General features: G+C 36.6%; 1 long non-coding RNA gene and 1 pseudogene across 1 annotated transcript; both read left to right on the forward strand.

The window, feature by feature from the left end:
* Positions 1–1,481: 1,481 nt before the first annotated feature.
* Positions 1,482–115,889, forward strand: LOC122229336 (annotated as a pseudogene).
* A 15,223-nt stretch (positions 115,890–131,112) lies between these two features.
* Positions 131,113–132,839, forward strand: LOC122229832. Its single transcript, XR_006207154.1, has 2 exons — positions 131,113–131,241; positions 131,727–132,839. It is a non-coding gene; the product is annotated as an uncharacterized LOC122229832 (long non-coding RNA).
* The last annotated feature ends 4,589 nt before the right edge of the window (positions 132,840–137,428 follow it).

A 137,428-nucleotide genomic window follows, 5' to 3' on the forward strand; every position in this document is an offset into this window, starting at 1 on the left:
ATTTTTAAAATAATGTTTGCATGGTTTATACCTGATATGTGCAGCAAATTAATATTATAGCTTTTAAATTGATGACTTACATATAATGCCGAGATCTATTAAATTAAATATGTAACATTTAAAATACATTTTAAAAACTGTAAATGCTTCTATTTGCAACAACATGCACATACTTGGAGGGTATTGTGCTGAGTGAAATAAGCTAGATGGAAAAAGACAAACTGCCTGGTATCACTTATATGTAGAATTTGTTTTTAAAGTCAAACTCATAGAAACAGAGTAGAATGACGGTTACCAGGGTGGGGGGTACAGAAGAAATGCAATGTTGGTCATGGGTGCAAACTTTAAGCTATAAGATGATTAAGTTCTGAAGATCTAATGTACGGCTTGCTGACGATAGTTAATAATGTACTGTATACTCGAAATTGGCTGCCAGAGTAAATCTCAAGCATTCTTGATAAAAAAATAAAATAAAGTAACTGTATGAGGTGATATAAGATTTCAGTAACTTGACTAAGGTAATCATTTCACAATATGTATCAAATCCTCATTATGTTGAATACTTCAGATTATTACGAGTTATTTGTCAATTATACCTCAATGAGACTGGAAAAATGCACACTTTTTCAGATTGAGCACAGTCTCTAAATAATGTTAATTCACTTAAGATAACTTATCTAAAATTTGTCTAAAAATGTCTGCTTTTATATTAATTTCAACAATGTGTATAAAAGCAAGAAATGGAGTTTCCCTTTACTTAGAGCCATCTTAATGTGTAAATAAAATGGATATGTCAGCCTGAAACCTGAAAATTTCTATGAAGCAAAAGAAGATGGGGTGAGAGTTCAGCTAAAAAAAATAATAAAAGGAACAGACAGCATTTTAAGTAATAAGAAATAGACATCAGAACACATGCCCATTCACATCACATCATCCATATGCTGTCTAATATACTTAAAATGAGTGATCTCCATAGCAACCAGTGGATCAAATAATACACAAGATGACTGTGAAGCACCGACATTTGTCTTTCTTACAGTAATTTGATTATATAATAAATACAATAGATTGTGAAATCTCATCATTTTAAGTTAAATATATGTGGGATAATAGATTTCTAAATATGAATTTTCCAGACTGTGGTTAATGACATCAACGTTATTTTTCTGTATATTTCTTACCTATTTTTAGCCTCCCATTTTTGCTCTGATGGTTTAAAAGTGATGGTGAGCAAAACTAATGTCGAGATTTAGTTAAGTTGGGTGTGTTAGGCAAAATAGTGGTCCCCAAAATGCCCACATCTAGTTCCTGGACCCTTTGAAGGTGTTACCTTACACAGCTAAAAGGACTTTGCAGATATACTTAAGGATACAGACATTGAGATGGAGGGACTGTCCTGGATTATTTGGGTGGACCCACTCTAATCCCATAAATCCCTAAAAGCAGAAAACCTTTCCCACCTGAGGTCAGAAAGAGATAAGATGACAGAAGAAGGGTCAGAGTCATGCTACATTGCTGGCTTTGAAGATGAAGTAAGGGAACACAAGTCAAGGAATGCAGGTAACCTCTTGAATGGAAAAGGTTGTCTCCATAAAGGAAGACAGCCACACTGACACTTTGATTTTACCCCAGCAAGACTCCTTAGACTTTTGATATACAGCACTATAAAATAATAAATTTTGTGTATTGTTTCAGCCACTAAATTATGGCTTTGTTGTAGTTTGTTATATACCAGCAGTGTGACTAATAAATTAGGTGTGGCATTGGTGTCTTTATGAAAGATAGAAACCAGTTAGAGGAGAAAGGAAGAGTCCCACACTCCCTGATCCCTACTGCATAGAATGTAATTTGACATATCTAAGCAAAGCACATGTCCGTTCGGCCCTGGTGGCCGAACCATAGAATTAAGAGGCTACCATCAGCATCCAAGAACACTGGGAGTATTCCAAGGGATTCATGAAACGTTGTGTCCTCTGCCAGGTTCTGTTTTATGCCACACTGAGCTTCCTTCAACTGAATAAACTATACCGAATCATAATTAAATGTGAAAACAGGCCCAAGCCTGCATATCTCCCTTAAACAAACTACCAGGTCAGTTAAACAGAAAATTTATTTTTCCTAAGACATTTTTTGGATATGGATGTGTGTGTGTATATATTTACACATATTTTTAATAACAGGAAAAACCCTTCCTCACAAAATTGTTTTTCTTTCTGAAGGGCCTTCCCCCAACAGGCTATGAGAAGATGGACCGTGTGGAAGATAAGCACCTTCACATCCATTATCCCATTTTTGCATGAAATGAGTTTAGGTAAAGACATTTGCTTTTCTAAAGCAAAGCATGCAGTAGGCGTTTCACAGATTTTATGAATAATACTGGACAGAACTCTCTTCTTTCTCAGAATTGTATAAGCATGACTTCCATCCTGAACCCTCATTTGAAACAGAAGCATGCAGGTGCCACTGCAGCAAAATATGTTCTCTATAAACCGATGGAATTGAGTCTTCAAAACAAACTTTGTGTTTATTTATGCAATTTTTTTTTGTTTCCCTTTACAATAAAAGAAATCCTATTTGGTTTCCTTTGTTAGTTTTCAACACTTTGTAGCTACATATTACACCATCCCAACGATTCTCAAAGTGTGGCCCAAAAGCCCCAGGGGGTCCCTAAGATCCTTTTAGCGGTGCAAGAGGGCCTCTTTTTCCGAATGACATAGCCATGCAAAGCCAGATTTTCTTCATGTACTTCACCTAAACAAAATACTTCAACAGACTGAATGCAGAAGCAGATTTGTGAACCTATTTCTTCAGGTTTGACAAACATTAAAGAAATTGCAAAAAGATAAAACAACGATAGTGTTCCCACTAATTTAAAAAAAAACGAAACAAAAGAATAAACAAACAAAAAGCAGAATCAGAGAACAAACTGATGGTTGCCTGAGGAAAGAGGGCTGGCAGAATGGGCAAAATGAGTGAAGGGGAGAGGGAAACACAGGTCTCCAATTTTGGAATAAATGTCTTGGGAATAAAAGGGACAGGGCAGAGAATATAATCAATGATATTGTAATAGTGTTGTATGCTGACAGGTGGTCGTTACAGTTGGGGTGAGTATATATAACGTACAGAGACATTAAATCACTATGTTGTACACCCGAAACTAATATAACATTGCTTGTCAACTATACTTAAATAAACACATAAATACATAAAATGAGTACAAAAATATGTTTTAAACTTCTTAGTGTTGATTTCTAGATGGATAAGTATTGATATAGGTTGGATCTGCAGGGGAAAAAAAAAGCTTTTGGAGTCCTCATTATTTTATTTTATTTGTTTCATGTTTATTTATTTGGGAGAGACAGAGAGACAGAGACAGTGAGCAGGGAAGAAGATGAGAGAGAGGGAGACACAGAATCTGAAGCAGGCTCCCAGCTGTAAGCTGTTAGCATAGAGCCCAACATGGGACTCAGACTCACAAACTGGGAGATCATGACCTGAGCCAAAGTCTGACACTTAACTGACTGAGCCACTCAGGCGCCCCGGAGACCTCAATTGTTTTTAAGAGTATAAAGGGATCCTGAGTCCAAAAACCTTGAAAATCACTACTTCACTTCAGTAGTCCTTCCTCTTATAACCTGGCCATCATTCCATTGCCTTTCTTATCTCCCAGTGCCCACTACACATACTCTCTGATACCAACCAGTACTCTTTCTCCCCAAACTTAACCAATGCTCTTTAATCATTTATAAGCTATGACCCTTGCCCTCAAAGAAGTAGGGTCTGGTGGGAGGAAACAAACATTGTTCCAAATAACTGGCATGAGAGGAAGATAATGAAAAATGTCTCAAGAAATATGCAAAGAATGTGTTTGTGGTAGAGACAGACAGCTACCCACGTAATGTCTATGCTCCCCTTCCTCTTAAACCAGACCCCAGTTGTACACCGGCCCACAGTGTTCTCAGCCATCCTTGTGGTTAGGTATGGCTTTGTTACTAAGTTCACTTGCAGCTGATGTGGCTGTTGAACATTCTGGTTAATGAAAGTCAAAGTTATTGAGTGAAATGCCTTGGCAAGCTCTTGGTGGGGAGACATTCCTTTTGTCCTTTCCTTCCTGTTTTCTGCTGCCTAAATGAGCAAAATGTTTAGAGCTCCAGCAACCACCCTAGATAATGAGAGAATCTAAGATGAAAGCTAGGAAGGAGCAGAAAAATAAAAGGAGTCTGAGTTTTGACAATTATGGAATCATAAAAAATTAATATCTATATTGCTTGAGTTACTGGCAAGGGAAGGAAGATTTCTATTATATAAAGTTGAACCTGGTCCTAAATAATATGATGCTCTTGGAAATTCGGGGGGGGGAGGGGAAGTGAACGACTCACTGCGTGTTTTTAGTAGCATTTGAGCCAAATCTTGAAGAATGAACAGGATTTTTATCACGCGGTCAGCGCCAGAGAAATCCACGAAGGAGAAAATTTCAAAGAAGTTCCATTTGTAGTATATCAAATTTAACAAAAAGGAGCACGGCAGTTCCTTCCTTAGGCTTTGCATACCCCCTTCTCAATTAAAAGGCTATGATTTTCCTTATCTAAGTCTCCCCGAAGACCTCGTCCAAAATCAGCTTCCTCATAATGGCCTTCCCCCTCGACACTCACTTGTAACTCCTACGGCCCCAAATGCCCACTCATCGTAGGCAATCGTGCATCATTTGCTATTCAAAGATTAATTTTTTTATGTCTTGTCTCATAATATAGATAATAGGCTTTCTGATGTCAGAGAGTGATCTTCAAATCCCTAATTATGTTCATAGTCTTTGCACATCTTACAAGTTCAATCATGAAAAGGAATAATTTTCAGACCTCCTCAAAATGTCTTAATAGAGTGGTCTGGCCTGGCTTGCACACTCAGCATTTAGATAGAAATATATAAATACATAAATAGCAATTTATGTGTGTCTAATAGCTTACAAAAGATTTCATATCTATTGTTTCACACTGTTTTATAACTTTGTGAATTAGGTATTATCCATGCTCTTTTGTATTCAACAATATATATTTTGCTTTCACTGTTATGCCAGGCTTGAGACCTAACAGGGAAATAGTACTAAGCATCTGTATAATTACAATACAATGGAGAGGTACTGATACAGAGGCCAGGGTAAGGTACCAGGAGGATTAAGGGATGGAAAAATAGAGCAGCTTTCTGTTGGGGTGGACTGGGGAGCTCCAAAGGGGGAGTGGTAGATGAATGAAGCTCTAAAGAATGAAAGGTAACTAGAAGTCAAGAAGAAAGGGCACTAGAGAGGAGTGGAACAGCATGTGTAAAGCAGATAGACCTGAGACAACATGGCTCATTTGAGGAACAGCAAATAATTTAGAGTAGCTGAAGGGCAGAGGAAGTTTGGAGGGAGTTTAAAGTGAGACTGGAGAGTTAGCCAGAGGCTGAAAACGAAAGACATTGTAGACTAACTGTAGCATTTCTGTTTTATCTTGCAGCCAAAGAAAAGTTGCTAAAGGATTCTCTGCAAGAGAGCTTGGTGATCAATTTCACAATTCAGGAAGTTAAATCTGAATGCAATGTCACAAATTATCCAGGTAAACAACAATAAAAAAATTCATGAGAAGTTATAACATATAACAGAGCAACGTAGTGTTGAGTTTCCAAGCACATAGGCATGTAATTCTGCAGCTGATTTTGCACATTAAAAACTGTACTGAGGTGTTAGCAATACAATTAAATGAAGCAACATACAGAAGAGTTTTCAAGATTTCAAAACAATTGTATTCCTGCCCCTCAAAAAAAGAGAGAGGGAGAGACTCCCTGATTCACAAAATGCCAGTATGTGTTAACAAATCATGTATGTTCCCTGATTTTTCATATTTTTCGATCTACTTGTCCATTTGTCCTTATGCCCCTTCTTTAAAACTGAGAAGCAGGGCGCCTGGGTGGGTCAGTCGGTTAAGCGTCTGACTTCGGCTCAGGTCACGATCTCACAGTCTGTGAGTTCGATGGCTCAGAGCCCGGAGCCTGCTTCCAATTCTGTGTCTCCCTCTCTCTCTGCCCCTCCCCCATTCATGCTCTGTCTCTCTCTGTCTCAAAAATAAATAAAAACGTTAAAAAAAAATTAAAAAAAAAAACTGAGAAGCAACTATTTGGTCTTCACTTACAAGACGACAAAAAATGAATAATTATATTTTTCTTTCTCAATTTCTCTTTTCATATTTCTTCTTTCAAAATGTAAAAATGACACTTGTATCAATTTCAAATGCAATTCAGTAGTACTTTAGGCAGCAACAACATCAATCAAATAGAAAAGAATATCTTACTTTTTTAATCCGTCAGTATTCAAAGGTATTTTACAACTTTTTTTACCCATAAATGTAGCTTAGTGCACCATGAGAATTTATTTAAGAGTGGATAAAATGAATTAACTGTCTAAGTAAGCCAGTGAGGCAAGGTAGAACTTAGGTATTTTCTTTGCCAACAACTGTTTCTATACTAACACACTAATGTACTTTTTGGGAAAATGCCAAAGATGACTATGGACCACTTTTTTCCTCTGCCCATATGTTTCTCAAAAAAAAAAAAAAAGTTACACTATGAACATGTAGAATAAGTCTCTTTGCCTCACAGAAATGAAGACAAGTTCCATCATATAGTGTGATACTATCATTTTTTTGAGGAACCGGAGGATGATTTTCAGCCAATTGTGACCTAGGGCAAGTTGCCTGACCTCATGAAGTCTGTTTCTATAACAGTAAAGTGAGGATAATATGCATTAAGGATTAAATAATATATTCTATATCAATTGTTTAGCAGTGCCTGCCATAAAGTAAGTATTCAATATATAGAACTGTTACTATTATTAATAATACCACTATTATAGAAATGCTTTGTTTCTCCTCTGCCTGTTGGGAAATGAAAGTCCCAATTGGGGAGAAATTCCACTCACTACAAAATTACTGTCAATCCCTCCTTTAATCTATCAAAATTGTTTTTTAAGGGCATACTATGTCATAGTAAGTAAGATGTCTACTATCCTAAAATCTCATCACTGGTTTTTGTGCAAATTTGTAACTTTAAACTCCAAAATCAGTTTAATCACTGAAATATAAGCAAATTATATCATGCAAAAAAAAAAAAAAAGGGTTCCAAACCCTAAGCTTTGGGGAATCTCAAAAATGATTTTTTAAGGGCAATGATAGTCAAAGATAACTAAACATATGTGGAAAAAGAAAACAAACAAACAAACAAACTGTAAGAACCAGAAGGAAAAAGAGTTTACATCTTGACATTATCACAGATTACAACATGACAATGTTTACTGTGCATGAAGAAATATACAACAAAAATATCTGCAGAATACAGGAAGGTAGGAAAATTGACAAAGCAGATTTGAAAAACAACCAAATATTGTTTGTAGGAATAAATAATACAATGAAGTATAACACAGTAAAGCATAAAATATAAAATAATTATAAAACTTCACACAATACAGTGTAAAAGATAAAGATTAGAAATTTTAAAAATGGTTTGGGAGCAAACAAGAAATAGTGGTAAAGTGGTCAAAAGTTGAAAAAGAAGGCAAGTCAGGAGAAAATATCCAGACACATGCAAATACAGATAAAGACATGAAAAAACAGAAGAGAAGAGAAAATACAAGAAGGATTTAGTGAATAATTCCAGAAAGAAGTATTTCTAAATGTGTATGCACCTAATTATATAGCCTCAAAAAAAAAAAGAGCAAATATTGACAGTTGTACCAAAAGAAGGTACAAATCTATAAATATAGTGGGAGAGTGTGATATATCTCTTTTAGTTGGTAGAACAAAGAGAGAAAATAAGTTGGTAGAATAAAGAAAAAAATAATTAAGGACATAGATTTCAACATATCATTAACAAAATGGACCTATGGACATTATACCCTATAATTGAAGAATACAAGTTTTTCAAGCACACATGAAACATTTAGAAAATTGACTACATATTGTGCAGCAAACCACATGTCAACAAATAAAGAATTGAAATCATAGAGAAAATTGGAGAGAGACACAAAGTAGCTTCTGGGATTTTAACATTGTTTTGTAGCTTACTATGGGTAGTAGTAACATGAACAGTTACTTTATAATAGTTCATTAAGCTATATAACTATGTTTTATGTACTTTTGTATGTTCTTAATATTTCACACTATTTTTGAAGTAGATCTGATCCATACAAAATATGCTCTCCAACCACAGTGCATTTGTGTCAAAAATCAATCAGAAACTGGTAGCTAGAAAATTTCCCATATCTTCTGAAATGAAACAATATATTCTAAATATCACATGGGCGGAAGAAATATCATAAAAGAAATTAGAAAATATATTGAACTGTGTAATAATAAATGTTATATAGCAAAACTCCCAGGATGAATCTAAAGCAACATGTAACATAATATTGCTAGCTAGAAATGCATATAATAGAAGAGAGAAATGTTGAAAATGAATGAACTAAGTATATTAAGCACTATATAAAGTAGTTACAAAAATTATCAAAAAAAATAAAACTAAAGAAATGTGAAGAAGGAAATTAAGATAAATGCAAAAATCAATAAAATTAATAATATTTTAAAAGCATAAAATAGAGAAGACCAAGAAAGCTAAAGCTACATGTTTGAAAAGACAAATCCTATGGTAAGATTGATCAAAAAGAGAGAGGGGAAGAGGGAGGGAGAAAAGGAGGAAGGGAGGGAGAGGGAAAGAATATTAGGGATGAATAGGAAAAATCACTGCAGATGCTGCAGACATGAAAGAGATAAAAAGGAGATACTGTGAACAAATTTATAAATTCCGAGAAAGTGTGCATTTTTTAATGTTTACTTATTTTTGAGAGGAAGAGAGACAGAGTGTGAGTGGGGGAGGGGCAGAGAGAGAGGGAGACACAGAATCTGAAGCAGGCTCCAGGCTCTGAGCTGTCGGCACAGAGCCCAATGTGGACCTGTGAGATCATGACCCAAGCTGAAGTCAGACACTTAACTGACTGAGCCACCCAGGCACCCTGAAAAAGTGCATCTTTAACAAAATGTGACTCAAGAAGAAATGGAAAGCCTAAATAATCCTTTAAAAAATTGAATCAAGTGTAAAACTCTTCACACAAGAAAAACTACATGCCTGGATAACTTTATGAATGGATTTACCAAGCAGTCACTGAAGAAACAATTCCAGATTGTTATGGACTAAGTTGTGCACCCCATCCCCCCAAATTTTATATGTTGAAGCCCTACTTCTCAGTGTGATGATGGAGCCTTTGAGAGGTAATTAGGTTTAGATGAGGTTATGATAGTGGGAACCTAATGATGAAATTATATGCTCTGAATTATGATGAATTTGCTCTCCAGAGAAGAACATATCTCTCCCCTTTTCCCCACCCTCCCTCCCATTATCTCTCCCTCCCTCTCTTTCTTGAGGACAAAGTGAGAAGACAGTACCTACAAGCTAGGAAGAGAATCCTCACCCTAAGCCAAATATACTGCAGCATGATTGCAGATGCCCAGCCTTAAGAATTGTGAGAAAATACATTTCTGTTGTTATTTTTTTTAATAGCAGCTAGAGCAGACTAAGACAAAGACCTACGCAACTTTTTTTCAGAGAATAGAGAAAAAAGTGTTATATGCTTCAACTCATTTTATAATCAATTTCATACGAAATCTGAAGGATGGCATGAGAAAAGAAAATGAAAAGTCAGGTTTAAGTCTTACTCTGAATACAAAAATTCTTTTTAAAAAGGTGTTAGGGCTCCTGGGTGGCTCAGTCAGTTAAGTGTCCAACTTCAGCTCAGGTCATGATCTCATGGTTCATGGATTTGTGGGTTCAAGCCCCACATTGGGCTCTGTGCTGACATCTCAGAGCCTGGAGCCTGCTTCAGATTCTGTGTCCCCCTCTCTCTCTGCCCCTCCCCCATTCACACTCTGTCTCTGTCTCTCAAAAATGAATAAACATTAAAAAAAAATTAAAAGTTAAAAGAGGTGACAAACCTGGGTACAATGTATTCCCCTTAATGGCCAAATGATCTGACCTGCTGTTTGTTTGATAGATGCTATTTAAATGCACATCAACAAATGCCAAAGCGATGATCTTTTTAAAAACTTATCAAACCAGGGGCGCTTGGGTGGCTCAGTCGGTTAAGCGGCCAACTTCGGCTCAGGTCATGATCTCACGGTCCGTGAGTTCGAGCCCCGTGTCAGGCTCTGTGCTGACAGCTCAGAGCCTGGAGCCTGCTTCAGATTCTGTGTCCCCCTCTCTCTGACCCTCCCCCATTCATGCTCTGTCTCTCTCTGTCTCAAAAATAAATAAACGTTAAAAAAATTTTTAAAAAAAACTTATCAAACCAAATCCATTACTATACTAAGAGGATAATATATTATGACTAACTTTATTTTATTCAGTAATGAAATATTGGTTTAACATTTTTTAAAGGAATCAATAAATGTAATTCACCACTATGTCAAGTTTTAAAATGGGGTAAACATATTATTAGCTCAATAAATGCAGAGAAAGCACTGATAAAATTCAAAATCCACTGAGAATAAGAATTTGTACCACTCTAGGAACAAAAATGAACTTTCTTAACCTGATAAGGGACACTTACAAATAACCCAGAGCAAACACTGTATTAAATCATAAAGCTTTGGAAGCTTTCTCTTTAGTTAAAGAAAAAGGTAAAAATGTCTGCTCTCAGAATGTCTATTCAATATTTTAAAGGAAATCCTAGTCTGGAGTATAAAAAGGAAAGGAAATAGTGAGGTTCAGTCCTGAAAGGAAAAAAATCAAATTGTCATTGTTAACAGATGACAAAATGTATAGAGAATCAAAAATATTCTAGAGGTTAATTATTTGAGTTAATTAAAAAATTTATCAAGGTTGTTAGATTTAAGTCAATATACATAAATCAATTTAATTTTTATATGCCAGCAACAAATATATATAAAATACATAAACATTCTATTTAAAGTGGAACATTTTGCACTGTTGGTGGGAATGCAAATTGTTGTAGCCACTCAGGAGAACAGTGCATAGATTCCTCAAAAAACTAAAAATAGAACTGCCCTATGATCCAGTAATTACACTATTAGGTATTTATTTACCCAGAGGGATACAAAAATATAGATTCGAAGAAGTACATGCACCCAGTGTTTATCAACAACAGCCAAACTATGGAAAGAGCCCAAATGTCCATTGACTGATGAATGGATATATATATATGATGAATGGAGATATAGATATATATATATATATATATGTATATATATATATATATATATATCCGTATATATATGATGATGAATATATACTGATGAATGGATGCGCAGCCATCAAAATGAATGAAATCTTGCCATTTGCAATGATGTGGATGGAACTAGAATGTATTACTAAACAAAATAAGCTAAACAGAGAAATGTTTAGAATGCTAGAATGTATTACTAAACAAAATAAACCAATCAAAGAAAGATAAATACCATATGATTTCACTCCTGTGTGGAATTTAAAAAACAAAACAGATGAGCATTTGGGAAGGGGGAGGAAATAAAAGGAAAGGGGACCAAACCCTAAGAGACTTTTAATGATAGAGAACAAACTAAGAGTTGATGGAGGGAGGTGAGTGGGGGATGGGCTAGATGGGTGATAAGTATTAAGGAGGGCACTTGTGATGACCAGTGGGTGCTTGTATGTAAGTGATGAATCACTGAATTCTACTCCTGAAACCAATATTGCAGTGTATGTTAACTAAAATTTAAATTTAAAAAATCACTGGTAAAGAAAAAAAAAGAATAAAAAATATCAAGTATCTAGAATTAAATCAAATGAAAGTTGTACAAAACCTCTATGGGGAGGGGCGCCTGGGTGGCTCAGTCGGTTAAGTGGCCGACTTCGGCTCAGGTCATGATCTCGTGGCCCGTGAGTTCGAGCCCCACATCAGGCTCTGTGCTGACAGCTCAGAGCCTGGAGACTGTTTCAGATTCTGTGTCTCCCTCTCTCTGACCCTCCCCCGTTCATGCTCTGTCTCTCTCTGTCTCAAAAATAAATAAACGTTAAAAAAAAATTAAAAAAAAAACCCTCTGTGGGGAAAATCACCAAAAAAAAAAAATTATCAAACTTTTTGAGAAACAATAAAGAAATCTTAAATAGAGTGATATACCATAAACTTTCCCTATTAATAATTATGATGAAAATCTAAATATATATGAAACACTTCATTAACAGTTGCTCAATAGGAAAACTTGGATATCCATATTGGAAGAAAAAATTGAACCCACGAATCACATTATACACAAAAATAAATTCCAAATGGTTTAAAGATCTAAAGTTGAACAATAAGGGGCATCTGGGTGATTCAGTCAGTTGAGCATCCATCTTTGATTTTGGCTCAGGTAATGATTTCATCAGTTGTGAAATCAAGCCCCATGTCTGGCCCTGTGACAGCACGGAGCCTGCTTGGGATTCTCTCTTCCTCTCTCTCTCTCTCTCTGCTCCTCCTCTGCTCATGCTGTCTCTCTCTCTCTCTCTCTCAAAATAAATAAATAAGCAACATTAAAAAAAAATAAAGTTGAACAATAAAATTAGAAGATATTTAAAGCATAATATAAAGAAATATCTTTATGACCTTAGGGTAGGAAATAATCTCTTAAAATATGGAAAGTCTTAGATATAATGCATAAAATTAATAAATTTGACTTCATTAAAATGAATTTCTTCTTCTTATCCAAAAACTTCAAGATAGTGAAAAAAACTTCAGAGTGGGAAACGGTACTTGCAAACACAATTAAGAGACAAAAGTCTAGAATTCTACATATCAATAAGAAAGAAACAAATAACACAATTTTTAAAAATGAGTACAAAACAACAGTCACTTCAAAAGAGAAAAGTCCTAATATACAATAAAAATATGCAAAGGAGTTCAATAAAATTGAAATTTTTGGAAATGCCAATGAAAAGTTCAATGAGGTACAACCACTCCACCCCACTGACCAAATTGTAAAATCTTTAACACTAAAAGAATTTGCAATATCTGGGAACACTCATACACTATGATGGGAGTATAAAATACTACATACATTGGAAAACAGTTTACTATTATCTACTCAAGTTAAAGATACTATATCACATGATCTAGAAATTTTTTACTCCTACTCTCTACCCATTACAGAAGCTAAAGCAACCAGAGGCATATACAAGAATGTTCACATTAGCAATATTCTCAATAGCCAAATACTAGAAGTAAATATCTCTCAATAGTATAATGGTTCAGAAAAATGTTTTATGAAATACCCTATAGCAATAAAAATGAATGAACCAGAACAATTCACCACAACATGATGAATCTATAAACATAATATTGAGCAAAAGAAATAAAATACAAGGGTTCTATTTATTTTGACAGAGGTTGTAGTTACATGTTTGCTTAATAATTATTCAGTAAATATAACTATTGAATGAAGACTTTTCTGAAAAGTCTGTTACATTTTGTAATAAAAAATATTAACAGAGAAGGGAGAGAGGGAGGAGGAAAAGAAGAGAAAGAGGATGGAAAAAAGAGGAAATGTGAAGAAATTAGAGTCAATAATTCCTATGTGCAGAATAATAGAGTTTATAAGGTACATAGAAAAATATTCCAGTACCCTTATAAAGGTAATAGTTCAAAATGCAATTTTAGGAGCTATATACACTTACAAATATTTACTTTTCAATATGTATTGCAGACAAATATTTAGATTTCTTTTGCCATTCAAGCGGATACAAAACTCTAAAGGATATTTTATGAATCCCTGAAACAACCAAATATAAATATTTATTGATTCAGATAGATGTTGAGCACTTAATACCATGTGAGGAATTGTACTAGATTCTGGGGATGCACAGAGGCAAAGCATAAGCCCTGTCCTTAAGAACTTTATGGTCTATAAGAGGAAATGGGCAAGAAAAATAATAACAATAATGATATATTTGAAAAGGGGGATATTTTGGGATCGTTGATAATAACTCAAAAGATTGTGGGAGGGAAAAAGATGCCTGGAAAATTCCTATCTCTTGAAGACTTAACTCTTCAGTCTCATGAAGTAGGGTAAATGTGAGGGATAGAGAATAGGAAATTCTCCATACTCTCACTGTATGTGAATACTATTTCTTGCATGTAACATACAGCATCTCAGTAACTGTAAGGCAGTTGTTATTTTAGACACAAGAAAACCTAAGTTCAGAGAGATTAATTATACTATCTAGCCCAAGGTAACATAGCTAGTAAATGGTGAACACAAGAGTTAAACACAAGTCTGTCTGACACCAGAGTTCACACACATGCATATGAGTCAGGAAATGAAGCTGTGTAACTAACACCTCATTAATTTTTATTCTATTAAGGCTAAATAATAACTGACAAAACATTGGTACACACACACACGCACACACGCATGCACAATAGCAATTTCACAAGGAAAAACACCCAAGAAGAAATTACATGATGGAATATTTATAATTAAAAGGAACATGGGACTTCTACTTCAGTTAATTATAGAGTAATTTGGAAATGCTTTGCCACTAAAAATAACTAAGAAACTAGATTTCATATCTTAAACATATTTTAAATCTTTAACATCTTTTTTTTGAGAGAGAGAGTGAGCGAGAGTGTGCAAGTGGAGGAGAAGGGGCAGAGGAGAGAGAGAGAGAGACAGAGAGAGAGAGAGAGAGAGAGAGAGAGAGAGAGAGAGAAAGAACCTTTAGCAGACTCCACGCTGAGCGTGGGCTCAATCCCACAACCCTGGGATCATGACCTGAGTTGAAATCAAGAGTCGGATGCTCAACTGACTGAGGCACTCAGGCACTCCAAAATCTTTAGTATCTTTTAAAAATACTAAAGAACAAACAGTACTTTGTAAGTAAGATTCAAAGAGGAAGTCCTGGCCCTCGTTGTCTTCACCATATAAAGTACTTGCCAATCCTGAAGAGGTAGGAAATCAGTTGAGCTACTCTTTTGATGACACTTAGGAGAAGACACAATACCTAGAGTCCAGGGCTCACAAAGGCTGAACATTTTGACAAACTAATTTCCACTTAGACTGGACATCAAACAGCTGGACCCTAGAAGTTATATCTGAAGTAAGCCAGTTCTACAATGGATGGCTACCTATCTTCAACTTATTTCTGCATCACAGAAAATATCAGACTCTGAATTTGGATTAAAGCACATTAATGAGTAGTGCTCCCATGTGCCAGAAAAAGGCAAAGAAAATCCTCTTTGGAGGAAGACATCAACAGCAAAGCTATTCTACAAATGCAACCATACCTCAGAGATATTTTGGGTCTGGTTCCAGATCATTGTAATAAAGCAAATATTGCAATAAAATGAGTCAATTTTTTTATTGCCCCGTGCATATAAAAGTTGTGTTTATATTATATTCTATTAAGTGTACAATAATATTATGTCTAAAAGACAAACATAATACCTTAATTAAAAAATACTTTAGGGGTGCCTGTGTGGCTCAGTCGGTTGAGCGTCCGACTTCGGCTCAGGTCATGATCTCACAGTCTGTGAGTTCGAGCTCCGCATCGGGCTCCGTGCTGACAGCTCAGAGCCTGGAGCCTGTTTCGGATTCTGTGTCTCCCTCTCTCTCTGACCCTCCCCCGTTCATGCTCTGTCTCTCTCTATCTCAAAAATAAATAAACGTTAATAAAAAAAATTTTTTTAAATACTTTCTTGCTGAAAATAAGGCTAACCGTTATCTGAGGTTTCAGCGAGTTGCAATCACTGATCACAGATCACTATGACAAATAAAATAATAACTAAAATTTTGAAATATTAAAAACTTTGAAAGTTTGAAAAGTTTGTGAGAATTATCAAAATCTGACATAGAGATACAAAACATGCAAATGCTATTGGAAAAATGGTTCCAATGGACTTGCTTAATAAAAGGTTACCACAAACCTTCAATTTGCAAAAAAAAAAAAAAAAAAAAAAAAAAAGCAACATGTGAAAAGCACAATAAAGTGAAGTGCAATCAAACCAGGTATGCCTATAGTTTTTCAATACAATGACCAATATAAAATTGAAGATAACCAGATACATGTGAAGACATAGAACTATCTAGTAGGTGTAACTATTATTCTTGTCATTTCTATAACTAAAAGTAAAATTCAACAGGAAAAAAAGCAAAAAAGCAGATCATAAGTCTTGCTGGTAGCTTGAGTGTCTACAAATATCATAAAAAATATCATCCAAGACTTCCAGACAGAATTTCATCTTCTGTTAATTCAGCTTAATTAACCTTGTGTTAATTCAACCATTCAAATTCCATGTCAACTAATGAACTCAGTTTTTAAATCATTGATTTTTTTCTAGTTAACTAACAAATGCCAATCAAAAAAATCACTGATTTATAGACGCCTTAAGTCCTTAAATTCCTGATATCATTCCACTCATATGACAATTCAATTCCTTCCAACTCAAAAGTCTGTTTGTAATGGCCTGTTGTTTTAGTCTTATTACCAAAGAATCTATGTCACCCTATTGTCATCCAAAACCAGTAGTCAACCTCTTCACAAAGGATCCAGAGTAAACATTCGAACCTCTTTGGAAAGAAGTACTATGGCATAATTAGAATAAGATATATTATCAACACAGGAAAAATTAGTAAAAAACCCAAGTGGAAAAAACTTGGAGAATAATTTTATCAATAAAATATGAGAAATTTTCCATATAGTACAGAATATTAAAATGTAGATTACTCAATATTTTCATACCTCATGTGTAGCCATTTACCTAAATTGATTCATTTTTCATTTTGAAGTAGAATTTCTCTTCAATGGAATTACTATTCAAAAAAAGTGACACAAGATCTAGAGTTTACTAAATATTTCTCTTTTCCTAAAAATTTGAACAGTAGTTATTTATCCAGCATAGTTAAATACAGAACTACTTGTTTATTCAGGAGAATTCTGTAGTTCACAACATTGGAGTGAATTTCTTCATATTGAATGAAAACTACTGTTATGCTGCATTGTAGGTTTCATTTATAAATAATAAGAAATTGTTTAAGACAAGTTTTTGGAAATTCTGATTCTACTTTCTGCTGTTTTTATTTTTTTACAAGATAATGAGTGTTTAATTTTGAGGTTTGCAAAGATGTATCAGCTGAAAGATCCTGAGTGAAAACAGGGAAATCTACCACAACTTCCATTTTGCTGCAAGCTGTATATATTATCACTATCAGCCTTGGTATTAAAACTAGACTTTTGTTAGGGGCAGTTGATCAGAAACAAGCTCTACTTATAATTTTCTTTAGCACATAAACACCCTCCAAAGCTAAATTCAATACTTCCACAACATGAAATGTTGACCCTTTTATTTATCAAAAATAAATTCCCAAGATTAGAGAATGAGTAAATACATTTGACAATAAAATATAGTTCTTTACCTTAATTATGGGGACTTTTACTGGGGACATTACAGTAATGAAAAGAATAATGTATCAATGTTACTTTAGGAAATGAGACAAAACAATAAACTACATTTCATAGAAACTAAATTAAAAAAAAAAAAACAACCCTGCTTATGGTCTACTGGTTTCCCATAATGCAACACCACCTGTGTTTAAATCATTACCTGAACAAATGCCACACGAGTAGCAATCTTTCAATTTAGTTTGCCTTTTGAATCAGCTGGGATATGAAATTAAGTTTTAAACCTGAAAAGCATAAGAGACTCTTAAAAACTGAGAACAAACTGAGGGTTGATGGGGGGGTGGGAGGGAGGGAGGGTGGGTGATGGGTATTGAGGAGGGCACCTTTTGGGATGAGCATTGGGTGTTGTATGGAAACCAACTTGACAATAAATTTCATATATTGAAAACTAAAAAAAAAAATGAAAAAATAAATAAATAAACCTGATAGAAATTTTACAAATAAAATAGCTTGCCTCATCAGTATCTCCATGGAAACACTGAGGGTGGGGGAGGGTACTGAGAGCAAATGAGCAAGTATCTTAATTCTGGTGAAACTTTTATTTAATGTAGAAAATAAAGTTTATAAAGCCCCAACATTTAAGAAGGACTTGTTTTACAAAATTAAAATTGGGTGTGTTTTGTGGATTTTTAAACATATGCTCATTGTCCAGTTCAAAGAGAAGAATATAACAAAGAACATTAAACATCACCTGTACTCCCACTACCGAGGAAGATTTACTCAAAATTTGGGGGAACATGATTCTAACATCTCTCCATGCATACAAATGTAATTTTTAATGGGCTTAATCTAAATCTACATTTTTATCTACATAATTCACTCAAAAGGATTTTATAAAGAACTTTTTTTGGTCAATAAATACAAATATCCAGTATCATTTTTAGTAATCAGAGTTTTCTATTATATGAGCACACTACAATTCATTTGACCAACATGATTATTTATTTGCCAGCAATTACAATATTTCTTTTCCAATATTTAAATTATCTTAGTACACTTGTCAGTCACTTCCTAGGAATAAATTTCAACAAGTAAATTTGTTGGAACACAGGTGGACAAAAGTTAAATATTGATTTAGTTTGTCAAAGAAGTTGCACTCATTTACATGCTCTGCAGCTCCGGAGATTACTCATTTTGCTTTATCTTTGCTGATACCAGGTTTTAAAAAAATCTATCTTAATTTTTTTTCCTAAACTAACAGTCAGAAATGTTTCATTAATTTGATTGTTTTATTTTATAGAAAGGTTGAAAAACTTCTCATACATATATTGCCTATTTGCGTTTCTTCTCCTGAAGTCTTACAATGAATCCTTGATGCAAATTTTGCCTAGGCAATTCTGAAATTTACTTTAAAAAGTCCTACAGGGGCGCCTGGGTGGCTCAGTCGGTTGAGCGGCCGACTTCGGCTCAGGTCATGATCTCACGGTCTGTGAGTTCAAGCCCCGCGTCAGGCTCTGTGCTGACACCTCGGAGCCTGGAGCCTGTTTCGGATTCTGTGTCTCCCTCTCTCTGACCCTCCCCCGTTCATGCTCTGTCTCTCTTTGTCTCAAAAATAAATAAACGTTAAAAAAAATAAAATAAAATAAAAAAAAGAAAACTTACCATAGATATTTAAAAATAAATAAATAAAAATAAAATAAAATAAAAAGTCCTACAGAAGTGATACACAAATCTGGCTTTAACAGAAGAGCAGCTACATACCAGTGAAACAGATGCCTAGACCATAGTTGCACCTGATTGCCCTATAAACTCTGTTTTGAATCAGTTACTTACAAATTAGCTTATTTCATTCACACTTCTTCACCACTAACTTGACAGGCAATTTTTAAAGAGAAGAAATGTGTGACTCTATTTTCAACCTTTTTTTTTTTTAAGTATTTCACAATGGAAGGCATCCCTCTCAGTATTTCTATAAAGGTTTTTGACTACATTTCCCTTTACGATGTTCATAGAACTCTCTCTTATCTAGGCTTCCCGCTTCCTGAATAACATTAATAGCCAAATTGACACTAATGAGTCCCTAAAGCCAGAGTTACATCTTTCCATCTATCTCAAGCTGGAGTCAGAGACACCAAGAAGAGACGTATTATTTCCACGTCATCTGGGTGATCTTTAGCACTGCTCACCCTCACCTATCGATGTGAACTTCTAGGGACTGCCATTGAATCTATTTCCTCTACAGGGCAAATGTTCTCTTGCTTCAAGACCTGAAATGACACTGTACAAGCCACACTCCAGAAAAGCTACTGATTGGTCCTGGATGCCTCCTACTTAGCCAATAGCTAGAATATTTATATCTTTTAGAGGGTAGCAACTATTCACAGTTAGGGCTTTTGAACCACCAACCTCGTCTATTTTAGTTTCCACCATTTAAAAATAATTCTGCCTCCATCTAAGGAAGGGAACAAAAAGAGAGCATCCTTATAGGGGCAGAGCCCTGCACAACTTCTGTTATTAGTCTCTCTCTTTTCCTCCCAGACAGAAGCAAGACAGTTTCTTCCCCAGATTTCCAAAGATATTACTTCTAGAAAGCCCTAAGAAAATCAGAATTCATAGAGGAAAATCCCATTCACTTGCCATTGTTGTTTGGTCATTACCTTAAGGCTCTAACCCTGGGCTTAATTGCCTCCTGGGGCTCCTTTGTTATAAGGGGGTGGCGGGGAAGCATGTAGAAGGGTCTACTCACTTTGCAAAAATCTCATTTAACTAGAAGATGCAGGTTTTAGCAGACATCTTTTTCTGAAACAAAGTAAATATCTATTCCAAGGTTTGCCTCCCATTCACTTCCCCTGTGAAAAGTGAAGTAAAAAGATTTATTGCATCATATACATTCTGTTAAAATTTGGTATTTAAAGTGCAGTTTCTACTTCAAGTCTCTTTTTCCTTTTCTCTACTTATTTATATTGAGGTAAATATCTATCTTGGTTGGATGTATTTATTTTCCACCTGAAATTCAATTTCAGTACAATTAAGGAATATATATTCCAAAATTTTATTCTACCTTTTTTCTCAAAGCTAGGGAATGGAAATTCTGCGTGGAAAAAAGTTGGATAACAAAATTGTGAATAACTACTTTCCTTCTCATCAGAAATAAACTTTTTAAAAAATAATTACTTAACTAAAATTAACTTAAATATAAAAATCCAATAGCTTGGATTTTTCATTGAATTGTCTAGCTATTTCATGAGAAATGCTGCTCTAGGGAATGAGGAAAATAGTTTCTTCATAACATAAAGAAAAGCCTGATTTCTGAGTTCTTCTAAGAACATGAATGTTCATTTTGACTTCATAGAATGCTATACCGTGCCTGTTTATTCATGTGGCTTAGCTTAATTGCTAATTCAGTGTTGTTTCTGAGGTACTTAAAATTCAGTAATGAAGACTCACATAATGAAGTATTATGTAGACTAATTAATGAGTATATAATGCCACGTAAAGTTATTGCAAATGCCAACTGTTATCATCATACATGTCAGACTTAATTTTGCTTCTGAATCCACTGAGCTGAGTACCTAATTCTATATTTACTACTTTATTTAGTATGGCAATGGTCCACGGTTCTTCCCTAGCTTCTCAATGTAGGAACCTTCTATTTAGCAGAAAATCAGAAAGACAAGACAGACTTTAAAAAAGGAAAACCGTATATTTAATTTAAATCATAGCTCTTGTCATTAAATCAAGATCTGTCAGCTCTCTGATCTTGCCTAACCTTTTTGAAACTCAGTGTCACAAGTTTTAAAATGAAATTAGTAATATTCTTTCAACAAATATTGCCTATGTTGTGTTCCAATTCCTGAGGTAGGCATGGAGGTAAACAGTAAACACAACATAATCCATTCCTCAAGAACATGGATGGGAGGCAGATTGTGTTAGGTGCCATGATGAAGACAAGAGCTAGTTATTACAGAAGCATTTTAGGGGCACCTGGGTGGCTCAGTCAGTTGGGCATCTGACTTTGACTCGGGTCATGATCTCGTGGTTTGTGTGTTCAAGCCTACATTGGGCCCTCTGCTGTCAGCATGGAGCCCGCTTCAATCCTTTATCACCCTCTCTCTTTGCCAGCCCCCCCCCCCCCCAGCTGGTTCTCTCTCTCTCTCAAAATAAATAAATAAACTTTTTTTAAAAAGAAGATTTGAAAGGATCAACTCATAACATTGTGGAGAAATTAAGTTAAATATTTTTTATAGAGAAACTAGCACAATGCCTAGTAATACTAGATACCAAGAAATATTCATCTTTTTTAAAGCTATATAGGGGCGCCTGGGTGGCGCAGTCGGTTGAGCGTCCGACTTCAGCCAGGTCACGATCTCGCGGTCCGTGAGTTCGAGCCCCGCGTCAGGCTCTGGGCTGATGGCTCGGAGCCTGGAGCCTGTTTCCGATTCTGTGTCTCCCTCTCTCTCTGCCCCTCCCCCGTTCATGCTCTGCCTCTCTCTGTCCCAAAAATAAAAAAATAAAAAAAAAAACGTTGAAAAAAAAAAAAATTAAAAAAAAAAAAAAAAATAAAGCTATATAGTGTTACCTAGAAAAAAAATGGCACTACATATCAAATATTGATTGTGTCCAAGTTCATGTGGTAGTTTAGCCATTACAAACAGTGGTTCTTTAAAGGACAGATTTGCCTTCTTTACCGCTGAAAACCCTTTTATGCTTCATTAATTTAGCCCGAGAGAAAAAAATTTCAAACTGTTTGATCTGGTTACCTCTCAGGTATAGGAACAGTGAAGAATTTAACTTTACACTTTATATACTTAATATTCTTGACTTTTTGGTAACAAATACGTTATCATTATACTTTTTTTTTAATTATGGTAAAATATGAATAGTACAAAATTTACCATCTTAATCTTTTTAGGAGAGAGAGAGAGAGTGAGAGCATATGTGCCAGCAGGAGTGAGGCACAGAGAGAGAATCTCAAGCAGCCTCCATGCCCAGCATAGACCCCCACACGGGTCTCAATTTCACTACCATGAGATCGTGAGCTGAGCATATATCAAGAGTGGGATGCTTAAGAGCTGAGCCACCAGGCACCCCCAGCTTAATCGTTTTTAACTGTACAGTTCAAGTGTTAAGTATATTCTCATTGTTCTACAACCTATCTCCTGGACACCTTCATTTGCAAAACTGAAACTCTGCACTCATGAAACAACTCCCCACATCCCCCTCCCCCATTCCTTGGCAACCACCATTCTATTTTTTGTTTCTACAAACTTGACTACTCTGAATATCTCATATAAGCAAAATCACATAGTATTTGTCTTTTTGTAACTGGTTTATTTTACTTAACATGTCCTAAAGGTTCATCCACATAGCATGTGTCAGAATTTTCTTCCATCTTTTTTAATAGAAATAATCTTTTCTTTTAATTTTTAATTTTTAATTTTTTAAGGAAAAATATATACACTTGGGGTGCCTGAGTGGCTCAGTCAGTTAAGCATCTGACTTCAGGTCATGATCTCATGGTTCATGGGTTCGAGCCCCGTGTCAGGCTCTGTGCTGACAGCTCAGAGCCTGGAGCCTACTTTGGATTCTGTCTCTCTCTCTTTCTCTCTCTCTCTCTCTGCCCCTCCCCAGCTTGCACTCTTTCTCTGTCTCTTAAAAATGAATAAATGTTAAAAAATTTGTATATACTTAAGGTGTACAACATGATTTAATATACATATATATGTATATAGGAAAATAATTACTATAGGCAAGCTAATTAACATATCTTCTCCTCATAGTTACCATTTTGTGTGTGTGTGTGTGTGTGTGTGTGTGTGTGTGTGTGTGTGGTGAAGGTACCTGAAATCTACTCTCAGCAAATTTCCAGTATTTAATACAGTATTATTATTATTTTTTAAGTTTATTTATTTATTTTGAGAGAGAGAGAGAGAGACAGTATGAGCAGCAAGGGGTAGAGAGAGAAAATTGCAAACAGGCTCTGAGCTGTCAGAGCAGAGCCTGATGCAGGGATCGAACCCACAAATCTGGAGATCATGACCTGAGTCAAAATCAAGAGTTGGACCTTTAAATAACTGAGCCACCCAGGTGCTGCTCAATACAGTATTATTAACTACAGACATCAGGCTATACATTAGATCTCTAGACTTATTCATCTTACATAACTGCAACTCTGTATCCTTTGACCAACCTCTCCATTTCCCAAACACTCCTACCACTGGTAACCACCATTCTACTCTCGGCATCTATATATTTGACTACTTTAGATTCTACATATTAATGAAACCAGGCATTTGTTTTCTTTCTGTGTCTGCTTATTTCACTAAGAACAATATTCCCCAGGTTCATGCATATTGCTGCAAATGACAAAATCTCCTTCTTTTCCAAGACTGAATGATATCCATTATATACAAAATTACATATGTGTGTCTATACAGAATATATATATTATATATATATTTATTTATCCCTTCATCTGTTGACAAACTTCAGTTGTTTCTATAGCTTGACTATTGTGACTCATGCTGTAGGAAACATGAGAGCACAGGTATCTCTTCAAGGCACTGATTTCATTTCCACTAAGTATCTACCCAAAAAAGGAGTTGCGGGATTATATGATAATTCTATTTGTAGTTTTGATGAACCTCTATACTATTTTTTTTTAATTTTTTAATGTATATTTTTGAGAGAGAGAGAGAGAGACAGTGTGAGCGGGCAAGGGGCAGAGAGAGAGGGAGACACAGATTTCAAAGCAGGCTCCGGGCTCTGAGCTGTCAGCACAGAGCCTGATGTGGGGCCAGAATCCACAAACTGCGAGATCATGACCTGAGCCAAAGTCAGACACTTAACTCACTGAGCCACCCAGGTGCCCCTAACCTCTATAGTATTTTTAATAATACCTATACCAATGTACATTCCTGCCAACAGTGTGCAAGGGTTTCCTTTTCTTCACACCTTTGCCAACATTTAACTCTTATCTTTTTGATAAGTCATCCCAATGGATGTGAGGTAATATCTCATTGTGGTTTTGTGTTTACCTGATGATTAGTGATGTTGAGCACCTTCTCGTATGCCTGTTGGCCAGCTGTATGTCTTCTTCGGAAGAATTTCCTTTCTTTTCAAGATTTAATAATATTCTATTTACTTATTATAAATAAATAATAATAATTAATAATACCATAAGACCTAGCAATTCCACTTCTAGGTATTTACCCAAGAAAAAAATTAATGTATATGTCCCCAACACACCATTATAAGGAATATTTAGAAGAATTAAATAATAAAATTGGGCCAGAGAGAGAAGGAGATAGGGTTGGTGTGAGCTAATTCTCATCTGTCATAATGGGAAGACAAATGATGTCTTAAGTTGTTAAATAAAGAAATTAGGGGCACTTAGGTGGCTCACTGGGTTAAGCATCTGACTCTTGATTTCAGTTCAGGTCATGATCTTATGGTTTGTGAGTTCAAGCCCCATATTGGGCTCTGCACTAGGATTCTCTCTCTCAACCTCTCTCTGCCCCTCCCCTGCTCATGCTATCCCAAAATAAATAAACTTAGAGAAATTAGAGGGGCACCTGGGCTCCTTCAGTTGAGCATCCAACTTTGGCTCGGGTCATCATCTCGCAGTCTGTAAGTTCAAGCCCCATTTCCGGCTATGTGCTGACAGCTCAGAGCCTGGAACCTGCTTTGGATTCTGTGTCTCCCTCTCTCTCTCTGCCCCTCCTCTGCTTGTGCTCTGTCTTTCTCTGTCTCAAAAATAAATAAACGTTAAAAAAATTTTTTTAAGAAATTAGAGGTATCTTCATATTATTTGATATTAATGGAGCCAAATAACAGAAAACTTAAACAGAAGCATTTAAAACTATTGCCCCTGGGAGCTGAGATTGAAGGCAGAGAAGGGTGGGACAGAAAACAGGTATTTTTTTTAATTATGTGTTCGTTATTATTTGAGTATTTTTTATCCAGTCAATATATTATTTTGATTAAGAATATTAAAATCAAGAAAATTTAATGTTTCTCAAAAGTAATATCTAGGTGTATATTACTTTTCCCAAACTGAATCTCATCAGTAAACCAACTTTGAGAGTATATATATATCCTTACATATATAAAAGATTTATTTTTAAGTAATCACTACACCCAAAGTGGGACTCAAACTCACAACTCTGAGATGAACTCCACCCACTGAGCCAGCCAGGCACCCCAAGGAGATACTTTTAAAATGATAAATAAAATTATACACATTTAGTTTTCAGCTTCACCTGAGATATGAATTAGATATCACAATTATTTATGAGTGCATCTATGTATTTAAACTTGTACTAGGCACCATACAGTGGGGTAATTATTGAGTCAGAGGTAATCCCTTCAAGGAACTCACTTTTTGGGCAAACGAATATTTTAGGCAAATACAAGAATCCTTGCTGAGCAACATTCTCAAACAAGGTGACTGATGTCAAGGAAGAACAAAATTCCTCTTAACCTGGAAGGATAAGTGAGGCAAGTTTCTTTCCCCATCAAAAAAGCCAAGACCAGAAGAGAAGGAAAATGGGTTCCAGGTGAGAATGCTCTAAGGGAGTTTTATATGACACAAAGGAAGGCAGAACACATTTATTTTCCTTTCCTCCCAGCTGTTCTAATGGCAAAAAGTGCTGCTGTCCTACCCATATACATCTGCTTGCAGACTGGCATCTGCAGATGATTGCCTCCAGGTGTTTGCCTGAAGGAAGATCCTGAAAGTCAATGCAAGCTGGAAGCCTGGCCTCCAGGAGCAGATGCAGGCCTGCAGGTTTCTGCAGACCTCTGCAGATATATTTTGAGAAATAAAGTTAAGATCCAGTTCTAAAAAACAGGGATGGCATAAATTAAGAACTTGGGGAATTACCTTCAGGACATTTTATATTTACATATTTAGTACTTTTTTGGGGTATTAAGCTTCTGTGTGATTCATGAATAAACACCTCTGGTTCTATTCCTCCTCGAAGAGGAAACAGTCTGCCACATACGCCAGACATTTTCTATTTGCTATGACAAACTGGTCCGGATGCTAAGAACTTAGATTCCAAAGGGACAAAACACACATGAAAAGAAGCAACTGTGGCAAACTTAAAGACTGGAACAGTGATAGGGAGCTCTACGATGTATTCTCCATTAGGGACTTGCTCCTTTCGGTTTAAAAAGAATACTGTTCAAAAAAACAGAAGGAAGGACCCACATGTCATTTTTACAAACATCTGAGTCAGCTTACTTAAAAAATATTTCTCCAAAGACTACTCCTGAAATGGCTTGGATTAAGCTGGAGAGAATAAAGCTGAATAGATTATTAAATTTTCTGTTAAATAGAGATGAACGGCATTTATTTGTGCATCCTGGTTGTCCCCATGAGGGTGCTTTTCTACTGCCTTTCTATGCTGTCACTTGTTCTAGTAGAATTAATTAATCAAAAATCACAGTGGTAGTCAAATTCTTACTTTGTTTCAGAGTATTAATTATATGTCTGTATACTCATGGCCACACACTTTTTAAATAAATAATAATAAAGCAAACTCTCACAAAAGAATAAAGATGTGTTTCTGGTTTTGTGTTTCTTCCCTAATAAGCTTTAGATGTATTTGATAGTTAGTTCCAGATATTATTTATTTTTTCATTTATTTATTTGCCATTTGTTGAGTATGAATTTTGCTAGTAGTGGCAGGAAAGAAACTTCAAAACAAAACAGATGCTGATTCTGACCTCAAAAATCTTAAGATCTGAATAAGAACAGTAAAAAAATTCATAACATAACGTAAGCTAGAGTACAAATAAGAGAGATGCTAATGAAACACTAAGGGGTAAGGGACTGGAGATGCTACCTCCAGCTAAAAAAAGCCATAGGTTTCATGGAGAAATGAGCGTTTAGACTTGGTCTTGAAGAGGGGTATGATTTAAGGAGATGAATATGATTTAAGGAGATGAATATGACAGAGGAATAACGTAATAGGCAGAGTGAAAGGTTAATGTGCGTCTCCCTGTTTTACTTTACTTGTTTTGTTTGCAAATTCCCAAAATAGAAAGAGTAGGTTACAACTTTCATGTAATTGAACATTGGCAAAAGGGGAAACTCACATAAATGTTCTCTAAAAGTCTAGTTTGTTTCAGTAAAAATATACAATGTGCTTATATGCAGCATTATATTAGAAGTCCTAACACAAGAAGACAAGAAGAAATAAGAGGTGGAAGAATTTTAAAAACAAGTCATTATTCATGTATGATATGATTCTCTATCAAGAACATCCAAGAGTAACTACAGACCAACATACAAAAATTAATAATATCCTTTATAGCAGCAAAAACTAAGTAGTGCTAATAAGTCAAGGAAGGAGTAGTGCTAATAAGTCAAGTATATTAAGTACTATATTCTAGGCATGTGTTATCTCAATTACTCTTCACGACAAACATGCTGAAGTAGCTAAGTAAATAAGTAAATTGAGATACACCTAGTACGTGGTAGAGCTAGGATTTGAACTCAAGCCCTCGGATCTAGAACCCAGACTTTTTAACCCCTATCTATTCCACATTAGGAAAAGTCCCACTAACAATATCAGTGTAATCAATAAGATTGTTAGAAATAAATGCATCAAAAAGAAAGTGAGGCCAGTAAACAAAAAAATCATCAAATTTTAAGGAAGGGCATAAGAAAGCCTTTAAACACTGGATACATATACAATGTTCAGAGTTAAAGGACCCAATACCATAAGGGTGCCGTTTTCTCAATAACTGAGTTATAGATTCAACGCAAATGCAATCAAAATACTAACAAGTTTTAATTTGATAGGCTTATCTTAAAATTCATGAGAAAGAGAAAATAGCCAATAACGGCCAATACAAAACTGTAGACTGTGCTCTAGTATGTATTGAGTCATAATATAATAACATTAATTAAAATGATATGGCATTTCTGTATAAATGATCAGTAGATGATAAATAGGACTGAGCAGCCAGAAACAGCCCCACACATATATGGGAATTTGGCATGTCATGTTACAGTGCAACGAATAAAGAATGTTCTACTCAGGGAAAAAGGCCAGGAAAATTGATTATCCATATATGATAAAATAAGATCGCTAACACACTCCATACACCAAAATAAATTCCTCATGGAAAAGACTTAAATGCACCTCTTGCATGAGAAAAGAATACATGGCAGAAGATTTTATTACCATATGATATGTAAAGTTTGCTTAAATAAAATAAAAACAGGGGTGCCTGGTTGACTCAGTTGGTTGTGTCTGACTCTTGATCTCAGCTCAGGTCTTGATCTCAGGGTTGTGGGTTCAAGCCCAGCACTGGGTTCTGTGCTGGGCATGAAGTCTACTTTAAAAGTAAACAAACAAATAAACAAATAAATAAAACAAAAATATCTCATATCAGAAAAAAAATTGATACATTTGTCTGCTTTAAATTTAAAATATCTGGAGGTGCCTGGGTGGCTCACTTGGTTAAGCATCTGACTCTTTTTTAAAAATGTTTACTTATTTGTTTTTGGAAGAGCACCAGCAGAGGAAGGGCTGAGAAAGGGAGAGAGAGACTCCCAAGCAGTCTCCCGATGCAGGCTCAGTCTCTTGAATCATGAGATCATTACCTGAGCCAAAATCAAGAACTGCTTAACCGGCTTGCTTAACCGGGTGCTTAACCAGCTTAACCGACTGAGACACCCAGACTCTTGACCTCAGCTCAGCTCTTGATCTCAGGGTTGTGAGATCAGATCACTGTCAGGCTCTGGACTAGGCTTGGAGCCTGCTTAAGTTTCTCTCCCTCTTCCTCTGTCCTTCTCCCTGCTCATGAGCACTCTCTCTTTCTTTCTCTCTCTCAAAACATAAATAATATATAAAATAAAATAAAATAAAATAAAATAAAATAAAATAAAATAAAATAAAAAATAAAGTAAAATAAAATAAAATAAAATAAGATAATAAAATAAAAAATGGGTACAGTAAAGGCAGTATAAACATTTACAGAGAAATAAATTAGGAAGAGGATATTGGCAAAGTGTTTCTTTGCTCAATCTCACTAGAAATCAGAGAAATGCAAATATAAATTAAAATAACAATGAGATAGTATTTGATGTAGGACACACACAGAGTACAATATATTTCTGTAAATTTTAAGCATGAAAATAATACACTATTTTATTTATAGATTATATCTTGAAATATATTTAAAAACATGAAAAGAAAGTATATACACCAATATCAGAACAGTGATTGCCTATGGGGAGGAAAGGAGGCAAAAGAGATTGGAGAATGTAAAAAAGGAATTTGAATTACTTTACTTTACTTTATTTTATTTTATTTTATTTTATTTTATTTTATTTTATACTAATTTAAGATTTTATTTTTAAGTAATCTGTATACCCAGGGTGGGATTTGAACTCACAACCCCGAGATCAAAAGTCACATGCACTCCTAACTAAGCCAGCCAGCTGCCCCAAGAATTTTAACTAGTTTTAAAAATGCTTTGAAGCAGGGGTGCCCGGGTGGCTCAGTCAGTTGAGTGACCAACTCTTGATTTTGCCTCAGGTCATGATCCCAGGGTGATGGAATGGAGCCCAGCCTTGGGCTCCAGGCTGAGATTCTCTCTCTCTCCCTCTGCCCCTCTGTCCTGCTTACTCTCTCTCTAAATTAAATAAAATAATGATTTGAAGCACATGCCAAATTGTCAACCTCTGTTATATGCACATGTTGGCTACATGCATGTTTGTTATACTATTTCCATACAGTTCTGTAACTTTGAAAAAAACAATATTTTTTAAAGTTCAGTGATGACTTTCTAAAGCCAATATATTTCAGTTTTTTAATACATTCTATTTATTCCAATGAATGTACTTGCTACTTCAGGTAATACAGTCCAGGGAGCGTAAAGAATGAAATTCAATCCCTGCCCTCAGAAATTAACAGTGTGGTTAAAGAGTTATACGTGTAAAGAAAATTAAAAAAGACAATTATGTAGCAAGAAGTTCCCACAGGTAATAAAAACAAAAAGAAACTTAGGAGTTAGCTTCATATATGTATTACCTATATCTTTTCTTTACTTGTCTTTACAGGAAAAATATATATCTATTATCTCTCCCTTCAATCTAACCCCATAATTTTAAATACTCTCCCCCTCTTTTTGTATCTACAACCTAATTATGGACCCCTTTTGAAAGTCTGGTACCAATGGCATTCAGGATGTTCACATTATTTTTTCTGCACTCACATTTTTGTTTGACTGGGCCAAGCCAGACTCACTAGGAGCAAGACAGATGATTTGCAAAATAGTGAGTCATTTCCATGTGTATGAGCAATAAGGGATTACTTTTTATAATTCAACAGTAGTCTCTTTCTCCAACTAAAATGATAAATGATAGCAACCATACTTCAAAGACCCACTTCAGTTATTCATTGGTAATTCCCTTTTAAAGTAAGCTCAAAATGGAGACAAATATTTTTAAAGACAACGTAATGTGCATTTGTAGAATATATCAAATTATAACTGGAGAAGGGGACAAATAAATTATTTGAAAGAATTTTGCAAAAATATTTTATTTTCCCAAGTATGAGTGGGTGTTTGTAGGAATAAAGAATTCCAGAGAAACATTCTAGAAAGAAAAGAAAGAAAAACTAAAAAGAGAAAATTGATGACAACTAGCTTAAGAACATTGAACAAGATTTTAGAAATAGATGTGGACATTTGTTATAAAAGTTCGGGGTCTAAATAAATGTGTCTTTTGCATGGTGGCTATTGAGATTGCTCCTCAGAAAATGAAAAGTTATTTTTTGAAACCATGGTATTGTGGAACAGGATACATACAGGTTTTTTTGTCAACAGTTATCTTAATAACCAAGACATGCCTCAATATAGAGTAAGTCTATTGCTTTGAAATTTAAAAATATGTTTATAACAGAGTTTGGCTCTAACAAAGTACATACTGATGTTTCTAGAGAGCAAAATAGATCCAGGAATTTAAAACTACTGTATAATGCAAATTACATACTTAGTTGACTAAACCACACCTTTCACAATTTACTTTGTAAGTAACAACAACAACAACAAAATCTGAGGATATTTTTAAATGTTAACACTGGCTAGAATTTTTACTTGGCTTTTGGTAAGAAATTGCCATTACTAAAATTTCTCTATAACTACATTTATGGAAGCATGAAAGGTATTCCAAAAACTAAGATAGAAAGGTAGTTAAGTGATAAACTTAGAAACCGAATCTTGATATTTGACTTCTCAAATTAGAAGAGACCTCCAAATATTGAAAAGAAAATATATAGTACTCCAATATTCACAAAGAAGTGAATACTGTTGTGACCCCTTCCCTCCCTCACTTCTTGTACTGTGTTCCAAAACAACAAGCAGGGGCACGTAGGCGGTCAATCTGTTGAACGTTGGACTTCCGCTCAGATCATGATCTGGAGGTTCGTGGGTTCGAGCCCCCCGTCGAGCTCTCTGCTTTTAGAGCAGAGCCTCCTTCATATCCTCAGTCCCCCTCTCTCTCTGCCCCTCCCCCACTTGCACTCTCTCTCTCTCTCTGTCTCTCTCAAATAAATAAATAAATTTTAAGATCAACAACAACAGCACAACAACAACAAACAGACTTTCCTATGCTGGAGGGACACAGGCTATCATGACAGGTCCTAACTCCAGGGCTCTAGCAGGAATCTCAGGGTGTGAGGAAGGGAATGGAACAAAATGAGGAAGAACCTTCTACATTCAAAACTACACTTTACAGTCTCAACTAACCACTGTCCTCAGATGGAGGGAACGCTCTCTTCCCATGAAGAGAAAAATATCCTTCAGAGAAAAATATCCCAGAGGACCTGTCTTTCTGAAACTTGTAGCTGGCCCAAACAACTGAATTTAATGGAATATTTGCCACATATCTACAAGAGAGAGAAGATAGAATAAAGTAAAGATAGGTATAGAGTTCAAGCTGGGGAAAGAAGAAGCAGGTAAAATATCTCCACACAAAATACTGAAATCAGTCATGTTTCTCAAATATGAAAAATTAAAACGCTGCCTCAATTTTTATTTGCCTGCTGAAACACGTGATTTCCATGATTTTTGTATTTTTTTCCTCCCTAGGTCTCTGCTTTCCAAGCAGAAACAAATTACTTGGCAAAATGGTAAAATCTATATAATAAAATATATGCTCATTACATAAATACTCAGGAAAAAAATTACAATTTCTGTATGAAAAGAAATGCCTAATACTTCACATTCCATGTGAAACTTAGTAAAATTTTTCTCAAAGAACAAATTATATACAATATTTAAATTTTTAAAAAGATTTTGTTTCCTTACCAAAGAATCTCTTTGGATTTTTGTTTAACTGTGTGCCTATGGGATTTGATGTAATGCAGAGTTTCTCAGCTTTGACAATATTGAAACTTCGGGCTGTATAACTTTTTGTCTTAAGGTCCACTTTTTTTTTTTTTTTTTTTGCCAAATGACCTAAAATCCCAGAAGGGGAGGAAAAAAAATAGATGGAAAGGAAAACCTAGTGAGTTTATGTACGTGTGACAGGAAGGCAAGTGGGTGGTCCTGTACACTGTAGGATGTTGAGTGGCATCCCTGGCCTCTTCCCCTTGGTGTTAGTAGCACCTCTCATTCCTCCACACACCCCACTCCCCGCCCCACCCACCCATTGTAAGAAGCAAAATGTCTCCCAACATTGCCAAATGTCTACTGAGGGGCAAAACCACCCCTAGTTGGGAATCACTGATGCAATGTTTTGTCAAGGATAGAGCAACAAATATTTACTGTGTGTCTGTCATATACAAAACTGTCAAACATGAGCTATCAAATTGTGAAATGTTGTGCTTGCTTTTAAGGAAGTTACGATGCACGTGGAGTTCCAAAATTTACTTGCATTACAATCTAAAGAGTAGAAGATTATAAATATAAAGTCAAAGCTACATATATAATATCATATATATGCATATATTACATATATGTGTAACGCCACACATACACATACATATATATAGTCCTCCAAGAAGTTACTGAGATGATCCCAGTTCTGTAATTTTATTTTTTTTAATGTTTGTTTGTTTGTTTATTTATTTATTTATTTATTTATTTATTGAGAGAAAGCAGGGGCAGAGAGAGAATCCCAAGCAGGCTCTGTGCTGCCAGTGCAGAGCCTAATGCAGGGCTCAAACCCACGAATGGTGAGATTATGACCTGAGCCAAAACCAAGAGTCTGACACTTAACTGACTGAGCTACTCAGGCGTCCCCCACCCCCAGTTCTACAAGTCTAAAAATGAAAGGAACTTCATTGGAAGAATCAAGAAAGGCTTTATGGAATAGTTCAATTTCAGTTGCATCTTCAAGGTTGGGTTTGGAGAGAAAACACTGGGTAAAAAAACATTTGGCCCATCTCTGTAAAGGCACAAGTAATGTGACTCTAGAAAGGAAGGAGGATTGTTTAAAAATAACTGGAAAAAAGAATTGTCTTTCCATGTTTTAAAAAGAATTTATGCTTAATTTATTTGGGAAATAAAAAAAAATATTTCTCTATAATTACTGACATTCATTTCTCTTGCAAATTTTAATCATACAATGTTTAAAGAGTCTAAAATAATATTTTGTAGTTCATAAACTTTAAGCTGTAGATTTGGGGGCTTAGCAGAAAGCAGGCTAACAAATCAATATACTGAATAGTTATCAAGATAGAACATAGCGTAAAGTCTCTGGTAGTTTGGTTTTTATTTCACATAGCTAGAACTTATATTCCACACATCAATTCTTTTTTTTTAAGCTCTACACCTGATGTGGAGCTCACACACATGATCCCAAGATCAAAGAGTCTCACACTCTACCAACTGAGCCCCAGGCACCCCTACACACATCAATTCTTAATCTGTTTTGATTTTTCAGAATTTCTGAAATTACTGAATTCTGAATTCTGAAGTACTGTTCTCAACTTTATATTAAATAATAAATAAACGCCAACAATTAACATCCCAAACAAAAGTGAATAAACTCTAAGAGAAAGAGTTTCCATCATTTGTCCTTAATAGCTACCATTAATTGAGTCCTTAAGTCTAGGCACTATACTAAGGGCCTCACAATCATTTTGTACATCTTCTATTTTTATACGTAACAAGTGTAAAGACATGACATTTTTAAATCAAGTGAACCTAATATGCAGACCTCTACATGAAGAAAAGTTACTTTGGAAAAACAATAGCTTCCTAAAATGTATTGATCTTTCTCTGTGCTGGTAGATGAATTTAGAAACAAGCACTTAAGAAAAAACAGGAAGTTTAGGAAAATTATCATCTAGTAAATTTTCTCAAGTTTTAATAAATTTTATTAGATTTACACCTTCTATTTGTGTCCCTGTCCTTCCTTGCTGTATTGCATTTTCAATGAACTTTAAAATATGCTACAGTATTTTTTTTAATTTGCAGATATACTATACATTAAAGCAAGCTTTGTTTTATCTGGAATAATTAAGTAATTCAAAAGTTCATTTTGAAAAAAAAGAAAAAAAAAGACTGAGACTTTAGTAATTTAAAAATTTTATCTGTTTTAAAGAACCAATAGCTAAAAACTGAAACAACGGTATCTTCAAATTTAAATCTTATGTAGTTGGATTAACATAAATAAAATGATGCATTATAGCCTGTAAATATTGTCAACAGTCTTATTATCTGCTCAGTCTCTCAATTTTAATATGGCAAAAACAACTGCCAAAAGGGGGCAAATTATGTGTGTCCTTGCTAAATGCAAAACATGTACTAAAAAGAGTTGGCAGTAAGCAATAATTTTGTTCAATTTACATAATAAATTCAGGGGGAGATTGGAATATGCTGACAAGCATTATCCAATCTTATAAACTTGGATTTATGGTTTATTTTTTATTTGAGAATATTCCTCCTCGAAAGCAAAAGGATAGTACAATAACCTCAGAAGGTCCAGTTCTTATATGTAACTTCAAATACGAGTTACAGGGAGTGTTTGATAAGAATTTACTCAAAGACAGAACTAACATTTTAGAATATGTTGTAGGATGAAGGAGTGGATTGTACACATCACCATACATTTTTCAATAACAAAAAATCCACCATTATTGTCAATGACATTTTAAATTTGAGAATGTGACTGTTTATAATTGTATAACTATAACTATTAAAGTACTAATTATTTATTCAGAAAATTTAAAATTAATATTGCTGTTGCCTATTTTGTTTTTAATGAACAAAACAATCACACCAAGATTTTAAAAGTTTTGGGTATTTGATACCAAACTCATTGACCCCCCATTATTATTTTCCAATTATAACTAGAAATTAGCAACGATTGTGTTAGACATGTAAAAAATGTTTCATGTAAAATGCTCTCTTACTGTTGCATCTTTATTCAACATCAACTTCCAGATGGGAACTATTTTTCATGGTTCATAAAGCCAAATCCAGCTGCTACATTTGGACCTACATAAGGAATCCACATTTTATTGCCTTCTCAGTGTGTATAAAACAATTGCTGTTGTTCCTTTAGCCGTGGTGCAACTCACTGTTCTCAGTGCAAATGAGATATCCAAAAAGAACTTTTAATGTCTTTATAGTTGATTACTTAGCAGTGCTATGCGTAATAGGATCCTGGTTTTACAACATTTTCTAGATATCTAAGCTAGCTTAAACAAAAACAATCTTCAACGGTAACCATAGATTGAGTGAATTACCAAAAGTGTTCATACAATTTCCTATTAAAACCCACAATGGTTATTAAATACTTCTGTAATCTTAGCTTTATTAAGAGACAGGAAGGGCACAGTTTCCTTTTCCCTCCTCACTCAGCTAATCTGGTTCTTTGATGGTCATGCGTTTGGAAGAACCATGGGGTTTCTACCATAGCATAGTCTTCTCACAGCTAAATGGAATTAACCCTGTCAAGCCTTAAAAGAAGAAAGAAAGAAAGAAAGAAAGAAAGAAAGAAAGAAAGAAAGAAAGAAAGCATTTCATTGTTAGAAAGAAATACATTTGGAAATTTATTGTGAATGAATAGCAGTTGTATTAAAATACAGTCAATTTGTGCATAGGACATTTTTGGTAGGGCCACCAATGACAAAGAAACATCAATTTCAGAAAATGGATTTACTCAGTTTGCAAAATTACCCATGCTTATGTTCACTCACTATCTATAGATGTCAAACGTTTGGTATCTTTTCAATTGAGTTCATTAAATACTTTTTAGATTCTGAATTAACATCCGCTACTCTTTTTAGCCAAAAGACCTAAAATCCCAGAAGGCGGGGGAGGAGATGGAAAAGTGAGTTAATGTAAGAGTACGACAAGGAGGCAAGTTTTCTATGAATTGGGAAGCACAGACTATAGTAAACCGCTGGATAATCCCCATCCTGCTGAGTGGTTGCCCCAGAGGTCTGATACAGCGCCAAAGCCTCTTACGCATACTGAAACAAAGCTTATTTCAAGCCGAATTCAGCTCCTAAAGCCACCATACTGCTCCCTGACAACCTCCAGTTGCACTGCTGCTGTATTTTTGTTTCCTGCTGTTTATATTTGCTTGTTCCCAAAGCCACAATAACTACAAAAACAAATACTTGTTATGCAATGCTTTGTATCGATGCAGGTAAAGTGCTCTGCTCTTTTTTTTTACTTGTACATAGCTTGTGCAAATAGGTTTTTAATATATTCTGAGATTAATTTGGTAATTATAAACCAGTTTAGAAACACTCGTTAAACAACAGGTCATATAGTCACCATTTCTATTCCAGAATAATTCTGTTTTGACCCTTGAGCAAAGATGAGCAAATGTGTATTCAGAAAGAAATTTATTTGAATCGTCCACTTGCTTTGCCTTGTCAGGTCCCAATTGATATTCTGTTTGGATTTTTACTGCCATCTTTTTGACCTTTGGCAAGGGATTGTGCTGACTTATCTGATTTAAATGTTTGCAACAAGCTTTTAAGTTATTTTTTTAAATTGGGCTAAATAGAATGTAGGTGATTTCAGGAAGCTATTTCTATTTTTAAGTCAATTCTATTCATTCTTCATAAAAATAGGATTATACCCATTGTGGCTGCATAAATACATAGCCTGTAGAAGTGTTCATAGTTTCTCTAGTACAAGAATGTCACCGAAATCCTCTAACGTAATCTGACAGAGGTAACAGAGTACCTTTTTACAAAAGGAAAACAAATAAAGAAGATTAACTTAAATGTAATCATATGTAAATTTTAAAAATGGAAAAATGGACCTTAAGCTTTTTATTATTTAAGGCTAATATAAGCACTAAGAATAACTGGGTGGTGAATGTATTACATTTCATTTTAAAACTCTGTACTCAAAAGAAACTTTGGAAAGCAAAAGGAAAATAATATTCCTTCTACTAGATTGAGATCTAGATTCCTTTAGGCTTCATCTTTCTACCTATACTAAAATTATATTGTTCAAAACTGGAAAGCATATAATCGAATGCTAATTAAGCAGAAAATATTATATCACAATGTTAAATTATTTCATGACTACACCACAGATACAAGCTTTGAGAATCTATCTAGTTATCAGGATATACCTGCCTTCTTTTTCTTTTTGGGTATTTCTCCTTTTTCCTCCTTTATTTAGGGAATTTCTCAAATCCAGTACAGGTTGACATAAATTTAACGTGCTCCTTTCCAGAAGTGAATGTTCAGTCCTGGAGACCCAAGACAAAAAGAAAACACACACAGTAATTAAAACAATACTGTAATGCACATTTTTAGCCTCAATTGTGCTAGGAAACTACAAGTTTATTTTCAGATTCTCTCTTTTCTAACCTATCATGGACAGCTTCATTTCTAGTCTTAGAGTCCCAAACACCAATATAAAAGGTGGAAACCATTGAGAGACAGAAAAATAGGTGTGAATTTATAGCCCAAAAGAATGTAAAAATATAAATAGGCAAGGTACCGTATTCCATTTTATTTCATTAGGTTTATAGCTTTAACCAACATATTTGGCAACCACTTATTTTATCTGAATGACTAATGTTTGTTAATTCCAGAAAGATTACACCAACCAGGAGATATTTTAAGCCACAGTTTTAGTGATTCCATCTTAAATGCTTTAAGACCAAAAAAAAAAAAAAAAAAAAGAAAAAGAAGTGAATGTTTTACTAATTGTCTTTTACGTGAAAATAGCAATCAGTCCGAGCAAAAGAATAAAAAAATAACTCAGCTAATGCGAGATTAAAAAGTGATCCCATACTTCCAGAGTGTAACTTAGAGAAATGACAGAAAACCTATTAAAGAAGTGTTATCTCTCTTGAACGTATTTGCGGTTGTATTGTATTATTCACATGAACATTTACAGCATGATGCCCTTCCATTTTCTGTATTCACCTTCTAGCACCAAAGGAGAAAATACTGTGGGAAAGGGAAAGACCAATGGTTCTCAACTGAGGTCAATTTTGTCCCCCCGCCAGAAGACATTCAGCAGTGTCTGGAGACACTTTGGGGGATCCCATTGTGGGGGATGAGGTGCTACTGGAATCTGGTGTGTAGAGGCCAGAGACACTATAGTACACAGGGCAGTCCTCTACAAGGTAGAATTCTCTGGCCCCAAATGTCAATAGTGTCAAGGTAGGAAGAATGAAACAAAACAAAAACAAAAACAAGACAAAACAAAAGGATCATCAATTGAGCTTTTCTTTTTCTATTGTTTCTCTCCTTCACATGATAAAATGATTGTCATCATTATCTCCTTCTTGAGTTTATTGACGCCTCTAATTTTCCCCTTAAAATAATTTTTCGGAGTTCCAAGGCTGTTCTTGTGGATACCACTTTTGTTTCGAATACTGCCTCCTGCTCATCTTTAAATCTCAGATGCTACTTTTTCTCTCCATCTTCAGGATCAGACCCTCTTAGGGGCAAAACTGGAAGTTTCCTTGGCCTAGTCTATGGAATCATTTGTACTTTTAAAATAGGAGAAGGAAGAAAGGGAGAGGCCAGGATCCACAGTCCCTTATCCCTGGAAATTGTCTGGTAAAGTAGCTTTGCAAGGATGTCCCCAATAGAATTGAGCAAACTAGATGCAAATATGGTAGAAAATTCTAAACTCATATGAACTGTGTTTTCTCTCATTTAAAAACAAAGACAAAAAACACAATAATCTTCCAGCCTCACACTTACCAAAATATATTCCTTAACAATAGCTCCTCAGGAAAAGGTCTTAGTGGTCAAATAATATTAGCAAACATACTATTGCCATCTTTAGAGATTCTCCTTACACATTAATATGTTAAAGATTTTGAGAAGTGATACAATAAAAGCTGTATTTTGGAGTTTTAATTAATCTAGTTTTTTTTCTGAAACTTGACCAGAGGAATATTTTCATTGTGTTTGGTTATGATCTTCATTGCACCTGTTAACTAACATTCGGGAAGCACTAACCTAGTTTTTCTAATATAGAATGAAATCATTCCCTTTCATCTCATCTTAAAGAGCATATAAGCTCGCATATTTACATATAGCATAAAACACAATCTTTTTAGAAGATTAATAAAGAATAACTATGAAAGTTTGAAAGCTATCTAGCTAATGCTGCACATGGTAATTACTAAAGATGTTCAAGAAGTTAAAACCCATCAGGTAATACAAAACACTCTCCCATTAAAAACATTATCTCCAGCCAAAGCCAGAAAGACTTTCAAAGGCCATCTCATTTTGGGCTCACATGAGCCTGACCAAGGAACATACACACTGAAATGATCAAAATTGTTTCTTTCAGTTAATATTGCTATAAATGAAATGATTTTTATCACCTCATAACATGTATAACTTAAATATTGCATATTCAAAACAATATGTATTTATTCTTTTCATTTCATTTTTAAAAATTAATCTCATTTCTCTATCATTCTTACAATATATATTAAGTATGTCCATTTGGTCTGCTTCTGAGTGAAAATAAGGGTGCGTAGAGTAATAATAACAAAAAGCATGTAAATGCATCCAGAATTGGCCCACCTGTTTTATACGTAGTAGTTCCCTCCCAACAACACTGAATGAGCAGTAAGCACAATTATTATTCCCAGTTGAGAGCCAAGATTCAAGCTAATGGCACCCTTTTAACTACTATGATAGATTTAAGTGGGATAAGCATTTTACACTTAGCAAACACTTTACAAACATCATCTCCTTTGTTTCTCATAAAAGCAATATTTGTAAGGTAGGTATTACTCCTCTAGTTTTCCATATGGAGAAATGGAGGAAAAGAAGTAACTCGCCCAAGATCACAAAGCCAGAAGATGAATCCAAAATGAACGTTATCCAGGGCCGTTTCTATAAGCGATGCTGCTGCAGCCTTTCAGGTCTTCTGGGAAGCTCTCCAGGCTCGCTCCCAGCACTCCTGGGGGGCAGCTAGGAAGCACTCGCTAAGCTCTGAGCTGCTCATCCTTTGTGGTTTAGCTTGGCTAAGACATGAAAAGAGACAGTGGAGAATAACAATTATTTGGATGCCTGGAAATACTCAGCAGGTAAAAATGACCTGCACAAATAATGTATTTATTAAATAGAATAAGGTCTTCCCACATTTCTAGCGGGAATTTTCTTGCATAAATTAACTTTGCTTAACCTTCTTCCAGTGTTCACTGGTATTTAGTAATGTGTCACTTCTGTGCAGCTCTAATAATAATGATGATGGTATTAAAAAGAATAATGAGGAAAAAAGGAGATAAAGAAATAGATATGAAAGTGTTAAATATTTTCCATTGATTTTATATTAAAACAATAACAATATTTGGCTATTTAACTTCTGGAAGATGTGTTTTTAGTAATTAGCTTCCTAGACCTGGTACAGGTGAAATGAAATGAAATAAATGTGATTTTTTTTTTCAGTTTTAGCATTTTGTGTAAGAAGCATTACAAAATGCCAAAAGAACTCCAACAAGAGATCTTATTTTTCTTACCTTAATCTAATTTCTCACAGAAATGTTAGACTAGAAATATATAACACATATTGGTTTACTTCTTAAGCTGCCTCCTCCTGAAAGTAATATTTTGGTGGCCTTAAATATTATATCAAATTATAAAACGTAGAAAATCAGATGTTTATGCCTAAAGTGAAGAACGTAAACTGACTCAAAGCACAAAATGTTCCTATCTCTATATAAACTAGTTATGAATATTTTAAATTCCAGCACCCACTTGCATTCTGCCCTCTACTTGTCAATGTGCTTAGCTCCCTGCATATATATGAATCACAACTGTTGTATAAATTATTCTTATCACTGATGCAGTGAGAAAATCCCTAGTAGTCTCTCAATTATGGCTAAATTATTTTCTGAGGCTTAGGGTGACAACAACAATACTAATAGATGACCTTTTAGCTAATGTTTACTTTGTGCTAGGCACTTTGTTAATTTTGTTCAAGCCTCACAATTCCATTGGAAAATATATTATTATTACTATTACTATTACTATTACTATTACTATTACTATTAGTGAGGAAGCTGAGGCTCCAGTCATGCAGCCAGTAGAAATGAAACTAGGAATTATAGCCAAGCATCTCAACCTTGTAGAGTTTTTAACCACTATGTTATACTATATCCAGGAAGTACCAAGCAAGGCCTTGACCTTGGCACTTCCCTCATTTACATTTCCCTTTGTGTTGTCAAGCAGATTGGTTTGCCAGGGAAGTTTTAGAACTCACCAGACTTCCTGGAAGAACTTCAGACTAGGGATGCCTCAGAGACCATGCCATATCAAACCCAGCTCCCAAGAGTTTTTTCCAGTTTAAAGCCACATCCTAGAGCTTCCCAGGAGCTGTCTTATGGGGGAAGGAAACCATTAGTCAGTCACCTGAACATCTGTAACATTGAACAGCCATTTCAAGAGCCAAAGATTTGCCCAGTACGTTTTAGGCCCTCTCTTGGGAACAGAAGGTCACCCCACTGGTTTATAAAGTTGAAAACAAGCTCTTAGTCAAGTGATGGATGTGGCATCATTGCACAAGATGTTTCCTGAGTACTGTCATCCTGTTCTTGGATACCTTAAAACAAATTCTGGGACTCAGGCTAGCAAGCAATCTATTAACTATATTCGTGCTGAACAGCAAAAGTTTAGGTGAATTGAATATATATCCTGAAGTCATATACTGGAAACTTTCTTCAATGACCATATCTTTTCAGTGAGCATAACAAGAAAAGGAAGGCTAAAGAAGAATGAGAAGTGGAAGGAAGGAATGAAGGAAGGAAGGAAGGAAGGAAGGAAGGAAGGAAGGAAGGAAGGAAGAAGGAAGGAAGGAAGTGACAGAGGGAGAGAAGGGAAAAAGGGAGGGAGGGAAAAAAAGAGGGAGGAAGGAAATAGTCATTTGAAAAACTTTAAAAATTCAAGTCCCATAATCCTACTATAGAATTAGCTAGTATTTGTCTTATTTCTCACACGAGCTGGAAATTTTGTCTAGCCCTGACATATTCCTGGGGTGCATAATATGTAAATTTGATCCATGAGATGAGGTACACTATCAGATAATAAATGTGACTTGTTTTTTTAAGATGACATTTTAGTGATTTATGTGTATCTGTTTTAATGCATTTATAGAAGCTTTATAAATCTGATTTAGATATGTGAACTGAATTTTTACTTTTATATGATGCCACTATTAGAAAAGTATTATTTTTCTTATAACTGAATAAAATGTATGTGGGGCTTTAGACATGTGTGTTTTCTACACGCAGTTTCTATACTTTTATATGTTATAAAACTCTATAAGTTTGTGTGTTGACCCATATTCAAGGTATATATCTGAAATACATGTAATTCAAATGTTTGTATGTTAAATTTATATTTATAAATAAAATAGGAGGGATTATTATTTAATCAGATTTAATTTTTATATCTTTATAAATTAAAAAACGCCTCCCTTGAGTATCCTGTTACATAATAGGTATAAAATATCATTTGTTTAATTAATTAATATGGCATAAATTCATTTTTTCTTACACCATGTTTAACTGACAGAAAATATCTGGTCACTAAGTTGAATGTGATCTCAGATACTTAAATTATTGCCTCTCTCTTCTCTTTCCATGAACTAAGAGAGAATCAGGAGCCTATTATGATGAAAACAGAGTTTTTGTAGAGCGGGCTTTTAATTTTTATGAGAAAATGAAGGGATTATGCTGAAGAATTATCAATACATAATTTTATACTTTAAATCCTCATTAATAAAAGTTAAATGTTACCTTAAAGGCTAATAACTTATTTGTTTTTAGTGTTAAATAGCAAACATCTAAGAAAACACCCTAAGTAGACCTGAACAGTGTGAACCTGGGACAAAAATGTAAAGGGCAGGCAGAAGTGAGTTCACAAAGGGCCTGACAGGTCAGAGTCAGGAGTGTGGATTTTTATACTAAATACAGGAAGAGACCATAGAATGGTTTTCATTTGTTTTAAGTCATGTTCATTGAGATATAATTTATCTCATGTAGAGATAATTTGGGATAGAAGCTCCTCACAGACTTTCTAGAACACGTGTACAATTGTCAGAGTTAAAGGAAGGTGCTTTATGAGGATGGATTTATTCTCTTACTTTTTTTCTAAAGGACACTTAAAGTGTTCTATGGAACTGGCTCTCCCTTTCTCTCTGAAAAATAGATATATATGTATATAATTATTCTAAACAATAAATGTATATATAATAACTTTTATTATATTCATATATGTGATGGTTATATATCCTATATATCCTGTATATATTCTCTCTATATAAAATCATCATATATATGCATGTTATGAAATTAACCCTTTTCATGTACATAACGGTTTGATGATTATAGACAAATATATAAGTTGTGTAACTACCACAATCAAGAAATAGATCATTCTGTCACCCCAAAGAGTTCCCTCATGTCCTCCACCCCCTAGCAACCACTGATCACATCTTTGTCCCCATAGTTTTTCCAGGATGTCATTTAAGGGAATCATGTAGCCTTTTGTGTCTTGCTTCTTTCACTTAGCGTAATGCCTTTGAGACGCATCCACGTTGTTAAGTGTATCAATTGTTCATTATGGCTGAAAGAATTCCATTGTGTGAATGCACTATTTGTTTATCCCTTCACTGGTTGATGAACATTTGCGTTGTTTCCAGTTTGGGCCATTACGAATAAAGCTATAGAAGCTTTTAAAGAAGGAGTGACATGATCTGGCATAAACTTCAAAAAAAAATCCTTCCGGCTCCCATATAAAGAATACATTTTAGTGGGAGGCCAGAGGCAGGGAAACCAGCACAGCAGTCCAGGTGACAGAAGAAGGTACTTGCTCAAGTGAAGATACAGAGAAATCAATAGAATCACAATACTTACATTGAAAGCACAGTGTAGAGCATTTGCAGTAATGAAAAAGTGGGGAAAATCAAAGATATTTCCTTAGTTTTTGTCTGACGCAACTAGGTTACTGCACACTCCTCATTTCCAGTTACCTATCTCCATACCACATGAGCATAACAACTCCATGGGTATCAGTTAGTAAAATTAAATTTGGGACAAAAAATTTGAAAATATAGAATTTTCTATGAAATCGACCGTCTATCATCCAGTCCACAAAAGCAAATCTTCTGTGACAGGCAGGTAACTTCTAGAATCCTGTACTGAGTCTCTACAACACTGTCTTTCAACACAACACAATTTAAGTTATTTTCAGAATTACGCGTGGAACACTAAGATTAGATAATTTGGGGAATTTTAAAGCCTGTCACACTCCCATTCTTGCTGTAAATACTGATTTAAGAAAAATATTAGAACTGTGAGAGCCTCGCTTACACTGGGCAGCATGTCATCCTGAGATTATTTCCAAGGTCGTTCCAATTCCATAGAATGAACTGAGTCCCCCTGGAAAAAAAATCAGAGGTAAACACATCCTTGTAAAGTGCCTCCTTTAAACTTGGAGAATTGTACACTTGTCCTTCACAGTTTATAGAGGGGCTTCTACCCCAAATCCTCTACTTCTAATTAATAGAGTTTATGGACTGGATTGTTTTTACTCTGTCCTCGGTAATTACAGAGGTTGAACCCACAGTTTGGTTTTTGAATATTCGATACATATAACCATGTAAAAGTGATATCATTTCCTCAAGTCACCTACATTTATATATAAACCAACTCTTCATTTTTTGCTGTGTATAATAGAGTCTGTGTGCTTAAACTCTTAGAAAGCATTTGGGGTGAGTTCTACTTTCTCTGTACCTGGAGACATATAAACATAAAATAAATTACCAGCAGTGAGGACCGACCTTTGCCTCCATCATCCCACGGGGAGATAAAAATATCCTTTTACTTAATTTTGAACCTATTTTTATATTTCTATTTTTATATTTTTGAAAAGGCTTAATTCTAAAGATTCATATTTCTCCTGATTTTCAGGTTAGAGATTTTTTTTTGTCCATACCTCTTTTCTGCCTTTTTCTATAATAACAAAAGAATCCATAAATTGAAAATCACGTGATGATATTTGGTGAGGCTTCATAGCTTCACAGGGTGGCAGCCTCATTTTCAGTTACAGAGTGTCTGTCTGTGTGTGAATGATGTATTAGAACATGCACATATATATATATATATATATATATATATATATATAAAATCAGTCAATATTATGATCTTCTGTGTGAACAAATATGAACGTGTGAATATCAGTGATAGCATCAAATTCATAAAATATTTATTTAGCTGCTTATTTTGTTGATTACAGGCCTATTTTAGACTTTACAAGAAAAACTATTTCTAGATTTTGCACATATATGTGATTTTCTCAAGTTTCACATTTCCATACCATATTGTCTAACTCAGAACTACTGAAATAGATTAATTTTTGTAATAAAAATAAAACTCCACTGAGCTTTTGGAATAAAAAATGATAATAACCAGTGTTTACTGTTTTCCCCCGTTCTTGACATTGATTTTTAAAGCCGATGGAAATGAAAAACCTTAGGCCCTCCTGCGCTATGGATCACCTTACTGACAAAATTACTTGGTTAATTTTTTATTTTAATTTATGTTAATATTTTATTTAGTGGGTGTCTACATTGTACCACACACTGTGTTAAGCATTGGGAATATAGACAAACATGAAATGGCCCTGTCCTCCAAACAAAAGTTCATTTTTCAGTAAGGAGACATTATACCATAATGACTATAAATTGGTTCAAAACTAATAATATCAAATAACTTTGCAAAACTCTGCACACAATGATGAGTATATGTGTGTGTGTGTGTGTGTGTGTGTATACACACACAGTTTATAGAGTGTGTGTATACACACACACACACACACACACACACACATATACTATTCCAAACTTTGCCAAGATACACATCCCTGACATTTTGCATCCTTCCCTCACCAAACATTCAAAAGACTATCCCACTGCCATTTAACAACACATACACGTTATGTATATAAAGCAGCCACTTTATGAATTGTTAACTTGGAATTTTATAGTATTTTTATTACACATGATACAGTTCATAAGTATACCTCAGTACACACATTAAACTATGACCGGCTTGCTGACTTCAGGCACTTTTTCATTCTGAGTTTCAATTACTTATCTGTAGAGTGGGTGTATAACACCTGCCTCATAGGGTAATTATCAGGATTTGCTAGGACAGTGTAGGTAGCGGCCACTAGCTGACTTTAGAGCTGAATAAATGGTAGTTATTTCCACCAGCAGCAGTGGTGGTGTCATTGCTAATCAAACTCTGCCACAGTGTTTGTTGCCAACAATAGGCACAAGTCGGCCAGCTGGGTGGCTTGAATTCCGAATTCAGCTCTGCCACTTGACCACAACATTTCACTCTCAGAACTTCCGTGTAGAAGTGAAATTGTCCTATGTAACAGTTCTGAACATTTTAATTGAACTACAGTAGAATCCTTTCATCGTACACACATTAAAACGCATTCGATTTCCTTCTAGACTTGTTGTAAGGCCCTGGAAATACAAAGAGACATTAAACAAAGGCCTCTGTCAGAGTAAAATCTCGAAAGGAAAATACATTGGTAGGCAACTGATGACAATGCAAGGCAAAGCATACTATAAGAGAAATATGTACAAGTTATTACGACCAAGGAAGAAGTGACAACGTCAGAAGAAAAATGGTTGGGAAAGGCTCTATAGGACTTTATGACCAAACCTTTATAATAAGTCATTTTCTAATGTTGATTTATTGTGTTCTGTATGTTATATTTGGGGGAAAACATATATCCTATATATATCCTACACATGTGCACAGACCCTTCTAAACGCTGGGTGCCTTCCATACAAGTAGGGAAGATTTCTCTCCAATCTCATGCAAGCAGGCTAAGGCATGTTAAGAAACACATGGGTATGTTAATACAGCTACCTTATGTGCCTATAATCCATATATCAACATGATAACTTTCTCAGAGAAGCCTTCCTAAGCAATCTAACTGTACCTTTGACTACTCTCGGAACAAGTTCACGCTATGTTCTTCATAGAACTCAACATTAAACTGAAATTATATAATTAGATTCTTAGATTTTCTTCCTCCCTCTCTCCTTTCCTTCCTTTCTCTCTGTCCTTCTTTCTGTGTGTGTTTCTCAAACTAGAATGTAAACTTTAGGAAGCCAGGAATTTCTCATGCTTCCCTGCTGTGTCCTCGATGCTGAGAATCCTGCCTGGCACGTAATTGGTAACCAAGAAATTTGTACTAAGTGGATAAGTAATGAATGCACACAGAAATCCATACATGTATTAGCCCCATAATCCCAAAAGCACTAGTCTCATTCTTACCAGCCATTAAACCTTTGAGTTTATTGAGTTTCCAGAAAGCTTGTGAATTCGGTTGCCAAGTATAAATGACTCAAAAATACATAACCACATGAATTTCATTAATTCTACCGACAAACATAAATGAATCTTGCCTCCTGTTTATCATGATTCTCACATGCATTTTTTTCTATTTGTAAAAAAAATAGTTGTGTTATTAAAGCTACAGCAAATATATCAATGGTTTATGAAACTTGCATATGGAGATGAGAATATTTCTTAAACTCCACATTTCTTAAACTCCACTAAATATCTGAATTTATGTTTTGTTTAGTGGTGGAAAAAAATCCAGTTGCACTGACTAGCATCACATATTTACCCATATCTTAATTATACTGCAACAATATCAAAGCCTATAACATACGTAGAATTTTTATCACGTCTCTGGTTTAGCTACATTTTTTTCTCACCCAGCCCCCAGGAAAATATTCATGAGGCAAAACTGGCAATACAAAAATAATTATTTGAAAAACATTATATGAGGTGAGTTGTTGCTTCTCTACTGGATGCCAGTTTAAATTGAGCTAATTTGTTTTACCAGTAGCTTAAGAAAACCCCCAGCACAGCGGCACGACAATTATATCCAGGTGCAAGGACTTAATTCAACAAATTCTAGGTGGATCCTTCCAGTCTGCACGGTGGGCCCCATTCTCAGCTGTGGCTAAGAACAGATGCCTTGAAAAGCCTCTGTAAACATGATCCAGTCAGTCCTTGAATAGAGATGTTGAAATGTTTCCAAAAAAGAAAAAAAAAAAAAAAGAATGTGATATTCTTATGACCATAATTCCAGTGTATACACCATTGAAGAAAATGACATGGTAGGAATTATTTTACATATGTGAACAAAATAAGAAAAGTAATTTATTCCTTTGGATTATTTTTTTCATATACAAAGCATATATACCTTTAAAATTATAAATGTTCATATAGGTTTTAAGATAAGTTATAACTATAACTATATATTATATATATATGCATACAGTGTATATATAAAAATTAAAACCATTAACACCAATATACACATTGCAAATAGTTTCTGACAGAACTTTAGTGATGCTCTAGACGAGAAAAGTGTGGAATGTCAGATGAGGAAAATAAGCCTCTGAAAGATAAATATGCTTGCCCACGTTCATGGAGCAGCTTATGTAGAGAAAAGACTATAGTATAATTGCCCATAACCTCCCTTTTTAAAATTCATGATTTTTTTAATTAAATAAATTCAGGCTCTTGCCTTATTAACTTTTTAAATAACTTTCGTCAAATTATATTGAGCAACATAAACAAAAGCCTTTCGTGTTTTCAGGGCCAGAAATAAATAGCCAAGTAATGAGTATTTTATTTTTCCAGCATACTTCTAGATAATAGTTTTCTCAGAATCTGTTGTTTGTCTTTTCACTAATTGCTAAGTTAGATGGGAAACAATTTCTAACTTAATATTGTAGCAAACTGCCTTTTTAAAATTACTAAAATACACATGTGCAGACATGCACTAGATTTGGATGTATTTAAAATTTAGTGCTAATTATTAGTATAGTAAGACCAGCAGGTGAGTATGCGGGTCTCTATAACCTTCAGTTTTCCAGTGTTGCTAAATCTAAATCTGTTAACAGATGACTACCCAGATTATTCCAGATTGGGAATTATATCATAAGAGATAGTTATTTTGGCCACTCTGTCATTTCCAATTTTACCCCAACCAAGAGTTTTCTACCAGTTTTTTTAAGGAAATTTTTTCTTTAAAACTTCTGATAATGTCCACATTATTTTTATTTTAAAATAAAGCCATAAAACTATTTTTTTCAGAATAATATGTAAACATTAACAATACTAATTAGAGGTAAGCCAGACGATTTGAATTAAACCATTAGATAGTGCTTATTCAGATGTAATGTGAATAGTCTGGACATTTTGAAAAACATCCAAATGGGACGCAAATAAAAAACTGTCAAAATCTAAAACAAGTTCAGCCAGGCGTATAAGACCAGTTCCCATGAACTGAAAGAAAAAATTAAAAGCAGTCAGATGTCCTAAAAAATCTTAAAGCTAGATAACAACTTTTCTCTTCTTTTGCTAGTGGATACTAAAAGAAGATTTGATACAATGAAATCTCCAGGGCAGAGATTTTAGATAATTTTGGATAATAATCTAGCAATTTATATCCTCATTATGCCAATTTTTCTCTTATGTAAAAAAAAGAAAAGATTGGATGTGATATTCCACTTAAAACAGCAAGATTATAATTCCACCATGGTATCCCTATCCAAATAGTAAACCTTACCTCAAAGAATCAAGCTTTAATTGCTTCATTGTAAAACAAAATTTAAGTTGTCAGATAGAAAGCCAACTTCCTATTTGAGGGAGAGAAGGTATTCTACACTGAGAACAATTTAAAACAACATAGCAACATGCAGAGTGTTCAAAAGCAAAGAAAGATATGTTGACAATCATTTTTTCTTCTTTCAACAAGTATTTCTTTAACATTAATCAATACTAAGAGTCAAGGTACAAAAATACATAAAAACTTAAGTCTGATCTTTTAGGCACCCAAATTTTCATAAGGAACAAAACACTATTATAAAGAAAAACATTACATTTCGTTAAATATTTTAACAAAAAATCATTTGTCTACATATTATTTTTTAAGTTTATTTGAAAATAGAGTGTGTATTTAAATGAGGCTACCTAAGTTTAGATACTAGTGCCGTTTTTTTTACTCAGGCCAACAAAAATTTATGATTCTATTTCATATTCTAAATATCTGATGAAGCCTGAGAATCAAACATGAGAAAACTTGACTCATAAAGTGAACTCCAAATAATTAAAATCACCCAAAAATTCTTAATAATATGTTTTCACACAAGAATGTAACCAGAGATAGGAGAAACAATTCCCAGTCTCCTGGGATCCTTATTACAAAACTTATTCTAGAACATTAAAGCTTATGAGTGACGTTGGAGATGAGCTGGTACAATGCTTCCACTTCTCAGGTCAGAAAACCAAGTCCCAGAGACAATGAGTGACTTGTGACTCGAGTCATTGTGACACAGACTTAGGACGCAAGTCTCTTGTATTCCAGTCTGGAGAACCCCAACATCGTACTATGCTGATCTGCAGCTAAAGTTTATTATTATTTTTCCATGTGTAAAATACATGCACTGAAGTTGGTGGTTGTATAAACAAAGAGGAGTTTCAAACTGCTCAACTTTACAAAATCAAGTTGTTTTGTGTGAAAATTGTATGAACATCTACCCCCACCCTCTGGCCCAAGTTGTAGTGGACTGTGTTTTAGGCAAATTACTCTTTATTCTGATAAACCCATGAGACAAGTGAAGTTTGAGTATTAAAGAGTATTGAAAATGTTAAACATGGCACGTGACCCAGAATTTCTTAAACGAAGGACAGGTAGCAAGAAGCAACTGGGGGAAAAAGTCTCTAGAGAAGGAAGAAGGAAATATTGTCATCTGATGTAGAAAATTACTTTCATGGAGGCATCTCTCTACTTGCTGGATGGGATACTGCCCAATTCAGGAATCTCTTAATAAAGACAATGAGCTCTTTAAAACATGACTTTAACTTCTTGAAGTCATTGAAAATTATGTTGCCCATGTTAAGGTAAATGTGCTACAAATATCTAAAAGTCATATCTAAAAGCAGACATGATACATATCCTATTCTTCACACTTTTACCTCTGTATCCCCACTGGGTAGAACTGTGCAACATAGCAAACAAAATAAGTCTCTTGTAACTTATGTAAAACCGATGGAGATTATGATAAAACAGAGAATATCACTTCTCCACCGAATTGTTAATATGATTTTTAGCACAGTTTAACAATACAGTTTAATTTTAGCTTCAAAGAACATTGTTTTTAATTTCAATTTTTTTTTCTGCTTATACTTTACAATAGATAATTACAAGTGTAATCATTATTGGTCATTGGCCATTAATTTGTTTCAGCGTATGTACCTCAGTGGGCAGTAATTACTGCACAGCCTTCAATAAGATATCATTAACAAAATGAGAAGACCGAGAAAATATGTTAATTACTGTAAGTGCTCCATTGGTTCCTCCCTGGAATAAACAAGTCTAACAATTAAGATCACACTTACTTTTTGCCAGATTATATTATGCAGTGCAAAAAGAAGGGGGGGGGAAGACACTGCTATATAGTTTGAAGAAAAGATATTTGGAGGAATTAATATTATTTCCCCTTTAAATTCAAATCAGCAAATCTAATGACCCAAAGATAGAAACCAGCTCTTGCACCAAGCAGCAATTTCATAAAAGCTCACTGTTAATAATGGAGGGAAAAACTAATTGACTACTGTGTCCTATTACAATGAGAAATATCACAAAATTATGTAAATGTTTTAATATTTTTAAACTATCGTAGAGCAAGTTAAATTGATTTCCTATTAGCCCGTGTATAAATAGACTGGGGAATGTTTTAAAGGCTCTAATTAAGAACTTAACAATATACCAAACTCACTTAGATCCTAATTGGTTTTGGTGTCCAGTGTAGAGTTCCAAGTATTTCTTAGCATGGCATGGATAGTGTGTTCTAACTGAAAAGCGTAATCAAGATATCTGCCCATTCGATTCTCTTTGGCTTTTAATCTTCGTTTTCCAGTTCATCGCTAAGAATGTTAGTCTTTCCTAAGCATTTGTTTTGTGCATCTTCGGATATTACCTATATATGTTTCCCATTGCTGCTCATTTAGACCTTCCCTGCAACTGGGTTTGCCTTGTATCACAGATCCAAACCCTGCAGCTGTTCCTGCCTTTCTTTTATTGTCCTGAGCAAGGCACATCTCATTTCACCCTCATTCTTCCGCAGTTGCAGGCCTTTCCAATCTCCCTTCCAACTGCTCCAGCTGTACCTTTTACAGCCCAGCTGTTGGGAGCCTTTTACAGAGACCTCCTCTTCCTGACCTCAGGCAACTCCAACCCTCCACTGCTGATTCCCTAGTTCTTTCTGACCTCTTTCAGTCTGGTTCAAGTCCTTCGATTCCCCCTTGACCTAGGCTACCTCAAGTCGATTTGAACTTGATTGCAACCGTTTCTAAAATTACAGGATCAACGACGAACAATGAAAACTTCTCACACAACATCATAACCATTAATACTTAAGCAGTAAAACATTTTCCTAAGTGTATACTTTAATAAGATTTGCAAGTAGTGTCGTCTGGAAGAGTAACACCAATAATAATTGAAGTCAAAAGATAGCAAGCTGAATAGACCACCACGGTTCATGATAGACTGCCTTCCAGCACTCTTTATAGTACTTATTCACAAACTTGAACAGCTAGATGTGTTTCTCTTTGAATGATCTGAAGAGTCTTTCAGCAATGGTGATAACTCAGAAGCTTTCAAAACTAACAAATTATCAAGTGTTTCAAAATACAGCCGTCACCAATGCAAATATAAAACCATCTGACCTCTGATCTTCTCCTTCAGAACTCTTTCTTATATTCCCAAAGACCCCATGACTTCCCTCTATAAGAATATTTATTATTTTGAATTGTAGTTCTCTGTTTGTTCGCCTGTCTCCCCCAGTGGACTAAAAAGTCTTAAGGAAAGTGGACTATGTATGTCATATACAACGTATGTATGTAGATGAGTTAATTGAGTAAATGGCCTCAGGTATTAAAAAAAAAAGTTTTTGAAGGTAACAAAGTAGTTATGAGACAAGGTTAGACTTTAAGAATTTCTGGATACTTTAAAAAGAATGTGGATTCATTTTTCATGTGATTTATTGGGTTTGTTGTTTATAATTATAATCTCAATTCTAAGTATATGTGTCTATCAGTTTTAAAAACTACTGTAGTATTCTTTTAACTTTGACAGGGCCATTCTGAGTCTTTAGAGAGTAGAGTATCTACCTGAAAAGTTTCAGATTTCTACACGACTTACATAAATTTATCTGTTTATAGCAGTGCTTATATATCATGGTGTACATATACATACTAACAACTCAGGTATCTAATAACAAAGATTATATTTCTACTTTGTGGAAACAACATTTCTATAGACACTACATCTCAGGAGGACACAAGTTCTTACTTTCACTAAAAATTCATTTATCTTACAATAGAAAAGCAAACAAGAATCTAATTAACGAATTCTGCAATAAATTATTTCCCTTTAACACACATAAACAAACATGGCAACAAATCTAAATCTAAGAAATTCATAACTTTAAAATAACAATTAAACCCAAATATAGTTTTAAGTAAGAGAAGGAAAGATAATACTTATCATTGAAATAAAACCAATCTACATGGTGTCAGAGTATATCCAGACATTACACATTTTTTTCAAACATTATATTTTTAAATGAGTGTATAATGATCATTAGCAACTTGGAAAATGATTGTCAAAATAATGAGAAAAAGAAAGCTCACAAGAGGCCTCAAAATTTATACCTCTTCAAAAGTATTCCTATTGTGTAAAAGTAAACTTAAAATTTAAGTTTGAGGGGCAGGAGGGTGGCTCAGTTAAATGACTGACCACCTCTTGGTTTCAGCCCGAGTTATGATCTCACAATTTGTGAGTTCAAGCCTCTCTGAGCTCTGACAGCTCAGAGCCTACTTGGGATCCTCTCTCTCCCTCTCTCCCGCCAATTCCCTGCTCATGTGCGCTCCCTCTCTCTCTCAAAATAAATAAATAAACAAAAAAATCCATTTGACTTCGGCTCCTACTGGCCATGGGAATTCATACCTTGCAATGACAACACTCATCTAATTATATATACTTTTTTTTTTTCAAGAAATTCATGAAGCCAACACTGAGGCATGATTCTGCCTCTTCATTCATCTCCCAGATTTGTCCCGCCTTTACCTAATGGGACTTGTGGTCACCAGTTCCCAGAAATTATTTTTAACTCATTATCACAGTATTTTTCAGAATACATTTAACATGCCTTAGTTTTTTCATTTGAATTATTTATAGAATTTTAAGAAACACCCTAACCTCTTCTTACTCCTTACTATAGCCACAGTAAAAATCAAAGCTTCATTTACTGCATTGGAGAGGGACAGGATATTGGAACTCCCTTCTAGTGTTAAACAGGTAGAATAGAGTGCTTGTTCCCAATAAAAACAACCTTAATTATTTTTTTTTAAATCCCCTATAGCACAAGCCAGTCACTTAGCAGAAGCTCAACAAGCACTTGATGACTGGTTCTTTAATTCACACTAAAATAAAAAGGATACTGGAAGTGCAATTTTCAGCTTCCATCTACAGACCCCATTAGTCAAGAGAAAGATGTCATCAGTTGGCACATTCGTTCCTGGTGGGAATATAAATTTCTGTAGGCAATTTAGCAAAGTGTCAAAAGTCGTCTGTTGTTGTTATTGTTGTTGTCGTTGTTGTTGTTTAAAGTACATACCCTTTATGGGGCGCCTGGGTGGCTCAGTCGGTTGAGCGTCCGACTTCAGCTCAGGTCATGATCTCACCGACCGTGAGTTCGAGCCCCGCGTCGGGCTCTGGGCTGATGGCTCAGAGCCTGGAGCCTGCTTCCAGTTCTGTGTCTCCCTCTCTCTCTGCCCCTCCCCTGTTCATGCTCTGTCTCTCTCTGTCTCAAAAATAAATAAACGTTAAAAAAAAAATTTAAAAAAAGTAAAGTACATACCCTTTAACCCAACAATTCTACTTCTGGGAATTTTTTTTAAGGAATTAACCTTTAAAGTTAAATACAAGTTTAAGTAAACTTTAGGTCACAGGAATGTTATCAGACTGTTGCAAACATTTATGAAAACTGGTAGTAACAAAAACATGTAACAAGAAATTGACTTTAAAAGTACAAAATTATAGTACAATCAAATAACGATACTATAAATTACAAGGAAAGGAGTGTGAGATATATTGCTAGGAAAATAGACAATACCACACAGCAGAATATATAGAACATGAGACTGTTGTCCTACGTATTTGTGATGGCAAAGAAGACAATGTAATGTTGAACTTGCTTCCCCACCCCCAGAATTTCTTAGTGTAAACAGAAATGATGGTTTGCTATCCTATGGCCTAAAACTTATAAACATCCCACTGGCCGTCCTATTTTCCCTCTGACTGGAGGCTGATGGCCAGGAATCTTCAGTAGCAAGGTTAATGATGACACTGCCCTGAGTGACTGTATGGAGCAGAGCATGAGGGACCACGGCCCTTCCCCCATCCTCCAGCCTCGGCCCCCACCCCCCCCCCCCACTGCTGGCAACCCCCTCCAGAGTAAGAAATAAACGATTGTGTTCAGCCACTGATATTTCAGAGGCATATCTATGTCAGCAGTTGCAATATCCCAATATTATTCATAGAAAGACTTAATAGTAATGGTGATTCGTTTTTTACATCTTCTATTTTTCTTGCTTGAACACCTATTTGGCAATAAAAATTTTTTGAGAGTGGAGGGGGGGCAGAGAGGAGGGGGAGAGAGAATCTCAAGTAAGCTGCACACCCAGCTCAGAGCCCCGTGGATCTCATGACCGTGAGATCATGACCTGAGCTGAAATCAAGAGTCGGATGCTTAACTGACTGATCCACCCCGCACCCCTGTAATACAAATTTTCTTGGAAAGGAAATCTTCAGTAGTAAAAACCTCACAAATGGGATTTTGGATCCCTAAAGGTATGATTTCCAAATATAGAAATCATATTCTTCAGAAAATAATTGAAGCATAATTTATAATTAGTAGCTTTATAGGGGCATTTTTGCCTTGGTGAATGTCCTTAACAAAAGCCATAAATTATCCTCTTAACTGTTGCTAATATGGAGCAAGCTCTACCACAAGTCCATTTCCACCCCTCAAGTCCTGAACAAATTAAATACCATCTCGCACCAACTCTCAGACATCTCTACACTTGACTAGATCGTCTTGACGAAATATGTCAGACCTGACAAATTTAGCTCTTAGAACGACTTGAACTCAGTTTTCAAGCCCTCTGACATAGCTGCCAAAACTCTGTTAATGTGATTTACAGTTAAATTAAACATAAAAACATCGTTAAAATAATGATAAAAGGTTAAGGCCTCGAGCTATAAATGCAGAGGAGAGAAGGCCATGCTGTGTTCTGGAGCTCAGTGAGCCTTGCTCAAGCAGCTCTGCCTGGGCTGGGTGGCTGGGCAAGAGCCAAACGACGCCCATTTCAGGGTTTCGGAGCATGTATAGTCTGGGCATAAAAACACACTAAAACCCGTCTTGATCTGTAAAACGCAAAACAAAACACCGCACTTTTGTCTGGCTCATACTCTGCCTTTGCACAAGGCTCTTACACTTGACTGAGCCTCATACCCACTTCACAGATGAGCAAACTGAATCCTAGTTGAGGTCAGTGTCAAGGGCTTTTAGAGAACAAAGATGTAACCCTTTCACCTCCACCACCATAATCCATGTCAGGCAGTCTGTGTCACTGTTTGCCTTCTCTTTGTGGACTGAGGTCCACCCTAGTGAAAGAAATCACACAAATCTGAGTTCTCGTCCATGGAGATGCCTCCTGAGAACTTCCCTCATCCTGCTTTATCACATCCGTACCAGTTCGGTGCGCAGACTGACTTAAACTGTCTGTTTCTCTTCAAAGATTTTTCTACATTTGCTGGGCTGAACTCTCATCATTCAAAATCTTGCATCCCTGTAGGATGGTCTGCAAGCCATAACATTTTCTTTGACCAGACTATGAACCCTCAGAGACAAAACATGTGCCATATCCAGCTTGATTACCCCAGATAGTAACATAATGCTGGGCTCGTTGTAAGTTGGCAAAAATAAATACATAAATGAAGAGCAGAAACTACACTATTTTTAAAGATATATGAAATAAAGTGAAATCCACAGTTTCTGAATGACTCGGTGCAGTAGATCTCAACTTCTCTAGTTCTGCTAAAATAGTCATTTCAGTGTGTCCCTAACTCCCAAGAACTTCTTTCTTACCCCAGCTTTGCCAGCTTTGCCTTACTCTAGCAATTAAAGGCTTTTAGTGGAAGCCCATAATTATTGCAAAGCTGAGACTAAAACTATTTGCCTTTATAAAATCTCCTAAGTCAATTTTTCCCAGGGGTAGGTGTCTAACTCGCTAAAGATACTTCAGTCATTCATTCTTTCTGAAATTGTTTACTGAACATCCACTGAGTTGTAGAGACATGGGTTTAAATGATGCATCCAATCCAGTTTCTACAGTCGAACAAGTCGGAGACTAGTTAGGAAGAAAGACAAAACACAACAGAAGACTACAACTCTAATGCAGTGGAGAGATGCAGGGAGCATTAAGGGGCACTCAGAGATGTACTGAGTGGAAGTGAGGACATCAAGGTAGGCTTCCTAGAGGAGGTAACCCTTGATCGGAGCCTTCATAAAGAGCTTGTTAGGTAGACAAAACAAAGCGGGGGCGGGGGGTGAAGTTCCAAGTACAGAAGAGATGATATACAAAGCTACAGAGATGAAAGAAAAAAAAAACAGTATGTGTGGCAAATAATAAGATCTTCAATACTAATGGAACATAAAAATATGTACACAGAAAGACTTAAGAGAGGAGACAAGGGAGGAAAGGAGGCAGCAGGCAAGGGATGATTATACACCATGTTAGAGTTTAGTCTGTGACCTCAAAGAATTATTATGTACACAAAAATCTCTTTTAAGTATTTATTTTTGAGAGAGTGAAAGCAGGGGAGGGAAAAAGAGAGGGGGACAGAGGATTCGAAGCAAAGTGGGTTCTGCACTGGCAGCAGCGAGCCTGATGTGGGGCTCGAACTCACAAACTGAACCTTGAGATCATGACCTGAACTGAAATCAGATGCTCAACCAACCGAGCCACCCATGTGCCCCACAAAAATCTCTTTTTGACACAAAGATTTATCATTAAAAATGTATATACTGTCTAGTCTATTAGGATTTGATTGTTTTATGCCTAATATTAAAATACTTTTCTTAGATAATCCTGGAAGGGAATATAGATCCCATCATTTAGATCTTCTCTTAAATCCCTGGTTTTCTTTCTTGAAAGAAATAGGCTCTTCTTAGATCCTTTCTAAAGGGAACTGGTGTAGCTAAAGGATTCTCTCCTTGATCCTGTTGGTCCTGTTGGTGTTTTGTCGCTCTGCCCTTGCTTTCTCTCTCACTGCCGTTGTTTCTCTTTTTTTCTTTATCAATAGTTTTGCCTTCAATGCCATTTCCACAAAGAGGCTTAGTAACCATCTCCTGACATTGTTTCCTAAGCCAACAACATGGAACGTTGGGTCAGAACACAGCTCTCTCCCGACCACCTTTATGCATCAGGCAGATCTTTTTCGCTTGTCATGTTGGCACTCATAAAACATCTGGGACCTCAGTCTGCCCTGAATCTTGAAAGAGTAGGGCATAAACCAAATTTTGGACTCCTCTGTTGATAATAACCCATTCAATATAGCACCTGGAGTGTTTTTTTTATTAGAGAGAGTGAGTGCTGTGCTAAGCGGCAGTGATGCAGTTTGATGGAACTGCCCCTGGAATGTAATAAAGAGCAGGGGACATGCTCCTCCGAGTGTGTTCCTGAATTAAAAGCCAATGGTTTAAGAGCTCACCGGAGAACCCAGGCAGGGAGAGATGCTTACTCCACGGCTGTTGGCGACACTGAGCATGTCATTAGTCTATTCTAGTTAGCTATTTACTTCCAGGTGCAACTCAAAGTGTAGCACAAAAAATATATATAGATATATACACATGTGCATAACTTTATATTATGTTTGGTCCTGGCTAGCTCAGAAAACGCATTCAAGCGCGAAGTGCCCCATCAGTGGTGAAAATGAAATTTTACTGCTAATGGGTTCGAAATATGAGACCCAAGCAACTGGAAGCAGTGTGCTTTGCAATTCCCATCTTTCCTTAGTTTACCCTTTGGAGGTCTAGTACAAAATCCTGCCTTTTCTATTTGAAAATATGTAATATTATTGGGGGGAAGATCTGAAGTATTAATTTTTATTATTTATTTGCAATTACTATTCAAAATGAGTATCTAAATAGAGGTTCTTCTTCTTATTTTTACATGAAATTCATAGCTCTACTACTTACTTTTTCAGAGTGAGGGGAAATCCAAGAGCATGTTAATCAAAACTAGGGACCTGTTTGATGACAATACTAAATCCTAGGTTCAGGTGATGTAATTCAATCATGCAGTATAGAAAGGAAGTATTCCAAAGGTCACTCCTTTCATAGTCCCTTTAGTAACGTAAGGCTGAAACTTCAGTTTTTAAAAAAACCACACTGATTTTATTACGTCTTCTACCTTTGTGCTAGAGAATATTTTGCCAAAATAATTATAAACACCTTGCTTGTTCGGGGTACCTCTCAATAATTCAAATGACATTTTTTTTCCCAAAGAGAATCAAATGTACATTAAAGCACTCATCACATATGATGGAATTCTGTTTTACAAGCTTACATTTCATAATTAATTTATTTTCGTATAAATTATTCATAATTTATTTTCAAATAAATATCAATAGGCTAATATTTCCCTATCATAATCAGGATCTTGTTTTGAAAGTTTCTCAGTTATATACACTACTGCTGACCTTTCTTCACTGAAAGGTAACAAAATAACTGAAATAGTTTTTAAATAATAGTAACATCATCAACTATTGATATAAACTGTAATATATTTATGATAAGAGGAAACCAAAAGAGCCTAAGTTTGTGAACATAAAAATGATTACATGTTTTTCTAAGGACTAAACCTCGACTCATAATTATCAAAAGAATGAAATGCTTTAGATACCTCTGCATCACCTAGACAACATAGTTCAGTTCCTCCTGATGCAGTTTGACGTGCCACAACTCTAAAACCTAATCCAAGTCAAATCCTATTTTAATTGATTAAAAGAAATGGATATTTTCGGAGATCAAAAACGGCACATAATATCTGCATTATAGCTTCTATCCTTATTTCCACTTAATGATGATAAATGTTTATGATATGACAAAATGATATGTTTTTCTGCACTATTTGGGAACTTCCATGATTTGTAGAAAAGTTCTGTTTTTAATTAAAGTGTTTTACACAACATCAGAATTTTTCTTCTTTATTATGCCAAGGAAGCATATGGAAATTTGAACTCTAAGATGTTACTGATTTATTCTGATGTTAGAGCATTTTGCTCCCATGTAAACATATCCTGTGACATGAATATGAATAGCTTTGTGCCCTAGAAAAGTCCATTATTATAGGTAGCACACGGTTTTGACACCTACACCATGAGGAACATGAGAAAAACCAGTTTGCCAAGCAAGTTATTGTAAACATTTTGTGCACCCCTAAGCTATAGACAGAGATAATTACTATACCTGTTGTTTATTTTAAGTAGCCAGCTCAACTGTAATCTCTTCCTTGTTTTGCATTTATTGTTTTCAGCAGCTGAGTTGAAGTCTCCTTGCAAGATGTATAGACAAAGACCAAATACGGACCCCAAAGTCTAAACACACAGAAGTCAAAATCAAGGCAACCACAAACAAGCTAATAATATATTTTACACCAATGTTTGTGTTAAGAATATATCCTTTCTCCGGGCGCCTGGGTGGCTCAGTTAGGCGTCCAACTTCAGCTGGGGTCATGATCTTCCGGTTTGTGAGTTTGAGCCCGGAGTCAGGCTCTGTGCTGATGGCTCAGAGCTTGGAGCTTGCTTCGGATTCTGTGTCTCCCCCTCTCTCTGTCTCTCCCATGCTCGTGCTCTGTCTCTCTCTGTCTCTCAATAATAAATAAACGTTAAAAATTAAGAAAAAAAAAAGAATATATCCTGTCTTGGGGCACTCGGGTGGCTAAGTAAGTTGGGCCAATTGAGTCTTGATCTTGGCTCAGATCAGAATCTCATGGTTGGTGGGATCGAACCCCAAGTCTGGCGGCACAGAGCCTGCGTGGGATTCTCTTTCTCTGCTCCTCCCCTGTTCTCAGGGCACTCGTGTGTGTGTGTGTGTGTGTGTGTGTGTGTGTGTGTGTGTGTAAATAAATAAATAAAAACTTTTAAAAAAGAATATATCCTTTCTTAATTCAATCTTTCATAATCAAAAATATCCACTTTCACAAATGACATGGACTGTATCTTTTAAATTATATATTAAAAAACACTAAAAGTGTGCCACAAATGATTAATTTTTAAATGTTTTGGGGTTTTTTTGTTTCTGTTTTTCTTTTTTATATTTGAGAGAGAGAGAGCATGAGTTGGGGAGAGGGGCAGGAGGAGAAGGGAGGAGAGAGAGAGAGAGAGAGAAAGAGAGAGGGAGAGAATCTTAAGCAGGCTCCACGCTCAGCATGGGGCCCCATTGAGGGGCTAGATCCCACAACCCTGGGATCATGACCTAAGCCAAAATCAACATTCAGTCGCTCAACCAACTGAGCCACCCAGGCACCCCAAAGATTGATTTTTATAACTCTTCATAGGGGTTGGATTATTCTGAATTATAAAATGTTGAATACAGGGTTTCCAAATACTAAATTTAGAGTTAACCCTAAATTCATATTAAAAACATGAATAAAAAAAATATAAATATTAACTTCAATATTATGTGAGCTTTTTTTTAATAAAAGGAGAATAGTTTATCCCTTCAGTAACTCATTGATTTCAATGCTTCCCAAACATACCTGATTCACAAGAATTACCTTAGGATCTTATTAAAATACATATTCCAGGACACAGTGGTTCAGATGGATCTTATAATCTGAAAGTTTTGGAATAACAGATTTAGATCCACAATGGAAACAAGGGACTGAATTGATGTGTGTGATATACTTTCTTCCAGTTTTAATGTTCTATGATCTATGAAGTGACTAAAAAACCACAAATTCATTTATTTGATATAGAAACATTTAGATGTAGATATAAACATAAATACTGGCATAGACCTAGATATCAGAAGTGAAAATTTCTGGTGACAGATCCAAAAATAGATAGATACATAAACAGGTACAGGTGACCCTTAAACACACAGGCTTGAACTGTATGGGTCCACTTAGAAGTGGATTTTTTTCCACAAATATATTGTAAAGTTTTTGAAAAAAAAACCATAGACAAACCCCACAGACTAGAAATATTGAATGTTAATATTTCCAATACTGTATTATGAGTATGACTATACTACTATATGCCATAAAAACCTTATAATGATTCATTCATTAGTGTATAGGCTAAAGCACCATAAAGCAATTGTATTGATTACACTAAGCTACCATAAAGCAATCCTATTGCTGCTTCTTCATTATCCATACAAGAATCATTATACCCATTAAAAAATATGAATTTCTTTTTCACATTATCTTCTCATTTTTTAGATCTAGTGATAATAATATATATAATATCTACAGTGTTTTGTATCATATAAGACAATATTGATGTAGGTACTGACATGATTCATCTTGTAAACAGATGACATAAACCTACCACATTGATAAAATACAGTACAGCACCGTAAATGTATTTTCTCTTCCTTATGATTTCTTTAATAACATTTCTTACTTCAAGATTACTTCATTGTAAGTATATAATACATGTAACATACAAAATATGTGTTGATTGTTTATGTTATTGGTAAAGTTTCCTGTCAACAGTAGGCTATTAAGTTTCTACTTAACTACTTTCGACTACAAGGGGGTCAGTACACTTAACCTGCATGTTACTTATGGGTTAACTATAGATAAATTGATAGGTCTAAATATATGTCATAACACAGAACCTTTTTAATCAAACTAATTCCATGAAGTTATCAGCAGACATGTATCTAAAATGTATTCATGGAGAGAACAAATGCAAATTAGCCACTGAAACTATCTACTCAATTGCCTTTTTGCCTGCAAATACATAGGAAGATTGTGTTCATGTATTTATATAGATTTTTAGTTGCTACATTTCTAAAGCTAATTACAAGGCATATTTGGATTTAGCAAAATTAAGTGTTTTTAAAAGCACAGTTTGCAACTTTGGCCTGTTTGGTTGAGAAAATTCTGGAGAAATAAAATTAGAGAACCAGTAGATCTAAATATTAATTACAGGCACTATTCTGTATTTCTAAAACTATCCTACTCCTAAAGCCAGTCAGTATCAGTCTACTAAGAATGGTCTGAATAAATGGTTCTCAAATTTTACTGTGTATACAAGCAACTTACGAATATTGTTAAACTGAAAACTGATTTAGTAAATGAATGGTGGGGCCCAAGAATATTCATTTCTAACCAGTTATCAGATAATCATCATTACCATCATCATCATCATCACCATCCCCATCACCATCAGCATAATAGTCCATGAAACAACTTTCCATTAGTAAGGCCCTAACCAATGGCAACAAGGGTAAAAAAAAAAAAAACCAGATACATTTCCTGATCCAAAACTTTTTATGCAGTTTAGGAGAAAGGTGTGACTGAAGGAAATTTAGCTTGTCAGCATGTGTAATACCTACCTCCCCATACGAAGACAACGACTAGAACTAAAAATGTTCATTTGCTTTAGAAAATTGAAAAAGGAAACCAGATTGGGGTATGTTTTGTTGTTCATTTGTTTTGGTTTTGGCTTTGGTTTTGATTTTGGTTTGTCTTTTATATATTTGACTCAACTATCAGTAGAACTTTTCTCAAATTAAGAGTTATCATTATCATCAACAGGAATAAATATTAATTGTATGGGCTGCTGTATACAAATTATTAAGACCTATAAGCATACAAAGAAATTTATCCTTCATATTATAATTTCACTTTATAATTTATTATTGTACTACAAAAAATTCCAACAGATTATTTGGAAGACATACAATAAAATAAGGAACAAAATTAGTGTAGAAATGGGATTGAAGTGAAATAAGGCAGAAAACAAAGATAAGGCCAGTTATAAGATCCAGTATTAAAAGAATTCATACGATGCTGTAGGTGGACCAATATTTGTATCTGAGGCTGACCTTTCCAACAGCCAGGGCCAAGAGGAAAATACAATCAGATGCAAAGTTTATAGGCAGTTTACTTGAATAAAGCTTTCTGTGAAACTGATATGTGACAAAAAATTTTTTTGGCCTGGCTTCATTAAGAAGATTCCATAATACCATGTAAGAGACTATGTCTTCAACAATACTTCTTCAGTGAACACAACTAAATATACTATTAAATGTAAGGAAACGCACATAGAATAACTTATAAATTGGGAAAATCAAACTTAATGGATGAACCAAAAGTTATATAGCAATAAAAATCAGTGCTGCTATTTATTAGAACCAGTTAAGATACATTTGTGCTATATTAGCAACAATTTTAATTGCTGAGTTTGAGGGGTACATATAATTTGCATTAAAATTTTAGTGGAATGTTGAAGAATGTGTGCGAATTTTAAACTGAAAAAGTTTCCAGATGGCATAATGGGAGTGAAATGACTCAAAAATATGGACCCTGGTAGATTGAAACATAACAAATTCCCTCCAATGAAAAATAAATTCTCCTTCCACTCCTCTGCCCCTTAGCTATTCCCAGGCTCTCTCTCTTCTCCTCCATGGTCAAATTTATCAATAGAATCATCTACTATTGATGTCTCCATTACCTCATTTTCCCCTCACTTCTCAACTATCTGGTTTCCACACACGTCATCACATAGAAATTGCTTTCATAAGATTTTCCATTCTCGGGGCGCCTGGGTGGCTCAATTGGTTAAGCGTCTGACTTCGGTCATGATCTCATGGTTCATGGATTCGAGCCCCGCATCGGGCTCTGTGCCAACAGCTCAGAGCCTGGCGCCTGCTTCAGATTCTGTGTCTCCCTCTCTCTCTGACCCTTCCCCACTCATGCTGTCTCTGTCTTTCAAAAATAAATAAAACATTGAAAAAAAAAGATTTTCCATTCTCATTGTTCTAATTGTAGAATATCACTTTGAAAGTTTCTTATCTCCTATTTGAAAGAAAGAGGAAATGTCACTGGAGCAAAATATAAGACAAACTAGAACTAAGAAAGAAGCTAGTGAAAATATTGACTCCTAGTTGGAAAAAAAAAAGTACTACACATGTTTACCTGCTAAAAGCCTATGATCTTATAATTACTAAAATACAAAGTAGGTGCAGAGTAGCTTAACAAAAGGCAAAAGTCACAGAATAGCTTATGAAATATAAAATTCAAATGACAACATAATTATATATCAATAAAAGAATATTATATATTAACTTTACAAAAATGCCTAAACAAAATCATTACTTAATAAAGGCATAGATACACATTCTATTTATTTTCATCTATATTTATGTAAAGGGAACACGATCTTTTTCTTTGATTATTTAATCACACTTTATTTCTCTCACGTGTGTCAAATTCACTTAAAAAAACTATTTTTCCTGTCTGAAGAAAGACATGTGTAGATATACACCCTCGTTTTTAGTATTACAGCAGTCCTCCAACCCCCCAAATCTCAACACTAAGTATCCTGAAAAAAATACAATTACTTATGCAATAACTTTATTCTCATATACTAATAATGCCCAGAATCATGTATTAATTAAGTAAATACCAACTCAGAACTTCTTAAAACCTTCATCTGCTCTGGGAAATATTAAGACAAGACTTGTTTTTTCTCCTCAAGGTAGAAAAGGAGGGAAAACCCCAAGGATTATCAAAGGAGAATAAAGAGGTGAAGTGGAGAGAGAGTTCAAAACTACCTGCCAACATATCAGAGAAGTCAGAGCTAAAACCAGGTAATTAGGCTAAGCAGGGTTTCTCCACAGGGCAGTTTGGGCACTTGGGATCAGAAAATTCTTTGTTGCTGGTGGCTGTCTTGTGCATTATAGAATGTATAGCAGCGTCCTGACCTCTACCTACTAGATGCCAGTAACAAGCCCTCCACTTCTCAGCTAGGAGAATTAAAAATGTCTCCAGGCATTGCCAAATATTACCTGGCAGGCAAATTCAACCCCAATTAAGAACCACTGGGTTAGAGCCAGACTGTGAGTGGGAAGTGTCTTGAAATGGTAGACCAAATCCACCAAAGTTGTGATATCAACAATCAGAATGAAGAATAAAGAGTAGACATAATTTATTAAACAATTCAAGGACAAGGAAACAAACATTTGTTTCAGGCACTGTTAGATTCTGTGTATATAAGATCTAATATATCTCACAAAAAACCTTTGAAGTAGAAATTATTATCCTTGTTTTACAGATTTAGGAGCTGTAACTGTTGGTGATTTTATAACTTTCAGCATTCACAATGGATAGCAATGGTAAACAATGACAAAAATCTCCCAACAACAAAAATAACAACAAAAGCCCAGGACCAGATATATGGGTTCCCAGGTGAATTCTGTCAAACATTTAAAGGAGAATTAATAGCAATCCTTCTTAAACTCTTCCAGAAAATTGAAGAGGAGGGAATACTTTTAAATTCATTTAACAAGCCATCATTACTCCCACACCAAATCCAAATAAGGAAAAACAAAAAAAAAACAAGTCAATATCCCTGACTGACCCACATGTAAAAATGCTCAACAAAATACTAGCAAACTAAATTCAGTGGTGCATAAACAGAGATCATTCACCATGATCAAATGGCATTTATCGCTGGGATGCAAAGATGGTCCAACATATGTAAATCAATAAATGTGATGCACCACATTAACAGAATGAAAGGTAAAATCATACGATCATCTCAACATATGCAAAAAGGCATTTGACAAAATTCAAAATTCTTTCATGATAAAAACTCTCAACAAATTAGGTATAGAACTCTCACCCCTTCTAGTCAACATAATACTGGAAGTCCTAGCCACAGCAATTAGACAAGAAAATAAATAAATAAATAAAGGCATTCAAATTGGAAAAGAAGAAGTAAAGTTGTCTCTGTTTACCAACAACATGTCTTACATATAAGGAACCCTAAATACTCCACCAGATCTAACAAACAAATTCAATAAAATTGCAGGATACAAAATCAGCATACAAAAATCAATTGTTTTTCTGTACATTAAAAATGAACTATTCAAAAGAGAAATTAAGAAAATAATCCATTTACAATAGCATTAAAAAGAATAAAATATTTAGGAATAAATTTAAACAAGAAGGTGAAATATCTGTATGCTGAAAACTATAAGATCTGAAAGAAATCGAAGAAGATAGAAACAAATGGAAAGATAATGCATGTTGTTTGATTGAAATAATTAATACTTTGAAAATGTCCATATTACTCAAAGCTATCTACAAATTCAATGCAATTTCTATCAAATTCCAATGGCATTTTCTATAAAAATAGGGGAAAAATCCTAAAATTCATAAGGAACCACAAAAGATACTGACTAACCAAAGCAATCATAAGAAAGAAGAACAATCTGGTGCAGCCACTCTGGAAAACAGTATGGAGGTTCCTCAAAAAATTAAAAATAGAACTACCCTATGACCCAGCAATTGCACTACTAGGTGTTTATCCAAGGGATACAGGTATGCTGTTTCAAAGGGACACAGGCACCCCAATGTTTATAGCAGCACTATCAACAATAGCCAAAGTATGGAAAGAGCCCAAATGTCCATTGATGGATGAATGGATAAAGAAGATGTGGTATATATATATACAATGGAGTATTACTCGGCAATCAAAAAGAATGAAATCTTGCCATTTGCAACTATATGGATGGAACTGGAGGGTATTATCCTAAGAGAAATTAGTGAGTCAGAGAAAGAAAAAAATAGAATATGACTTCACTTGTATGAGGACTTTAAGACACAGAACAGATGAACATAAGAGAAGGGAAGCAAAAATAATATAAAAACAGGGAGAGGGACAAAACAGAAGAGACTCTTAAATATGGAGAACAAACAGAGGGTTACTGGAGGGGTTGTGGGGGGGGGGGGGGGCGTGGGCTAAATGGGTAAGGGGCATTAAGGAATCTACTCCTGAAATCATTGTTTGCACTATATGCTAACTAATTTGGATGTAAATTAAAAAAATAAAATTTAAAAAAAAAGAAGAACAAAGCTGGAGACATCATACTTCCTCATTTCAAACTAGATCACAAAGCTATAGTTATTGAAACAGTGTTATACTAGCATAAAAAACCGGCACATATCTAAATGGAACAGAATTAAGAGTCCAAAAAAATCCACACATATACTATAAATTAATCTACAGCAAGGGTTCCAAGAATTCACAATAGAAAGTACTGTCTGCTCAATAAATGGTGTTGAGAAAACTGAATATCCACATGCAAAAGAGTAAAATTGGACCTTTATTGTATATCACATATAGAAATCAAATAAAAATGGATTAAAGACTTAAATGTGAGACCTGAAACAATAAAGCTCCTAGAATAGAATAAAGGGAAAAAGCTCCCTGACATTGGTGTTGGTAAGGGTTTTTGGGATATTACACCAAAGGAACAGGCCACAAAAGAAAAATAAACAAGTGAGACTTCATCAAACTAAAAATTTCCTGCACAAGAAAGGAAGCAATCAACAAAATGAAAAGGCAACCTATGGAATGGGAGAAAATATTTCCAAGCCATATGTCTGATAAGAGGCTAATATCCAAAACAAATAAGAATCTCCAAAAACTCAACAGCAAAATATAAATAAATAATCTAATTTAAAAAGGGGCAAAGAGGGGTGCCTGGGTGGCTCAGGCAGTTAAGCGTCCAACTACAGCTCAGGTCATGATTTCAGTCTGTGAGTTTGAGCCCCATGTCATGCTCTGTGCTGACAGCTCGGAGCCTGGAGCCTGCTTCAGATTCTGTCTGCCTCTCTCTCTTCCCCTCCCTCCTCTCAAAAAATAAATAAACATTGGGGCGCCTGGGTGGCGCAGTCGGTTAAGCGTCCGACTTCAGCCAGGTCACGATCTCGCAGTCCGTGAGTTCGAGCCCCGCGTCAGGCTCTGGGCTGATGGCTTGGAGCCTGGAGCCTGTTTCCGATTCTGTGTCTCCCTCTCTCTCTGCCCCTCCCCCGTTCATGCTCTGTCTCTCTCTGTCCCAAAAATAAATAAAAAAAAAAAGTTGAAGAAAAAAAAAATAAATAAACATTAAAAAGGGGAGTGGGGCAAAGAAACTGAATAGACATTTTCCCAAGGAAGATACACAAATGTCCAACAGGTAGTAGTAGGTTATGTAGTATTATACTTTTTCTTTTTTTCTGTGATGTGATATTGATAGATTTATAAGAATACTTTAAAATGCACATAAATTATTTAAACACAGCTTTCAATTTTTTTTCTTTCATGTCTCCCCACAATAGATGCCACAGTCAAACTCCATTAAGTGTGATAGATCTTAACTAGTGCTCTTCTCTTTCCTGGTCTTGAAGGAGAATTAAGCTTCATTGTCCCTTTAAGTTTGTTATAACCATGTGGCTTGATTCAACAAATGAAATATGGGCCAAAGTGACAGGTCACTTCTAGGTGGAGCCATTTAAAAGCAGGAAATGATTCTCCATGGTTACAATGGTAAACCGTGAAGGCTTATGTTGAAATGGAAGTATAAAATAATAAAGACTCTGTCAGCCTAGGTCTCTGAGTGATTCTCAGCACATACCAACCTCAGCAATCTGCATTGTAGAGATACAAATCTTTTGTTTTAAACTGTTGAGATTTAGGGGCGCCTGGGTGGCTCAGTTGGTTAAGCGGCTGACTTCAGCTCAGGTCATGATCTCTCGGTCCATGAGTTCGAGTCCCACGTCAGGCTCTGTGCTGACAGCTCAGAGTCTGGAGCCTGTTTCAGATTCTGTGTCTCCCTCTCTCTGACCCTCCCTTGTTCATGCTCTGTCTCTCCCTGTCTCAAAAATAAATAAAACGTTAAAAAAATTAAAAAAAAACTGTTGAGATTTAGAGGTTATTTGTTACTGTAGCCTAACCTAATCTATCCTGACTAATAACAGTAGATTATTCTTGTGTTGTATCATGATGGCAAAAATTTTCCAAAAGCTCAACCAAAATCATATACTTGTTACCATAGCCAAATACATATAATTAGAAATTGTTATGTGTTAGGCTAAACTTATGTATTAGTTATCCTATAACTAAGAAATTTCAGAGATATCAAAAATCCTGAGGAGCACAAGAGGGTTAAAGGTCTCGTCAAACTCACAGAATAATATATTTCATGGATAACAATCCTAATTTCCTTACTATCAATAAAAACAAGTGAAACAAGCTGTGGATTCTAATAAGTTGAATGTATAAACAATCCATGTGTTTAATGTAGAATGAAAGCTCACAAGTCCATAGATGTTAGTAGAATCTTGTGTGCATAGTATGTTGCTAATGGAACACAAGGTTAATCACACATTAGAATAGATTCCTGTATAGGTTCAAGAATAAAAGCTTTGAATTACTGACTTGGATGGTTTCATGTTTAAGATGGCACTGTCATAATATAAAATATCCTAGATAGTTTTCAGTTTCCTTGAGCCTTTTTCATCTTTTTATAAAATTAACTATATACTGTGCCATTATTTTTTGTTTTCTAGTCTGTGAGCTGGAAAAGTCAGAGGCTGTGTTTACATGTATATTAATGCTTGTAATACCCCACGGTGCCTAACACATAGTCTGTACTCAAAAGGCACTGGATGAGTTTAATTAGATTCTTTATCTGCAACATGGTCATTCTCCCTAGTATCTTTACCTAGACTTCAGACGCTCTTCTCTCAAAGGACACATTGTAAGGCATATAATGTCTCTTGAAGAGAGCATAAGAAGATAAAAGGTAGAAGAAGGATTAAATTCTGTTCTCTTTATAAAGGTATTTACTTTTATTTATTGACAAGAATTCAGGTGGTTGAAATGAATAAGATGCAAAATACACCTAAATTAGAAAGTGAGCATAAAGAAGAGGAGAAAAAATAAATATTCTAACTAAAAACATTATATGGTTCATGTGTCAAAATATCTGATTTAACTCTGAGCTTTGTAATAGCCAGCTCAGAAAAGAAACTTATAAAGGTGTATAGTTCTTATTAATCAAAAGTAGAAAGCATGCTAATTCCTCACACAAGAAAATTCTATCCCCCATTGTCCTGTGCAGTTTAATCTGAAACCTCTGAGAAAGAAATACACTGAATGTTGCTGCTTTTTGTGATCTCTTCCAATAAAAGCTAGAGGCAGGAAGAGTAATCCTACCAGGTCTAAGTTAATATAAATGGATCTTATTGCCATTCTGTCTTCAAATTGGATCCAGTGATAATATCTGAGTATCCACAGAAGTTGATAGAGGACAAGCCTTTGGACTAACGTCTCTTAAAAAAATCACTTCTTAGACTCAACTTTAGATGAAGGGTCACACATGGGAAAGATCACAGACTTTGGAATCAAGAAGATCCAGATTTGACAATCTATTTCCTCTTGGACAATTTATTTCATTTCCCTGAGCCTCAGTTTCATTAGCGGAAATGTACAGGTGAGAAATAAAAATCTGACACATGCCTTGGGAAAAGGCATTACTTGCTCCAGAAAAATAAGGAGAGACCTTGGATTCTAGATGAGCAGGTAAAACTGTTCCAATTTTTATGAGGCCTGAAAAGCTATCCAAGATGGTCATTCCATGGAAGGCCCGCCTACCAACTCATGAAAGAAGCCAAACCAGATCTCCCCTCAGGGAACATCTGTCATTCACCTTCAGGAATTTGACACGTTTTCAAGTGAGATCCCAGATTTTCACACTATAGCATTGTCTAATATCATCCTGGGAACTATATGAATCAGACTCTTCCTATTGTCCAAAGAGAATAAACTCAGTACCACTTCCAAGGGTTGGATGATTCTGAACTCAGCTTTTCCATGAGCATGCCAGAGTTAGTTAGCTGCAAATGCATGCCCAGATCACTGAACACATGAGCTAGATTCATAAAGACATTTAGTATTCACTACCCTAATTTCAGGAGCATGTCTTTGTCAGATAATGAGTCTCACTTTTCCTAGTCAATGTTGAGTTAATCTTGCCAGCAATAAATTCTATAGTTATTCACTTCATGGAGCCATCAAACTAGGTCATCTGACTGTTGTTCAATTTGAACAACATTGTAGATGAGATATGAAGTTAGTTCATATAACAATACTTGCATACAGGGGTGCCTGGGAGACTCAGTCAGTTGAGCCTCTGATTCTTGATTTTGGCTCAGGTCAAGATCTCATGTTTGGTGAGATTGAGCACTCCATGGGGCTGCGCACTGACAGTGTAGAACCTGCTTGGGATTCTCTCTTTCCCCCCACTCTCAGACCCTACCATGCCTGTGCATGCTCTTTCAAGATAAATAAATAAACTTTAAAAAGCATGTATTTGCATACACATTAAACAAAAGTGAAACAAAAAAAGATCAACTTTTTCACCACTTGATATTATTATCTCACCTTTACGTCATGGAATTACGTTGCTTCCAGACATGTGAAGTGTGAGTCACAACAAATCAAGTGATATCACTGATTTCATACAAAACTATTTTCATAAAATAACCTTTCTTGTAACCAACTCTAAATTCTATCATTTCTCTGTTAATAAAGAGGATTCTCCTAAAAGACCTCACGTTGTTCTCCTATTAAAGACCACCTGAATCCAATGTGTTTGATAACAGTCTGTTTCAGAATAAGTCCAACATCACAAGAAATGCAAGTAAGGGACAAACGCCACATTTTTTAGACGTTAATACTAGTTTTGTACTTATTTCTTTATACTGGTTTTCCTGTTTGGCCTTCTATGCCTTCTATGCATGTTTTAATCTGAAATTAATCTCACTTCTAACCCTCTCCTATCACCACCACCACCATCCACCCCACCCTCAGGGGAAAAAAAAATAAAAACTTAAGTGGAGTAAATGGTCCAAATATCCCAAGGGAAATCTTTGCCACTTTAATCCATGTAGAGGAAAAAAATGTATATCACCTGCTGGTGGCTCAGCAGCCTGTGAACTATGTGTTGGTAAGCTTAGTCCTGTTGGTAGTGGCAAAAATAATCATGCTTTATATCTATGTAGTAATATGTTTCTTCTGTGGAACTTACAGGATATTATGTGTCTTGCATCACTAATCTTCATAATATCCCGTGTTTATGGGAATCTATTGAAGTAAGGACCATATTTTAACCTGAAAGATCATGAAGTGGGCAAAATTGATAAAGAAAGATGCTAAACACAATTGATCTTGTTACGGGTATATGGAAATGTTGCGGGGCCAGACTCTCATTCCCCGTCACACTATATGCACCATTTTCCATAAACGAATCTTTTTTTTTTTTTTCCAATCTAGACAGAAAGCCATGACTGAAAGCTGAAAAGAAGAAAGATTCAGTGACTAAGCAGCAGAGTGGAACCTCAGGGCCTCTGCGTTTTCTTTTTAATTCTGTTCCTAATTTGTGATGTGACCCCAAGAAACCTTTTGCCCTCTTTAAGCCTCAATTGTTTTACTTACAAAATAGTATTGTGAAAGCATGTTGCTCCGCATCCTGGCTCTGGCTTCCAACACTCTATCTTTTGTAGTGTCCTTTAATTAATTTGTTCATCTATTCAACAAATATATATTGAGCATCTTCCATGTTTAAGGCACGGGGGCAGTTGCTTTGGGACTCTAAAAGAAATTAAGACATTATCTGGAGCTTAAAAAATAGAAGCAGGAGCTCTTACGTGTATGAAAATAACTACATAATAAACTACTGCATGTTAAGTGTCATTGAATGATACAGATAATACACTAAACAAATTCTAAAAATTTCCTTCTGGCAGGCTGAGTTAGCAGAAAAAGCACTGAACAAGGGGTAAAACCTCATCTGTAGATCCAGTTCTGCCACCTAGCTCTCTGTACGATAAATAAAATAACAGCTGTCTGTATGATAAATAAAGTAACATCTCTCTGTAGGATAGCAAAACAAAATACTGTAGGAGAAATCACGTTGTAAATGTAAAGTTGGTGTTTTTGGTTTTGTTTTTATTGTAAGTAAAGAGATCAGAAAATGCTTCAAGTTAGTGCCATTCAGAATGATCTTTGGACGATGAAGGATATCTTGACAGATGTATAATATTTTGAACAGAAAGAATGGTATAATCTAAGGCAAAGAGCGGGAAACATATTACGAGAACTAAAAAAAAAAAAAAGAAAGGATCATAATGAGGGAAAGGACTATCTCTGGAAAGTAAAGGATGATGGAAGAAATGAAGGAGTGAAACATATAGCATCAAGGAAATGATGAGGAAGGGGCCTGTTAGTTCAAGATACTCAGTTGTTCAAAATGCTGACATGGTCTAAAGAAGGATGGTGGTTGATCCATGGCTGAAATGAACTGAAGATTTGAACTCAACAAAATTGAAGTGATTCAGGAAATTTTAGTCCATTTTTGTATGAGTTGAGCACAAAGAGAGAGATGAGAATGCAGAATGGAAAAGAAAACTCTGAACCCTGTGTGGAACTCATCACAGTGGTGAGACCTGGGGATGAAAGTCAAAAAAAAAAAAAAAAAAAAGAAAAGAAAAGAAAAGGTAAAAATGAGACAGATGAAGAACTGAGAAAAGTTACCTTAAAATGAATTGTAAGAAATAATAGAAAAGACTGAAGATATGCAAAACTCCATAGTTTGCTTATAGTGATGTTTTGTTTAGGATTCTCCTAAATAACATTCTTCAGCAAGTAGCTCCAATCTCCTCATGAATCTACAATTGTTAAAGGTCAACATCCAAGTGATGACTACATGGCATTCTCTGTACCTCAGACTCAGAACAGTGCAGTTAGAAGCCATACCTTTATCTGTGATCAATGACTTCCCTGTTGAGACACCTTCCAATATCCCCTTTCTCCTCTCCTCCTTCCCACAACACACACTCACATATGCACTTTTCTTTTCTTTCTTCCTTTTTTTTTTTTTTTAAAGTAATCTCTATACCCAACATGGGGCTCGAACTCATGACCTGGAGATCAGGAATCGCTGGCTCCACTAACTGAGCCAGCCAGGCACCCTGCACATATCATCTTTGAGTAAGTCAGAAATAGTTCAAACTCAGAGAAAATTTAGGATTTCTAGCCCTCAAGGTCCGAACCATGTGCAAATTACTAGATCAGTGTCTACTATGGCATTGAGTACATGCACACAGCTTTAAAGTTAGTGTCCAGTCATTTATCCATGTTGCATGAATATATAACAGTAATTGGTAAATATCATAATGTATAAATTCTGGGTGAATTTCGAGTTGCAAGTTTACTTCATTTCCACTATTATGAAATATTCTTTCCATTTGACTATCAGCTGTCAAAATCATAGATCACCATGAATTCTCTTCTTGGGTCTAAATTGATGAAAACTAAACAACAAATGGTATCTTACAATGAATAAAACATTTAAAACAATTTTTTTAAATACATGACTAACTAATGAGCTAGAAATGAGAAATACTTTCTTTTAGTTTATTCCCCATTTTGTTTTTCACCTTTGACCTAGTTTTTCTTTCTTCTTTTGATAACTAGTTTGCCTTTGATCAACAAGAGTGAATGTTCAATGATCAGAACACAAGTCTTACTTCAAAGATCAGAACAATTTCTTGATGGCCAGCCTTATGAGTAACTAAGTATCAACTGGTATGTTTAGCTAGAGCATGTGGCTATATATACTTCATGTATATATTTTTTCTTATGAAAAAAATTACTTTAAAATACTCATCTATGCAGCTATGAGTAGACCTCTTACAGACTATCAAAACGTTGGTGCAATTATGATCATTGCGTTCACTATATGTCATCCAGAGTGACCAGATATCATATTTCAGGTGTTTATATGACCTAATTTCCAAACTAAGGAAATGTCTTACTCTCAAAAGCATTCCCACGTAAAGTAATACCTTTATTAATGTGGTTTACTTTTTCTCAAATGTTCACCTTTTTGCTAAAACACCAAACTGATATGACTTTCTTATTATTTATATTAATTTCTCATGCTAAACTTTCTTATAGTTGTCTCTGAACTAATCACTAAATAAAAAGTGAAGTTCTTAACAAGCTAATATCTATTTATAAACTTACTTAGGGATAATATAACCCTTTAAAACAACTCCAAAGAAACAGACACAATAGCCCCTCCATAATGGGCATATAATTTAATCCCTGCATGTCAATTCACAGTTGAAAAATTGCTTTCATACATTTTAATTTATTTGATCCTGACAGCATCCCTGTAAATTGGGTTTGCAAACATTTTTCTTACCCTTATTCTCAGATAAGGAAACTGAGGCTTAGTTAAATAAGTTACTTGCTCAAGGTTATATAAATTAGTATCAGAGACTAGAATTCATGTCTTCAAAGGATATCATTTTGATCCAAGATGAACACTAAAGAGAGAACCTTAATAATTTGTCACTTCCAAAAAGTATTTACTTTCAATGCAATAAAATATAAAATAAGAAATAAGAGCTATAGAATTTAAAAGGAAGAAAAAAATCATTATTTACAGACAAAATGATTGCCTACATAGAAAATGTAAATTAATTTATAGATAAGCCATTGAAAGAAATGAGTTTATCAAAGTGGCTGGATGAGACAGTGTTCCTATAAAAAATCAACAACTTTTTAAAAATACATAAATATATATGAAAATATTATTTTTAAATCATTTTCACAACAAAAACTTAAAATAGCCAAAACTAGAGTAACAAAAATATACAAGAGTTGCATATGAAAATTGTAAAACTTCATTAAAGCTATAAAAAGAAGACCCATAGATAACATTTTCTATACCTCAAAAGTTGTCTTTTTAATTGTAAAACCCTGAAATGTAAGTGTTCACAACATTATCAAATATAAATAAAATGACAATGTTATATAATGTGACCGAGGAAGACTTTATCCTTTTGACATTTTTGCCTAACATTTCCTTAGTTTGAATTCTGACACCACCAAAAAACTAAATGATTGTTTAGATGTTAATATCATTTGAAGATGGCAGGTATATCAGAATTACTCAAATTTAAAAGACTGAGCTTTCCACATGTATGGGAGAATATGAGAAAACTGGAACTCTCATGTAGTACTGGGTTGTCTGGTAATTTCTTAAAACGTTAAATTTACACTGTCATGTGATCCAACCATTTCACTCCTAGATATTTGCCCAAGAGAAAAGGAAGTGTATGTTCATACAGCAAATTATACATGCATGTTCATTGTAGCTTTCTTTGTTATAGCCAACACTAGAGCAACCTATTCTAGAGAATAGATAAGCAAATTGTGGCACACACATACAATGAAACACCACTCAGCAATAAAAAGGAATAGACTTTGGATACACACAAAACAAAGAATGAATTTTAAATAATTATGCTAAAAGAACCAAGACCAAAAAAAAAAAAAAAAAAAGAATATACACCACATAATTTCATTTATATAAAACTGTGGAAAATACAGACTCATCTAATCTATAATGACAAATACAGATCAGTGGTTGCCTAGGGGGCAGGAGAAAGAGGGGATAGGGTGAGAGGGACTATAACCTAAAGGCATGAAAACTGTGACGTGATGGACATGTGGGTGTCATGTGTATATACAAATGTCAAGTTCATCAATTGCACATTTTTTAAATGTTCAGTTTATTGTATTTCAAGTATACCTCAATCGATAAAACTGTCTTTTAAAGTGATAAGCAGGCCAGAATAGTCTAGCAGAGTAAATTTCCAACCCACAACATCCAGAACACTACAAACTTACTTTATTAGTAATTTATACAAAAAACAGCTTCCTGCTACACAAGATATTTGTGGCATGTTACATAAAGGAATAAATCTACAGACTTTATTATGATAAGGCACTGAGTTTGGCTAGTAAGAGACTTAATTTCACCCATTACATTCTTTTAATTGCATCTAACCTTTTGTGAAACTATTGAGATTCAGAAACCAGTTTGTCATCACCTGTTCGCATTGATCCATTGGAATTAAATATAAAATTATTTAAATTCAGTGTTGACTAACTGTGTGAACCTGTACAAATCACTTGGACTTTCTAAGCCTCAATTGTTCATCTTGGTTGTTGCCGTAAAGAGAATTTACATCTGTATGGCACTGTGTATAATAATAGGTATATAATAAATGATTGTTGTTTTTATTACGTAACATTATGAGATAAAGATATGTCATTAAAGACTGTGATATTTTTTTCTGGTCTCTTTCTAGCCAATTGATCCAATTATGGGTTTTCACAATATATAAATAAATATAAAGCATTATCTGTGTACATATATACATGTTTATTTGTTTAGCAAGTATTTAGTAAACTCCTATAGAACTACATGGCAACCATGAATTTTTGCTATATTTGTATGTTCAATTTCACAGTAATATCCAGTGCTTTTGAACTCTAACCACTGAATTCTGATCTTTACAATAAGTATCTAAATATTCTTCTACAATTACTTTCTCTTTGAATTTAAACATTGTTTAAATATTGGTAAAATTACAATATAATGCATATAATAAAAATTGTGTATGTGTGTTTAAAAAGCAAATTCAGCAAAATGTTGAATATCTTTTTATTTTGATGATAAGACAATTAGTTTTAGTTGGTTTTTTATCACTTTATTATAATGCCAAATTTTTTGAAAGTATGTTTCATCTTTAAAGTGAAAAATAAAGCTGAAGTAATGAATAAAATATTTACTGCCTAAATTTGGCCGTGTCCACCAATGCTATATTTAGAAACGTCACTTGGATTCTCACTCCTGCTCATTCCCCCGTCACACTGTATGCACCAACTTTCATAAGTAAATCTGTCTTTCAATCTAAAGGAGAACCATGACTGAAGGCTGAATAGAGGAAAGATTCGGTGACTAAGCAACAGACTGGAACCTCAGTGCCTCTGAATTTCATTCTAATTCTGTCCCTAATTTGTGACGTACCCTAAGGAATTTCTAAGCCAGTTTGTGCCTCTCCTACTTGGCTTGTAAAATGGTGGCATTCACAGTTACTCTTCACTCTGACTTTGCCTGGTTTCTGAGCAAACATTGTATATATAATCAAGCCCGGTATTGGTTGTTCACAATAGTTCCTAGCGGAGATCATATTCTCCCACTCAGAGCTGGTCATGCAAACATGTAAACATATCAAATAGCCACCCTTTCAGGCTGACAAACAAGTTGATCAGTATCACATTATCATTTGGTTTTCATTAGGAAAGATTCCAAGATTGTTTGACTCATTTTCACACCACTCTCCATATCCCACAGGGATTTGGCAGTAGTTATAAACCCACATGCATTCCTAACAACAGTTACAACTAGCTGACCTTACCTCCCTATCCCCTAAACCTGTTAAGACTTGAGGAAAATGAAAAATAGCTCATACCCCAAGAAAATGAAGTATCTTAGCTTGGAGGTGAGGAGCTTTATTTCACATGTTCCATACCACCGACTGCATGTCTAACAAAACTTTATTTGAAGCTTAAATAAATTAATATAGCCCAAACTGAGAGATCGTAAATTGAAATTTTAGGATCAATCAACATGCTATATCACCCCTTATGCCAGGTTGAAATTCATATATCCATTTTAGGCAGTAGTAAGAAGTTTCTCCCAAACATCAAACTCTGACATTGAAGGTCAAATATCCAAAATTCCAGAAAGTCATATAGGGCAACCATAGCTGCTGCTTGCCTCAAAATGAATGAGATGGCAGTGATTAGAAATTGATACCCTTCTGATGGGTATCAGGCATGTCATATCAGTGCTGGTTGATGGCAGGGTAGACAATGACAGTGGCAGAGCCCAAGAATGGCAGAACCCTGGCAGAGAAATAGTTCTTTAATGCTAAGACTAAGCTTGACGTAACTTAGGGGGCTATATCCCCTGTGCTATAGCAATAATGCCACTGTTATTAAGATGATGTTAATTATTAATTCTTTCCATTAAGAAAGTAAGATATGTTGATCCATAATTAGCAGATACCTTTCAGCAACTTTTGGTAGAATGGTGTCATGTTGACAGTTGCCCAGTCTCTCAGTATGGTGCATGTTTATAATTTTTTCCTTCATATCTTGGCCCATGGATCTACATTTTAATTCCTGAGAGACTCCAGATTTCTCATTGATCATCACCTAGTGAAATTACCACATTTAGTTTGCAAATAAGATTTAGAGGACTCTGAATTTATAGTTCTTTCAGGTGGTACCCACCTATCAATATGAAAGCAGAATTCAGGAATTTCCAATTTGCAATGATATCTAGAAAGGAGTCACCAATACAGACTTTCCCTACTTCCCACTAAAATGTACAGGGAAAAAGAAAAACAAATATCATATCACAACTAAAAATTGAGACTGAATAAAAAATACTTAATATGCAAAACTAGGCTGAAAAATCTATGAAGTATGAAAGGAATATAGCTGCATTGATTTTTTAATAATATAGACTTCCTCTCAATAAATATAGACTACTTCAAAAAAAGGGGGTAAGATATTGACTATTTAGTTCAAGGCACTCACAATTTATAGCATCCTGGAAGCCAAGGATTGACCTACTTATTGTAGAAGTCTAAGATGCTGCATTTCCAAATAGCCAGAAAACGATTTTAAACACACACACACACACACAAACACACACACACACACACACACACACACACACACACAAATTCCTTTCCAACCCCACTCCCCCAAATCTGCACATTGTATCCATATATAGACCATGTGGAAAGATGGACAATGGCAAGTTGCATCCTGCCATGTCTGCAAGCCTAAACCAGGTAGTAGTGCATGCTGGGATTTGTAGTCTTTTTTTTAACTTTCATTAGTTCAGGTTATTAAAATCAAATGGGAGAAGGATAGGTAAGCGCCCTAAGGAAAAAAGAATTGTATACAGAAAATTCCTGCTAGAAATTTGAATAGAACACCAACTTGCTTTGTGATTTCAGATCTGAATAAAAAGTCAACTACTATTCTCATAGACAAGAGATAACTAGGGCTATCCTTGTTAAAAAATCTTAGGTGTGCAAAAGTAAACTACTGGGACCTCATCAAAATAATAAGCTTCCGCACAGCAAAGGAAACAATCAACAAACTAAAAGGCAGCTGACAGAATGGGAGAAGATATTTGCAAATGACATATCAGTTAAAGGGTTAGTATCCAAAATCTATAAAGAACTTATCACACTCAATACCCGAAAAACAAATAATCCAGTGAAGAAATGGGCAAAAGACATGAATAGACACTTCTCCAAAGAAGACATCCAGATGGCCAACCGACACATGAAAAAATGCTCAACATCACTCATCATCAAGGAAATACAAATCAAAACCACAATGAGATACCACCTTACCCCTGTCAGAATGGCTAACATTAACAACTCAGGCAACAACAGGTGTTGGTGAGGATGTGGAAAAAGAGGATCTCTTTTACATTGTTGGTGGGAATCAAGCTGGTGCAGCCACTCTGCAAAACAGTAGGGAGTTTCCTCAAAAAAGTAAAAATAGAACTACCCTATGACCCAGCAATTGCACTACTTGGCATTTATCCAAGGGATACAGGTGTGCTATTTCGAAGGGACACATGCACCCCCATGTTTATAGCAGCACTATCAACAGTAGCTAAAGTATGGAAAGAGCCCAAATGTCCATCGATGGATGAATGGATAAAGAAGATGTGGTATATATATATATACAATGGAGTATTACTCGGCAATCAAAAAGAATGAAATCTTGGGGCACCTGGGTGGCTCAGTCTGTTCAGTGACCAACTTCGGCTCAGGTCATGATCTCACGGTTTGTGAGTTTGAGCCCTGTGCCGGGCTCTGTGCTGACAGCTCAGAGCCTGGAGCCTGCTTCTGATTCTGTGTCTCCCTCTCTCTCTGTCCCTCCCCCACTCATGCTCTGTCTCTCTCGGTCTCAGAAATAAATAAACATTAAAAAAAATTTTTTTTTAAAAAGAATGAAATCTTGCCATTTGCAACTATGTGGATAGGACTGGAGGGTATTATGCTAAGTGAAATTAGTCAGTCAGAGAAAGACAAATATATGACTTCACTCATATGAGGACTTTAAGAGACAAAACAGATGAACATAAGAGAAGGGAAATAAAAATAATATAAAAACAAGGAGGGGAACAAAACATAAGAGACTCTTAAATATGGAAAACAAACAGAGGATTACTGGAGGGGGTGTGGGAGAGGGGGTGGGCTAAATGGGTAAGGGGCATTAAGGAATCTACTCCTGAAATCATTGTTTGCACTATATGCTAACTAATTTGGATGTAAATTTTAAAAAATGAAATTAAACAAAAGACAGTAAAAAAAAGTCTTAGGTGTGGCTGGATCTTGCCTCATTTGTAGACAAATACATGTAAGAATTCAACCTGATATCTCTGAAAAAATATAGGCTAAGGGAAAGGTAGAGATAAATCTATAAACTATTTATTTACTCATTTATTCAACAAATATCTTTGAACCTATATAATTCTAATTCTATAAAATTAGTACTATCAGAGGCACTAGACATAGAAGGGAAAATAAATCATATATGAACACTCTACACTAAGTTTAAAGTCAAATAGGCAAGGCAGATATCAATTAAAAAATTACACACATATTTTGATGCTGTTATAAAGAAAGGTATGGAAGGACATAGAAAGCTATATTACAGTATTCAAAACAAATTTTATAAAATTTCTTGACATTCTCATATATGACAATGTATGTAAATTTTATATTTTGTATTTATGTATTTTAATGTAATACAAATATAAGTGTGATGTAAAAAATAATGTAGCCTCTATGGAAAAGAAACAGAAGATTATAAGAGAACAATTCAGAAAAAAAAAAAAAAAAGGGCAATATGCACAATAGGACCAAATGAAAGGAAATAAAAGATATAATGTCAAAATAAAAATCCATACTGGAGAGAGAACAAAACCAAACCAACATGGAGAAAGTAATATCGGTAATATGTGGAACAAAATTAAGAAATCCCTCCTACAATAAACAGGATACAGAGAGATGAAAATGATAGAAATGAAGACTACGGTTGTGGAAAGCACAGAACAGACACCTAATACATGAATAACTTGAATGTCTAAAAAGAGACCACAGAAAATAGAACCAAAAAAATAGTTCAAAATGGTGGGGAAGGAGGTGGAAGTGGATGGAATATTCTAAAGTGCAAAAAATCTTGTGTAGCTAACATATGGTAAAAGATTAAAAGCTTTTCCCTAAGATTAAGGAGAAGACAAGGATGCTTGCTTTCACCGTTTCTATTCAACGTAGTTCTGGAAATTCTAGTCAGAGCAATTAGACAAGAGAAAGAAATAAAAGGCATCCAAATTGGAAAGGAAGACCTAAAAGTATCTCTATTCACAGATAGCATGTTCTTACATGATCTTCTTAAGGATCCTGCCAACTACTTTGTTTCTGCCAGTAACTCCTCGATCACACCCTGGGGCACACCTAGGGCATTATCTAATACAGTAGGCACCAGCCACATGTGCTCTTGAACTCTTGAAATACTAGTGTGACTGACAGACTGAACTTTAAATTTTATTTAATATTATTTAATTTAATTTAGAATTTTCAAATGATGTGTGATTTAGTTATTGAAAAACTTTTAAGAATGTTTGGATTGATTTCAATTTGAGTATATAAATTGACTTTTTCCAACTGTAATGTTTCTGAAATCTAAATACCTATCAAACATCTCTGATAAAAATTTAACTTCTTTTTTTTATGTTTATTTATTTTTGAGAGAGAGAGAGAGACAGAGAGTGAGTGGGGGAGGAGCAGAGAGAGGGGGGGAGACACAGAATCCAAAGCAGGCTCCAGGTTCTGAATGTCAGCACCCAACATGGGGCTGGAACTCACGGAGTGAGAAATCACGACCTGAGCCAAAGTAGGACACTTAACTGACTGATCCTCCCAGGTGCCCCTAAAATTTTAACTACTTAATTGAGATGTATGATAAGTGTAAAATATATCTCAGATTCCTAAGATTTAGGATGAGAAAAAGAGAATGCAATACATTTTGTTAATAGTTTTTATATTGATTTCCTGTTTAATAATATTTTATAATATTAATAATATATAATAAAATAATAAATAATAATAAAGTAATATTTTTCTATGTCTGGTTAAATAAAATATATTATTAAAATTAATTTTTTCCTCTGGAGGAGGAGTCAAGATGGCAAAACAGCATGGAAGGTTTTTGTGTGTCTCACGTCCATGAAATACAGCCAGACCAACACTAAACCATCCTACACACCTAGAAAACTGATTGGAAGATTAACACAACAATCTGCACAACCTGAACCACAGAATTCAACAGGTATGCAACACGAAGAGCTGAACTTGGGGAGCAAGAAGCCCCAAAACGTAGGGAACCCCGTTTGTGGGCAGAGAGAGGACAGAGACTGGGGAGGGGGGAGCATATGGGAAAAGCACCCTTCCCCAAAAGCAGCTGGAGAAAAAGTGGAAAATTGCAAACAGGCATAGGGACTAAACTAAAAAGGGAGAAAGGAGAAAGAAGAGGGTTTAAATTCTATTAAGACTGTAAACAAGGGGAGCGCAAAGGCTGCAACTCTGCAGCTCAATACCTGGCGGTGCTCTGGTAGGTAGGGCAAATCCCCAGGAACACAATGGGGTCCGGGAGGTTCTCGGGCCACACAGGGAAAAGCGGTTCCACTGCTGGAAGGACATTTCACAACAGTGAAATTCTCCACAACAGTGGAGACTGTTGAAGCCACCTGGTCCCAGCAGACCCTGGAAGGCAGCCACATTCGCTGGTGCTGGGGCAAGGTTGTTGAGGGTGAAGCTTGGTGCCAGATGTGGGTTGCAATTTTCCATAATCCCTGAAACTCTGAGGCTACACTATCTCTCGATCTTTTTTGGGGGCGGGCTGGCACCTGGCCACAGTCTCAGGGCACCGGCAACAGCAGGGTCCAGTGGGTGTTCCTGGGTGCAGCCGACATTTGGCCATTGCTCATTCGGCTATTGCTTGGTGAGACCCTCCTGCAGAGGGGCAGAACAGGTCAAAGCCGCAGTCCTTCGGAAGTAAGGGGCCAGGGAAAACAGCCGCATCTCAGACAAAACTTGGGAGAGAGGTACTGCCTGGGGCCTGGTCACGGAGAGTGAAAAAGCGGGGAGTGGACGAGAGCTGAAGACGGAGGACCGGTGCGCGATTGCTGATCCAGAAGAACAGCCTGGGTGGCGCCATTTTTCACCCCTCCTGCGCATGCACACTGACGAGCGCCTCAACAATCTACCCCAGTAGGCTACCAGCGCCATCTAGGGGAGAGCAGAGCTGTTACACAGAGCCATGCCCAACTGGGCCAGCTTCGCTCTTCAAGAACACAAACCTCACCGTGGGCTTAATTTATGGACTATAAAGAGCTACATGGACTGACCTCCAGGGGAAAATAAAGCAATTTCAGTCCTACTTCAATCTGTTAGCAGGTTCACCTATTCAATTTTTTTTCCTTCCTTTTTTCTTTTTCTCTTTTACAATTCTTTTCTTTTTCTTGAATACAGAAAGAGAAAAAACTCATTTTTATTTTCAATTTTTATTAAAAATATGTCTAATTTTTATTACTATATTTTTTACTCTTGTGTAAATTTTTTGAAATTCTACTTCCATCATTTTATTTTAGTCTACTTCAGTGTACTCACCTTGTCAAATTTTCAAACAATTTCCTTTTTTTCTTTATTTTTCTTTTTTTCCTCTTCTTCTTTTCTTTTTCTTGAATGCAGAAAGGGAAAAACTTAATTTTTACTCTCAATTTCTTTTAAAAATATTTTATTTAATTTTTATTACTATATTTTTGCTTTTATGTAACTTTTTTCAAATTCTATCTTACTCCCATCATTTTATTTCAGTCTACTACAGTGTATTCACTTTTTCAAATTTTCAAATGATTTATTTTTTTGTCTTTTCTTTTTTCTTTTCTTTATCTTTTTTCTCTTTTTCATTTCTTTTCTTTCTTCTTAAATACAGAAAACAAAACAATCCATATTTCTTTTTAATTTTTATTAAAAATATTTTTCTATAATTTTTCCTACTATATTCTCTAATTTTGTGTATTTTAGTCTACTGTAGTGTATTCATTTTTTCAAATTCTCAACCGATTTCCTTTTTTTTCTCTTCTCTCCACCCCCTTTTTTGTTTGTTTGTTTGTTTCTCTAATCTGTCAAACCACTTTCTACTCCCAGACCAAAACACACCTAGGATCTACATCATCTATTTGATTTTTCTGTGTGTGTGTTTTTAATTTTTAATTCTAATATTTTTTTAATTTTAATTTCAATTTTTCTACCTCATTAATTCCTTTTCTCCCTTCAAAATGACAAAACGAAGGACTTCACACCAAAAGAAAGAGCACGAAGAAACAACAGCCAGGGATTTAACCAACACAGACACAAGCAAGATGTCTGAACCAGAATTTAGAATCATGATAATAAGAATACTAGCTGGAGTCGAAAATAGATTAGAATCCCTTTCTGCAGAGATAAAAGAAGTAAAAAATAGCCAGAATGAAATTAAAAATGCTATAACTGAGCTGCAATCACGGATGGATGCAGCGGTGGCAAGGATGGACAAGGAAGAACAGAGAATCAGCGATACAGAGGACAAACTTATAGAGAATAGCGAAGCATAAAAAAAAGAGGGAGATTAAGGCAAAAGAGCATGATTTAAGAATTAGAAAAATCAGTGACTCATTAAAAAGGAACAACATCAGAATCATAGGGGTCCCAGAGGAGGAAGAGAGAGAAATAGGGGTAGAAGGGTTATGTGAGAAAATCATAGTGGAAAACTTTCCAACCTGGGGAAACACACAGACATCAAAATCCAGGAAGCACAGACGACTCCCATTAGATTCAACAAAAACTGACCATCAACAAGGCATATCATAGTCAAATTCACAAAATACTCAGGCAAGGAGAGAATCACGAAAGCATCAAGGGAAAAAAAATCCCTAACCTACAGGGGAAGACAGATCAGGTTTGCTGCAGACCTATCCACAGAAACTTGGAAGGCCAGAAAGGAGTGGCGGGATATATTCAGTGTGCTGAATCAGAAAAATATGCAGCCAAGAATTCTTTATCCAGCAAGGCTGTCATTCAAAATAGAAGAGAGACAAAAAGTTTCCCAGACAAACAAAAATTAAAGGAGTTTGTGACCACTAAATCAGCCCTGCAAGAAATTTTAAGGGGGACTCTCTGAGGGGAGAAAAGATGAAAAAATATATATGTAAATAAATAAATACCAAAAGCAACAAAGATTAGAAAGGGCCAGAGAACACCACAAAAAACTCCAACTCTACAAGCATCATAATGGCAATAAATTCATATCTTTCAGTACTCACTCTAAACGTCAATGGACTCAATGCTCCAATCAAAAGACATAGGGTAACAGAATGGATAAGGAAACAAGATCCATCTGTATGCTGTTTACAAGAGACCCACTTTAGACCTAAAGACACCTACAGATTGAAAATAAGGGGATGGAGAACCATCTATCATGCTAATGGTCAACAAAAGAAAGCCAGAGTAGCCATACTTACAGCAGACAATATAGACTTTAAAATAAAGACTGTATCCAAGAGATGCAGCAGGGCATTATATCATAATCAAGGGGTCTATAGACCAAGAAGACCTAACAATTGTAAACATTTATGTGCCAAATGTGGAAACACCCAAATACATACATCAATTAATCACAAACATCAAGAAACTCATCGATAGTAATACCGTAATAGTAGGAGACTTCAACACCCCACTCACAGCAATGGACAGATCATCTAATCAAAAAATCAACAAGGAAACAATGGCTTTGAATGACACATTGGACCAGATGGACTTAACAGATACATTCAGAACATTTCATCCTAAAGCAGCAGAATATACATTCTTTTCCAGTGCACATGGAACTTTCTCCAGAATAGACCATATACTGGGACACAAATCAGCACTAAGTAAGTACAAAAAGATCGAGATCATACAGTGCATATTTTCAGACCACAATGCTATGACACTCGAAATCACCCACAAGAGAAAATTTGGAAAGGTAACAAATACTTGGAGATTGAAGAACATCCTACTAAAGAATGAATGGGCTAACCAACCAGTTAAAGAAGAAATTAAAAAGTATATGGAAGTGAATGAAAATGATAGCACCACAACCCAAAACCACTGGGATGCCACAAAGGTGGTCATAAGAGGAAAGTATATAGCAATCCAGGCCTTCCTAAAGAAGGAAGAAAGATCTCAGATACACAATCTAACCTTACACCTTAAGGAGCTGGAAAAAGAACAGCAAATAAAACCCCAAAATGGCAAAAGACAGGAGATAATAAAGATTAGAGCAGAAATTAATGCTATCGAAACCAAAAAAAACAGAACAGATCAATGAAACCAGAAGCTGGTTCTTTGAAAGAATTAACAAAATGGATAAACCACTAGCTAGTTTGATCAAGAAGAAAAAGGAAAGGACACAAATAAGTAAAATCAAGAATGAAAGAGGAGCGATCACAACCAACACAACAGAAATAAAAACAATAATAAGAGAATATTATGAGCAATTATATGGCAATAAAATGGGCAATCTGGAAGAAATGGACAAATTCCTAGAAATATATACACTACCAAAACTGAAACAGGAAGAAATAGAAAATTTGAACAGACCCATAACCAGTAAGGAAATCGAATTAATAATTAAAAATCTGCCAAAAAACAAGAGTCCAGGGCCAGATGGCTTTCCAAGGGAATTTTACCAAACATTTAAGGAAGAGTTGACACCTATTCTCTTGAAACTGTTCCAAAAAATAGAAATGGAAGGAAAACTACCAAACTCTTTCTATGAAGCCAGCATTACCCTGATTCCAAAACCAGAGACCCCACTAAAAAAGAACTATAGACCAATTTCCCTGATGAACATGGATGCAAAAATCCTCAACAAGATATTAGCCAACCAGATCCAACAATACATTAAAAAAAATTATTCACCACGAACAAGTGGGATTTATACCTGGGATGTAGGGCTGATTCAATATCTGCAAAACAATTAACGTGATTCATCACATCGATAAAAGAAAGGACAAGAACCATATGATCCTCTCAATAGATGCAGAGAAAGCATTTGACAAAATACAGCATCCTGTCATGATAAAAACCCTCAAGAAAGTAGGGATAGAAGGATCATGCCTCGAGATGATAAAAGCCATATACGAGGCGCGCCTGGGTGGCTCAGTTGGTTGAGCGTCCAACTTCACCTCAGGTCATGATCTCACAGTGTGTGAGTTCAAGCTCTGCGTCGGGCTCTGTGCTGACAGCTCAGAGCCTGGAGCCTGCCTGGCATTCTGTGTCTCCCTCTCTCTCTGCCCCTCCCCCACTCATGTGCACTCTCTCTCTCTCTCTTTCTCTCTCTGTCAAAAATAAATAAACATTAAAAATAAATAAATAAGTGAATAAATAAATAAATAAATAAATAATAAAATAAAAGCCATATACGAGCGACCCAACGCTAATATCATCCTCAATGGGGAAAAATTGAGAGCTTTCCCCCTAAGGTCAGGAACAAGACAGGGATGTCCACTCTTACCACTGTTATTCAACATAATATTGGAAATCTTAGCCTCTGCAATCAGACAACACAAAGAAATAAAAGGCATCCAAATTGGCCAGAAGGAGGTCAAACTTTCACTCTTCGCAGATGACATGATACTCTATATGGAATTCCACCAAAGATTCCACCAAAAAACTGCTAGAACTGATTCATGAATTCAGCAAAGTTGCAGGATATAAAATCAATGCACAGAAATTGGTTGCATTCCATTACACCAACAATGAAGCGACAGAAAGAGAAATCAAGGAATCAATCCCATTTACAGTTGCACCAAAAACCATAAAATACCTAGGAATAAATCTAACCAAAGAGGTGAAAAATCTATACACTGAAAACTATAGAACACTTATGAAAGAAATTGAAGAGGACACAAAGAAATGGAAAAAGATTCCATGCTCCTGGATAGGAAGAACAAATATTGTTAAAATGTCAATACTACCCAAAGCAATCTACATATTCAATGTGATCCCTATTAAAGTGACACCAGCATTCTTCACAGAGCTAGAACAAATAATCCTAAAATTTGTATGGAACCAGAAAAGACCCTAAATAGCCAGAGCAATCTTGAAAAAGAAAACCAAAGCAGGAGGCGTCACAATCCCAGACTTCAAGCTATACTACAAACCTGCAATCATCAAGACAGTATGGTACTGGCACAAGAACAGACATTCAGATCAATGGAATAGAATAGAGAACCCAGAAATGGACCCACACACATATGGGCAACTAATCTTTAACAAAGCAGGAAAGAATATCCAATGGAATAAAGACAGTCTCTTCAGCAAGTGGTGTTGAGAAAACTGGACAGCGACATGCAGAAGAATGAACCTGGACCACTTTCTTACACCATACACAAAAATAAACTCAAAGTGGATGATAGACTTCAATGTAAGACAGGAAGCCATGAAAATCCTCGAGGAGAAAGCAGGCAAAAACCTCTTTGATCTTGCCTGCCACAATTTCTTACTCAACACGTCTCCAGAGGCAAGGAAAACAAAAGCAAAAATGAACTACTGGGACCTCATCAAGATAAAAAGCTTCTGCACAGTGAAGGAAACAATCAACAAAACTAAAAGGCAACTGAGAGAATGGGAGAAGATATTTGCAAATGGCATATCAGATAAAGGGTTAGTATCCAAAATCTGTAAAGAACTTATCAAACTCAACACCCAAAACACAAATAATCCAGTGAAGAAATGGGCAAAAGACATGAATAGACACTTCTCCAAAGAAGACATCCAGATAGCCAACCGACACATGAAAAAATGCTCAACATCACTCATCATCAGGGAAATACAAATCAAAACCACAATGAGATACCACCTTACCCCTGTCAGAATAGCTAACATTAACAACTCAGGCAACAACAGATGTTGGCGAGGATGTGGAGAAAGAGTATCTCTTTTGCATTGTGGGTGGGAATGCAAGCTGGTGCAGCCACTCTCGGAAACAGTAGGGAGGTTCCTCAAAAAAGTAAAAATAGAACTACCATACGATGCAGCAATTGCACTACTAGGCATTTATCCAAGGTATACAGGTGTACTGTTTCGAAGGGACATATGCACCCCAATGTTTATAGCAGTACTATCAACAATAGCTAAAGTATGGAAAGAGCCCAAATGTCCATTGATGGATGAATGGATAAAGAAGAGGTGGTATGTATATATATATAGATATAGATATAGATATAGATATAGATATAGATATAGATATAGATATATAGATATAGATATAGATATATATAGATATATAGATATATCTATCTATATATATATCTATATATAGATAGATATATCTATCTATATATATATACACACACACAACAGAGTATTTCTCGGCAATGAAAAAGAATGAAATCTTGCCATTTGCAACTACGTGGATGGAACTGGAAGGTATTATGCTAAGTGAAATTAGTCAGAGAAAGACAAAAATGACTTCACTGATATGAGGACTTTAAGAGAGAAAACAGATGAACATAAGGGAAGGAAAACAAAAATAATATAAAAACAAGGAGGGGGACAAAACAGAAGAGACTCATAAATATGGAGAAGAAACTGAGGGTTGCTGGATGGGTTGTGGGAGGGGGGGATGGGCTAAATGGGTAAGGGGCATTAAGGAATCTACTGAAATCATTGCTTCACTATATACTAACTAATTTGGATGTAAATTTTAAAAAATAAAAAATAAAGTTAAAAAAATTAAATTAAATTAAATTAATTTTATGTTGGGGCACCTGAGTGACTCAGTCAATTGAGCATCCGGCTTTAGCTCAGGTAATGATTTCGTGGTTTGTGAGTTCAAGCCCCACATGGGGTTCACTGCTGCCAGAGCAGAGCCTGCTTTGGAACCTCTCTCCCCGCTTCTCTCTCTGTCCCTCCCCCGATCATGCTTTCTCTCTCAAAAATGAGTAACATTAAAACAAAAAACAACACTAATTTTATCTATTTACCTTTTTTAAACTTTCTGTATTTCGAGAGAGACAGAAAACGTGAGTCAGGGAGGGGCAGAGAGAGAATCCCAAGCAGGTCCCACGCTGCCAGCGCAGAGCCAGATGCAGGGCTTGAATCTCCGAACTGTGAGACCATGACCTGAGCTGCAGTCAGATGCTTAACCGCCTGAGCCACCCACGCGCCCCTGTTTACCTTTTATGTAGCTTCTAGAACACTGAAAATTACATTTGTGGTTTGCATTCTATTTCTGTTGGGCAGTATTACCCTAGACCTTGCCATTACCATTGACAGCACTGAAATATCAATTCCAAAGGTCCCACTCCTTGATCGTAAACTATCTTTCCACCGAATACCCCAACTCCAATCATTACTGAAACCACCAAGACATTCCATCCATTGATGCTACCATCTTACACCACCCCTCCTCCAGGCCATCAGTTCCCTTTTATTCAACTTAAACTCCATGTTCCATTGTTACAGATAAATTAATGAAGAAGGTAACAAAAAACAAGTCCCAAGCAGCAGAGGGGGGAGGAGGGGGAAAGACATGTAGCAATAAAACATGTACAGCTAATTTTTATTGTGTGCTCTCTGTTTTACATTATTTTTTTAATCTCTCGACAATATAATGAGGTCGTTACTCATTTTATGTTCATTTTCTCCATGAAGAAATAGAGATTTTGAGAGTTTAACTTACCCCAAATCCTAGCGCTAGTAGTGGTAAAGCTAAGACGTTAACCAGGCTTAGAGATGTTCTTGTTCACTACCTCCTAGTTTCTGTCACATACTATGACACCATGATAGAAAAAGGAAATAAATGATAAGCTTGCTTCATAAAGCACTTGCTGCCTCAGGGCTCTCTAGGTCTTTTGTCTTCTGCCTGAATTTGGCCCACTCTTTTGATCCCCATCTCCTGTCTCTGACTCTGACAGCTGCTTTTACAGATGATTCAAAGCTATGCTTAGATAGCTGCACAACCCGTTCTCCATAATCTATTTCTTCTAACAGTTCCAGGAGTAATTCATTTATTTATAAATTCAACAAATTTGTTGAGGACTTTCTCTATGCCAGGCACTGCTGTAGATACTGGTAAGACAGCTATGAACTAAACCAGAGCTCAGCAAACTGTAAAAGGTCAGATAGTAAATATTTTAGGCTTTGTGGGCCAAGGGGCAAAATCAATAATGTAGTACTTGCAAAACAAAAGAGAAAACAAATATCCTCAATTTTTATTAATGAAATTAAAAATATATTAATAAAAAATGAGTACAAGTTTTTTGTAATACAGGTCTCCCAATGAGAAGGATAAAATCCTTTCTCTAGAAAGGATAACATTTTGCTTAATTTAGATTAAAAGTTAGTATTCCTATAATCAAATCCATTGCAAATGTTCATCTGTACATCCTAAGCTCAGGCAATACCAGAATGATAGGCCAGAAATGGCTGTAGTATGCCAATCAATGAACCAAACATAAAAAAATCCTTATATTCTCATAGAGGGATAAGTTATATAGGCCATAAACAAATATAATACATCACATGGTGATAAATGCTATAAAGACAAATAAAGCAGGGAGGGAGGAATCAAAGGTGGCTAATGAAAGATGGCAAAAACAATGATTTTATGTAGGATTGTCAGATGACCCCTCCTTGGCTGAAACAGAGACCTGAAGAAACCAAGAGAGTAGGCTATTGGAAGAAACTGAGTGTTCCAAGCTGAGGGATCTTGGTGAATTCTCCTGAGTAGATGTATGTGTCTGATCAGTGGACAGACATAAACAAGGGGATGGTGGCAGGAAATAAAGAGGTGGCTTTGATTATAGACGTCCTTGTCAGTCCAGAGTGAAATGTGAAATCATTGCAGGGTAGCAGGAAAAGAAGATAACTGGATGAAAATGGAAGAGTTGAAAACATAAATGAGACCAGACACAGCTTAATCACTTAATCTCCACTCTTCAATAAATCGGGTCATACATAGAAGCAATTTTGAATAACTCCTTCTCCCCCTACTTACTTATTTTTTAATTTTTTTTTTTTTTTTTTTTTTTTTTTACTGAATGAACCAGTGACTATTTTGTCAGCATAGGTTCTGAAAAAGATAAGGATAATATCTTATCATTTAAATAAATTCAACATATGCATATAGACAGCTATAATATGTCTAGAAACTTTCTAGTTATTGTGGAAGAAATGAAAGAAACACAAGGCAAGGCCTTCTAATCACAGTAGAGAGCCAGAAGATACATAAACAATGGATGAAATCCCCTTCTGGAGAATCTCCTGCTATGTGTACATCACTGGAATTCAAATTTCCCTGGAACATAGGGAGAACATAGGAAGGACTACTCCTCCACTTTGATATTTGCTGTTGTGTAAGCTGCCTAACCCTTGTTTTTCTTTCATTTTCCAGCCTGGTTTTCAGCTTTCCATGGTTCCATGAATACCTGGATTTTCATCTAGATGGCCAGAGTCCATTTCTATTGCTACTGACCAAAAAGTCTATAATGTCAATGATAGAAGGCAGGGCAATTTGGGGCATCCAAGGACTAACATTATTACAATAAGAAAATATCATTGGGGCTTTCTGGGTGGCTCAGTCGGTTAAGCCTCGGACTCTTGATCTCAGCTCAGGTCTTGACCTCAAGATTGTGAGTTCAAGCCCCGCATTGGGCTCCATGCTGGGCAAGAAACCTACTTAACAAAATAAAAATAAAAGTAAAGTAAATAAAGAAGAAAATATCATTGCTATACAACAATATGAACGTTTACAAAACACTGAAGTATACACTTAAAAGAGGTTATGATAGTAAGTTTTGTTATATATATTTTATCACAATTGAAAAAAAAACAGGAAAAAAGGGCAGGGGGAAACTCTTGGCTTCAATGATGTAAGCAGGTAAACATCAAAATGTACATTTAAATATGTGCAATTTAGGAGTGTCTGAGGGGCTCAGTCAGTTGAGTGTCTACCTCTTAACTTAGGCTCAGGTCATGATCACAGGGTTGTTGGATCAAGCCCTTCGTCGGGCTCCGTGCTGAGCATGGAGCCTGCTTGAGATTCGTCTTTCTCTCTCTCTCTCTCTCTCTCTCTCTCTCTCTCTCTCTCTCTGCCTCCCTCTGCCTTTTCCCTGCTCTTGCATGCATAAGCCAACATATGCGCATGCTCTCTCCCTCTCAAAAAATTAAAAAATCAATATGTGCAGTTTACTTTAAGTCAATTATGCTTACAAAATCTGTTTACAAAACAAATATTAAAAATGTGTCACTTTCTTATCATTTTATGCTTATAAGAAAAGAAAATACCGTGAAATGGATGTTTGGCAACGTCTTCATTGAAGAAATAAAATTTGTGTTTACCCTTGAAAGCTGAATAGAAATTAAATGAGTTCAGAAGAGGAAAGAAAAAAAAAAGAATTCCAAACAAACAAAACATTACCAGGTAAGTAGGGAGATATGGCTGTACATATCAGGTTTGGGGGAGTGAAATAAAGTAGTGTTAAGGAGTCATAAGGGCAAAGATATTGAATGGTTATGGAAATGTTACCTTTTGGAAGCTTTGAATGTCAAAAAGAGGACTGAGTACTTGAATTTTTATGCAATGACAAAGAAGATGGTGAGTAGAAATCAATACCTTGGAAATAAAATCACGAAACCGATGAATTACACATGCCATTTTTGAGGCTTCGATAGTTATTTAATTTGTGTATTCTTATGAATGATTATTCTTTCTATCGCATATCCTGTAAATTGCTTTGTTAAATACCTTTTCCAACCTTCTAATGTGCTTTTATGTGCAATAAAGGCTAGGGAGTTAAAAACTAAACTTCTCAGACTCCCTTGAAGTTAGCTTTCCAGATATCATGTTCTGCCATCAAGTGCATTTATGCAAGACTAGAATTTGGATCTGAAGTAAATGGGAGAGAAGTGACAAGAGACATCCATTTTGTTAGTGGAAATTGGGGCAGAGACAGCATGGAGCCAGGAGCTTTCGTGGCAGCGTCCCAGGTAAACACAGTCATGGCAACACCAGCAGCTCTCTTGGCAGCCCATTTCAGGAGTGTGGCTCTTAGAGGTGTCCCTGGAAACTCAACCTAGAATCTGGTTCTTGAGCCCTCCCAAAGATTCAGCAAGCCATTTAACGCTCTGTAATAAATCTTGTTCTGCTGACACTAGCTCACTGGGTTCTGTTCTCGGAAACTAACCCTGACAAATATTTGTTCTAACTATACCAGTTTGGAAAAAATTATCACGCTGTACTTTGTTAATGAAGAGCATGTGTAGGTACACAAACACAGTAACATATATCTTTCCTTTCAAAATCTTGAAATATTAAAATTCATCACATTATTATCACACCCCATGTCCTTCTGTACTCTAAACAAAAGAGGGATCCTATTTATTTAAATCTTATTCGGTAGAGAATATCAGTGTTAAGAGAATAAGTATAATGTATGTATCCATTTTGATGTTTCCAAAATATTTTTCTTGATTAATTAGAAAAATATACAGTAGTTAGGGGCGCCTGGGTGGCTCAGTCGGTTGAGCCTCCGACTTCGCTCAGGTCATGATCTCACAGTCTGTGAGTTCGAGCCCCGCGTCGGACTCTGTGCTGACAGCTCAGAGCCTGGAGCCTGCTTCCGGTTCTGTGTCTCCCTCTCTCTCTGATCCTCCCTCGTTCATGCTCTGTCTGTCTCTGTCTCAAAGATAAATAAACATTAAAAAAAAATTTTTTTTTAAAAAAAGAAAAATATACAGTAGTTAATTCTGATAAGGAAATATTTATTTGGCAGGACTGAGTCTCAATTTAGTCAAGATGCTCTTTAATATACTGAAATTAACTGTTGTAATGACATGAAAATTCTATGATGCTATTAATATGATAAGGATGTGGTTTTTTTGTCATGTAGCGTATTTCCAGAGTTCATTCAGTGGCTTAAGCTTCTTTTTCCCACGGGAAAAGCAAAGCAGATCCTTAGAGAGCTCATAGTAGCAAATTTATCACTTATTTTATCAAAAAGTAATTTGTTTTTAATAAAAACATTCCACTGGTTGACAAATGAAATAATAAAGCTACTTGGCTGTTGTCATTGTTTTTAAAAGAAGTGTGTGTGTGTGTGTGTGTGTGTGTGTGTGTGTGTGTGTGTGCGTGCGTGTGTCTGGTATCTGAACACTGTCTTATCCTCTAACATAATGTAAGTATTGGGGATGTGAGTATGCTGCTATGCATCCCATGATTAGGAAAGCATAGAAAACTGATTTTAGTATGCTTTTGCTCTTAGCAGCAGGATATAATCATTTATAACAGAAATTATAAAATTGCGCATCAGCATACTATGTACATTTCAGATTACCAGACTACATTGTATATCATGTGTATATATATTGCTTGTGGATGTATCAGAAAATCTTTACTTCCACATGTTCCTATTTTTTGCTTATTTAAATCAATAGCTACACAAATTATACTGAGGTCATACCAATGTTTCCCTATCCAGTCATGTCAACATTTAAGTATTGAACACATTTTTCTATTGATTTAAATGTTAAGTATCTTATTTGTCTTGAAATATTATGCTTCTTATAACTGATTTTGAAAAATATGCCAATGGATGTTGAAGGGATAAAACCTTAGAAACAAAAAAATGTAAACAGAAATAAGTGAAGCAAAAGCCAATTTGATAAAGTATTTACAAGGTACCTACGATGTACATGGCATTGACTTAGATTCTAGGACTATAGAAAGGTTTACCTAATAAGCCCAACAAAGAATGACAGAGGGAAAGGAAAACATATTGCTTCTAAATCTGAGACACACTCCAAGCCAGTTTGATCATAGCTTAGTTTTTCATACAATGAGCTATGCATCTGTGCTTCGGGGCCACTTCCAAATGCCCTGAGGAAAGAGGGAAAAAAATGCAGTCATTCAGACCCTAAACATCTAACTGCATGACCCTATTATAAAATCCTTTTTTATTTTGAAGGTGAGGCTGCTTCCTGGAATTTATGCTCAAATGCAATTTGGAGTTCTTAAAAACATTATCTCCTTAACTTAAACATTTTGCATTTGCATGAGACACCAGGGAATATGAAATGATGCACTAATTGAAACATGACTTAATAAGCAGTCCATGAAACCAGGAGAGCCCCTGAACTGTAATCCCAGCTTGGATACCACTTGCTGTGTTTCTTTGGTTTAATTGAATAATACACCAGAATTTTTAGTTCCCCCATTTGTTGAAAGAAATAAACAGTGAAGCTACCAGTCACTGAAAAATTGAATAAATTAAATGGTTAATTTTGTGCCTTTTTGTAAGGATGAATTATATATGTAAAGTCATGTTTGCTGAAAATAGAGCTTGCTGCCTAAAAAGCTTCTTCTACAGGGGAAAATTCTACCAAAATCTATAGATTATGGCTTGTTTCTGATTATTGATTTATCAAGCTCAATTTTGGTATCTTTATTTGAGTACTATGCTAATTGGTAATTCAACGAATTAAAGTGGCATAAGTCATTAAGAAAACGGAGGCAAATCTGTATGTACTGACAGGAAAAATAGACAAATCTATCGCTAAATTAAAAATAGCAAGGTATAATGCCAAGTGTAGAGTATTCTATGAGTTGTGTTTTTTAAAAAATTGAGAAAAAGAGGGATGGGGCAGTAGGGAGGAGAGGGTGGGGGGATAGTGAGAGGAAGAATGATTCTAATCCAGCCACAAGGTGATGAGTTTTTCTGAGCGCTTAAGAACACGTTTGCTTTATCCCCATAAATACAGCATCTGTTTCAATGCCTGGTTCAAATGAGATGGTAAGGGCATATGTATGCTGTGACTATCATCTCTAAGATGTCATTTAGGCATTCCACATATAAAGCAAAAAGACTTATAACCAAAATTAATAAAGATTTATAAACTCTTTTTTAAGGATTTCTGAGATTGTAAACCAGCAAAACATTGAAACCGGTAAGGAAAGGATTAAGTAAACCGAATTATAACCACTTTGCTGAAATATTGTGTAACTATTAAAAATTAGTTTGGGAAACTATGCAGTAATAAATAAAAATATTTAACGGTAGGAAGTTAAATGAGAAATGAAGTATCCGCTAAAGCTGAACACACGTATCCCGTCTGGTGCAACAATTCCACTCCAGGGAAATTCCAACCAAAAATGTGGACATATGTACTCACTAAAAGACGAGGACAAGAATTTTCATGGCAACACCATTTGGGATTACCAAAAACCATTTATGTATTCACTCCACTCTGGATGGACAAGAGAATTGTCCTCCAGCACCATGGCATTTATTTTCTTCCCAGGGTTATTTTCATTGGAAGTGTTTTATTGCTAACCTTCAAAGCACCGAATAAGGAACTAGAGGTCATTCCAATTGGGACTCACATAGAATAATTATAGATAACTGTTTGGAAAGTCTTACAAGTATCATGATACTTAAAAGATGGCTCTACAGCAGGACACCGCGGTTCACCGACCGCCCACTTCACCAGCTGTAATGGGCCGCATCTCTACGGTCTGCAAGTAGAGGCAGAAGCGTGCCAACACACAAGGCCGTTTGTCTCTTCCCAGTGTTTCCTGCACGCTCTGGGAAACAGCATTTCAACGGGAGAGCAGCCTTTAGCTTCAGACATTCGTTGAGCCACCAGGAGCCAAGAGCTATCAGCAATAGCAGGGGAGAGTGAGGTGCAAAGCCCTGGGTAGAGAAGGCACTGGCAGGAGAGGGAGAGAGATGACCGCAGCAACCGCAGGAGCCAGTGGTGGCAATAGGAGCCACAGGAAGAGATGCCATGAGATGTTCACTTGGTATAATGACTGCCCCAAGGTGAATGCATAAAAGTAACAAATCATGACATCTCATTACATGCTGGCTCTGGTGTCAGCCCTCGGTCAGCATGACTGACTGACACAAGCTAAAAATAAAACCAATAATAAGAATCCCAATTCCCTTGGTCTCTGACACCTCAGAGTGGTACCTGCTTACGGGTGGGACAGCTACGGTCTTTGCCAGCCTCAATTACTTCAAGTAATAAAGTGTCACTTAACAACCAATTTAAATAGTTTGAAGATTCTGACAGGACCTGCCTCAATATAAAAACCCTGCCTTGTGCGTGTGGGTTTTTTTCTCTTATCTCAATACCACAACTAGTAAAAGAGCAGCTTAGCTAAAAGGCTAACCCCACAAACACCATCAGAAAACATTTGGAAGCTCCCAAACATTCAGGCAGATACCCAAGCAATTTCTCTCTCCCATCAGAAGGCAGGGGCTTCTGCCTGGAAGACAATTTGTGGAAAGGAACTAATATGCCTGTTGTTTACAAAACATCATCTGTTCTTCCTTTAGGAATATTATAATTATGCAATTTTTTTCACAGAAAGCTCTCCATGACCTCTCCATACACAAACAATAAAGCCCAGCACAGGAACCTGGATCAGTCCTATGATAAAGGTTGCTGCACTTCATATTCAGAGAATGAAATAAGAGGAAATTGCATATTTAAATTTGACTGATGCTAAAGGATTTGCTTGTCCAAGCATTAAACATATTATGAGATTCAAATCACCATTGCCCACAAAATAATCTCTTTGGAAATTAACCCAAGGCTGCAAACTTATGTTGAAATTATTTAACAAGAAAGAATTGTATAAAATACTATATTCTTTCAAGGACAGGTTTGCAGAATTATATACTAATAGCCTGAAACTTAAGTGTATTTTTCAGTGCCTTTTTATTCTTTCATTCATCAAATACAGCTTGGGACCTTTCCTTACGAGAAAATGTGATAGTACTGAAAAGGATAAAAAGATAAACCGAAAGCAAAGTCTCCATGAGTTTATCATATAATAGGGAAATTGATACATATGATAATGACATTTAAAGAGAATACATGATTTTATTATTGAATGACTTCTAAGGGCCTGACACATCGTACCAAGTGCAAAGTATACACCAATATTCTGGATTTTGGGAGCTCACCGTATATTGGAAAGGGCAGATAGACAAGCAAACAGGTTACAAAACAACATGATAAAGGCTAAAGCAGGGGTACATAAAATGTTCTATTCTATGAATGCATAGAGGAGAAAATGGCTAATTGAGCCAGCCAGAGAAACCAGAGGGGATTGATTACGTCCGGCACCTGGTGGTTATGTTGGGTTTTGTGAGATGGGTAGGATTTCACTAGGGAGAGAATGAAACTGATGGCAGGACGTTCCAAGAAAAGTGAACTGTAGACACAAGTAAGACACAAATGTGAGAAATCAAGGGGATGATAGACACTACGATCCAGTTTTTATCTATTGTCCTGACATAATTTAGTAGCACCCACTTATACTCTCAAAAGTGCTATTTTTGCACACTACAGCACGTGGTCAACCTCATGGACGAGCAGGTCTCAGTTCAGAATTACTGCAACCTTAGGCATATTAAGAACAATGAATAAGAATTAAGGAGCGTATTAAGGGATCAAGATTTTTTTCATCTTGTAGGCAATGAAGAGACATCAGAAATATTTAACTGGGCATGTATCAGAATATGTATCTTTTAAAGGTACCAGTGGTTGGGGTTTTAGAAACTAGACTGGGATACAGAGCATGAATAGAGTATCTGACTGAAAAGATATTAACGAAGAAGTAAATCCAGGTTCTGGTAAAATCAGTAGGACCTTAAAGACTGATCAACAAAGAAAGACACCAGGATAGCCTCTTTTCTCAATCCCCACTGAATCTGTAAATCTTTACCATGTCCTTTAAGCCCCCAACCATGTGTCCTACACTCCCAGTGATAATCTAGGGACATGTCCACTAAGCCTCCTGGCCCTGTCTCCTATTTCTTCCATCTGTTTCTTGTATCTTCATTCTCCCTCCCTATCTCTGCCAATTTTTACCATAGGGCACCTGGGTGGTGGCTCAGTCGGTTAAACGTGTCTGCTCTTAAGCAAATAAAAACAACCACCACAATAACAGCTAACATGGATTGAAGTCTTACAGGTTCTAGGCACGAGGCTTTGCCTTATCTGTCTTATCAATCTTGTCACCAAAAACTCATAGTGTAGGTACTACTACTGTTCCACTTTTATTGATTGAAAAGCAGACTTAGTGAACATGAGTAATTGAACTTCAGAAAATGAGACTCACAGAGGGAATCAAAAAGAGCCACTCTCTGAAGAATGTCAGCCAAAGAGGCCTCAGCCATCACCTGTGTACTAATGATTTCGAATATAACTAATTCCAGAACTGTCTCTCCTCTCCTGAGTTGCAAACATATCCTTTGAACCCCCTACACGACATTTCCACTTGAATAATCTGCTGAAAACCCAAATTCTATATGCACAAAACTGAACCTATAATCACTCCCCTCAATAGCTCCTTGCAAAAAAAAAAAACCCTTCTGGTAATCTCTACTAGGTACTTGAGAGTAAATCTTGTTTCTTCCTTCTCCACCTTCCTTTCTCCCTCAACTACCACTATCAACTGTTTGCCATGTCCCACGAAATGTATCTCCAAAATCTCTTACCTATTCATACCTCTCCGTGCCTTCCTTTCCCTACGCTGCCCAAGTCCGGCACTGTGTCACCTCTTAACTATAGCTTTATAACAGTCACATGCTTCAATCTCTCAACGGTTTTATTTCTCCTCAACACATCAACCACAGCCATCTTGCTGACACAGATGGCCAACTCTTTAGATATCCTACACAGCTCTGATCATACCCATGCTTAAAATCTTTATGGTCTCAAAGCTTAGCTCAACTGTCAGCTCCTTTTCCCAACTGTGCTCCCTGCACAAAGGAGAGTTAGTCATCACCACCTTCAGAGTTTTCCATTGCAGTTTATGCTAGAGCAACATTTATCCCATTGAGAATGGATAGCCATGTATGTTGTGTTTCTCCCTACTCAGCCACGATTATGTGTGCCTTGATGGCAAGGATCTGGACTTACTAACCTTCACATACCCAGCATCTATCCTAGTGCTTAGCATCCATGTTAAATAAATAAATAAATTCGTCGATTTAGAAATGGCTGGATCATAATCATACAGTGTCAGATCCACGTGCTGAAACAAGCTTTAATCATCTTTCTTTCCAAACATAAGGATATTCATGAAGCATTTTACTACCAAACTCTCTCTAGAAGGAAAACAGGGGTGGAAAACGGTACCTAGTATTTCTAACCTGGAGCAGAAGGTGCCAAATTTCACAGAAACTTTGTTCCAAAGCAAATTTTCAGAGGGGCTTGTATTCTGCAAAGGTGTAGAGGTCAGATAACTAGCCGATTAACTTCGCTATGCACTTCCATTTGGAAGACTTATCTGAACGTTTCTAACGTTTTTTCTTCCCATCTCCCTTTGCTTTATCCTTCACACCCTCATCATTGAGAATGCTAATAGCCTTTAAAGAAATCAATATCCTGCCATTGGGCTCTCACAAGGAGTGCAGTGCTGGCCTGGCAGGTGAGTCATTATAGCACTGGTTATGGAATCAGCTGCAAACCTTTCCCAGGGACATCAGCTGGGATGCAAAAGGGCAGAATGTGGCCTTAAGATGAAACTGAATGCAAAGTCAAAATTAATTTAACTTATATTTTATTTATGCTTCAATGAATTAATAATCAAGGATATTTGCATGGGCAAGGTTTTTAAGCCGTAGAGTATCCTTTGATTGAATTAGTATTTCCCTTCAAAAGATATTTTAAATATTAGCACAATAGAGCATATTGGAGTGACATCCAAAAATCCATTTGTGAAAATTCTTTATACCTTATGCAGGTGAGTAGGTAGCGAGTGATGACACCCTTACACAAATTTGCTTTCTTGGAATTTTCTTGTAGTAAAATTATATACGAGACATGAGACTTATTGGTTTGATAGTTACTGACCTCCATCAGTATCCTTCAGCATTATTTTTCTAAATTACATCCAAAAAGCCTATTGAGGTAAGAATTTACTTAGGTTCAAGAGTGATAAAGAAGGTAGGAACAAATCCTATTTATGTATCAAGAAACTGAGGCATATCTAACTGGTTCTTTATTTCCCCAGAGATGTAACTATTACTGCTAATGAATTTGAGGTCTCCTTGGCCTCCCAAATCTTTAATTCCTGTTTTATGGGTACACATCCAGATATTTCCTCTGCAATTATTTTCATAGATATTCATATGGAGAGATAAATGATGGCATTTGAGGCCTTCATATTTATATCATGCTGATAACATTATTCCGAAAGGTGTTTTTACTTAATCTTGTTTGTGGTTAAGAACAGCATAGAGTCAAATCCCAACTCTGCCCCTTTATCACTTGTGTGACTTCAGACAAGTTATTTAACCTCCTCCCTGCCTCAGTTTTCCCATCTGGCAGATGGAGATAATAATATTACCTCCCTCATAGGGTTTTGTGAGGTTTAAACGCAAATCCTTTAGAACAGTGCTTGATACATGGCATAAACTCTATGTGTGTTGGCTTACTATTATCAGTGCTATTGTTTTCCTTATTTTTCTTAATTTCTGAATATTATTCCAAATTCTGAAATGTGTAGGGATCTCCTCCATCTCATGCCTTTAAATACCATTCACATGCAGCTCTCACGTTTCTGTCTCTGAGCTGTACCTCACCACCAAATTCTGACTCGCATATAGAACTGTGTACTCTCCGTCCCTAGCTGGATGTCTAGGAGATACCTCAGAGCTAGCGTGTCAAAACCTATACTCTTGGCCTTCCCCCAGCACAGCCACTCGTCCTACTCTCCTTCTAGCTGATAAGGCTAAAGCCCTTCGAATCCTCTTGGACTCCTTTCTCCCATCCAAGTACTAACCAGGCCCGACCCTGCTTAGCTTCCGAGATCACACGAGATAGGGCGCATTCAGGGTGGTATGGCCATAGAGTCTGACTCCTTTCTGTATCTCTCACCCCATATCCTATCAATCAGGAAATTCTGGTGACCGTATCTTCCCTACATACACATCCAAACAACTCTCACTACATCAACAACTCCAGCTCTGGTCACAGATACAATCATTCTCATTTAGATGATTGTAATAGCCTCCAAACTGATTTCCCTGCTTCCACCCTTGCCTCCCTTAGTCTGTTCTCCACACAGCATTAGCAAGATCCTTATCAAATACAAAGCAGACCTTCTCACTCTTCTATTTGAAACTCTGCAATGGCACAATGGCTCCTCTCATTCAGAGTCGAAGGCAGAGTCCTCACTACAGCCACCAGACCTACCTACAAAATCACCCCTACTTCTGACCTCACTTCATACTAGTCTATTCTCAATCATTCTCTTCCAAGAGAGTTACATGGCCTCCTTGCTATTCCATGAACCATCAGGCATGCTTTCACTGAAGGATTGTTGCACTTATTAGAACCCTAACTAGATGCTCCAAACATCCACATGTTTCCCTCCCTCATATACTTTCAGGTACCGGTTCAAATATGACCTTTTCACTGAAGGCTCTCTGATCACAGTATTTAAAATTACAAACCATCCTTCCCATGTCCCAACTCTGGCCCCGCACTTTCTATCTCATGACCTGCTTTCTTTTCTCCATAAGTATTGCAACTTCCCAATACTTTAGTTTTTAAATTTGTGTTGTTTGCCTATCTCTGTCTACTATAACACAAGCTCCCTGAAGGTATATATTTTTGTCTCTTTGTTCAATGCTTTTATCTCCAGTGCTTAGGATAGTGCCCGGCACAGGGTAACTATTCATAAATGTCAATAATACTGAGTGTCAGAAAATATTTGGCAAATAAATAAGTTAAGGCACTATGACTTGACTTATTTCCCTAATGAGTGACATTTAAATTGTCTTCTGTAATGTGAATATCTGTGCATGTCTTCCTAGAGTAAATATTAAACAGGGGAAATGCAGGGTCAAATATTTGTACAAATTCAGCTTAAAATTTACTGACCACCTGACCTCCAAAACATCTATAATAACTTATATATCCAAGAACAGTATGTAAAAGTACTCCTTCAAAATCCACCTCAAACACTTGTGTCTTTTAATCTATAGCTCTTTTTGTTTAGAGTACCCTGTCTTTAACTCCCATTCTCTCCCTAGTGAAACTCTACTCATCCTTTAAAACCCAACTCAACTGTCATGACTGAGAGGCAAGCAATCCCCTCTGATTTACCTGGTTGGGGCAATTAGCCACTTCCTCCTCTATGCTTTTACAGCACACTTTTATATACCTCTGTTTTAATCTTTATCGTGTTGTTTTGTAATTTGTGTTTCTGGATTTTGCACTACACAATGAGCTCCCAGGAGCTAGAATATTAGTCTACCTTTAGATCTGGTGGAATGTAGGCAGAGAGAAGTCAATCAATCCATACAATAATATATTTCTTTGAATGATGTTGATTCTTTGTCGTCTCCTCCAGAGATTCTGATTCAATAGCTCCTAAGGAAGACCCAGGTATCTGAATATTTATTCAGCATCTCCAGTGATTCTAACTTAATCCTTCCACCAAGCATGCCTTGAGGGATACAATTACTAAGAAATACTAAGGGCAGTGCACTAGGATCAAGCATTGTAGAATTATATCCTGATGTACCGCTCACCATTCTTACAGGTGTGTTTGTTAAAAAATCATTTTTTAGCCACTTTATTAGGCTATGATTGACAACAAAAAACTGCACACATTTAATGTATACAACTTGATAAGTTTTGAGATAAGTATACACCCGTCAAACTGTCACCACATCAATGCCATAAACATCCATCACCTCCAAATGTTTCCTCCAGCCCTATTTTGTTGTTTAAAACCTCGGTATTATTAGGTATCTTCCCCAAAGCTCATGAATATCAGCCAACTGATATCTTCCCGAAAGCTCATGAATATCAGTCAATTGATTCAGTGAACTGCACATGAGAATAAAGAATTTACTGGCTACAATTCAGTCCAATTAAACTAAATCAAAGAATGCAAAATAAATCTTGTTGTTTTCGTTCTATGCTTCAACTTACTGAAATATGAGTCAGCAGAGTTATTGTAGCTTTCAAATGGGAGGAAACAGGAGTATATGGGAGGAGAGGATGCTGTTCTGCACATACCAGACAAACAGAATAACTAGAACAGATATTCTTATCAATCTTTTATAGAGATGAAAACCAAGGTTTAGAGCGGTCGAGTGATTCACTCAAGTACACACTTCCTAGTAACTGATAGAATTTAGATTTTAAACCAGGTCTTTCTGGCTCCAAAATTGATGCTTTTTTCCATTATACCACATTTCTCCCATATACTCCAAAGAAAATATTGTTGAGTGTGTAACAAAATGATTTGTGCTTCTTGTGATGAGTTACCGAACACTATCATTTAACAGCTGTGTAATCTTCTACTGGTCCTTTCATCTCTTTGGGTAATGGATGAAAAAAACAATAGTGCTGACCAAAGGAAGTCTATAGGAGCAAGACCAGCACAGAGGAGCTGTCGGGAGATTCCAAACATGGTGACTCCATGTCCACTCTACAGTGCCCATAGCTGAAGACTATCATGGACGTTGCATCCCTAGAATGAGTGAACAGAGCAGTGCTTAGGATGACAGCCATGTTATGTTTTGGTCCTAACAAGTGGAGACAAAGTGCCTAAGACCCATATTGAAGTACCTACTTCCAAATCCCAGCCCCCCCACTTCACTGGCTATTTGAAATCTGACAAAATATTTAATCTCTCTCAGCCTCAGGAGCCCATCCACCAAATGGGGATCGCAGTATCTTTTTCAAAACAGGAGTGAATGAGCAAGAGAAGCTGCCACAAACCAAATCTCAGTTGTCACTATTTTTATTATACGACAGTGTAATCAAGTAGTCAATGTAGACATCTAAAATTTGCATTCTCTTACAACCAGAAAGAAAATCCAATATGCTTAGGTACCAGGGGTTAGCAGAGAGTGTGTGCTCCATGTTGATGGCTGTAAGAGCCTAGAAGTTTGACTTAAGGTTTCAGTTTGTGTTGGTTCAGCGTTGCCTAAATATCACCTAAATAAAATTCTCAGGGAACTGGCTACTTTGCATTTTATGTGCTAATAGAGATTGTGACCTTCTTATCCAGGTCTGGAAACCTTATCACATTATCTACACTGAGCAACAATGTATGCAGTATTCTATTTATCTACTTAACAAGATCACTTATTTAATATTATAATTATTTTCTTCATTTTTTTATTCTCCATGTGATAAAAGCTAAAAGAATATTTTTTTACATTAGTGCATTAAGATAATGTAAGCCAGGCGCCTGGCTGGCTCAGTCGGTGGAGCATGACACTCTTGATCTTAGGGTTGTGAGTTCAAGCCCCAAGTTGGGTGTAGAGATTACTTAAAAATAAAATCTTTGAAAAAATAAATTAAAAATTAAAAAAATTTAAAGACATGTAAGCAATCATGGCTTATAATAAATTGGTATTTGTTTTCATCCGAAAAGTCCTTATGAAATGTTCATGGTAGAAACAAAGCTTATGCTATTTAAAGAAACACAAAGATATTTGCGTACCTTAATATAACTTTTTAGTTTTTTTTTTTAATGTTTATTTTTTGAGAGAGAGACAGCACGAGTGGGGGAGGGGCAGTGAACGAGGGAGGCAGGGAATCTTTTTTTTTTTTTTTTAATCAAAACATTTGTTACCATTTTGTTTGTGACAAAACAATTGGGTGACCTAAGGAGACTCAGAATCTGAAGCAGGCTCCAGGCTCTGAGCTGTCAGCACATAGCCCAACACAGAGTTCAAACTCACCCATGGTGGGATTATGACCTGAGCTGAAGTGCAGTACAAGAAAAGTTTATAACGCCATATTTTAAACAAGTGTAAGCAATTTTGTAATATTTGATATTATATTCTACATTTTACATAGGAATTGTTGAATGCCATTATTATACATTATGTTTGTGAAGTATGTGTGCAATCCTCATACAAAACTAATGTTTAGTTTGTATTTTATGTAGTTATTTATTTATCTTTAAAGGTTTATTTATTTTTGATGAGAGACTGAGCCACGGGGGGAGGAGCAGAGAGAAAGGAAGACAGAGGACCCGAAGCAGGCTCTGAACTGACAGCAAAGAACCCGTTACAGGGCTCCAGCTCACAAACTGTGAGCTCACGACCTGAGATGAAGTTCAATGCTTAACCAACTGAGCTATCCAGGTGCCCCTAGTTTATATTTTAACATTGAAATTAATTATGAAAAATGTTCTTTCTGGTAAAATCTATTACACATCAGAAGGCATGACTATGTAACTGAATTAAAACATCGTTTGATCCGGTTAATTTTAATCTGTATGTGCTGTATATACAATACTTTGTAGAGCAAAGGAAATTGTTATTTAACTAAGGTTTGAGAAAACATGTAGGCATATTCATTCCCACACAAAAAGTTGAAGGGAAGAGAGGTTATATTTACATTTTATTAAGAAGTAATGACTATAGTGTCCTGTGAATTTTTTGGAAAGTGGATGTATATTGAGACTCATTTTTCCAAAAAATAACACATGATTTTTCCCCTTTTTTTCTTTCCTTTTTCTTTTTTTTTTTTTTTTTTTCTTAGAGAGAAATAGCAGGCACGCGAGCCCGCGAGCAGGTGGGAGAGGTGGGGGGGGGAGGGGCAGAGGGAGAGAGAGAGAATCCTAAGCAGGTTCCATGCTTACCATGGAGCTGGATGTAGATCTCCATTCCACAACCTTGGGATTATGACCCCAAGTCAAAATCAATAGTCAGTTGCTCAACCAACTGAGCCATCCAGGCACCCCCTTCTTTTTTTAAGTAAGCTCTATGCTCGAACTTACTACCCTGAGATCAAGGTTGCATGGTCTACTGACTAAGCCCGACAGGTGCCCCCAAATGATTTTTAATTAAGTCAAGAAAATAATATTAAATGTTATGAAGTAACCAATCTTGTTGGAATATCAGTTATGTAAATCAATTGCCTGAATCTATAAACCATAGAAGGCCCCAAAAGTGTCTTAGCAACAACTTCAGAAGCAAATTTGTTTATTCATTGTGTAAGAGTGATAAAATAATTCATCTTTAAAATTTCCAATTATTTTAATTTCTAAACTGTCTTATGAAAAATAATTGAAAAATGGTAAACTTTTTATATGATTAGCTACTACTAATTACAGATTACTTCCATCCGGCATCTTAAAATAGTTTGGAAAACAGATGAAAGCTACTCAAGACTTAGTTCATTTATTTTATCTAACTTTATTTCTCATGCTATCAATGTTATTTCACCTAACTTTCTACTCGTAACGTGTTATAATAAAGTAAGTTCATATTAGAACAATAGATTGCTTTGTAAATCGCAAATGTCTCAGTTGTCACGTTAGAGGACAAATGTGGTATTAAATTAAATGTTTTATATTTATTTTCTCATAAGACCCAAACTTACATTTCAGGGACTTTTATTCAAACTCACTACTGCTGAATTGCAAAATGTTGTCTTTGTCCTTAGGACCATGACAGAGAACTTTATCTGCATTCAAATTGCCTACTGGTTTGTGGTATTTCAATAATAAAACAGCAGGATTGAAGGCTCATGATGAGAAATCTGACTAATTACCTGTTAGATGATAGATGGTTGTAACTAGGCAGTGCCAGTCACTGAAAACAAAACACTTCGAGATATCAATCAGCTTCCTGACAAATCCAATTTCCCTCACATTCAGCGGACAATAAATGGGAATTTTACCTCTACGTCTACAGAGTGCAGAGTTATAGCTTTAAAATATGCATAATGATATTTTAATAAAGTAGTTTTTTTTAATAAGTTAGTATTTAAATACCTGACATATTCATATTTCAATCTCAGGGCTTTTAAATAGATAGATGATGGAAATAATTAACATTGTAAATCTGTATTGTATTCTATTGAGGAGGGTAAGGTGTACTTAATAGTAGTTTTCCTATTTTCTTTCTGCATTTACATTTAACTCAAATTATTCACAACAACTCTAATGGCTGTATTCGCTCTCTTCATTTTTTTTTTTAATTTTGTGGTAAATTAGCTGGATGTACATTCTACGTGAGATTCAAAAAGCAGAATGCCCAATTAACACTGCCACATATCAGCATGTGGGCAGAGTTAAAGCAAAGAGGGATTGAAGCATGGAAATTGAATGTCGGCCCAGAGAAACACCTCTTTCTCCCTTATAAGGAGTGATTACATAATCAACATTTGAAATTTATGATTAACCCTAATAAGTTATGACCTTCAATATCCAATTTTGTGATAAAAACAAGAAAATTAAAGGCGGCAGAGAAATGGAGAAAGAAAGAAGGTTTGTTTGCTTCCTTTTTATTGAAGAAAATTGAATTTGTAGGCAAAGATCTAAAAGTTTAATAGTATATAGCCTGATAGAGAACAAACTGAGGGTTGATGGAGGGAGGGAGGTGGGAGATGAGCTAGATGGGTGATGGGGATTAAGGAGGGCATTTGTTGTGATGAGCACTGGGGGTTGTATGTAAGTGATGAATCACTAAATTCTACTCCTGAAACCAATATTGCACTGTATTAACTAACTAAAATTTAAATTTAATAAAAAATAAATTTTTTGTTAACTAAAATTTAAATAAAAAAAAAAAAATAGGTGGGGCACCTAGGTGGCTCAGTTGGTTAAGCATCAGACTCTTGGTTTTGGCTCAGGTCACGATCTCATGATTTTGTGAGATTGAGCCCCATTGGGGACTCCACACTTACAGATGGATCCTGCTTGGAATTCTCTCTCCCTCTCTCTCTCTCTCTGCCCCTCCCCCACTTGCGCGCAAGTGCGCACGCGCGCTCTATCTCAAAATACATAAATGAACTTAAAAAATTGTAAAAAATAAAAATTAAAAACTTAAAGTATATAGTCTGACACTAGGACCTTTTAAATGTTAATGGAAGGTAAGTTGATACAACTTCATTGAAGGACTATTTGACAAGAACTATCAAAATTTAAATGCTTAAATATAGCAATCCACTTTAAGAATGTTTCCAATAATTATACTCCAATATCTCTTTGAATGTTCACCGTATACCATCTTTAATTTTTTAAATTATTTTTGAACTGGAAATAAGTTCCCTCCATATGGGCGAGTTCAATAAAACATTTACACCCATACAATAGAACACTATGTAACCAAATATAGACCTGAAAAAGGATGAGGTAGATCTGTATATGCTATTTTGGAATAACATTCAAGACACATTTTAAGTGAAAATAAGCCAGAAACAATTGAGCTTTTTAAAAGAACTTAAATTAAGGGATATAAATATAAATAGATGTTTGATTAGTAATAGAAAATTTATGGAGGGATACCTAAAATGCTAGCTTTGGGGGCTTTGGGAAAGGAGTCTAATGTTGGCTTGGGCAGCTCATATACTAAAATTGGGAGAGGAGTCTAGAGACCTGAAAGGGAGGGACTACTTACTGTCCATTGCATACTCTCTTAAATTTTTTGAAATTTTATCATGCTGTTTTATATCCATTCCTATAATAAATAAACAAATGAAAAAAGAGAAAAAAATGAAAGAAGGAAGGAAGGGAGGGAGGAAGGTAAGAAGGAAGGGAGAAAGGGAATATATGCACACAGATGAGTCTGTTTGACTCCAAAATCCAGTCCTCTCTAGGTGTTCTGCAGTCAAAACTTGAGAAGACATGATTAAATTTTTTAAAGCAGCCTAAATTCTGCATGTTCTTGACATAACCGTGAGAACAGAAACAGAAGACACGGCCTGAGTTGATACTAATGAGCTGAACTTGAACATGGCCATCCCCCGAGGCTGACTGCTTGGCTGTGACCTAGTCTCTGACTAAGAACTGTGAGTGAGTGTTTGAGGACTGCAGTATCTAATCCCAGCCACCTGGGAGAATGAAAGGTCACTCTGGCAATGAAGCACTTCAAGCTTACACTTTGTCTACCCAGCCAGGCAAGGAAGGGAATATACAAGGACGGCAGAACTTAGAAAAGTTCGAAAAGTTGAAAACTCCTCCCCAACTCATCCTATACCAGAACACTACGAAGATATTGGAGAAAGACACCCGTTCTTTCCGGACAAGAAGACACATGTTGGTACACCCATACCCACAGACACATATACATACACACACATACCAACATCATGCTTTGTCCTCTCATGCATTCTTTGCAGAATTAGATACCTGCAAAAGTAAACCTAGAAATAACAAAATATATTATCAGAGCTAACTCTATCAGTGGAAGGGATAAGTCTTCAAACAAGGCATGATTAAGGAGCATTTATATATTCGACTGGAAATTTCGGTCACTGAAGGCACACCACATTAAATACAAAATCAGGAATCTAAGGTCTAAAAAACTCTTGTCTCAACATGATGAAAAACTGAGGTAGAGGTATGACTTATATAATGACAAGACACCTTTGAATGATGAGGCACAGGAAGAAGAGATGAACTTCAAGAGGAGAGAGGAGATTTTAAGCAAAATCTTCACTTGTTTCTAAGTTTAACCCAAGCACAGTTCTAACCAGAAAATTTGTGGGGACAGTGAGACTACTTGTATAAATAACTAGAAAAAGAATAATTCCTTTACCTTCTAACATCTCCTTTTTCATTCATTCATATACATATATGTATATATATATATATATATATATATACACACACACACACACATATATATGTATATAACTATGAAGATCACAAAGAATTTCAAAATTATATTAAATAAGAAAATAAGATAATTATGTGCCATATGAGAACATAGAGCAATTGGTACCCTCCACATGAAAATTGAATATTGGGGAAAAATGCAGATCAGGATTACCAACACACAAAAAAAGAGGAAAAAAAACGTAAAATCAATTAAAGAGAAAATTTTAATATGTTATTTAAAAATTTGGCTTTTGGCTTTTGGCTCAGAGGAGACAAAGGTGCAACTGTCTTTGGTCATCCCAAATCTGGGTTCATCCATCACCAGCAGCCTCCACCAGGCCGCCTAAGTTTGACTTCAACGAGATCAGAGTCGTATACCTGAGGTGTACCAGTGAGGAAGCGGGTGCCTATCTGTCCTGGCCCCTAAGATCAAAGACTGGCCCCCTGAGTCTGTCTCCAAAACAGGTTAGTGATGACATTGCCAAGGCAACTGGCGACTGGATAGGTCTGAGGATTACAGTGAAATTGATCCTTCAGAACACATAGGCCCAGATTGAAGCGGTACCTTCTGCCTCTGCCCTGATTATCAAAGCCCTAAAGGAACTGCCAAGAGACAGAAAGAAGCAGAAATATCACTTTTATTTTTAAAGGGAAGGGAAAGAATTGACTTTTTTTTAAATTTTTTGATGTTTATTTTTTTTTTTTGAGAGAGAGAAACAGAGCATGAGTGGGGAAGGGGCAGAGAGAGAGGGAGACGCAGAATCCAAAGCAGGCTCCAAGCTGTCCAGCACAGAGCCAGATGTGGGGCTCAAACCCACAAACTGTGAGATCATGATCTGAGTGAAATCTGATGCTTAACCAACCGAACCACCCAGAGGCACCAGAAATAGCCCTTTTGATGAGATTGTCAACATTGCCTGACAGATGCCACACAGATCTTTAGCCAGAGAACTCTCTGGAGCCATTAAAGAGATCCTGGGGAGTGCCCAATCTGTGAGCTGCAATGCTGATGGCCACCACCCTCATGACATTACAGATGACACCAATAGAGGTACAGTGGAATGCTCAGCTGGTTAAGAGCTATAACAGAAAATAATTCAATAAAGGATCATTTGACAACTAAGTAAGTAAATAAATAATCATAGAAAAGAAAAATATAAATACAACACAGAAGGAAATGAAAAGAGAGTAAAAATATAATACATCTTTATTCAAGGTTTCTAAATAGACGAAATGGAAGTTAACAGAAGTAGTTTATCTGAGGAGTCAATCATTTTTATTATCAAATTATATGTGTGTATTATATAACGTGCCTTCATAAATACTAATCCAAAAAATTTGAACTATGAACAAAATTCTGATGTAAGAAAAGTATTTTGAGTCTTTAATGAAGTTCTCAAAGAAGGAAGGGAGGGAGAAAGGAAGGAAGGGAGGGAGGAAATACATGCACACAGATGAGTTTGTTTGACTCCAAAGTCCATTCCTCTCTAACAACCATGTGTGCTGTCTCTCTTACTATTTGCAACTCATAAAATTTTTCAAAGGACATAGTTACCAGAATTCGCATTTTCCACCAAAAAGTGTCAAACAAACCTTGAAATTAGGGCCCAGGATTAGCCTACAATAGATAAGAGATCATAGAACTGGAATCTGGCAAGCATCTTGCCACTTTATAACAAGGCAATGAGATAATTTCACCAAGAATCACTCAAGGGTGAGCAAATCAGTAGTTGAAAAGATGGATGAAGTTGAAGGACTAGAAAAAATAAATTTCAAAATTATCTTTTATTTCTAATAATACATATAAGAATAATTTATTTTTAGACACAAATAAAGCAGCGACAAATATTCAATGACTCTTGAAAACTTATTGAGAAATGCTGATGAAGTGTCTCAGTACTAGTACTCAGGAACAAAAGGACTGACTCATGGTGCACAGTGGAGAAAGAAAAGCTATAAAGAAGTCAAGGAAAAAAGTAAGGACAACTTAAAACAAAATGAGTTATAATCTAAATGTTTAGTGTTAGACTGGTACTTAGACAATACTGACTTAAGGTGCATAAGAAATTATGGATGAAGTGATATGAAATCGGGACTTCTCTTCAAAATAATACAGGATGAGGGAGTGGGTGAGGGTACGGAAGAAACATGTGGCCATTAGTTGATAGGTACTGAAACTGAATGATGGCTACATGGAGGTTTATGATATTTGTCTAGTTTTTTTTATATATTTAAAATGCATCATGATAGCTTTTATAAAAAGAAATGAATTAAAAAATAAGTGAAGGGCACCTGGCTGGCTCAGTCGGAAGAGTAGGAGACTCTTGATCTCAGGGTCATGAGTTCAAGCCCCAGGTTGGGTGTAGAGCTTACTTAAAGAAGAAGGAGGAGAAGGAGGAGGGGAAGAAATAAGTGAAAAATGGGAAGCGGGGACAAAAGAGACACTTAAAGTGTCCATATAATGTTGGAAATGAAAAGGGATAGCATTATTAATTTTAACTGCTACAGGCCTAAGCCAGTGCTGTCCTGGGCAGTCCATGATATATGATCACTCTACTTTCCACCAGCAGGTTTCAAACATCAGGCTAATGGTGATTTAAAATTTGCTACCAAAACAAAAAGAGAGAACGACTTGTAACGATGAACATTTAGATAATTAGCAACCACTTGTTTTTTAAGTCTTTGTGAAGAACTGGTCCCAAAGCACTGCCTAACCACCGATCCTTCTGGACCAGAAGTTGCCAACTGGTGGCCTGGGGTTGGATCCAGCCTGCAGATGTGTTTGCTTTGGCCTGAAATGTATTTGGTTACAGATTGCTTTTCTTAAAACTTTGAGCTCATTGCCAATATTTCCAAGCTGAAAGATGTCATGTTAAAATCCAGATTTCTATCTTCTTTTGAAAACCTTGAGGAGTTTTAAGACAAGGCAGACATTCTCATGTGTCAACAAATCCACTCCAGTCCTCGCTTCTCTCCAGTGAGTTCTAATTCTGGGCTGCTTTGCTTAGTTCTTTCCTTGGCTCCTACAGATACTTGACTTCTCAACTTTTGGACTAGATCAAGCTCTCTTCATTAGAACAATGAAAATGAGGTTGCCTGCAGAAGCTGCCATTTAATAAAGCAATTGAAAATAGAAATCAATAAACCCAGACAATTAATCTGGAAATTCCTGAAGATCTGTAGACTTTTAAATAAGTCCAACAGAAAGAAGCTAATTCCATTTAGAAAATTCCTCTTTTTCTACTTTTTTCCACATTTCAGATCATTTCCTGTTTACCAAAGTAATTTAGCATGAACTCTGTGAGTAGAGCTCCCAGAAATTCTCTTACCAAAAAAGACAATAGCCAATCTACAGCCCATTGGCAAAAGGCACAGTTACAGGCCCCAGCCCAATGACTGTTGCCCACCCTATTTCTTTCAACAAGCCCGGAACATCACTGGGTGTGTGATTATTAGCAACTCTTCATTAATTACAAGCCTCATAAACAGCTGTGCAATGTGGGAGGTTGGGGAGAAACAGCTCCTGTCTTCATAAGAGAGACTTGGAACTAAAAGGGGTTTCTAGCTACAAAGCATTCCAAAATAGGTTGAGTTGTTTTGAGAGTAGACAGAATAACATAAGAAAGCAAGAATGTTCATCCTGAAGATTGGTACCGAAACAACGACTAAAAAACCTTCCACTCGATCACAAAGGATAATGGAGAACTATAGTTGGTTTCATAATCAACTTACACAAACTTAAATGTTTTGAAAAAAATACAACTGGTAAAATTATCTATGACCTACGCTTGTGTCTCTTGTGAGACAGAGAACTGCGTTTGCCTGCTTAGTGTTGGCACTAAACCAAGGAAGAGTTATCAGAGAAAAGTTTGGGGGAGTTTATTTCCAACCGGTTTCCACTATGAAATCCCCACTATAGCCAGACTTATCTCAACTCTTTTCTCCACATGGTTTGGCCTCTCCTATTATCTATGGATTCCCACTGAACATATCATCTATATTTTTGTTTCAGGGGAGGGATGATTGATATTCTTGGTACTAAAACAAAAGAGTTAAGGTCTATTTAGAGAACTGTCTTAAACACTTTGTGGTCATCCGTATAATTAAAAATCACATGATCATTAGGAGAAATGAGCTAGAGCTATAAAGAATAGCATAAATCCCTAGCACATATCGCTTCATTAAAAAGTTCCCAAAAAATAATATTACCATTTTATTTATCCTATATACTCATTATCTCCAATTCCTCTCCCCCTTTTGTCTCCTTCAAACCTACTCCAAAGAGATCATTATCTCTACCATTACAACCCCCTGACTGTTCATGTCAAATCACTGCTACCCTCTGTTACTGAATTAAATGATCACTTCTCTCTCCTACTCTGACTTGGCCTGCCATCACATTTGACACAGCTGATCACGCCTGCCTTCTTGAAACACTTTCTTCACATAGCTGTCATGACACCACCTCTCCTAGATTTCTTCCTCTCTCACTCACTGCTTCTCTCCTTTTCTAGTCCTTCCATATCTCTATGACTTCTAAATTTTGGAGAGGCCAAGACCTGAGCCTTATACCTCTTCTTTCTTTATATTTGTTTTTTGGTGGTCTCATTCAATCTCAAAGCTTTAAATACTATCACTATGCTGATGACTCCAATCCAACTGCCTGCTCAACTATTCCACACAAATGTCTAAAGGCATATCTAACCTACCATTTCCAAAACTGAGTTCCTGATTTCCACTCCCTAACACACATGCCCTAAAAACTTCCCCTTCCACAATCTTCTTTATCTCAGTTAATGAAAACTGCATCTTTCCAATTATTCAAGGCCATCCTTGTCGTCAACACTGATTTCTCTTTTTTTTCTCACATCTGCATCTAACCCAGAAGAAACCTTTGTTTGCTCTACCATCAGAATCAATCCAGAATCTTGACTACTCATCACTTTCTCTGCTACTCTCTTGTCCAGATCACTATGATCTCTTGCCTGAATCATAGCAATAGCCTAACATCTGACTGCTGCCAGCCTCTTTCCGTCTAGTCTCAACTCAGAAATCATGATGATCCACTCAAAATAAGTCAGATCAAGTTACTTTGCTCAAAATATTACAGTGTCTTCTACCTCACAGAGAATTAAAGTAAAGGCCTTAAACTTGTTAACAAGAACCTCAGTGAGTAGTCCCAACTCCTCCCCAGCTCCCAGAATCCCATAGTTACTCTGACCTCTCCTACTCTTCTCCCCCTTGTTCATTCTGCTTCAGACTGACAGAACTTCTTCATGTTCTTTGAACATGCAGTCACCTGCTGTTCCGTATGCTTATAATGTCTTTTCTCTAGATGGCCTCTTACAAGTCTTGGCTCAAATGTCACCTTCAGATTGGTCTGTTCTCTGGCCACTTCTTTCCTATTATCTTCAGAATTTATTTTTCTGCATAGCACTCATGATCTTCCCAAGTACCATGTAACATATTTATTTAGCGAGTTTTATGTCTGTCTGTCTCCTCTGGCAGGTAAACTCCATGAGGGCAACAATTATTGTTCATTTTATGCAATGCTAAATTTCCAGTGCATTCAATTACTATTTGCTAAATAGAGAAATAAATTTATATGATATTATACTATTTTCTATAGAATGTGTGTATGTGTGTATATCTCTAAAGCACATTTAGCTCTAGGGAGAGTACTGAGTAGGGAGAGGGTAAATGGTATCAGGATTGGTGTGGGAGGAAGAGGATATCAAAATGGTACTTTATCCTTATTAAGTATTATTTCAAGTTTTTAAATGTGAGATAGTCATTACTTTTATATTATGGAAGATCGATTATTTGTTAATAACATAACACATCACAAGAACGTACTGTATAGCTCCTATCTCCTGCTCCCCTCCTCCAGCTACAGCTGATTGGACCAGTGTATATACCTAATTTAAACTGGGAAAATCAAAGTATGTCTCCCAGGAATTTGAAACTGGTCATTGTAAGACTAAGGCAGTCAGAGAGCTGTGAAAATTGGAACTAGAGGCTACATGGAATTTGAGACCAATGTCAAACAATACCACATGTAAAGTGAATTTCTGGAGAAACAGAGAAACATACGTAAGACAAGAAAGATTATGGGGGTACCTGGCTGGCTCAGTTGGTGGAGCACACACCTCTTGATCTCAGGGTGGTGAGTTTGAGCCCCACGTTGTGTGTAGAGATTACTTAAAAATAAAATCTTTAGGGGCACCTGGGTGGCTCAGTCGGTTGAGCATCCGACTTCGGCTCAGGTCATGATCTCACGGTCTGTGAGTTTGAGCCCCACGTTGGGCTCTGTGCTGACAGCTCAGAGCCTGGAGCCTGCTTCGGATTCTGTGTCTCCCTCTCTCTCTCTCTGCCCTTCCCCCACTCATGCTCTGTCTCTCTCTCTCTCTCTCTCTCTCTCTCTCTCTCTGTCAAAAATAAATAAACATTTTTAAAAATTTTTAAGAAATAACAAAAATAATAAATAACAAATAATAAAAATAAAATCTTTTTAAAAAAGTGTATGCAAAAAGAGAAACAGGAAACTAGTGGAGCAGATAATGTAGATAAAGAGATGTTTTCAGTGTCATCCACATGCAGACATTACACTTTGTTTCCTGTCCATGTTCTTTCCTATCAATAAACACCCTTCAACATGAACTACTTTAAATAGAGTTCTATTCCCTGTGATGTTGAATCTTGACTTAAATACCAATATCTTTTTGATAGTAAAAACTAAGACAATATCCCAACATGGGAAAAATTATAAAATATAAGAAAATGTGCTCAATGGTGAATTTGCTGCTTTTCATTAAAAAGTATAACAAGGCTAAGACCAAGGCTGATTCTTGCCTTTGCAGGATTGCTCAAATCTGTATTAATTTGCATACTCTTATTATTTAGTTTTAAGTTTCATCATTGTTAAAGCTTTTCTTTAATATTTATTCAGCAAAAATTCCTTAATTCTGCCATACGTTCCCAATAATTAAAACAGCTGTTTTAAGCCTGAATATCCCAAACCCCCAGTGGGGAAAGTTTCATGTAATTTGCTACTACTAATAAAGTACATAAATTTATGAATTTTTTTCCTGTTTTATAAACTTGAAAATTTACAGTTCCTTGCATTCCCATATGCATCCATTAGGGGAAGAGAAAATGGTGGGGTTACAGGTAGACCAACAAGAGCCACACATTATCATCAGCCTGTTTTACTATATCCCAAAACATAATTCGAAATATCCAAAGGTAGGATGTGACACAAATGTGAGCTTCCTATCATACCAGTCACTTACTCAGAAAGGCCTTTTCTAGTCCCTCAAGCTAGGATATCCACCAAAAAAGTATCTATCGCACTGTTCCATCCCACTTAGCATGATCTCATTTATTATTTTCTGATATTTTTTTCTGTTTGCTTTGTTTGTCTTTCTGTTTCACTAGAATATGGTTCCATGGGAGCTGGTATTCAAGATATCTGTCTTGTTCGTCACCATTTCCCCAGCACCTTAGAATACATTGCATCTGATACAAAACAGGCACTTAGCAAATATTTGTGGAGAAGAATAAAGGAATGGATTAATTAACATGCCAAACTAATTACCACTCCAGCACCTTTAGATTTTGTCTTTCCTTAGCCAGAACCCCCTTCTCCTTGTTCCTTCACATCATTTAGGTCTTAGGTCAAATGTCAGCTCCGCAGAAAGGCCACTGATTACGCTAGCCTCTCCACCCTGCAAGGCCCTCCCTGTCCCACTACACTGGTTGAGTTTAAGCACAACACTGACGACTATGTGAAATTCCCTTTTATATGCATTCCTTTCATGTTAATTGTTGTCACTGCTCTCCCCACTGGAATGTAAACCCCATGAGGAAATTTGACTTACCACTGCATCTCCAGAATGGGCCTGGGATTTAGGAGGCCTTCGATAAATATTTGTTAAATGAGTGAATGAAAGGTTGGAAATTGCAATTTTAAAATATACACCCACACATGGTATCGCTGCTCTTCAGTATTTGGAAACAGGCAACAAACTAAATTGCTATATGTGCAAATAATCTTTGAACAATTAAAATTTCACACGGCATCTAGATGAAAAGATTGTCAAATTATGTTTCCAGCTCTATTTAGAATCCTGGTTGGCTGCTACTTGCTTATAATCAGTGGCCTGTTCAATTTCGACTATCCTCACTCATTAGTTTCCAAGAGAAAATGTTCTATCTTTCCTCAGATAGACTAGAAAATGAAGTTGCAAAGGAGAAGACTTCACTACAATTAAACTACAACTATTGACATTTGGCAAATATATGTCAGTGCCCAATGTATCTGTGTATACAAACAGACGCAATTCCTAAAGGAAGGAAATGCCACGTTCCAAAAACAAACAAACAAGCAAACACAAAACCTCACATGTTTATCTCCACAAACAGAATTCAGTTACACCTCATAACACAGATCTAAAAGGGGGTGGGGGCGACTGGGTGGCTCGGTCAGTTGAACCTCTGACTCTTGGTTTCCACTCAGGTCGTGATCTCGTGGTTGCTGAGTTCAAGCTCCACCATCGGAGGGAATTCTGTCTGTCCCTCTCTCGTTGCCCCTCCCCCGCTCACGCTCTCTGTCTCTCAAAATAAATAAACTTCAAAAAAAAAAAAAGTAAAAATAAATAAATAAATAAATAAATACATAAATACATAAATAAATAAAAGGGAGGTAGGAAGTTCCTCCTCTGAGCCAGAAAATCACAATTACAATCACCCCAAGTCATGGGTTACTGAAATGATCCATAGTGGGCAGACTGGAATTGTCAAATATGGAGATTTTCACCACTAAGCCAATTCTATCTTATGTCCTATGGCCCTTTCTCTCCACAACCATTGTCAGCCAATAGGCGGGCACTGCGAGATCTCCTTTACACTCATCGCTCTTCGGAAATCTTTTCTAACTAACTTCATTCAGTCAACCATTAGGACGGTCAGTCAGACAACAAGCACTTATTGAATGTCTATCATGTAGCTGGCACCGTTTGCGCAGTGAAAATATATCGGCAAACAAAACATAAAAATGCTTACCCTCATGGAGCTTATATTCTAACCGCATCACATTTACTTTAAAGATATTTAAAAGTAGAGATGATGACAGCAGATGTTTGATAGAGATGAACACACAGAGTCACAGATACATCAACAGATACAATGGTTGGTACATAAGCACATAGTTATCCTGTATTTCCCAGGGCACTCAGAATTATATCACTAAAGAGTATGTTTGGGATATAAATCAAGTATGCTGCTTTCCAATTGTTTTCCTATAACATTATGTGTGCATGTTATCCTCATTATGGGCTTCCCCTGAGCAGAAAACATGTTCTTCATTTTCTTCATACTCTGTTCAGGGGGCAAGTTGTACAGTGCCCCCAAACAGACTATGAGTTCATTAACTGAGTGTTTGTTGAATAATACATTGCATTTATCCGGTGCTTTTTAACTTTTTAAAAGGCGCTTTGATGCACATTATCGTTATTAATATCACACACATATTCTTCCTCTAACGCTAGATCAAGAAGAAGACAGCGATTATAGTAAGGGTAATGGTGGTAACACAAATAGTATGTTTGAGACCACCAGCTTTGTTTGCTAAGAACCTGTCCAACATCATTACTGTTGTTGGCTTTTTGTTTTATGAATCTCGATGGAAGTTCAGACTCTAGAAAGTGCAGGCACCAGGAAGTTTAAAATCACAACAATAGAAGCAAGGCCCAGAGAAAAAGTCACACCCAAGGGCACAGTCTAGGACTTCAATCAAATGAGTTTTAAACTTCACGTTGTTAAAATGAAGATTCCCAATAACAGCCTAACCCAGACATTCTCATTCTCATTCACTTAGAACTGAAGGCCAGGAATATGAATTTGTATAAACATCTGATGCAAGCCCCCTGAGAAATACTGGTCCAGAGAGAGCTTACCTGACTGCAAAGGCTGGGCTGGGGATGGTTAGTTAGTTAAATGAATGGCTTCCACAGCTTGGCATGGTCAGATATGGCTTGATATGAGAGACATACGTACATACATCACAGCAGACATAACAAAGTGATAAGAAGAGCCATCATTTCTGAATGCTGTTACAAGAACCACTACTGCTAGAGATGTAGGACCAGGATCTAGTCCCATGGAGGAAAGAACTAGAATGCTTCGAATGCTCTAGTCTCATGGTACTGTCTAGGCTGGTTTGCATCCTTGGGGAGATTTGGGTTGCAGACAGGAAAATCCAGCATACTGAGAACATGGAAGAAAACTGAGACGGAATGCCAATCTGGGCAGGATAGGTTGAGAGGAAGATAACTTGGCACTTTGAAGGATGTACTTATTCTTATCCCTGATATTCTAGAACTGGTTAGGAAATGGGGAAGGGCAACATAAGTCAAAACTGGAGGCCCACTGTAAAAACTCAAACCTGAAAATCATAATTCAATTCCAAGTTCCATAATGAATTACGTTATGAGGATGCTGTGTTTTCTACTTCCATAAGGAATGGCCCAGAAATGAAGTCTGAAGGGCAGATGTGTTATGGAAGGAGAAACAAGAGGCAGGAGTTAACCCTGAACTTCAAGAGTCTGTATTTCCCATAAGAAAAGTAGAAAAAGAAAAGCATTATGCTATAGCAAGAATCTCATTTTAAAATCTATAACTGTCATTATTTTCTCCACATACTGAGAAATGTTCTACCATAATCAATGCACAAAACGACCACAAGTAGAAAGTGACAACTAGACCTTTCCATAGATCTTGAAACATTTAGATGACAAACATTCAAGTAACTACAAGTTTAAATTATCAAGCAACATTTTTGCTGGCAAGGTGTTATGAATTCATATCTAATACATAGGGGTATATGGAAAAAATATTAGCATTTATTTAAACCAGAGGGAGTATTTTCATGTATGTAAAAACTGAAGTTGAAAGAGATTCACTGGCTTCTCCAAGGACATGCTTGGGTGGTAGTCCAGGATGATGCAAGTAAACTTTTATCTTTTTAATTTTTAATATAATTTCATTCCTTCTTTTGACTTCTCTACTGATAGATAGAAAAACACTTTAGTGGAGTTCTTCTTGTAATTTTATCTTTTTCATTTTTGCTAGTTTATTAAGAAAAAATAAATATATACAGAAGTAGAGAATATTACCATAATCCCAGGTACCCATCTCCCTGCAATAAAAGTCTTGGTTCTTACACTCACTCATTCCCACCCCTCACCCAAGATTATTTGAAGCAAATTCCAGACATCACATAATTTCATACATAAATAGTTTGGCATAGAGCTCTAAAATATCAGTACTCTCTTTTGAAAAATCAACAACATATGGCTTCATGTGACTTAATGAGATAAGGAAACAATACATTTAAATCACAGTGCATAAATTCATATTTATTATTATATCAATAATTGGGGGATTACCTTGGGTGAAATAAAGCTGAAACCCAATGAATGCATTTAAGTGATAGTTTTTCAAGTACAATGATTTTTCCATACCAGTACAAGTTCATAGGATTTTTTTTTTCATTAAAAGATTCCTAGTCATCACTTTTCCCCAAATCAGAAACTTTTGAGTGAATTATTCTCACTCCATTATGACTACTAGACTCTGGAGATTATGAGATTTCCCACTTGAAGCTTCCATCTTCATTGATTATGATGATAATCAAGTGAATTATTCTTTTGCTCTTGATAACTACAGAGCTCCTTGATTCCAGTGGCTAATAAAGGCTCTGGTATTGGAAGCAAAACTGTTAAAAGGATCGAGAACAGCAGCTCAAAGCTCAGACCAGGCAGTGTTTCAGAAAAACATACTAGTTGACTTGAAAAAGCCACTCTGCTTTGTAGCAAACATTAAGAACTTATTAAATAATAAATATTTACATATTAAATAATAGGATGTCTAGGGTGTGCTTCAAAATAATTCTGGGGGAGAACGGTGGATGGAAATATAAACTGGGCTATTTGTTGATAGACGCTGAAGTTGGGTGATAAAGATTTATTACATTATTCTCTCTACTTTTGTATGTATTTGAAATTGCTCAATATTAAAACTTGTTACAAAAAGGATTAGAATCACATGACAATGACACAACAAAGTCCTCAAACACACTTTGTGACCCTTCCTGCTTCAATCAACTCATCCAAACAGCTAGAAAATACAAATCAAACTGATCTGAGTTGTGCCACTTTCCAAATGACCCAAAAACAGCACAAAGGGAAAAAAAAGGAATGTGAATAATATGTAATTGGACCAGTTACCTCTAATTCTTTGATTGGTTACAGGTTAGTCCTACTTTGAGCTTCTAAAGAACCTGATTGGAACCCTTTTCAGAAAACATGAATTATTTCTTAGTTTCATAGGGTGACTATCAAATGTTATAAAGTGGACATAAAATTTCCTTGGAAAATACTGCCAGAGAATCACATCAGCCTTAGGGGAAGGGAAAACATGGCTTAATATTTCAGAACAAAAAATAGTCTTGAAAAATTAGTCCTATGCTGACACTTTTATAGTGAATATTTTAAAAACTGAATTAAAATGAACAAAAGAACCATAATGAAAACAAACAAAAGATTTATTTGTTAGTGACAAAGGAATCTGTACTTAGATCAAACAAATAATAGAAAAGAGAGAAACCCTGCTCAATTCTATAAAGTGTAAATGTCCTGGTGACCAATCAGTGTTCTCTTTTCAGATATTTACCTAGAGTTGTCAGAACTTGGTCTCTGCTTGGTCTGACCCACTTCAACCATTAAAATGGACACCCTGGTTGCTGAAAAGCTCTGACCAGCCCCAGATCCCAGCATTCCCAGAGTTTAAGCCCATCCATGGGAGCCCAGGCTAGCTGACTACAGATGGGCACTTGGACAAAACTTCCCCCAAAAGACAAAGGCCTGGCAAGGATTCAGGCAGTGAGCTCACAACACCACTGCCACCATCCTGAGAAAGGTCTTCTGAAAATTTCATTTTACCTTAGGTTCTAGAGCAAGGAAGAGAAGAAGAGAAGAAGGAGGAGCTAAAGAGAAGGAAAAGGAGCAAAAGAGAGCATGAAGGAAAGAGAAAGGAAAAGCCGTGATATGACATTTTGTTCTGATTTTCTAAAGCAGGAAGTGACATCCAATATCTTCTAAAGAGAATCAAAAAGTAAAACATTCCCCAATTTTGTGTATGCCTCTCTTATGACAAGTACCATATTTTACCTTATATTTTGAATAACTGTGTATATTTCTCCTGTTATATGCCTGGAAGGAAGAAAGCATTTGAAATTTAATTTTGAAATGACATAGTCTCTATTAACAATAACTATACTTATCTCTAATGTTTGTCGGGGTAATTAATTAATCAATTAATTGGTCTAGTCAAGTGCAGTTAGCTGACAGGTAAGTAACAAGCAACAGCTGCAGAACCTGTGGATTGGATAATATACTCAATATATTTAGCTCTTCACACTGATCTAGCGAGGACAGTGTGCAGGAGCATTGTGTTTTCCTCTTATTCTTGTCACTTACATGGTGGGATTTGTATCGCCTTCAAATATACATCTATTTGTATATGACCAGAACTTAGTTTACACTTCCTAAATTCATGCTCTTAAACATTTGAATTTAATAGTGTTTCCATCTCTTAAGCATCCTCTGCCCCTGTTTACGAAAATACTCCTTGTAATTCACATAAACCAAACACTGGAAATGTATTTTATTTCCTTTTCAAACTAAGAAGGAGAAAAAGAGGTTTCCTGTAGCCTTCCTTGTTTAGTAGAACACATTTCTGAAACAAGACTCTCAGGGGAAAAAAAAAAAAAAAAAACTTAACAATGAGGTTTTACAATAGGAATTGCTAGTTCATTTCATTTATATCCCAAATCTGTTAAGATTTCCCTGATTTATTTTTTTTCACAAATAAAAAGTTAAAAGCTTTGTTGTTGCTTTTTTTAATCCATAAGCAAGACTAAGTGAAATCACTACTTTGAGGACTACATAAAAATTTAGTGAGCATCTTGTCTAGGACACTGATTTCACAAGTGCAAATCTAAGAGCCAAGAATATCAACTGACTTCACGAGGTCAGCAAGTGAAATCATATTTGAAGCAGCAGAAAAATCACATAACCTCCATAGGATATTGTCTAAATTGTACAAATCACTTATTTGAAGATATACACACACGCACATAATGACTTTCAAATGTGGCCCTTCAATTCAATTATTGCCTTAAATCTGTAAATATTTATTGATTCAGGAACTGTAATAATATTAGCTGACTTAAAAAAAATCTAATGAATATCCTAGGGTTTTTCTCAGCCAGGGTGTTATAAACATAGTCTGGAATATATCTTAGGCCTATAAATTTCAGCATGCTGTACCAAAAATAGCAGAATTCTCTGGAAAGATTTGTAGTATATAAAAGTAGTAGTACGTAAAATAGAAAACAGCACCGAAGTTGTTGAATGCCAATTAACTGTTGTCCGCAACTCCAAATATTTTTTATTCCAGCTAACACACATTTTTGGAATTTTAAAGAAAAGTCTAGGTATAACAAGCCATAGAAATACATAATAATCATAGCAGAAAAAGTAAATGATGGACCCTGGACCTTTGTTTGTTTTTATTTCCCTAAATGAGGTTTCTTTTCATTTTTCTTTTTGTGTGCAGTTATCTCTTTTCTAATACATTTAATATACAATTCTTGGAAATTTTTATTGATGAATGCTTGTGGAATTTTGTACATTTACTAATGTGACTGTTTACACTTTTTAAAATTCTCCTTCACAAAGCTTTCAATACTGCAAATATATGTATCTGATGTATAAGAGTGAGCTCCATTTTTACTCATATTTTACAAAATAATTATTGCACACTTCTGAGAGATTGTATATATTTGTTAAATATTTACCACATAACTATTGGTTAAAAATAAATTATAAACTTGAGAATAAAATGGTCACCATCACAGTTCTGAGTCAAAAGCTGCCTGCAGGGCTCTAAAACTTCCAAAAGAAAAATTAAAGTTCGGTCAGTTGTTTTTCTGTCTGTGAAACACTAAACAAATGACCTGCCTTTCAAAATACTTTTCAGGATATTTCTACCTCCTATAGATATAACTAGAGAGGCTTTTCATTCTGGCCCTGTGGATCCTGACAAATACATTTTATATTCATATGTATGAAGATAATTTTATATTTTTGAGAGCTGCTACTTATTGGTCTTATGCAGTGATACATGTGAACTTTATTTTTATATACAGGATCTTTCAAACAGCTAATATAACAAGAGAATTGCAGAGAAATTATTTATGACAAGTAAGATAATATGCAAGACGCTTAAATTTGTGGATTATTGTTTCCACTCCTATAAAAGTTGTCTTGATTCAAATGGGTTAGTTTAATTCTTACATAATTTCATTCTTTTTCCAGAAAATCACCTCACCATCACCTGTGGAATTCCATCATATATGGCATGATTTCTTTTTTCCTTTTGTAGAGAAGAGCCCAAGAGAGAATTCGTGCCACAGTGACCCTGCTGTGCCCTATGTTTATTCGGCAGTAATCCTCGGGGAAAGGATTTTGAAAATGTATTAGAGCTAGCACCGAGAACGAGTGTTATTTTGAAGAAGTTACTGCTCCTTAACATTCTATTTTAAGTAGATACTATAGGTGTGATTCCTTTTAAAACAAAAGAAAAAAGGAGAGCTGTGTTTGATTTTACAAATGGAAGGTTTTGTTCCTGATACCGAATGGCATTATTCATTTACCTTGGCCCTGTCGGTGTGTGATAGGGTTTTTTTCCCCTCCTTTTCACTCAACAACAACAATAATAGTATCAGATCTCGGGCTAAGAATCTGACGAAACAGAAAAGGTGATGTGAGCATCCTAGATCCAACTTTATGAAGCAATGCCCACACACATCTCAGCCCCTTGGTTGATAGAGATGATTAAGCTCCTCAAGCTTGAATCCACAGGGAAGTTGTAACCATGCAGTTCCCACATGAACAAATATTGGCGCTTCCACCAAGAATCCCCAAAACCAGTTACAAAGTGAAGAGCTCAAACCTACAAAAATGTGGACCCAGAGGGCAGACGGGACCACAAGAAGGTGCGAAGTTGGTAACTATGCTTTGAGAAACCGAAATATAGCCTGAATTATAGCTTGAGCTTTCTTTGCAATATTTACCATCTAATAATTAATGACGCCCACGCCGGGCGCCTTGTTGCCAGGACTGGGGTTCGGGCCACCGGGAGCCCCTGACGTCAGCGGCAGCGCGGCCTGCGTCAGGTCCCCCGAGCAGCCCCGAAGGTGGCCCCGACCGACCTACCGAGGCCTTGGGGGCTTCGGGGAGGGAGCCCCGGGCAGGGCTGGATGATATCCCAGAAGGGGCGAAAGAGGCTTTCCTCAAGCCAGCCAGTAAGTCACGTCGCATTTAGAACTTCAGGGTTCACGGCTCCGGGGTACTCGCAGGTACCCCAGAGTTGCGACCGGGTCCGGAGGCCCAAACCCAGGTGTAGGCTCCCGGGGCTAGACGAGGGTGGAGGCTGTAGAGAAGGGGGCCAAAGAAACTCGGAGCAAGTCTGTAAGCGGCAAGTGCTTCCTTCCTTCCACTCTTACAAGCATCAGCATTGTAGTAATCCCACCGACTCCCAAAAGTGGACCTTAAAATGAAATAGATCCACCGTTTCCACCTCAACTTGACACAACTCGGAAGTTGGTGGTCCCGGGCAGTGTCTCGCCCTTGCACCAGTAACTGGTGATCGCAGACTGGGTAGGAGGGTGCTGGGACCCGCCACTGGGGGAAAATGAACTCGATCTCTCAGTTAACTGGCCACAATCTTTCCTTTCTCCATCCTCTACCAACCTTTCCCTTCTTTCTCCATTCTCTTCTTAACTCTTAGACCATTTCTGCAACCTTCTCAAGCCTGCGGGGTTCTCAAGATTCTGGAAAGGTGTGATTTTTCCAAAGGGGGCCAGGACGTCTATCGTCTCCAAAAGTGTTCAACCGGCTCAGTTGCCCTTGTCCTAAGGGTCGGGAACCAGAATTTGGCGAGCCGTCGGCCTGTGCGTGGGGACACTATCTACAAAACCCATTGTGGAGCAAGTCCTGTAGCTCTCATAGGCCCTGTCTGTATTTCTTCAACGTAGGCTCTTGGAGAATGACCTCTCTCCCCTAGATTCCTTATTTTTAACCTATCTTTTTTCCCCATGATAGTAAGTGCCTTTCTCGTTTAATTTTCCATCTTTTCATCTACACTCAGAGGACACCGAGGAATGGAGACAGAGCCTCTCTAAGCAAAGATAGGAGGCCAAAAACTGTTTCGTGTACGTTTTCCCCTGGATTAAATCCGCATCCCAGGAACCGCCCCTGCGTAGACCCAGCAAAACCCAGCGGCAGAACCCAGCACTCAGGTGCATAAAACGTATGCGTCTGCCTCTGCGATACTCTCCCCAGGACAGCAACGTGAAAAAGCCAGCGGTTAGAGGGTGGCCAGGTACAGAGCCAGAACACCGTTTCGCTTCGCCCTCCCCCTTCCACTCTTAGAGTGGCTGGAAACTTCGACAGGAGAGAATTTCTCCCCCCTTTCCAACTGACAACAGCGGGCTCTGCTATTGGGGGAAAGAAAAGAAAAGCATTTTCTGGCGGTACTCTTTTTTTTTTTTTTTAAGTTCGAGCTTTAATGTGAACTTAGATATAATGACACCTTCCCGAATCAGTCAATAAATACCGCGGGAGCCGCCGCACCCTGCAAGTGGCCGCAGCAAAGTCCCCAACCTCTGCCCCATCCGTGCGGCCGCTGCGCTCCAGGCCAGGGTGCTTGGTGGCCAGCCTGCCTTCCCTTTCCGGGCTCCAACGTCTGGAGACAAATCGAACCAAATCAAATTGAGGGACGCGACAACTTTGAAACGGCTTTAAAATCTGTGACTCCCTCCTCTGTGTGTGCCCCACTGCCTGGCGGATATAAATTGTCATACTCAAGTATCTCCACCGAGTAAAACAGCATCTCAAAATATACGAATCTCAAAAAAGGATTATTGCCCTAACTGCGCCGCTGCCTTCACAGTCTTGCTTAGTATTAGGATTTAACACAACAGAATTTATTAGAACGAATGATTAGCTTTATTTATAAGCATTTCGTCCAAGTGGTGACTTGGGAGATTTCAGGAATTATTCAGAGAAGGCTTTTTGGTTTTGTTTTGTTTATTTTTTAAGGAGCGAGGAATGTGTCTTTTACCCGGTGTCCTCCACTGCCCTTTTCAGGCAGCGATTGGCCCTCCTGACATTTGGTTAAGCCTCGGGACTTAAAAAGATCATTTCCTCGTACACTAATTTGAGCAAAATCTGGATTCAGAGTGTGGGTTTACACGCCCAGCTCGAATGTCTAATGTATCAAATCCTCGTTAACGAACGGCCCGCTCCGTGGCCGTGTCAGCCAAAGGTCAGTCCCGTGCAACAGGGCAGCACGGTTCAAAAGCACTCTTCCAGAGCCCTGCCTACCCCTCCCCCCCAAAATCCATCTTTCACGTTTCAATAATAGAGCACACGGAGTTCCAGCGAGAAACACCAAGGCTGCTTTTCTTTCTTTCCTTCTTTCTTCACATTAGTGACATGTAAACGATGGGTCCTAGGGCAACTACTGAAAAATTAAGTTTATTTTTTTTTTTCCAGGGGAAGGGAGTGGAGTTAGTGGACAAGGTAATTGTCGAAATGTCCTCAAGAGGCACGTATATTTGAGAAGCGTGACTTAGAAATCTTCACTTAAAATAGTAACAACAACAACGACAAGGACTTCACAGCATTCGAATGAAACCTCTGAGTAAACTTTGTTGGAGACCTTAGGGATTAGAAACTGCTTTAGGGAAGGGACAGTTTCCCTCCCCCATACTCCCCCAACACACTCACTCACTCTCTCTCTCTCTCTCTCTCTCTCTCTCTCCTCTCGCTCTCGCTCTCTCTCTTTAGAGACCAGCAGAAAGCTTATTCTTAAAAGGTAGCTTTTGGTGTCCAGAGGGACAAAGAGGATCCAGGGGAGCGAGGCTGGACCCTTTTCGCTCCCGCCTCACTGGGGAGCCCCGCGACATTTCTCACTACCTTGAGGTCCTAGGCGTTCACACACACCAGCCGCAGAGGCCGGATTCGCGCGGCTGCTCCAAACCAGCCCAACTTCTCAGCGCGCGCCTCGGGCCACGCGCGTGCACGAAGTCGCGGGCCCAGTCCGCTAGGAAGGTGGCAGGGCGGGGTGGGGAGAGAACGCGACTTACCAAGTCTGGGGTCTAGGTTTCGGGCAAGGTTGGCAGCAGACAGAAGCCGGGCAGATAGTCCTACCGGAGACGGGCAATATGGGCAGGGACTAAGGCGCGAGTGGGGGTGTGGGGGGGGGAGGAAAGCGCCTGTCTGGTTTGGGGTCCATCTTGGCCCCGGCCAGCTCCCCCGCCGTCGCCTCCGCAGACTAAACTCGGACTGACCTGGGGAGGCCACAGAGCCTGCCTCGCCTCCATCAGGCCAGAGCCTCTGGGCCTCTGGCGCCGACCCCGAGGCGCCGTGGGGCGGGGGGGGGGGGGGGTGGGGGGGGGTGGGGAGAGAAGCGTCCCCACTCTCTGGCCGGGGAGGAAGCAACCAAGTCGCAGGCACGGATGCTGGCGGCCAAGCTGAGAAGCCGGGCAAGTCCGTCGCGTCCGGCCGCTGGCTTGCAGACCCCGGCCCGCTCCCGCCTACGCCCCTCCCTTTCGTCAAGCCCCTCGCCAAATGAAAAGGGTTCTTTGGGCTTTGGCCTTTTGGGGAGGAACGCAGGAACCCACGCTGGGTTTGAGCTTTCTGCTCAGAGTGTGCCCGACACAGGTCTTCATCATTAGCATGGAGTCCGTGGAATCGCCCTCCCCATAACACGTTTAAACACAAAAGGACCCAAATCGCGAAGGGTTTCCTGTGAGGTGGCTCTTGTGGCAGGGGTTCAGTGGATCAAGGGATTTGCACCCGGGACTAAACGTTGGACGGACGCTCTGGCCTCCGGGGACCTCAGACAAGAGAACCCCTTGCTCCAGCCCGTTCCGCCAAGTCCCTGGGTGTGGGAATGAGGGGCTTCTGCCAGGCTTCTGTGGATCCAGGTCCGTGCGGCTCTTCTCAAACCATCTTTGTATTATCGAACTCTGAGACCTAAAGGCTGGCAAAGAGAAAAGGCCTCGTCCTGGCAGGAACGTTTCCAAAACCCCTCTCGGCTGCACCCTTCAGCGGAAGACTTGGCGACTGGTGACTATCAGATGGAATGATGCTACGGCCCCCCATCAGAACTGGTAGGGTGAAGCTGGCCCTCAGTAAGACTGCAGTGGCACAAGGCCTCTCCTGTTGGCAGTGGAGGAAGCAAGAGGGATGGGTGTCATGGAATGGGTCCACCCGTTCAGTTAAAAGTAAAATCCAGAAGAGGATTAGAACCTGTGGCAGCCATTATCTGATGCCATGGGACCTAGGATTTTGACCAACACACTCAAAGACAGGACTCTATAGGCGTCTGAGAATAGAATGATCCAAGGGCCTTCCACCACCCCTCCCCTTTGTTTAAAAGCGTTGGTCACTCCACCAGACAGGTTATTCACTCGCTCTGGAACTGTCAGCACATTGGCAACAAAATGTCATGCACCATGCAGAACCCCAAGAATGTCACCAGCGCCTGAATTCCGGATGCCTCTCAGCAAACCCTACACTTTCCAGGTCTCTCAGCCAGGGCAGTTCCTCCACCAGTCATCACATAAGCACGTTTGAGCTTAACATAACTACATCAGCTCGTAGACAAGCGAGCTGATGAGCATTATTTGGGAAGGGTCAAGTGAAAACCTTAGAGCGAGCTGCTGCTAAGCCCCTAAATGGGTAACTAGGGCTAGGGCACAGAAGGAGGAAGAGGGACCAGGAGAGAGAAAGGAAAGGGGGAGAGAGACAGACTGGGGGACATTCAGGCCTATATCTGGGCAAAGAAGTGGGCACTAGGAAACCCCTACTGCCTGTTCCCCCCTCCCGCCATCTCAGGCTTGGGTTCTGTCTATGAGCAGAGGGGAGAGTGCCTCGTCTAGGAGCTAACGGATGAGAAGAGCCAGGATGCCAGCTTCCGGTTTGGGCGGGGACGGGGAGGTAGAGGAATCCTCAGCGGACTTGGCTCTCGGCTGGGGCTCTCGCACCTCGCAGGCCCTCGGGGTAAGGGAGACTGCCTGGCCGGCCCAGCTTTCGGTTCTTTCTAAGTTCTGCGAGCTTAGGCTCGAGTCTACTCTGTCTGCCTGGCTTTGTGAACTCACTTAAACCAGCGCGGCTTGAAAACAAACACGTGCAGCTTCCTCGCCGCACTATTTTGGCAGCCCGGCCGGCGGCTTTCACAGGCCTGAGCCTCTGAGAGGTTCCCTCCGCAGCCCGCGTGGGCAAAGGCGCCTGCTGCATATTCATCAGCACGTGGAACCGCGGGCCGCGCATGCGCACTGCGTTCCCAGACGCAGCCCCAGCCCGCGGCAGCGACTTGGAAAGCGCCCCGCTGGCCTGCAGGGTGGCGCAAAGGGCCCCTCAAAAGCTGACCGCCTGGCCTTTGGTGGTGGTGCTGTGGGGAAGTCTTGCTGTTCCGCACCCTCCACCCGCGACGCACACGTCCACCCCCAACCCCTTGTGTTTATATATTTTCAGGAAATTCTCTAGGACAAAAATCTCCCTTGACACATAGACTCACCCACGCCATTCTCTTGGTTTTACCTTCCTCCACAACTCAGTTTGCTTTGCGAGAAGCTAGGGTTTTTCCGAGTGGACGGATGATTTTTAAAAAGGAATCAAGATGTGAGCTTCTCTCACTGTCTTTACGTCCTTATATTTTCTGTAGCTTAATGAAAATTGTTACACAAAGGATAGATTTGCTAAGGTATCTCGCCTTCAAACGTCTGGAGGCTTTTTTTTTTTTAAAGATACGATTCCCATATGTTTATATCCACGCTTAAGAGTAGGCTGTAGGTGCTGTAGGTGAAAATATCACTGTGTAAGTTTCACAACCAGTGAATTTCCCTGCATTTACTAGAGATGCCCTGCAACCATTAGAGGCAGCCAAAATATTGTGGACAGTTGACAGTTTTAAGTCTGTAGCATCTTCGCTGCCAAACAATGTTATTTCCATACTGGATAGCTAACTCTTATTTCTCATTCTTGAGAAACCCACCTCCAATTTAACATCAATTGGAAACTTTATATTGTTCTAGCTCCTCCTCTAAAGTGGAAATAAACGTTAGGAACTAATGCCAGAATTCAGCTTGCATGGTATAAATAGTCCCTGGTTTGGCCTGGTCTTGTTGCCTCTTGCTCAGGCAGAGACTCTGGAGCAACCAGTCTTGCATAGATTAATGGAGAATATTGCCCATTCTCTGTGTATATTACACCATTATATTTGCAATAAACTTTGAAGAAAAGGCTCAAATGTGACATGTCATAGGAAGTTGTTAACATTTTTTCTTATTTCTAGCCCCAAACTAGTAATTGTCACTTGAAAAAAATATAAATAGGTATCCTTATAAAGTATTACTTTCTATACCCAACCAGTTTGAATGGATACATATTACTGATGGTGAATGAGGTGGTAAAAGCTGA

Source organism: Panthera leo, chromosome C2, assembly GCF_018350215.1.
Source record: "Panthera leo isolate Ple1 chromosome C2, P.leo_Ple1_pat1.1, whole genome shotgun sequence".
Taxonomy (NCBI): Eukaryota; Metazoa; Chordata; class Mammalia; order Carnivora; family Felidae; genus Panthera; species Panthera leo.